At 43.2% G+C, this 117,415-nt stretch overlaps 6 protein-coding genes and 1 non-coding gene across 8 annotated transcripts; all 7 read left to right on the forward strand.

Moving 5' to 3' along the window:
• The first annotated feature begins 2,053 nt into the window (after window positions 1-2,053).
• Window positions 2,054-7,609, forward strand: LOC139385621 (calpain small subunit 1-like). Of its 2 annotated transcripts, none has more exons than XM_071130838.1 (11): window positions 2,054-2,158; window positions 2,465-2,550; window positions 2,791-2,827; window positions 3,009-3,101; window positions 4,226-4,283; window positions 4,585-4,649; window positions 4,791-4,859; window positions 5,130-5,208; window positions 6,729-6,845; window positions 6,953-7,011; window positions 7,155-7,609. In XM_071130838.1, exons 2-11 carry the CDS (start codon window positions 2,504-2,506, stop codon window positions 7,179-7,181), a joined length of 651 nt encoding a protein of 216 aa, XP_070986939.1. In that variant the 5' UTR covers window positions 2,054-2,158; window positions 2,465-2,503; the 3' UTR covers window positions 7,182-7,609. The 2 variants fall into 2 exon arrangements, with proteins under 2 accessions (XP_070986939.1, XP_070986940.1); XM_071130839.1 differs by lacking the exon at window positions 2,054-2,158 and adding an exon at window positions 2,284-2,329.
• Window positions 7,610-8,033: 424 nt separating this feature from the next.
• On the forward strand, window positions 8,034-18,764 carry LOC139386361 (synaptosomal-associated protein 25-like). The gene is made up of 8 exons (XM_071131899.1): window positions 8,034-8,162; window positions 13,005-13,188; window positions 13,669-13,710; window positions 13,953-14,001; window positions 14,882-14,993; window positions 15,278-15,415; window positions 17,938-18,082; window positions 18,178-18,764. The coding sequence occupies exons 2-8, from the start codon at window positions 13,105-13,107 to the stop codon at window positions 18,241-18,243; spliced, it is 636 nt and encodes a 211-aa protein (XP_070988000.1). The 5' UTR covers window positions 8,034-8,162; window positions 13,005-13,104; the 3' UTR covers window positions 18,244-18,764.
• A 9,926-nt stretch (window positions 18,765-28,690) lies between these two features.
• On the forward strand, window positions 28,691-28,763 carry trnar-ucg (transfer RNA arginine (anticodon UCG)). The gene has a single exon. It is a non-coding gene; the product is annotated as a tRNA-Arg (tRNA).
• Window positions 28,764-28,964: 201 nt separating this feature from the next.
• LOC139385711 (uncharacterized) lies at window positions 28,965-32,891 on the forward strand. The gene is made up of 5 exons (XM_071130990.1): window positions 28,965-29,250; window positions 30,227-30,452; window positions 30,667-31,131; window positions 31,277-31,330; window positions 31,449-32,891. Exons 2-5 carry the CDS (start codon window positions 30,314-30,316, stop codon window positions 31,925-31,927), a joined length of 1,137 nt encoding a protein of 378 aa, XP_070987091.1. The 5' UTR covers window positions 28,965-29,250; window positions 30,227-30,313; the 3' UTR covers window positions 31,928-32,891.
• Window positions 32,892-33,077: 186 nt separating this feature from the next.
• Window positions 33,078-36,742, forward strand: LOC139385712 (ras-related protein Rab-1A-like). Its single transcript, XM_071130991.1, has 6 exons — window positions 33,078-33,173; window positions 33,465-33,537; window positions 33,751-33,846; window positions 33,951-34,046; window positions 35,799-35,930; window positions 36,097-36,742. Exons 1-6 carry the CDS (start codon window positions 33,160-33,162, stop codon window positions 36,319-36,321), a joined length of 636 nt encoding a protein of 211 aa, XP_070987092.1. The 5' UTR covers window positions 33,078-33,159; the 3' UTR covers window positions 36,322-36,742.
• A 758-nt stretch (window positions 36,743-37,500) lies between these two features.
• On the forward strand, window positions 37,501-66,771 carry LOC139386365 (mitochondrial import inner membrane translocase subunit TIM50-like). The gene is made up of 11 exons (XM_071131908.1): window positions 37,501-37,740; window positions 38,915-39,074; window positions 39,787-39,818; window positions 50,145-50,166; window positions 55,663-55,721; window positions 56,618-56,737; window positions 57,763-57,867; window positions 59,024-59,122; window positions 65,033-65,189; window positions 65,272-65,378; window positions 65,624-66,771. Exons 1-11 carry the CDS (start codon window positions 37,501-37,503, stop codon window positions 65,720-65,722), a joined length of 1,200 nt encoding a protein of 399 aa, XP_070988009.1. The 3' UTR covers window positions 65,723-66,771.
• Window positions 66,772-73,866: 7,095 nt separating this feature from the next.
• On the forward strand, window positions 73,867-82,137 carry LOC139386364 (delta-like protein C). Its single transcript, XM_071131907.1, has 9 exons — window positions 73,867-74,171; window positions 74,268-74,507; window positions 75,077-75,137; window positions 75,374-75,631; window positions 76,136-76,497; window positions 76,604-76,823; window positions 80,607-81,315; window positions 81,610-81,727; window positions 81,845-82,137. Exons 1-9 carry the CDS (start codon window positions 74,121-74,123, stop codon window positions 81,848-81,850), a joined length of 2,025 nt encoding a protein of 674 aa, XP_070988008.1. The 5' UTR covers window positions 73,867-74,120; the 3' UTR covers window positions 81,851-82,137.
• The last annotated feature ends 35,278 nt before the right edge of the window (window positions 82,138-117,415 follow it).

Below are 117,415 nucleotides of genomic sequence, written 5' to 3' on the forward strand. Positions count from 1 at the left end.
CACAAGCGGTGACAAAATGTCAAAGGTATTAGTACTAGTAGTATTACTACGCCAGATTTGGATAACATTTTGGTAGATTCAAATATTCTGGTTAAAAAACCTGTTTCAAATGATCTGAACAAAATAGCTAAATAGCTAGTAAGGAACGTAGCTAGATGCGAGGGTGAGGGCGGGTAGTCTATGAATGAATGGATCAGATGAATTGTATTGAGTAGTCTTGAGTAGTCTTGAAACACAACTCCATGATAGGATATAAGAATAAAGCAGGCCTAATGAAGACAGAAATGATACAGTCTTACATTGTTTATAATGTAGTGGAATCTGTTACAATGTTACATTGCTGTAGTTACATTGTAGCAGGACTTACAATGCAATCTTCCCAGAAAGTAAAACTAAAGCAAGGCAAGTGTTGTCTCAATGCCTCCTTCTGTAGATTGCGACAGTATATCAACTGTTGAAATAGATTAATCTGGCTAAATAGAGAATGTTCTAAGCCAGCTCTAAGTGTCTCCCGATTATGTTTTGGTAGGACATGATGCTGCGCACAAGAAGACAAGGCAATTACACTGTTGACATTTAAATCAAATCAAATCAAATTGTATTGGTCACATACACGTGTTTAGCAGATGTTATTGCGGTTGTAGTGAAATGCTTGTGTTTCTAGCTCTGACAGTACAGTAATATCTAACAAGTAATATCTAACATTTTCACAACATATGCCCAATACACACAAATCTATGTAAAGGAATGGAATTAAGAATATACAATATATGGACGAGCAATGTCAGAGCGGCATATACTAAGATACAGTAGAATAGTATAGAATACAGTATATACTGTACTTAGGAGATGAGTAATGCAATACATGTAAACATTATTAAAGTGACTAGTGTCCCATTTGTTAGAGTGGCCAGTGATTTCAAGTCTATGTATATAAGCAGCAGACTCTATATGCTAGTGATGGCTATTTAACAGACTGATGGCCTTGAGAAAGAAGCTGTTTTTCAGTCTCTCGGTCCCAGCTTAAAATCCATTTACCCAGCCCGGACACTTTACACGGGCGTATAAAGTGAATAAAAATGTATACAAATAACACTTCTGTCAAGTTCCCCGTCAATAACCTGTTTCCATGGCGCTCGCCACTTGTACTAAGCGCTCCTGCTTGGTCGTCACTAGTTACCACAGACACAAAGTCAAAATTAACTATATTGTAAAAATGTATGAAAAAATTGTAAGATTAATGTTGGCAGTGTGGTTAAGGCTAAGGTTAGGTTTCAAATCAGATTAAGATCAATTGTAGTAATAGGCAGAGTTGAGCCATAATTATGACTTTGTGGATGTGGTAACTAGTGACCACCCTCCTGGTTACGTCACCATGTAGGCGGTCTACCGTGGACACCAAACGGGAGATAATATTTTAACCAGCGAACGACAATGAACGTTCTTATTGGACAAATTCACGCAGTGTGGCTTCTTCTTTTTCGAACGTTTTCATTAGTTTTAGACATCAACATCCCATGCACTTTGTAGGCTAGGCAAATAAGTCTGTATTCCAAATGAAAAAATGCCATTCTAACTAATATTTATTAGGGCATGAAATTACTTTTTTTTTTTGTTAAACAGGATCAGTAAATCACTGAACATTAGGCCTGTCGTGTAGATTACTTTATGAAGACACGGACTACTTCTGTGCATTTATACTGTTTAACATTAAGTTACAAAAGGCTTTTATTGAACACACAGCTTGCTAAAACATCCCTATAGGCTTCCGCCTTCATTCACTGCTCAACATCAACGTTACACCACAAGGCCGATGTACTCTCCTTACCTCATTATGTTAAATCAATGTGAATCATGCATAATAAAAGTGTAGTAAATGTGTAATTAAAAGGTTTTTAAAAAGTCTCATCATCCATAATATAATTATTAAGGAAATACCAGTCCTTCTGATCATAGCACCACAGATTATAGGACCCAGAATCATTGACAACCTGCCTTTCTCTAGGTGCTCCCTAGGCAGGGGTGTGAAGCGCTGAACACCGAGGTAGAATACGAACAACTCTGATGCGTTGAAATATAACTTGTAAAGCTGGTTTTTGTACCTAGTAGGAGTGCCAGAACATCAGTCTTGGTCGACTTTAGCAACGCATTGGTCGCTGTAAGTATTTCCTTAACAAGTTAATCTGACTGTTTCACGTTTGTTTTGCCTTCTTCGTCACTTTTAAAATCTTTTAAAATCTGCTGCAGAGGTTACTATTTGTGCTGCTTACCAATACAGGCGAGGTTGCAGTTTTCTGAGGGAGTCCCACCAATAACACATTTATTACAGGTGGACAAAATGTATATATCTTGCTTTCTCTCTTTTGTCGCCTTTTTGTTTAAGGTGGACAAATGGATTTTCATCAGATGTTGAATGATCAAAATCTTATTATTTTCTTACATTTTTTTAATTTTTTATCTCTAGGCTCCTTTTGTAGATTTTCACCTGTAGTTCCTCTTCAAGATGTTTCTGGCCAAAAAACTCATTGGTGGCATCCTGGATGTTGTGAGGTAGGCCTGGCTCCTTTTAACACACACACACACACACACACACACACACACACACACACACACACACACACACACACACACACACACACACACACACACACACACACACACACACACACACACACAAACAAGCACACACACACACCCTGTCAGGTTACTGACTTAATTTATCCATGATGTTGCACACTCAGTAGTTATTATATAATAATAGACAATGGTCCTTCTGGTTTTCTCCAACAGCAATGTTGACCCCAGTCAATTCGTGCCATCAGAGCCTGTGAGTTAACCCTTTAACAACCTTGATAACATCTCAGAACACTGTCCTAGTCTTATGAACACTGTGGATTGGAAAGTTTTAGAAGTAAACTCTACTCTTTTGAGCAAATGAGCCACAACTGTTGCTGTCCTGCATGCCAGACCGCAGTGTTAACAGAACCTGGTCTGTGTTTGTGTCCTAGCCCCCACCACGCAGACCTCTGGCCTACGCTAAGCCGAACGAGAATGAAGAAGAGACACAGTTTCGCAAGGTGTTCCAGCAACTCGCTGGGGATGTATGTACCTATTGTTTTTCAACTTATGCACTCCTACTACTATCATATCTTATCCTATTCACCTCCGTTATCCAACCGTTAGTGGTTTATTGTAATAGAGAGCAGACCAACGACCAGTGTTAATTAAGTCACAGATTTGTTTGTGGTATCTTTTGAAGTTGGTGCAGCCAACTATCCATGGCATGAATGTTATTTCATTTTCGGGCTGATTGTACACTGGTACAATAAGTGAAGCCCTGTTGTCGCCTCTTGTATCCAAGTTAAGCCTAGTTTGCATTCCAAACCCCTCCCTCCACTTATTCACCCTGCTTCATCTGGAGCCAGACCTCAGAATGTGGTTCATCCAGCCACCCAAAAGATGTTGGAAATTACGCTTCTAATGTGCTGTCTGTCATTCGCTGCTGCCAACCAATAGAAGCCTTTTAGTAGAGTACAGTAAAGACTTTCTGTTGGTTTAAATCATTGATTCTGCCCCCTTTGGTTCTGGCCATGTGTAGTAGCCCAGGGCTCCACAGATGTTCCCCTTCTCAACAGCAACCGTATGCTCATATGACTGCTATTGGATCAGGCAGTGGTGGAGTAAGAAGCTGAGGGTGTGGTTGTTGACAACCCAAAACCCTGGTTTATTCCATAGACAGCAAGAAGAGAGACTGGTTCCTCCTCTCTCTCTATACCTACCATTGTCTGACTCCTGCCTGGTTAGTTTTGTGTGGGTGGGGGTGGAGGCTGTGTGAGTCATATACTGTTGGATACATGTATTACATGTTCTTCTGGGCACTCGTCAGGCAGTGGTTGACTTTAAACTGATGACTAGACGGCCTCATTAAGGCCTTACTCATAAGTGGAGGGAACACAACATGCATATGGAATGAAACCTAAAGACATACCTGTTGCAAATGTACCCGCTGAAAGTTTTGAAGTTGTTCCCATAATTGTGATTCTAATATGTCACGCACAAATACAGAGAGAGCTATGTATTTGGTCCTTGATTGTACTCCTGACACATCTGTTCATTAAAGTAATCTCAGTGTCCTTATCCTTTTGTGAGCTGAGTTGTGACCCAAGTACATGTAGGCATTTACAGCATATGAGGATATACTTGTGTATCTCTCTGTGTATTATAGGACATGGAGGTGAGCCCCACTGAACTGATGAACATCCTCAACAGGATCATTGGCAAACGTGAGTCCTATTCTTACACAAACACCATGCTTGTGTCTATATTTGTCTTTGTCATTGCATTCTTATAGTATTTATATTTCTGTGTGCATGTACCTTATGTTCAAAAGCATGTCTATGCATGCCTTTTTGTATCTACAGTATGTACTCTCTGTACATACACACACACACACACACACACACACACACACACACACACACACACACACATCTACTCATATCTAGACACGGATAATGGAGTTTGTCGAAGCACAAGACTAGTTCCATGGAATGGTTTATTGTGGTCTGTCTGTGTTCATTTCAGGTAGTGACCTGAAGACTGATGGCTTTAGCATCGAGTCATGCAGGAGCATGGTGGCTGTCATGGATGTATCCTTCCACATCAGTGTCTGTATTAGGATGGAGGACTATACTATTCTATACTATTCTATTCTATACTTTACTGTACTGTACTATACTATACTATCAGAGTAGTTGATATTAAGTTTTACCTTAACCCTGAGCACACAGAGCGACAGCTCAGGAAAGCTAGGTTTCCATGAGTTCAAGTTTTTATGGAACAACATCAAGAAATGGCAGGTGAGTTCAGTCCACTTGTTACATTTTTGACAATCGGCACTGTAACAATTGTGTGAAATTATGGACATTTCTGTGAAACGTTTGCCGTGAGCTAGAAATGATTTGCATTTATTTGCAAGGCGTTCATATAAAACCACCTACAACTTCAAATAGTCCTCTTACTCCATTAATGTAAGAATGTTGTTTTATAAATGTCATGTTAATACACTCTTAATAAAAGGTGCTGTGAACTTTGACCTCTTGTGTAACCTTATTTCTGTTCTGATTCAGTGCATCTACATATCAAATGACACGGACCGCTCAGGGCTCATCTCCTCACAAGAGCTTCCTGCTACCTTCAAAGCTGCAGGTGAGCTCAGAGATCATGAGAACCGAAACATGGAAATGCATATTTCTTTGTCATCGTAAGGCCTTTATAACAGTGTCACAACAGTGACAACAAACAGCCATGATAACTGATGAAAGCTAGCTAGTTCCTGCATATACACTACCGTTCAAAAGTTTGGGGTCACTTAGAAATGTCCTTGTTTTTGAAAGAAAAGCGATTTTTTTGTCCAATAAAAAAACATCAAATTGATTAGAAATACAGTGCAGACATTGTTCATGTTGTAAATGACTATTGTAACTGGAAACAGCTGATTTCTAATGAATTATCTTCATAGGCGTACAGAGGCCCATCATCAGTAATCATCACTCCTGTGTTCCAATGCCACGTTGTGTTAGCTAATCCAAGTTTGTCATTTTAAAAGGCTAATTGATCATTGGAAAACCCTTTTGCAATTATGTTAGCAAAGCTGAAACTGTTGTCCTGATTAAAGAAGCAATAAAACTGTCTTTTAGACTAGTTGAGTATCTGGAGCATCAGCATTTGTGGGTTGGATTACAGGTTCAAAATGGCCAGAAATAAATACTTTCTTCTGAACCTCAACAGTCTGTTCTTGTTCTGAGAAATTAAGGCTAATCGATGCGAGAAATTGCCAAGAAACTGAAGATCTCGTACAAAGCTGTGTACTACTCCCTTCATAGAACAGCGCAAACTGGCTCTAACCAGAATAGAAAGAGGAGTGGGAGGCCCCGGTGCACAACAGGGCAAGAGGACAAGCACATTAGAGTGTCTAGTTTGAGAAACAGATGCCTCATAAGTTCTCAACTGGCAGCTTTATTAAATAGTACCCGCAAAACACCAGTCTCAACGTCAACAGTGAAGATGCAACTCCGGGATGCTGGCCTTCTAGGCAGAGTTGCAAAGAAAAATCCATATCTCAGACTGACCAATAAAAATAAAAGATTAAGATGGGCAAAAGAACACAGACACTGGACAGAGGAACTCTGCCTGGAAGGCAAGCATCCCTGAGTCGCCTCTTCACTGTTGACATTGAGACTGGTGTTTTGCTGGTACTATTTAATGAAGCTGCCAGTTGAGAACTTTTGAGGTGTCTGTTTCTCAAACTAGACACTCAAAGGTACTTGTCCTCTTGCTCAGTTGTGCACTGGGGCCTCCCACTCCTCTTTATATTCTGGTTAGAGCCCGTTTGCGCTGTTCTGTGAAGGGAGTTGTACACAGCGTTGTATACAGCGTTGTATGAGATCTTTAGTTTCTTGGCAATTTCTCGCATGGAATAGCCTTCATTTATCAGAACAAGAATAGACTGACGAGTTTCAGAAGAAAGTGCTTTGTTTCTGGCCATTTTGAGCCTGTAATCCAACCAACAAATGCTGACGCTCCAAATACTCAACTAGTCTACAGAAGGCCAGTTTTATTGCTTCTTTAATCAGAACAACAGTTTTCAACAGTGACCCCACACTCTTGAAAGGTAGTGTATGTGTTTGGTCTCATTGGTGTCTCTCTCCTGTTATGTCCATGTGCAGGCTTCCCTCTCAACGACCAGCTCTTCCAGTTGATGGTACGCAGGTACAGTGATGAACAGGGCAACATGGACTTTGACAACTACATTGGGTGCCTGGTCAGACTGGACGCTATGTGTCGTAAGTGACTGATCCTCAATGCTCCCCTGTTCAGTCCGATTATGTTCTTGAATTCAGACTATTTCCTTTTCATTACCCTTCAGTAATAGTGTTTTGTGCATTTTCAGGAGCTTTCAAGACTCTGGACAAAGATGATGATGGAATCATCAAAGTCAACATCCAGGAGGTAAATTAGGTTTCACTATTTTCTCTTTGCATTTGAACGGTGTGTTTAGGGTTAGGGACCATTTTTAAGATGAATGACTGGATATAGGAACTGAAATTAGACCTAAATAACCACACATCTATTGTGTTCTGCTTTATCCACAGTGGCTTCAGTTGACCATGTACTCATAAAACATCAGGGAAAGCCTACAAAAATCCTACATTCATCTCTTCATTTATCTCTCTCTCTTTCTCTTATTTAAGATTTTTATTTCATATGACCATTGTTATTATTGTTTACAGACGTTCATACGTCATTTAGTCATGAATATTCATTCAATTCATCACTAGATGGCAGCATTGCAGCAACACCAGGAAAGCACAAATCCACTTTCTGTCCAATAGGCCAAACTCAAATACCTTTCTATATTCCCAAATATTTTAAAGTTTTGTGTTTTCCTTTTTTCCAGCAAAACACTTGGTCAAACATTCCATACTGCTATGTAATGTAATATATACATTCTAGTGCTCAATAAAGGGGGAAATATTACCTAATACTTGCAGCTATCTCATTTATTACAATTTCTAAATGTTCTGCTTTTGTTCATTAAAGAAATGTTCTCTCATATGTTTGTAAATAACTTTAATATTTTTGTTTTATTGTAGCTTTTTGACTGACTTTTACAAACCAAGTCAATAATAATGTTGATTGTTATTCAGTTATTCATCACTCTTAACTTCCACCTCTGCCGACTAATAGCCGAATCTTTGCTGCCTATTACTTTTATTTACACACTGCATGGGCAAAAGGAGAAGCACAACAGAACAGCGGCTGGTGACGTGCACAGGTCCCCGGACCGTTTCCAGAGCAACGAGAGAGCGGCTGTTCAAGGGGGCGTGATCGCGGAGGAACGACTAGAGACAATAAAATGAGAGACCACTCGCCGGGATGTAACGTCGAAGATAGAGCCACCAATTGGGTGAGTGGGTGGTAATCGGGGCGTGTCATCGGACTTACCTGGGGGCAGAGCGGACCTGGAAGGCAGGAACAAAAACCTTCGAGATGATGCAGAGGGACCGGGTAGATCAATGAACAAACAGGTGACGGATGTTCCAGTGGATTGTTGGGCAAAGTCGAGGCAAACACGACCACCCATATACATTAAGTTAAAGGTAAGTTTAGAGGCGATTTAACAGTGTTTATCACTTTATAGACGTAGGTGGTTTTTATATAATAATATAGGCTATGTGGAGGCTAAGCTTGACCCAACGCATCAACACTGTTTATCTATTTATTTAAGGCCTAAAAGAGTTACAACAAAGACTGGCTAAATCCACTGTTTGATACGTTTGTGAAAGTTAAATACAAAATCAAAAATATAAGTATCTATTCTTGATGTAAACAAACATGCATGTTACTTGGTACTATGTGAACATTTCAATAATAGGTCTCATGAAACACAATTAGCTGAATCCTCCCATTCCTTGTAGCTGCCCAGTCCTTGATGAGGTGATCAATGCTCTTCTTGAAAACATGTTTCTATAACATCATATTGTCTTATTAGTGTTTTAGTGTAGGGGGGTAGATTATTATTCTAGTAGGGGTGTAGAATTAACGGTATTTACTAATCAGTGGTAATTACTATGGTGGCAGTCCTCTTCAGTGGGTAGCCATGATCCGTGATGTCAGAAGCCATGTTCTGCAGTGGACACTCATCTCTGTCCTTTTCAGGGGCCATGCAGGTTGACATTTACAGCAGGTTAACGTTAGACAAATATATAGCTCTGAGCGGGTTGGCAAACACACATGTTGTCAAATAAACACACACATTGTGTTCAGAATCAGACACTGTATGATACTTTCACAAGTTTGTCATCTGTTGAATTTGAGGGGAATCCAATATTCAGATATGTTCCTTCTGATAGGTTAGGCATTGGCTATGTAATGTACATAGGCTATTCATCCATAGTGGTCACTCAGTTTATAGCGCATGACCAGGGGTATCCTTTAGTGTGGGTTACGGGGGGGTTGGTGGGTGGCATGACAACTTGCACTTCATCAAGCAACTGTGCACTCATGGAAGATAATATTACACCCTACACCACCACTTAAGCAGCCTTTTAAAATGCATCAAAAACATGCCAAAAAGGTGCGAATTTCCCCCTAAAATTTTAGGGGATTTTCCTATGCTATGAATCAGCATTCTTGTCTCATTTCAGCCCTTCTGTTTTATTCGTTCCTCAAACGTGCTATGAGAACACCCTAACTTACTTCCTCTGCTTGTCCTATAACTATGTGGATTGGGACTGTGACTTTCTTTCATATTCGTTCTGTTCTTCTATTTAAGCATACGAAATCAGGCACGTGTTGCACATAATACTTCACAGCTTTTTTTAATAGAGTAAGTTCTGTGTCTAAAAGATAGGCAACCCTGTTATATGTCTCCCTCGTGAGTTGTCAAAATGGCTGTCATGACCATCAACGATGTGATGCGTAGGTGGGTGAGTGGGAGTGCAACAGGAAGCCTTTGGTTGAGATGTATTGTCTGTCTCACTCATCTGTCTATCTGGTACAGCAGATACAGTGGTCATTGAATCAAGGGCAGGAGACAGGAAATCTGCACGGAGATAAAACAGCTCTGGTTCAAAGTTCTCAAAGTCTCATTCCAGGTGTGACTCCACAGAAAACCAGCTTTTCATATGGGCATCCTTTTATTTATTTTTTTAGTTCAAATCAAAATCAAATCAAATGTATTTATATAGCCCTTCTTACATCAGCTGATGTCACAAAGTGCTGTACAGAAACCCAGCCTAAAACCCCAAACAGCAAGCAATGCAGGTGTAGAAGCACGGTGGCTAGGAAAAACTCCCTAGAAAGGCCAAAACCTAGGAAGAAACCTAGAGAGGAACCTAGGAAGAAACCTAAAGAGGAACCAGGCTATGAGGGTTCGCCAGTCCTCTTCTGGCTGTGCCGGGTGGAGATTATAACAGAACATGGCCAAGATGTTCAAATGTTCATAAATGACCAGCATGGTCAAATAATAATAATCACAGTAGTTGTCAAGGGTGCAACAGGTCAGCACCTCAGGAGTAAATGTTAGTTGGCTTTTCATAGCCGATCATTCAGAGTAGCTCTACCGCTCCTGCTGTCTCTAGAGAGTTTAAAACAGCAGGTCTGGGACAGGTAGCACGTCCGGTGAACAGGTCAGGGTTCCATAGCCGCAGGCAGAACAGTTGAAACTGGAGCAGCAGCACGGCCAGGTGGACTGGGGACAGCAAGGAGTCATCATGCCAGGTAGTCCTGAGGCATGGTCCTAGGGCTCAGGTCCTCCGAGAGAGAGAAAGAAAGAGAGAAAGAGAGAATTAGAGAGAGCATACTTAAATTCACACAGGACACCGGATAAGACAGGAGAAATACTCGAGATATAACAGACTGACCCTAGCCCCCCGACACATAAACTACTGCAGCATAAATACTGGAGGCTGAGACAGGAGGGGTCAGGAGACACTGTGGTCCCATCTGACGATACCCCCGGACAGGGCCAAACAGGCAGGATATAACCCCACCCACTTTGCCAAAGCACAGCCCCCACACCACTAGAGGGATATCTTTAACCACCAACTTACCATCCTGAGACAAGGCTGAGTATAGCCCACAAAGATCTCCGCCACGGCACAACCCAAGGGGGTGCGCCAACCCAGACAGGAAGATCACGTCAGTGATTTCACCTTTAGTTAACCTGGTAGTTCAGTTGAGAACAAGTTTTCATTTACAACTATAACCTGGCCAAGATAAAGCAAAGCAGTGCGACACAAAAAACACAGTTACACATGGGATAAACAAATGTACAGTCAATAACACAATAGAAACATCTATAAACAGTGTGTGCAAATGTAGTAAGATTAGGGAGGTAAGGCAACAAATGGACCATAGTAGCGAAATAATTACAATTTTACAATTAAACACTGGAGTGATAGATGTGCAGAAGATGAAGGTGCAAGTAGGGATGAGGTAGTTGGATCGGCTATTTACAGTTGGGCTGTGTACAGGTGCAATGATCGGTAAACTGCTCTTACAGCTGATGCTTAAAGTTAGTGAGGGAGATATAAGACACTAGCTTCAGTGATTTGTGCAATTCGTTCCAGTCATTGGCAGCAGAGAACTGGAAGGAAAGGCGGCCAAAGGAGGAGTTGGCTTTGGGGATAACCAGTGAAATATACCGGCTGGAGCGTGTGCTATGGCTGGGTGCTGCTATGGTGACCAGTGAGCTGAGATAAGGCGGGGCTTTACCCAGCAAAGACATATAGATGACCTGGAGCCAGTGGGTTTGGCGACGAATATGAAGCGAGGGCCAGCCAACGAGAGCATACAGGTTGCAGTGTTGGGTAGTATATGGGGCTTTGGTGACAAAACGGATGGCACTGTGATAGACTACATCCAATTTGCTGAGTAGAGTGTTGGAGGCTATTTTGTAAATGACATCGCCAAAGTCAAGGATTGGTAGGGAAGTCAGTTTTACGAGGGTATGTTTGGCAGCATGAGTGAAGGATGCTTTGTTGCGAAATAGGAAGCCGATTCTATATCTAATTTTGGATTGGAGATGCTTAATGTGAGTCTGGAAGGAGAGTTTACAGTCTAACCAGACACCTAGGTATTTGTAGGTGTCCACATATTCTAAGTCAGAGCCGTCCAGAGTAGTGATGCTAGACGGGCGGGCGGGTGCAGGCAGCGATCGGTTGAAGAGCATGCATTTAGTTTTACTTGCATTTAAGAGCAGTTGGAGGCCACGGAAGGAGTGTTGTACGACATTGAATCTTGTCTGGAGGTTTGTTAACACAGTGTCCAAAGAGGGGCCAGAAGTATACATAATGGTGTTGTCTGCGTAAAGGTGGATCAGAGAATCACCAGCAGCAAAAGCGACATCATTGATGTATACAGAGAAAAGAGTCGGCCCGAGAATTGAACCCTGTGGCACCCCCATAGAGACTGCCAGAGGTCTGGACAACAGGCCCTCTGATTTGACACACTGAACTCTATCTGAGAAGTAGTTGGTGAACCAGGCGAGGCAGTCATTTGAGAAACCAAGGCTGTTGAGTCTGCCGATGTCAATCACCGCATTCTCAGAGTCAAAAGCCTTGGCCAGGTCGATGAAGACGGCTGCACAGTATTGTCTTTTATCGATGGCGGTTATGATATCGTTTAGAACCTTGAGCGTGGCTGAGGTGCACCCATCCTTATACAACAACTTCTAACCGTCATCATATATACAGTACTTGTCACAATCTTTGCAGCCCTTCATTCCCAGACAAAACATACTGTTGTTAGTTCTGGTTGTCTCTTTTCTTTCCTTCTGTCTTCCTCCCTCCCCCACCTCTCTCCCTCTTTTTCTCTCTCCATTTCTTTCTCTCCCTCTCCTCTTGTCTCTCAGCATGTTGCCTGGGTGAGGCAGGTGGTGATTAATGGTAATTATAAGGAGGCTGCTGCATGGTGCACTGTCATCTCGACTCCCTCACAACAGAATGGAAGGAGTGTATGTGAGATGCATGTACTGTAGGTGAAAGAGTCTGAGGAACAAGAGAGGTTTTGTGAAATAGGCACCAATTATGTTAAGCAATGAATGGAATATGATCTGAAAGTATAGGCAGTAGAGGCACAGAGTCGAGTGGGGATGGAGAGGGGTGAGGAGAAAACAAGCAGGGTAGAAAATTCAGTGATCAAACTGATATGCCAGGTGCAAATATTCAGGTTTTCAGAACTATGGGGCTCCAATGGCGGCTGAGAGAAAGGCTGTGCAGCCACAGAGTTGAACCAACAGATCATGTTGAAATCATGACTGATCCAATGTGTCCTTAATAGTATTGTTCCATGTCCTCAAGCTCACTCAAAGAGCAATGGGTAATTAGAGAGGACATTTTCTGGGTGATACTGCCTAGATTTTCTAATTACTGTACTCTGCACAAAAACTGCCCATAAAGAGCTCTGCACTGTTGCACTGTTTTCATTGTCTTTACCAGGACTGGTGTCAAAGCCACCTGATGCACTAGCCTTGCTTCTTGGGAAAGAGGCTCCTGAGCAAACCAGACAGACTGTGCTGTCCTTCCGCGGCTTCTGCAGATGTCAGGCAAGATGGCTGCCGACTCGCCCGTGAGGACAGAGCAGGAGGAGCTGCAGAGGAGGGCCAACCAGGTAACAGATGAGGTAATGTCACATATCATCTCAAGAGCACTAACTTCTTTAACTTTGAAATATCAACAACAGAAGGTTCAGTTGCACTTTTTTAAGATCAATACACAATTTCCCCATAGCCGTTGGCTGTTGACCATTGGCCCCCACGATAAAGGGTAAATCATGCCTGGAGCTATAGAAAAGGTTACCTGCCATACCCGGGCATTGTTTTCAGAGTTGCAATATCAAGGGATTACACAGTGACATCACCCTAAGCCACTCTCCCAGAGGGTTTTTTCCCTTGAGTAAAGGTCACTTACAGCACATCACATCTAATTCCCAGTCCAATTACTTCAGCATCAGCAAATTCCCTGGAGAAAGGCCCCAGCATTCTGTACAAACACATTCTTGGCACACAGACCACTGAAATGAGTCTGTTTATGTTTTTAGTCCTGTATCTAAGGTAACTCAATCCTCTAATGGTGTCCTGTCTCTCTGACCCTTCTCATCCAGTCCCTGGAGAGTACCCGTCGTATGATGCAGCTAGTAGAGGAGGTATGGGAGACTCAGCACCTGCCACTCACTCTGCCTCTGTTGACCAAATCCCTAATAATGACACGTCGTCGTCATTATAATCACAGCATCTCTGGTTGATTTCTTTTGGCAGCCTACCGATAATGTACTCCATTCATTCAGTCCTTTAACCGAAGAGTCTTAATTTGATTCAATGCAAAAATCATGAACATTATAGCCACATTATGGTGAATCTAATCTAATGCCATTTCTGATCTCAACAGAGCAAAGATTCAGGAATACGGGCCCTGGTCATGCTGGACGAACAAGGAGGTAATGAAATGGACGTTATATAATCATTTTCTCCCATTGGAAGATGTGGACACATCGATGTCAATCTTACAAAAGAAACCTTAGAGGGTCCTTGTTCTTGTGTGTATATCCATACGTGGGTGCTCATGTTTTTGTCAGTATACTAGATGAGTGTAGGCTATGTGTGTGTCTGCTTTTGTGTGTATGTACTGTATGTGTGTGTTCCCTCCTGTGTCTCTCCTATCCACCCTACTCATGTTCTCCACCTGCCCCATATGGGCAGAGCAACTGGACCGCATCGATGGGGGGATGGATCAAATCAACAAGGATATGAAAGAGGCTGAGAAAAACCTCACTGACATGGCCAAGTGTTGTGGCCTGTGCATCTGGCCCCGCATCAAGTAGGTCTGCCCTGCTCTGTGGACACCTGTCATTTGTGTGTCACCTGAGTGCCCGTCAGGCCAACCGGCAACCAGACAGTCTGTCTGTCCATCCATCCCGCCTCTGCTCCAGTCCATGATTCATTTTGTGTCTGTTTTTGTTTTGCTCCATTATGAGATTGGGTGACTAGAAGTCTGTAGCAAAGTTAACTACAAGAAAATGATGGTCATGTCCCAAAACATTTATATTTTACAAACAATACAGCTTCTACTAACACAATACCAGACATTTTATGGACCTGTGTGTACCATTATTAAATCATTTGTGTCCTGTTCTCAGTTTTGGGGTTTGCACATACCATATTTGTGCAATTGCATTATGCTTGACCGCTGGCTTTCCTTTGTCAGTTGGGGGCTTTGGTGATAGAACAGTTTTGTGTTATATTACGTTCTCCCTCATTCTCCCCACTTTCCTCCACCTCTCCCATTCCTACCCTTCCCTCACGTTTTGCGTTGTCCAGAGCAACTGGAGCGGATTGAGGAGGGCCTGGACCAGATCAACTCGGATATGAAGGAGGCTGAAAAGAACCTCACAGACCTGGGCAAATGCTGCGGTCTGTGTTCCTGTGATAAGTAGGTGTTGGCAGGTGGGAGGGGTCATGAGTGTCAGGAGCAGATGGGGATAACATGGTTCCTTCCTCAAGTATTAATGTGCATGTCTGTGTGCCGGTCTTTACAGTTTGTTTGCCAGTTGTTGCGCATAAGACTCCTTCTTGCTTGGCTTAAGATCATAAGTTGTGTTTATTTCATGCAGGTGACCCTTTGTTGTACTCTTGAGTTAACACAATGTACTGTGGTATGAAGATTTGTGTGTATGGCTGTCTGATGTGCTCTGTCCTGTCTGTGCCTCTGCATAGGCTGAAGGACTTTGAGGAGAGTGGTGCCTATAAGAAGGTGTGGGGGAACAACCAGGATGGGGTGGTGTCCGGGCAACCGTCCTCACGCGTGGTGGATGAGAGAGAGCAGATGATCATGAGCGGAGGCTACATAAGCAAGTAATAATGGTCAATGGCATGACAACCCCAATAGCAAGGCAACAAATCCCAATACTCAAAGACGTGCACATGCCCTCACTATTCCTAAGAGAACGACAGCTTATTTTTGTTGTACACACATACAGTAGGCCTATATCACACCATTATGGATATGGGCTAATAATTCAAAAAATTTCTCCATAGAAAAGTCTTGGGCCGCTAATTCCAAACAGCGTAAAAAAAAAACATTAAAAAAAACTGAAAAAACGTATTTAATTTTAATAGACAAAAATGATGAATTCAGGAATTTAGATTTCATTGTAATGTTTGAGCATAAGAACACAAATGAGCTTAAAACTGCTAAATGTTCACTCAGCTTCATAGCAGAATGTATAGAGTTGCAGGAAATTATCTTTGAAACTGCAACATTTCTCTCAGGTCGATGGAAAAATTTGTAAAATTGCTAGAAATTGGCTTTAAAACACAAAGATCCTTTCCGACACAACAGCCACCGAAGCCTTTTTTTGATCCAGAAAAAAATCTTGAACTCTGATGCAGCCTGCACATATTTTTTGGTTTACAAGTATTTTCTGATGAATTTGGCCATTGAAAATACTTGCTCATTTATAGCACCAAGGACTGTGTACCTAACAGAGGCTGTGTGTGGCAGCCGGGGGATATTTACTCTTGTCTATAACACATTGACATATAGGACCAGTCACCTGTCATGTGCGGTAGGAGCACCTGGCCAAACAGAGGACATTTATACAAACCTATGCCCCTCCCTGGATGCAAGGAAAACACGCCTTCCGAAAACAATGATGTACTGAAACTTACAGTGCCTTGCGAAAGTATTCGGCCCCCTTGAACTTTGCGACCTTTTGCCACATTTCAGGCTTCAAACATAAAGATATAAAACTGTATTTTTTTTGTGAAGAATCAACAACAAGTGGGACACAATCATGAAGTGGAACGACATTTATTGGATATTTCAAACTTTTTTAACAAATCAAAAACGGAAAAATTGGGCGTGCAAAATTATTCAGCCCCTTTACTTTCAGTGCAGCAAACTCTCTCCAGAAGTTCAGTGAGCATCTCTGAATGATCCAATGTTGACCTAAATGACTAATAATGATAAATACAATCCACCTGTGTGTAATCAAGTCTCCGTATAAATGCACCTGCACTGTGATAGTCTCAGAGGTCCGTTAAAAGCGCAGAGAGCATCATGAAGAACAAGGAACACACCAGGCAGGTCCGAGATACTGTTGTGAAGAAGTTTAAAGCCGGATTTGGATACAAAAAGATTTCCCAAGCTTTAAACATCCCAATGAGCACTGTGCAAGCGATAATATTGAAATGGAAGGAGTATCAGACCACTGCAAATCTACCAAGACCTGGCCGTCCCTCTAAACCTTCAGCTCATACAAGGAGAAGACTGATCAGAGATGCAGCCAAGAGGCCCATAATCACTCTGGATGAACTGCAGAGATCTACAGCTGAGGTGGGAGACTCTGTCCATAGGACAACAATCAGTCGTATATTGCACAAATCTGGCCTTTATGGAAGAGTGGCAAGAAGAAAGCCATTTCTTAAAGATTTTCCATAAAAAGTGTTGTTTAAAGTTTGCCACAAGCCACCTGGGAGACACATGTGGAAGAAGGTGCTCTGGTCAGATGAAACCAAAATTGAACTTTTTGGCAACAATGCAAAACGTTATGTTTGGCGTAAAAGCAACACAGCTGAACACACCATCCCCGCTGTCAAACATGGTGGTGGCAGCATCATGGTTTAGGCCTGCTTTTCTTCAGCAGGGACAGGGAAGATGGTTAAAATTGATGGGAAGATGGATGGAGCCAAATACAGGACCATTCTGGAAGAAAACCTGATGGAGTCTGCAAAAGACCTGAGACTGGGACAGAGATTTGTCTTCCAACAAGACAATGATCCAAAACATAAAGCAAAATCTACAATGGAATGGTTCAAAAATAAACATATCCAGGTGTTAGAATGGCCAAGTCAAAGTCCAGACCTGAATCCAATCGAGAATCTGTGGAAAGAACTGAAAACTGCTGTTCACAAATGCTCTCCATCCAACCTCACTGAGCTCGAGCTGTTTTGCAAGGAGGAATGGGAAAAAATGTCAGTCTCTTAATGTGCAAAACTGATAGAGACATACCCCAAGCAACTTACAGCTGTAATCGCAGCAAAAGGTGGCGCTACAAAGTATTAACTTAAGGGGGCTGAATAATTGTGCACGCCCAATTTTTCAGTTTTTGATTTGTTAAAAAAGTTTGAAATATCCAATAAATGTCGTTCCACTTCATGATTGTGTCCCACTTGTTGTTGATTCTTCACAAAAAAATACAGTTTTATATCTTTATGTTTGAAGCCTGAAATGTGGCAAAAGGTCGCAAAGTTCAAGGGGGCCGAATACTTTCGCAAGGCACTGTATGTTAAATGTACAAACTGACATCTGCAAATTCTACATTCTGCCGGTGTGTTTTCTCTTTATCTGTATTTCTGTCTTATCTTTCTGTCAGGGTGACAAATGATGCACGCGAAGATGAGATGGAGGAGAATCTGGGACATGTAGGCAGCATTATAGGCAACCTGAAGAGCATGGCACTGGACATGGGCAATGAGATCGACACGCAGAATGTCCAGATTGACCGCATTCAGGGCAAGGTCAGTCCTATAGTACCTGCCATACAGCTATTTATTCAATAGCAATAGATGACCAATTCTGTGTTGAACATGAACCTAATGTGTTGTTTTTACAGGCCATTCTCAATGTATCCCGCATCGACGCTGCCAATCAGAAAGCTAACAATCTAATGAAGAGATAAAGAGGAGGATTGTCCGTCTCTGCTGTGTGATCTTATCTACTCCCTGTCGTTCTGTGCCAATATGCGTTCAGTGACCCACATAGAAAATCTGCCAAATGATCGTGTATGCCTTATCCTAAAGTCTGAGCAGCAGGGTACACATCATTATTCATACCTGGCTCTACATTAACCCTAGTCTGTTTGCCAGTCTCTGTTCAGTTATTACATTCCACTCTTGGTACTCCATGTCACATGTCACATGACAAAAAAAAAAGAGTACAAGAAGTGGAACGCTAGAGAGACTGGTACCCAGATACCCAGCCTGTACCACACTGCTGCCATCTGTTGGCTAGATTATTTTCTAGAAACGAGATACACATCCCCTTCGCTCTTTCACCATCCTCCCTCTGGTCCTCTTTCGATGCCCGTCCTCTATGGAGCCAGATACCTGCCATAAGATTGAACGTACAGTACCCGTGAAAAGTTTGGACACACCTACTCATTCAAGGGCTTTTCTTTCTTTTTTTTAAACAATTTTCTACATTGTAGAATAATAGTGAAGACATCAAAACTATGAAACAACACATATGGAATCATGTAGTAACCAGAGATTCTTCAAAGTAGCCACCCTTTGCCGTGATGACCGCTTTGCACACTCTTGGCATTCTCCTAACCAGTTTCATGAGGAAAATGCTTTTCCAACAGTCGTGAAGGAGTTCCCACTTGTTGGCTGCTTTTCCTTCACTCGGTCCAACTCATTCCAAACCATCTCAATTGGATTGAGGTCAGGTGATTGTGGAGGCCAGGTCATCTGATGTAGCACTACATCACTCTCCTTCTTGGTGAAATAGCCCTTACACAGCCTGGAGGTGTGTTGGGTCATTGTCCTGTTGAAAAACAAATGATAGTCCCACTAAGCGCAATCCAGATGGGATGGCGTATAACTGCAGAATACTGTGGTAGCTGTGCTGGTTAACTGTGCCTAGAATTCTAAATAAATCACACACCATCACACCTCCTCCATGCTTCACGGTGGGAACCACATGTAGAGATCATCCTCTCACCTACGCCGCACCTCACAAAGACAAGGTGGTTGGAACCAAAAATCTCAAATTTGGACTCATCAGACCAAAGGACAGATTTCCACCAGTCTAATGTCCATTGCTCGTGTTTCTTGGCCCAAACAAGTCTCTTATTCTTAGTAGTGGTTTCTTTGCAGCAATTCGACCATGAAGGCCTGATTCACTCAGTCTCCTCTGAACAGTTGATGTTGACATGTGTCTGTTACTTGAACTCTGTGAAGCAAGTTATTTGGGCTGCAATTTCTGAGGCTGGTGACTCAAATGAACTTATTCTCTGCAGCAGAGATAACTCTGGGTCTTACTTTTCTGTGGCTGTCCTCATGAGAGCCAGTTTCGTCATAGCGCTTGATGGTTTTTACAACCGCACTTGAAGAAACTTTCAAAGTTCTTGAAATGTTCTGTATTGACTGACCATGTCTTAAAGTAATGATTGACTGTTGTTTCTCTTTGATTATTTGAGCTGTCCTTGCCATAATATGGACTTGGTCTTTTGCCAAATAGGGCTATCTTCTGTTTACCACCCCTACCTTGTCACAACACAACTGATTGGCTCAAACGCATTAAGAAGGAAAGAAATTCCACAAATTGACTTTTGTCAAGGCACACATATTCATTGAAATGCATTCCAGGTGACTACCTCATGAACTTGGTTGACAGAATGCCAAGAGTGTGCAATGCTGTCATCAAGGCAAAGGATGGCTACTTTGAAGAATCAAATATATATTTTGATTTGTTTAACACTTTTTTGGTTACTACATGATTCCGTGTGTTATTTCATAGTTTTGATTTCTTCACTATTATTCTACAATGTAGAAAATAGTAAAAAAAATTAAGAAAAAACCTTGAATGAGTAGGTGTGTCCAAACTTTTGACTGGTACTGCACGTATCGTTACAATCGTAAGAAAATCCATACGTAAATTGTTAGGATCGTAAGAAAAGCCATGCGTGAAACAAAATGTAATCTGCGCACATACAAAGCACCATGTTACGATTACGGATTAACATTTTAAGCTTGAACAAATCTTGTGTTGCAATTCTGACATACAATAATACCTTTCACAGTTTTGGCAGTTTCATCTCACCAACAAAAAAACGTACAGCAAACGTCCTGTGAGGAGTGTTACCCGAACAAGCACAACACAGTATATACAAAATAGAAGTCAGGGAAACCGGAAAGGGGTATGCTGCACATTTTCAATTTAAGTCTCCATTTTCTATTACTCCTCAGTTGAATTTACTTCACATTTAGATAGCTAATGTAATGGTTTGTTTGCCAGTGCAAGTCTAGATAGCACTAGCTGAAATATGCCTACAACAGTGAAGTTTCAGTCCGCTAGGTGCATCTCTACTGCATGGATAAATCTCTGGGTGACGTGGACATCCCCATGCATGCACCTTATCAAAATATGACTAATTCAATATTGCACCATTCCACTCACTGGGCCCTGTCTGCAATCATAATCAGTAATATATACCAGTGGTGTAAAGTACTTAAGTAAAAATACTTTAAGGTACTACTTAAGTAGTTTTGTGTGGTATCTGTACTTCACTTTATTATTTATATTTTTGAGAACCTTTACTTCACTACATTCCTAAAGAAAATTATGTACTTTTTACTCCATACATTTTACCTGACACTCAAAAGTACTCGTTACACTTATCAAGAGAACATCCCTGGTCACCTCTACTGCCTCTGATCTGGCCGGACTCACTAAACACAAATGCTCTGTTTTTGAATGATGCCTGAGTGTTGGAGTGTGCCCTTGGCTATCTGTAAATTAAAAAAAACACGAACAATTGTGCCATATGGTTTGCTTAATATAAGGAATTTGAAATTATGTATTATTTTACTTTTGATACATACAGTGGGGCAAAAAAATATTTAGTCAGCCACCAATTGTGCAAGTTCTCCCACTTAAAAAGATGAGAGAGGCCTGTAATTTTCATCATAGGTACACTTCAACTATGACCGACAAAATGAGAAGGAAAAGAAATCCTGAAAATCACATTATAGGATTTTTAATTAATTTATTTGCAAATTATGGTGGAAAATAAGTATTTGGTCAATAACAAAAGTTTATCTCAATACTTTGTTATATACCCTTTGTTGGCAATGACAGAGGTCAAACGTTTTCTGTAAGTCTTCACAAGGTTTTCACACACTGTTGCTGGTATTTTGGCCCATTCCTCCATGCAGATCTCCTCTAGAGCAGTGATGTCAACTCCCTCCAAAGATTTTCTATGGGGTTGAGATCTGGAGACTGGCAAGGCCACTCCAGGACCTTGAAATGCTTCTTACGAAGCCACTCCTTCGTTGCCCGGGCGGTGTGTTTGGGATCATTGCCATGTTGAAAGACCCAGCCACGTTTCATCTTCAATGCCCTTGCTGATGGAAGGAGATTTTCACTCAAAATCTCACGATACATGGTCCCATTCAATATTTCCTTTACACGGATCAGTCGTCCTGGTCCCTTTGCAGAAAAACAGCCCAAAGCATGATGTTTCCACCCCCAGTCTTCACAGTAGGTATGGTGTTCTTTGGATGCAACTCAGCATTCTTTGTCCTCTCAAACACGACGAGTTGAGTTTTTACCAAAAAGTTATATTTTGGTTTCATCTGACCATATGACATTCTCCCAATCTTCTTCTGGATCATGCAAATGCTCTATAGCAAACATCAGACAGGCCTGGACATGTACTGGCTTAAGCAGGGGGACACGTCTGGCACTGCAGGATTTGAGTCCCTGGCGGCGTAGTGTGTTATTGATGGTAGGCTTTGTTACTTTGGTCCCAGCTCTCTGCAGGTCATTCACTAGGTCCCCCTGTGTGGTTCTGGGATTTTTGCTCACCGTTCTTGTGATCATTTTGACCCCACGGGGTGAGTTCTTGCATGGAGCCCCTGATTAAGGGAGATTATCAGTGGTCTTGTATGTCTTCCATTTCCTAATAATTTCTCCCACAGTTGATTTCTTCAAACCAAGCTGCTTACTTATTGCAGATTCAGTCTTCCAGCCTGGTGCAGGTCTACAATTTGTTTCTGGTGTCCTTTGACAGCTCTTTGGTCTTGGCCATAGTGGAGTTTGGAGTGTGACTGTTTGAGGTTGTGGACAGGTGTCTTTTATACTGATAACAAGTTCAAACAGGTGCCATTAATACAGGTAACGAGTGGAGGACAGAGGAGCCTCTTAAAGAAGAAGTTACAGGTCTGTGAGAGCCAGAAATCTTGCTTGTTTGTAGGTGACCAAATACTTATTTTCCACCATAATTTGCAAATAAATTCATTAAAAATCCTACAATTTGATTTTCTGGATTTTTTTTCTTCTAATTTTGTCTGTCATAGTTGAAGTGAACCTATGATGAAAATTACAGGCCTCTCATATATTTAAGTGGGAGAACTTGCACAATTGGTGGCTGACTAAATACTTTTTTGCCCCACTGTAAGTACATTTTTGCAATTACATTTACTTTCGACACTTAAGTGTATTTCAAACCAAATACTTTTAGACTTTTACTCAAGTAGTATTTTACTGGGTGACTTTTACTTGAATCATTTTCTATTCAGGTATCTTTACTTTTACTCAAGGATGACAATTGGGTACTTTTTCCACCACTGGTATCTATCAGGAATAATGAAACAGATTAACATTAGATGTTTGGTGAATCTATGAGTTATGTATGACCACTGGAGTGTTTTCCACTCAAAAAATGTTTTTATAGAATATTTCATCACAACATCTTGCCAAAGCATATTCTGTGGAATAACATGATTTATTTGAATCGGATCATGAACATATGGACTTTGAAATTAACAAGGGAGAGGTTAAACATAGGCTAAGTCTGGCATAAGCTTATTCCCAAACTTTACAATAACTCTGTTGCAGTGGTTTTAGGTAGTCTCAGTATAAGCTATTCCTTCCATCGCAACACTGCTGCCCAGTTGAAGAGCTTGTGATCTCCATGCAGCACCACAGCACCATGCGCCTTCAGAAAAGCAGCCCTCAGCTTCAGAAGATGCCCTTCTGGAAGCATGCAGCCATAGTCATTATACCCTTAATGTAGGCCTTTTTGCCTACTAGCCAAATAGTGCAGAGCATGCATGATAGGTGCAACTCGTCACTCCAACATATTTGAACATTTAATTCATCCTTCTTTCTGTTCAGTCAGTCAGTATGTCATCCCTTCAGTCATTTGTCTGAGCTGCAATAGGAACTAAATCAAAGAGAATAGAACAGTCATCCAGTTGTTTATTGAAATCCATGTGTATTCAAAATTATCCAAAGTTCTTTAGCCTGTCACTATAATAATTCTATGTTTATTTTAGGCCAATCCAAATTAAAAAAATAGGCCTTCAACATGTAGGCATTGCAATTTAGGCTATACTTTTGGGTGCTGGTGTCTTGCAGAATCATTTTAAAGGGGAGATCAAGCTGATCCTAACTGTTATAGGCCAATTTCTATTTGGCCCTGTTGATCAAGTGTTGGAAAAACTTCAACTGACTGGCTTTCTTGATGTTTATAGTATTCTCTCTGGTATGCAATCTACTTTCCGCTCAGGCTATGGATGTGTCACTGCAGCCTTAAAGGTCCTAAATGATGCCACCATTACCCTTGATTCTAAACAATGGTGTGCTGCTTTTTTTTATTGACTTGGCAAAAAGCTTTTGATACGGTAGACCATTACATTCTTGTGGGTCGGCTAAGGAGTATTGGTGTCTCTGAGAGGTCTTTGGCTTGGTTTTCTAACTACCTCTCTCAAAGAGTGCAGTGTATAAAATCAGAACATCTGTTGTCTCAGCCACTGCCTGTCACCAAGGGAGTACCCCAAGGCTGGATCCTAGGCCCCACACTCTTCTCAATTTACATCAACAACATTGCTTAGGTAGTAGGAAGCTCTCTCATCCATTTATATGCAGAGGATACAGTCTTATACTTTGCTGCCCCCCGGATTTTGGGTTAAATGCTCTACAACAAAGCTTTCTCAGTGTCCAACAAGATTTCTCTACCATTAACCTTGTTCTGAACAAAGGTCATGTGATTCAGTAAGAAGAACGCCCCTCTCGCCACAAGTGTGATTACTGCCTCTGAGGGTTTAGAGCTTGAGGTAGTCACCTCATACAAGTACTTGGGAGTATGGCTAGACTGTACAGTGTCATTCTCTCAGCACATATCAAAGCTGCAGGCTAAGGTTAAATCTAGACTTGGTTACAAACTAACTCTGATTCAGATGACCATCCCACCCATGCTAGATTATGGAGACGTAATTAATAGATAGGGTGCTCTCTAGCAGCTAGATGTTCTTTATCATTAGGCCATTAGATTTGCCACCAATGCTCCTTATAGGACACATCACTGTGTCATCTCTGTTTGCCCGTCGCAAGACCCACTGGTTGATGCTTATTTATAAAACCCTCTCAGGCCTCACTCCCCCCTATCTGAAATACCTACTGCAGCCCTCATCCTCCACATACAACACACACATCCCTGGGTCGCTCCTCTTTTCAGTTTGCGGCAGCTGGTGACCGGAATGAGCTGCAAAAGACATTCAATATAGACAGTTTTATCTCAATCTCTTCATTCAAAGACTCAATCATGGACACTCTTAGTGACAGTTGTGGAGGCTTCGCGTGATGTATTGTTGTCTACCTTCTTGCCCTTTGTGCTGTTGTCTTAGTCCAATAATGTTCGTACCATGTTTTGTGTTGCTACCATGTTGTTGTCATGTTGTATTGTTACTATGCTGTGTTGTCATGTGTTGCTGCCATGCTATGTTGTTGTCTTACTGTAGGTCTCTCTTTATGTAATGATGCTGTGTCTCTCTTGTCATGATGTGTGTTTTGTCCAAAATGTTTATTTAATAAAAAATGGTTTATCTCAGCCCCACCTCTGCAGGAGGCCTTTTGGTAGGCTGTCATTGTAAATAAGAATTTGTTCTTAACTGACTTGCCTAGTTAAATAAAGATTAAATACAATTAAAATAAATAAAAACTTGCATTTTATAGCTGTTTTTAGTATAGGGCTCCCCTTAATAAAAATAAACCCTAGCTCGCAGGCCTCTAAATACATTTTAAAATAGTTGAAGAAGCACGTGCAGGGGCTGATAGGGAAAACAGATCCGGCAATAAGAATAGGCTTTAGATAGTCTTGACCATTTGGGACCCCGTGGCTATTTCAATCAGGACAGGTTATAGCCAAGACTTAATCAATATTTCGTTTTCGTCTCATTTATTGATATGGATATAGACTCTGCGTGATGGGGTTGTGCAATGCAAATGGCTATAACAAGCCTAAATACAGAGTGGAATTCACTAATACAACAGTCAGAATGCCTAATATAAGACCTAGTCAGTGCTCCCAAATACTGGAAAAAGTTTGATTCATTAGGTTACATGACCACCACAATAGCCCGAATCAGTTATAAAAATAAATTATGCAATTATTTGGCCATTAAATAACACACAACAGCATGGCATATTTAGATAGCGGAATAGGCCTAAATCACATTTACTTTCTATTTTATTCTAGACAAGGCTCTTCTGTGTCTTTATCATTCCCACACAAGTAATTTCCTGAAAACCCAAGCCTATTCTACATCATCTACTGGTATTGAATTGAATTGACTTTGGGTAACAGACATATACAACAAAATGTACGATGTGGACCCAGAGGATATCACTTGAAAGTATGAATTAAAACGCTTGTTTCCAAAGTGGTCCTCAATGGTAAAAACAATAGCACATATAATGATTAAAAGGCAAGCCAAAATTACAAACAACCATAAATACATTCATTTATTTTGACATCCTAAAAAGTGGCCCTATTCACTGCACTTTTCCTCCTTACCTTAAAAATCAACCATATTAATTTTGCATTAAAACAATCTATCCATTGCACATCATACCGATCCTTCAAATCAATACACCCGACAAGCAGTAGGGGTCACAAGGGGCAGTGGAGTGGTTTCTCTTACTTAAGACAACCTTATACAAATTAAAACCGTTGCCTGCTTTTTAAAGCAATTTCTACTTTTTCTTTGCTTGATCTCCAGGGGGAAGCCATTCCATAGACAAATGCCTGTATAGAAAAACGTGCTCCTCGCAGTACTGTTTACTCTTACGCAGTACTGATTTTACAAGACATAACACTAGCTCTGGTATTGTAACTGTGTTGGTTATAGACCATATCAACGTGGTTTTTCATATAACCTGGGGCACGATCATTAAGATGTCAAACATATGATTGAGTTTAAGTTGGTCCACTCTGGACTCCAAAGGCAACAAGCCCACCTCCCGGAACTCCAGTACCCCTATGTGGTCCTGGGCGGGACATTCAGCATATACCTGATAAAAATTTTTGATAGCCCACTATACCAAGCAGAGCAGACATAATCAAAATGACATGGAATCAAGGTTGAGACAAGCATTTTCTTCACGTTGATGTTAAAATATCTAACGTAAACTCACCCCATTCCGTACAAATGTGCACAACCGCAACATTCAAACGAGGCTACAAAGAAAACTAATGGGACTGTAGTTGACTTCAAAATCTGGGGTGTGAACAACGTTTCTATTCAAGCGTTGATCGACATGGTAATGGCTCTGTAGTATTGGAGAAAAGTTGGAAAAACGGACATTGTGATGTGTCATGCTGTAACGTACAGCACGCATAAAGTAACCATATCTGTCTTACAATCTCTCTCCACCAGGTGTAGCACTTCTCTCATCCTTTAAAAACAAGAAATGGACAAATGACGGGGGGATACCTAGTCATTTTTTGCATCATCACTGCATGCGATCATCATTCTCAAAGCCGCTGTTTACTTCTAAGATCACTTTAGCACCGCCCTAAAAACCTGATTCCAATTCCACACAAACCTTCAAATAGGTATGTAATGACACATTATATAAACTCTGTATAGTGTTTTATTTTCATTTTAGAGGCAATATGGTGATAAGTTGGACAGATCGAGTGAAAAAAAGCAAATTTCCCACACACCATTTTTAAAAAGACCCGACGGGGCTCATTGCCTTCTTGAATCATGGAGAAATGGGCAGCGTGGGGGTCATGTAATTGATTCTGTTGGAAAGGGGAGATATTGTGCTTTACAATGGTATTGACATTACAGTTGATCTGGAAGTATTACGTTTTTGGGGCGCTAAAATAAGGTAAATTGTACGGACCAAGGCGATGTTCAAAAGTGAGTGAGTTTACGTTATTGTTACGATATCAAAAATGTCCATTTGTTTGCCATTTTAGAAAGAATTTTGGCAGCAATCTGGGATTGAAAAGGGATTGATCTAGGGACACACCAAGATAAGTTACACTTGTTTTAGATTCAATCTCCTTGCCTGCACAGTTTACCTTTATCTTGTTAGCCCTAAGCAATCTACAGAACAAGAATAGACTGACGCGTTTCAGAAGAAAGTCTTTGTGTCTGGCCATTTTGAGCCTGCCACAAATACTGATGCTCCAGATAATCAACTAGTCTAAAGAAGGCCAGTTTTATTGCTTCTTTAATCAGAACAACAGTTTTCAGCTGTGCTAACATAATTGCAAAAGGGTTTTCTAATGATCAATTAGCCTTTTAAGATGATAAACTTGGATTAGCTAACACAACGTGCCATTGGAACACAGGAGCGATGGTTGCTGATAATGGGCCTCTGTACGCCTATGTAGATATTCCATTTTAAAAATCAGCCGTTTTCAGCTACAATAGTCATTTACAACATTAACAATATCTACACTGTATTTCTGATCAATTGGCTCCATAGTCCCCTTTCGATGCAGAAGGCATCAGTGGAATTGGGTTGCTATGCTTGTTCAAATCAAATGTTTTGTCACATGCGCTGAATACAACGCTTACTTATTTGTGGTCACCAGGCAGACAAAAGAAATTGGGAAGGGATCAACATTCTGTGTTTGCTTTGCTTTGAACACTTTAATGAGTTTTATCTGTCAATGAGGACAATAGTTTTTTTAAATGCACTTTATAGCTCCGTTTTAATTTTTATTTATTTAACTCAACAGTTGCTTAATGGCAGACTGCATTCTCCCATGTAGTTTGTGTTGATATTGTGAACTGGACTTACAGCTAAATGTATCTAGCAATTGACATGTTTGAGTTTTCGTTAAGACTATATTAGCACTTCAATATAGCTGATGTCAAACTTGGTTTCCATTACACAGTTTCCTAATTGTCATAACATCAAGTAGGCTAGACCCACATCCTCCCAATATTACATCCCTCTGATGTTGTGTTAATTTGCAAACTTCAAACTGAATTCATTCACTCATATACAGGATACATATGGACTGGTATTGTAATTCTCTATATAAATTATTAAATTAAGCTAGCCTTAAATTGCAAGTTATTGTGATCTTCTACATAGACCGCGTGGCCTAATGGATAAGGCGTCTGACTTCGAATCAGAAGATTGAGGGTTCGAGTCCCTTCGTGGTCGTTTAACTTCTCTAGCGTAACTTATTTAGATATGTTGCCAATGTCACTACATAAGTATTGTCATGTCTCTTGAAGCCAAAAAAAATATTGACATTGAGCCTATTTTGTTTTAGATTGATTAGCGACCGATTTCCGCTCGTGTATGCTATATTCTTACAATTCGGTAACCTAGTATTTAAGGCCGTTATATGTTTTAGTAGCAACATGATTTGGTTGAGGAATTCAATCAATGACTGACTGACTGTACGTTATTATGTAACAATAGTAGCAGTGATTGATGCACGTTGAACTGTAGTGTGGCCATTCTTGGCATCATACCAAATTCGTATTCTGGTAAGATTTCGTAATGTTGCGCTCGTGGCCGCCTGTAGGTCATGGAAAATGCGCGATCAGAGTCTGCGCAACTCAGCGTTCTTCTCGTCGTCTGTGCGAAGTTTATGAAGCTGCACTGCAAGAGGAGAAAAAAAAAAACATTCGTCACTCTATTGGTAATTCCTGCTCTATCCAATTAATCACAACTTCACATTTGTTGTTGCTAACTCTTTTGTCAAGGTGATTAATTACTAAGCTAGTTAACGTTTCTATATCAACAAACAATCTGCAAAAAACGCGGACGACCTACGTTAGCTAGCTAGCGTTAGCTCGCTAGCGACCGACATTAGCTAACGTTCTTTCAAAATGGTAGCTAGCTAGGCAGAATGCGTAGGAAAATCTCGCTATTGGTTTATCAATTAATCCACAACATATTTGTAATGATCTCTGTTCGTTTTCAAATTGGTATTTTGTCCCCTTCGTTGCATGGCAGGATGCACGTTTACCGTGGTTGAAAACACTGGCCTTCGAAGTACCGCAAAATAATGTAGTTGGCTACATTCAGCGTAGAGTACACAAGGGGGGCTCAACAAAGAACCAGGAAGCATAATGCTCATTGGCCTAGCAAGAGAGTGTAAGATTGAAGCTGCTAATTATACGAATGGTTAATTTAAAGACGTACCCACATTTAATTCACATGCAGAATTTTATTTTTTTACAACGAATTATTATGTCAATTGTCAGGTATTATTGGTAATAGTAATGGTGTCCTGACTACTGGAATGTATGCCTAGCCTACAATTTTTTAATAAAGAGGTTGATGCATTACAGAAGATCCCTGGTCTACCCATTGATACTCATATTATTTTCCCACAGAACAAAAATCTTACCCAAACATTTTATAAATTCAATGCACTCTTTACTTTATTCTATAATATATGCATAATAATAAATAATATATGCCATTTAGCAGATGCTTTTATCCATAGCAACTTAAACGTGTGCATACATTTTTACATAGGCATGGTCCCGGGAATCAAACCCACTACCCTGGCATTGCAAGCACCATGCTCTACGAACTGAGCTACATAGGAATCCCTGTGTTATAAGAGACTATCAGTTGTGTGTTTTACATTTTGTTCTCTCCTGCAGGCTGACAGTGCCAGGGGTGGTGCCCTCTCAGGTATAGGTCTCTTGGGCGTGTAAACAGGACAGGCCAAGGGCTGTTAGGAGTGCAACATGAATTTTAAATTCACCTATAGCGAAATAGAGGAACTTGGGGGCAACTTGCCCATGAAGAAAAGGAAGTCACGCTTCACCTTCGATGAAGTCCATCTGCTGCTGACTGAAGTCAAAAGAAATAGGCACATCCTCGTAAGTAAGTACCTCCCCTCAGTGTGTACTGTGGGCACAAATTACATGATTTGATACATTTACGAAGTTTATGCATAATAATGTGTGAAGCCTTTGGTCATGATCAGCATGAAGCACTCAAAATAGACACATGTTCGCTTTGCATTTGTTTGTCTCTTGTTCCCTGCTTGCCTTTTATTCCTTGGTGTGCTATTATCTGCCTTTGTCACCCACCACAGGCAAGTTCAACCAAGGCGCCTCGTCAGACCTGAGGAAGCGAACATGGGCGGACATCGCGATTCACATCAACAAAATTAGCGAGTGCCAACGGGAGGTCATGGAGATCGTCAAGAAGTGGGCGGACCTAAAGTGCGATGCCAAGCGTAGGATGGTAGCCATGCGAGGGCCTAACGGTGTCCGTATCTCCCAGAACCTGTCGCCGGTGGAGAAAATGGTGCACGAGATACTATCCATGTCCCCTCCGAACAAGGCCACCATGGGCAGTATGAATGATGAAACTGAGGAGAATGACTTTGGTGACATGTCAGGGATGTCGACTCGCTCCTCTGGCACCTCTAATGGTATGGCTGGCCTTCATCACATGGCTATGCCTATCACCAGCCCCCACGCGATGGGCTCGTCTATGTCTCCTTTCTCAACTCCGGATAAAGATATTGGCATGTTCTCTCCGATGCCATTTGGCCGTGAGTCTTTCCTGTATTCAGAAAAATGTTTCTCTTTTTCTCATGAGCTCTTTCTCCCCAACACTCATGCATTCAACACACTCTATTCACATGTTGTATTGATTATTATTATCTTCTTTGTCATAGTTTTTTATTGTCCTTTTAGGGGATCCTTCTCAGTCATTTCATGATTTTTCATTCATGAAACCAGTCGATGAAGGTAAAACTCTTTCTCTCGCACTTTGTTGTTGGTAAAAGTGTTTGCACCTAGGTTTCCGTGTAATTATGCATCTATGAACTGTGTGTGTATTCACATCGTGTTTATGTATTGCCCATAGACGACAGTCTGGGATTTGAGGACCTAGAAGAGGAGCCGCGGCACATGGGCTCCTTCCGCCCCCCTGCTGAGCCTCGTCGCACCTACTCCAGATTCGCTGCCTCTTCCACCGCTGTGTCTTCCTCCATGGCTACCTCCTCGTCCTCCCACCCAGCTCACTCCTCTTCCTTTCTCCCTGCTCCTCTCTCCTCTTCCACCTCTACAGGGTCAGTCATGGGGCAGGGGGCAATCCGGAAGCAGCTAGCCCACAGTGCCTCCCTCAGTCTCAAGGAGCAGCAGGCCACTACTGCCCTGCTAGGGGCCGTGTCGGGGTCTTTGGGGGCCCTGGCCCAGTCCGTGCAGCAGCTGGTGGAGTCGCAGCAGGAGTTTGTACGCGACTCCCTGCAGATGCAGCGAGAGACTGTGAGCGTCCTGCGAGACTTCTCCACCAATGCCCTGGCTCTCCTGCGGGACAAGGTCAACGGCCACCCACCGCCTTAACTCCCAGTTCACCAACAGAACACAACACACACACGGACCCTACCTGTGAAGTGCTTGCCCGTGGACCGAGATCATGTCATTAATACTATTTGCTGATTCACCTTGAGAATGAGTATGCTGCCACTAGTATAGAGAGTACTGAATAGCAGGAAGCCCAAATAAAATTATGAATATCTTTATATACTGGAGATGAGCTTTCTAACCAGTGACTGGTTTATTGTTACTTTTGATTAAAAAGAGCAATGCATCCATGTGTCATGGTTCCAGAATTATGGTAAATCATATTTTTTGTATTTTTTTTTTTACTGAATGAAACAAGACTGGACATTGCAAGTATGTTTGTCAGAGAACTTGTGCAATACTCTAAAAACGCTTTTCGAGTGTAAGCGAACTGTTGATCTGCTCCTATTTTGTTTTACATAGCCTCGTTTGCAGGCTTCCTCTAACAAGTATGCAATGACCGGTCATCCACACACATTCCAAGCATAACCAGCCACATTTATAGATGAATTTGGATCATATTAATTAAATGACTAAGAAAAAGAGCAGCACGTACATGTGGAAAGTATGAATGAGATTTGATCTGCCAACCTCTGTCATTACTATCCAGAAGTTAGGTGGTTTGGTTTTCAAACGGGCAATAAATCCCACTACAACTACAAGACGACTAAATAGAAACTGGCCATATTTGTAGCATTTGCACTTCAATTTAATGTATTTTCATTTTGTATTGAGTTTAAATTATGAGTGTCTAACTTTTTAGAAAAGTTTTGAGTTATATTTTGTCAATGCTGAAGAAATGTGTTTTTATGAAAAAGTAACCTTTTTCACTGAACTTCAATTAACTTTTTGTTTTTCCAGACTGAATGATTTTTAAAACATACTCTAGACTACTGTACTGTAACATGTAATGTGTGACTCCTTCAACCAAATCTTGAGAATAAAACAACCTGTTTTTAACCTATTTGTTCCTGGAGGCAGCGCATGAATGTATGGGATCTGTGATCAGTCATTTCTGAAGCTAAACCAGGCTACAGCTTTAAGACTCAGGTACTGACCACATTGAAACATGATCTTCGGCTTTAATAAATGATAGGACTCCCGGCTCATCATACAAGGTGCTGTTTGCCCTCTGAAGGACGGAAACACAATGCATCTGTGAAAAGCCAAAGAACACAGACGTTGTATTCCTTTTCTTTTACGTTCTGCCCTCTGGATCTGGATATCTTGCCATGAATCCTGAATAGTAAGTAGTTATGAGTTGTGAGTGACAATGGCATTTATAGCATTATTTGTGTGGTTGTCGAAGTAGGATGTGGTGTCATGTTTAGGTAGGCTATTGTCTTGGATAACATTGTAGCTACTGTTAAAGGCCCCTTTAGGTTTATGTTAGAATAAAATGCTCTCTGAACTTGGAACACTTTTTTTGTTGCTTTGTATGCAATAACCATATGTTAGGTCTATCAATGGTGTGTTTATTTATTTTTCATCCTACTTGATATAATCAACCTAAATAATAATGTAATGTATTCCTCAGCGACTACCTGTTCAAGCTGCTTCTTATAGGAGACTCTGGTGTCGGCAAGTCTTGCCTGCTCTTGCGGTTTGCGGTAGGCATTGTGTTAAAATAGAATGCACACAATCTTTGGTGTTGTTCCATATAGCAATGAGTCTAGTGCAAACAGAAAGCGAAGGCCATTTCCTTTGTGGAAAGGACACTGCAAAATGTCATCAAACCCAGTAATTAACCACTGTTTGATGGTTTGTTCAGCCCATTCTCCCATTGTAAATAATAGAACTGCTCAGTGGTCTCTACTCCTCAGGATGACACCTACACAGAGAGCTACATCAGCACAATCGGGGTGGACTTTAAGATCAGAACCATTGAAATGGAACAGAAGACTGTCAAACTACAAATTGTAAATACATATTTACAAGACAAACTACATAGCTCCAGTTGTACATTTTGGGGATGTGGTAAAGATTGTTTGTAAATTCAAACTGTTTGATCTATCTCTCCTAGTGGGACACAGCCGGACAAGAGAGGTTCCGGACCATCACATCCAGCTACTACAGAGGAGCACATGGGATCATCATTGTGTATGATGTCACTGATCAGGTAATACAGTGTTTTTGAACTCCTCCTCTCTATGGGCTGGATTGACCGTCTATTGCATCGCAATGTACCTGAGCTAGAGATAAAACTATACAGTGCCTTACGAAAGTATTCGGCCCCCTTGAACTTTGCGACCTTTTGCCACATTACAGGCTTCAAACATAAAGATATAAAACTGTATTTTTTTGTGAAGAATCAACACCAAGTGGGACACAATCATGAAGTGGAATGACATTTATTGGATATTTCAAACTTTTTTAACAAATCAAAAACTGAAAAATTGGGCGTGCAAAATTATTCAGCCCCCTTAAGTTAAAACTTTGTAGCGCCACCTTTTGCTGCGATTACAGCTGTAAGTCGCTTGGGGTATGTCTCTATCAGTTTTGCACATCGAGAGACTGAAGTTTTTTCCCATTCCTCCTTGCAAAAAACAGCTCGAGCTCAGTGAGGTTGGATGGAGAGCATTTGTGAACAGCAGTTTTCAGTTCTTTCCACAGATTCTCGATTGGATTCAGGTCTGGACTTTGACTTGGCCATTCTAACACCTGGATATGTTTATTTTTGAACCATTCCATTGTAGATTTTGCTTTATGTTTTGGATCATTGTCTTGTTGGAAGACAAATCTCCGTCCCAGTCTCAGGTCTTTTGCAGACTCCATCAGGTTTTCTTCCAGAATGGTCCTGTATTTGGCTCCATCCATCTTCCCATCAATTTTAACCATCTTCCCTGTCCCTGCTGAAGAAAAGCAGGCCCAAACCATGATGCTGCCACCACCATGTTTGACAGTGGGGATGGTGTGTTCAGGGTGATGAGCTGTGTTGCTTTTACGCCAAACATAACAATTTGCATTGATGCCAAAAAGTTCAGTTTTGGTTTCATCTGACCAGAGCACCTTCTTCCACATGTTTGGTGTGTCTCTCAGGTGGCTTGTGGCAAACTTTAAACGACACTTTTTATGGATATCTTTAAGAAATGGCTTTCTTCTTGCCATTCTTCCATAAAGGCCAGATTTGTGCAATATACGACTGATTGTTGTCCTATGGACAGAGTCTCCCACCTCAGCTGTAGATCTCTGCAGTTCATCCAGAGTGATCATGGGCCTCTTGGCTGCATCTCTGATCAGTCTTCTCCTTGTATGAGCTGAAAGTTTAGAGGGACGGCCAGGTCTTGGTAGATTTGCAGTGGTCTGATACTCCTTCCATTTCAATATTATCGCTTGCACAGTGCTCCTTGGGATGTTTAAAGCTTGGGAAATCTTTTTGTATCCAAATCCGGCTTTAAACTTCTTCACAACAGTATCTCGGACCTGCCTGGTGTGTTCCTTGTTCTTCATGATGCTCTCTGCGCTTTTAACGGACCTCTGAGACTATCACAGTGCAGGTGCATTTATACGGAGACTTGATTACACACAGGTGGATTGTATTTATCATCATTAGTCATTTAGGTCAACATTGGATCATTCAGAGATCCTCACTGAACCTCTGGAGAGAGTTTGCTGCACTGAAAGTAAAGGGGCTGAATAATTTTGCACGCCCAATTTTTCAGTTTTTGGATTTGTTAAAAAAGTTAGAAATATCCAATAAATGTCGTTCCACTACATGATTGTGTCCCACTTGTTGTTGATTCTTCACAAAAAAATAGAGTTTTATATCTTTATGTTTGAAGCCTGAAATGTGGCAAAAGGTCGCAAAGTTCAAGGGGGCCGAATACTTTCGCAAGGCACTGTACATACAAGATTTCAACTATTTTGCCAGGAGTCCTTTAACAACGTGAAGCAGTGGTTGGAGGAGATTGACCGCTATGCGTGTGAAAATGTCTCCAAGTTGCTTGTGGGAAACAAGTGTGACTTGGTCTCTAAAAAGGTGGTGGACTTTGCCACTGGTCAAGTAAGTGTCTGTTCTCATTCATAAAATGCTTGTGTCACCAATGCACAATAGATTCCTCATTAACTACAAATTACTGTCAATCATAGGTATTGTGCTTTTGTTCCATTGTGTTGTGATAAATGACATAAAATTCTGCGCTCTCTTTTTCTTGGTATGATTGCTTCAGGAATTTGCTTCATCCCTAAAGATTACATTCCTGGAGACCAGTGCGAAGAATGCTGATAATGTAGAGAAATCATTTTTAACCATGGCCTCTGAAATACAGAAGCGTGTTGGAAGTGATGGTGTTCAGAGTGAGGCTGCTAAAGTGGGCAACAAGATAAACAGTGCACCCCTTTGGCCTGGGGGGAAAGAGGAGGCTTCCGCAGAGGAGGGGAATTCTTGTTGCTAATGCCATACACAAACTACAGAATAAGAGAATCAATGAGTTTGGACACTATCTTAATTTCCTTTTGTTTTGTTCAGAGATGGTAATTGATCCTTGTGAGAACAGCTATGCAATAGTTATGCAGTAGCCTGTTCCAACAGTGCATAGAATGTGGCCCGCTGAAAGGCACCCTTTGAATTAGTCGGTACCATTCTAATGTAATAGCTGAACACAGACAGCAACCGTGCTACCTTTGAATGGCCTGGGTATCGAACATGTGACCAAAAAACAACAGTTGATTTACCCATGTGGGGTAGGTGAATGTTTGCTTGATGCTTTGAACATGTAAGGTGAATTTTGGGTGTAATTTTATCTGTAACATTTGTGAAAAACTGATTGTTTTGGTTACCACTGGTGGTCAACAAGTAATTTTTTCTTGTGTTAAACACTTTTTGATTAACGTTTGTTGTTTAATGAAGACAATAAATTATATATTTGCGGCTTAATTTGTTTTCTTCATTGCTTTTATGCATAATGCACTGTTAGTTGAAACTTGTCAACTGATCCCTTAAAATAATGTCCACAAATAGAGTGGTGCACAGGTACAACAGTTGCAAATCATCCCTGGTACGTCGGTGCAATCATAGAAATAGAATAGTTCTATAGCTGTGGGTGCAACACACATAACCTGAAGCAGATGCAAGCAACTGTGTTGTTATGGCTGCCCTCTAGTGGTCATGAATATTAGATATAGAGAAGCAACATTAAAAAGAAAGTATGGCAATGATCGTTGCTATGCTCTACGAAAACACAATTTATAACAGGGTCTAAAAGTTTAACATTTGAAAGACAAATCAGTGCAAACTAAGCCATGTCATATAACCTACACTGGTCGAAGGGAATAAGAGTGGTACAGGAATATAAAATACACTTTGTTGTATTACAGTATATAAACTGCCGTTCTGTAAAAGCCTACAGCGCAGAGATGTAATTTTTAACAGACTTTGGGCACTGCCATCAGTAATGATGGACATTTTGGGTTGTATTCGAAGGTCAACGAAATCTTTGTTTCGATTGGAGAAAATGCTGTAAATACCGCCCTATTTTGTTCCACATGACCTTTAACGATTTTTATTGCATTTTATGGCTGTCGCTCAGAGTAACATAAGCCAATCAGGCGCGTTTGTCTTTTTCACTCGCGCTATGTTCACCGGCTCTGTCCCTTTCAAGATGTCGGCAACGTCGATGTTCCCCATGTGTGTCCGGGCGAGCAGGGGCCTCCTCAGGCTCAGGAACGGAGGGAGAGGGGGTTCAAACTCCACGGGGGTGGACTTGATTCGGGCACTTTCCACGGAGAAGCCGCCAACAGGAGATGGCAGTGCTACAGGTGGACTCGCTCAAGCAATTCTGCAAGAGAGGCTTCAGCAGCAACAGAAGAGTCAGGTGAGTCAAGCTAGCTAGCTGACATTCCTCCATGCTTGGTTAGGTCACGTTAGCTAGATATACATAATTTTAACAAGCAATGCTACAGAAAAGCCAAAGAGACACTTAATCAATTAGCTGGTTTGGTTTTCATGAGTTGTCATTTCCAGTTTGTTGAACCTCCGAGTCTCTCACGAGGCTATTCTTTTCCATTTATACACCCCATTTTTTGCTGAACCAATACATTCGCCGATTTAACATGTTGAACTAGGCTATCCTGCCATCCATGTCATTCCAATTCGGGATCCTTGACCATAAAACCTAACCTTAAACCATACCCTAACACTTAGCTAAACCATTTACATTTCACCTTCAATGAGGCAGTGACGTCCCAAGGATCCCAGATAACACGGACCCTGTCATTCAACTGGCTGTATCCAGTCCGCTAGCTAGCTAGCCTACCAACATTGCCTTTGCTACTAGCTGTAATAATTAGCTAGTTAGCTAGCTACATATCTTTGTTTTCAATTGCCAGTGAGTTAGTGTTACCTAGCTAGTTAGTTAACGTTAGCTAATCACCAGCTTACTTTCACATGTCACACATCCAGGCATATTCCAGGAGATAAACGAGCCTTATATCATGACACTAGTCAGCTAGCTACCAAGTGGATTCATCACCTAGCCAAGTAACGTTAGCTAACTAGCTTTACCTAGATATACAGCTAGCTATGCGCTTATACTCCCACATTCAGTCACCATCTATTTATTTTTCACACATCAAGGTACAAGTCTAACATTACATTAGATATATGGTATCTGTCAAGGTTTTTTAAATGTTTTAAATATTTTTTTTATAACTTTTGAAGGTCGGGTATACCCTCCACGCCCCCAATGCATTTCCTGCACGCACACAGATTAATCTTGTCACAGTTTAATAACAGTGCAGGATATTTTACTTTAAATTTAATCTCTAAATCTTTCGAATCTATGACCAATGTCTTAAATCACTGAGTTAGTTTGATTTGGAACTAGCGTCTGGCATATGCTAGATGCATAATCTAATTTCCCTTTAAATGATACAAATTCCATATTTTCCAAGCTATTCTGTATTGTAGCTATGTATTCCTAATATAATGTCTAGCTGGCTTGTGTTAGGAAATATAAAGGAATTTGACCTGGCTGTTTGCACTGACAGGGACAGCCCCCTCCAGAGGGGGATGGGGACTCGGAGCAGAAGCAGGACCAGGGAGAGGACAAGAAACAGAAGGAGAACACAGCCTATGCTAAGAAGATGGTGATGCGTTTAGCAGGCCTGATGGGGATAGGGGGTGCCGTCGGCATGGTGTACGTATTCGGTGAGTCCGCCTTTTCCCTCTTTGGTCCCCTCCACTCTGTCAGAGCAGCAGCATGTCAAGGGCTGACACTTAACCAGCAGCACTAGTGAAAGTCATACTGAAGATAGTGGAGTGATTTGGGACACCCTCTCCTTGCTCTGTGGAATATTTCCTTTTAGGAAGGCATTCTTGATCATTTGTTTTGAGCTTTAGGTGAATGGGCATTTTGAATATTACTTGAATTTCAACTCATCTCAATGGTGTAGAATTTTGATCAGCTGTTTCTTTGCACTCGTCTTATGTCTTTCTCAATTGTGTTTAAAAATAATAATAATTTAAAAGCATGTCTGACTCTTCTGATCAAGTTACTGTTCAATAGCTGTTGTTTATGAATCAAAGATACAAATTCCTTAGCATATTCCAGTGTTATTTTGCTTACTGTCAGCCTAACAGGACTGACAGTAATGGATGGTGGAATTGGAGAAGACATGACCATACTTGTCAAAAGGAATGGCTGAATGTTTCACGATGTCTGTCTCGCTTCTGAAACACATGACACATTGTGCGATGCCATATGCTTTTCAGAAGTCGTTTGATTTGTGGACACATGGCATCTGATACATGTAATGCAATAAATACTCATGTTTCAAACAGATGTATAATATCATAGCTCTATAATATCATAGATGTATAATACTATCATGAGTAATGTGTTTTTCCTCCCTATCTACAGGTAGCAATTCAGTGGATGAACAAGGAAACGTGGTATGTTTTTCATTAACATGTTTAGATGTAGAACATATGGTCTATTGCCTTATATGACCAATTATTAAAACGTAGAGGTAAAAGATTTCCAGACGAAGTACTGTCGAACTTCAAGCAAACAGTGGCTTGTGCCAGTGGGTTTTAAAGTGTGCATAATGGGAGGTGGTGATGTAAAATGACACACTTATCACACTTCTCAGGGAGATCCCATGTAGCTCGTCAATTGGTTCAAGCTAGCGCTTGCGGTGTGTATGGTTTCCCACAAGGCACATCAGGGACTAGAGGTGTGAGTCTGGGAAGGTGGCTACTTCAAAGAGCACACTTCTTTCACCTTTCAGGTGTGGTCCTGTTGTCCACTTCAAAGGGCACTGTTGTCAGCCTACTGTAAATAGTCTGTTAACTGCCAGGGGTCAAAGGTGTGGGGTTAGGAAGGTGTGCATTTTGAAAAGCACACTTGTCAGGCTGCTGTGAGTGGAGTGTGCCAGGCCTCTTAGTGCTGGATCCCACACTTGTCCCTGCAGACTGGAGGAGCTGTGTTTAATTTGAGGTCTTTGGGTGTCACTGTGAGAGAAGTCCAAGGATCCTGTTCTCATCCTCTATTGCTTCCTCTCTGGAACCAGAGGAGCCTGAAGTCTGCAACACCTTTCCAAGGCTCAGCTTTTATGATGTGAATCCTCGATCCCTGAGTGAATTGATGTCCATTTACTCAACACTTTTTGAATGAAAACCTCATCATAGTACATGAGGTGACCAGCTACTTACCTAATATTAAGGTTCATTGTGCTTACAGCAATGTATCACCATTTTACTATACATGACACACTTAATCAGAGGGTAAAATATAATCCAAAAGCCACTTGCCTCAAGATGAACATACTGTAGTTGGCGGAGATTACTCTTGAAATCACTAATGTTTTCAGAGGCATTAGCTTGGGCAGGATGCGTGGAATGAGAACAGGATGGTGGGCAACGTCCTCCACAGGGCACATGTCTCAGGTAACTGTGATATGTGGCATGTGCCAGGGGTTAGAGCTGTGGGTTTGGGAACTTTGACATTTCTTAGGGCTCACTTCATCACCAAAGACCCTCATTTGGTGTTTTATAGTTAACCTGTGGCCACTTCAAAGGGCACATTTCTTAGGCTGCTGTGATTGAGTGTTGTGGGCCCTATATGATAATGTGGCCTTCTGCCATGGGTTAGAGGTGTGGGTTTGGGAAGGTGGGCACTTGAAAGAGCACACTTCTCTTACTTCAAAGGGCACACTTTTCAGGCTGTGAGTGGAGTGTGCCAGACCTATTGGTGCTGGATCCAACACTTTCCCCCTTAGACTGGAGGAGCTGTGTCAATTGGAACCCTTTGGGTATCAGTGCGAGAATGAGCTGGATCCTGTTGACATCTCTATGGATTCCTCTCCAGAACCAGAAGAGCCTAATGTGAACGCCTGGCCCACATGTCCAATGGAAGAGTCCTAAGGTAGATTAATGCAGTTACATCCAAGGGCCATCTTGTACAGCAGCATAATTGGGCTTTGCATTCATCAGTAGCCAGAGGTTTTAAGGCTACTGAAAACATGCTACTGAAAACATGACTAGTCATTTACACTTTCTGTGAGTTTCTGTGGGCAGGAAATTAGGTGTTCATTCTTGTACTGAGGGACATCAGTAGCTCTACAACCAAGTCTTAGGTTAAGTGATCTATTTGGTCCTGTTTGGCACATGTTTGGTCAGATGATATCCTGGTCTGCGGTTCTACACCTCTGGCACACTTTCTCATGAAGTGTTGCCCATCATGTCCTGCCTTAAGTGAGATCAAGCCACCAAAGGGTACAGTTCTCAGGAGATTGGCCTGTGTCAGTGTTTAAAGGTTTGGGTTTGGGGCACACTTATTTCACTTCTCATGCCCTGTTGTTCACTTTACAGTTTAAGCTTGTTCCCACTTCAAAAGGCACACTTGTTAGGTTGCTGTGAGTTGTGGCCCACTTCCAGGGGTTCGAGCTCTGGGTTTGAAACTTTGTGTAGGTGGGCACTTAAAAGAGTATGCTTTTCTCACTTCTCACCCATCACCCACGTCAAAGGGCTCTTGTGGGCACACTTGTCAGGCTGCTCTGAGTGGAGTGTGCCAGGCTTCTGGGTGCTGGATCCCACCCATGTCCCCCTCAGACTGGAGGAGCTGTGTTCATTTGAGGTGTTTGGGTGTCACTGTGAGAAAAGGAGCTGGATCCTGTTCTCATCTCTATGGTGTTCTCTCAGGAACCAGAGAAGCCTAATGTCTGGAACACCTGTCTGATGGAAGAGTGCAAGGGTAGATTAATGCAGTAACATTTCAAGGCCAATCTTGTACAGCAGCATATCTTTGGCTTTGCATTAATGCAGTTGCCTCAAGGTTCTAAGGCTGAACATGCTAGTGAAAGCATGACTAGTCATCTACACTGAGTCTCTGGGGGGATAAAATAAGGAGCCACTCAATTTTGTACTGAATGACATCAGTAAATCTACAGCTTTATCGTATGTCAAGTAGCCTTTGGATTTGTTTCTGTTTGGCTCCCATTTTCCCCTGTTTTGCAATCGATTAAAAGTATTATCTTGCAATATGAAAAACAATTTTGTCACTGGGGCAGTGGTCACCAACCGGTTGATTGCGATTGACTGGTCGATCATCAAGGCATTCCTAGTCGATCGCCAAACATTTCTGTAGAAAAGCTCACGAGAAAGGCTTGTGCTCATTTTTAAAAATGTATTATTCCTATTGCGCTGTTGGCGGTAGGTGCACTTGATTCAGAAGCCCTGTAGGCAGTGTTCCCATTTTCAACCAGCAAATCGAGTCGCTCAAATCGCCGTTCCTACAGCTTCCTCGGCCACAGCATACTTGGCTAAGTGAGATTTCATAACTTTTAAAACCATGACCAGAGAGAGACTTAAGTATTTATTCAGCACTGTCAACACGGTTTTTGTTCAACAATATTACAAAGCTTAAAAGCGCTTCTCCCTACTTCCATTTGCTTCTGCAGATACAATGACTGAGTAGCCAAGTGTATCTGCGTTTTTATTATTAGGAGCTTGTCGTGTCTATTTCAATATCGAGGAATATTTCACTTTCTCATGTCATGGGAACAACTTTTATTTGTGCGTGAGGAAGATGCAGTGCGACTTGAGTTTGGCCTTCAGGTTTGGCCTTCTGGTCAGTCTCTCAAAGATGGAGGAAGAGAGCAGGGACTGTGACTGAAGGTCACTGTCATGATTTGACCTCGTTTTTTGTCTTTCTCCAGAGTTCCCAGTTGTCTTGAAATCACCTTAATCATCAGATGCAGGTACCATCAGTCCTGTGCTTTTTTATTTTACATCTTCAATTTATTACAGCACTTGCAGCTGTGCCTCGCAAGTGCTACACCAACTGATCTATTTTGTTATCAAAGCTTGAGTTTTGAAATATAATGTGGTCTGAGAAGAACAATATTGGTAGGCCAGGCATGTAGCCAATATGCTGTGAATAATATATTAGGCCTTCTGCACAACCCTCCATTCCTACAGAACTCTTTTTAGTAGGTTAATGTTCTTTTTAAGTAAAAAAAAAATTCTGAGCGATAGATCTCTGCTTGCTTTTTGACTGCAAAAGTGATCTTGACTCAAAAGGTTGGTGACCACTGCTCTCGGGGTTGGACTAGTTTCTGCTGGATTTCCAAAAAGGATGAATTTTTTTCTGGCATTGATCAATTTTCAGGTCCGCTGAGCGCAAACTTGAATGTTGTGAAAATTCTGTGCACAGTGACGGCCTACCGGGGAACAGTGGGTTAACTGCCTTGTTCAGGGGCCGAATGTCAGATTTTTACCTTGTCAGCTCGGGGATTCGATCCAGCAACCTTTCGGTTACTGCCCCAACGCTCTAACCGCTAGGCTACCTGCCGCCCCTATTTGATCATACCGGAGTGGCCTACCATTAAAAAAGAAAACTATGGGGAAAATGCATTCAATAACATCTTGACATGGAAATAGCTGTTCTATCATTCAGCATACAGTAGCTGCAAATGAGTGGTGTTCAATGTAAGCCTACATTCCATGAGAATTTTGGAAGAAAAGAAACATGCAGGGCTTGACATTAACCTGTTTTATCCACTTGTCCTTCAGACAAGGGGGTGACTAAAAATGTTGTTTGATTCAAGAAACCACGACAAAATGAAATGCATTATTATTCCTATACCATTTATTACAGAGAATCACAGGCTTGAATAAGAAGTTAGCATAAATTCTATCTCTTTACCTGACTCCCTTTTCAAAGATCTCTAGAAATGCACAGGTCTTGCGCTCTTGTAGGAAGCTATCACTTCCCCATTGCTGACTACCTATTATCTATAACTTGGCTATTAACTCACTAACTAGTGAAGGATATGAACAAATGTGCGTACTTGGCAACATGCAGCTTTCGCTTTGATCTCAAAACAAGCGCATCTACTCACGACCGCTCATGCTGTAAACAAAGAATGACCCAGATCCATATATGACAATGAGTGAAGTTCAATCTCGTGCTTCTCTGCGCAGGCAGTCCTGGGGAGCTGTAAGCAGCTTAGAGGGAACATTGGTGACAACCAATTCTCATTCCTTTCACTAGCACCATCTCTTATAATGCTCCTTACCAGTTTGTTGCTGTGAGGGCCTATGGTCTCATATTGTACACTCTAGTCATTTTTTTTTAACTGCATTGTTGCTTAAGGGTGTGTAAGTAAGCATTTCACGGTAAGGTCTTCACCTGCTGTATTTGGCGCATGTGACCAATAGCATTTGATTTGAACTATTTTCATCTCAGAGCTTTGAGTGGCCACTTCCTGATGTTTTGTGAGTTCCCATGACCATCCTGTTGCTGTTTCGGGAACATGGCCTGCTCCCAGTCTCCTGGGCCTCTGCCTCAGTGTTGTAACGAGGTGTGAATTGCCCCTAAATGAGCACTCGCACATCTCGTACAATGTCAACCTCCTCTGAAAGTCCAATTTGGCAAACCCAAGTCTTTTCTGAGTTAATTCACTGCTTTGTGTTAGAAGTGGTTCTTAAGCGATGCTTTAATGGGCCAGACATGCTCTAGTCAGAGCAGAGGCAAGGAATATTTATGTTCTAGCAACATTCTAGCCAAATTCAAATAAATTACTATAAAAATCTAACTTTCATGAAATCACACACTTTTGGCGAAAGCAAACAATGCTATTATCTGAGGATAGCACCCCAGTAAACAAAGCGAGAAGCATATTTCAACCCTGCAGGTGCGACACAAAACGCAGAAATAAAAATATAATTCATGCCTTACCTTGTTGGCACTCCAATATGTCCCATAAACATCACAAATGGTCCTTTTGTTCGATTAATTCTGTCGATTTATATATTCAAAATGTCAATTTATTTGGCGAGTTTGGTCCAGAAAAACACTGGTTCCAACTTGCGCAACGTGACTACAAAATATCTCAAAAGTTACCTGTGAACTTTGCCAAAACATTTCAAACTACTTATGTAATACAACTTTAGGTATTTTTTTACGTCAAAAAAATTTACGGCGGGATGATCTGTGTTCAATACAGGAGGAAAACAAACTGTAGCTAGCTTTCTTGTCACGTGCCTCTATCTAACAGTAAACTTCAAGTTACACTCATTCTGAACAGTGCTACTTTTTCATGACACAAAGGAATAACCTCTACCAATTTCTAAAGACTGACATCCAGTGGAAGCGGTAGGAACTGCAAGAAGGTCCCTTAGAAATCTGGATTCCCAATGAAAACTCAATGAAAAGAGTGACGTCAAAAATAAAATCTGAATGGTTTGTCCTCTGGGTTTCGCCTGCTAAATAAGTTATGTTATACTCACAGACATGATTCAAACAGTTTTTAGAAACTTCAGTGTGTTTTCTATCCAAATCTACATATTTTATCTTCTGGGGATGAGTAGCAGGCAGTTGAATTTGGGCATGCATTTAATCCGGACTTGAAAATACTGCCCCCTGTCCCAAAGAAGTTAACAGCTCGGAAAATTCCAGAAAATGTCAAGGCTTTGAAGCTTCTGTTAGGCTAATTGACATCATTTGAGTCATTTGGAAGTGTATCTGTGGATGTATTTCAAGGCCTACCTTCAAACTCCGTGCCTCTTTGCTTGACATCATGGGGAGATCAGCCAAGACCTCAGAAAGAAAAATGGTAGAACTCCACAAGTCTGGTTCATCCTTGGGAGCAATTTCCAAACAGTTTTCAACTGCACATGGGGACAAAGATCATACTTTTTGGAGAAATGTCCTCTGGTCTAGTGAAACAAAAATAGAACTGTTTGGCCATAATGTCCATCTTTATGTTTGGAGGGATAAGCGGGAGGCTTGCAAGCTGAAGAACACATCCCAACTGAAGCATGGGGGTAGCAGCATCATGTTGTGGAGGTGCTTTGCTGCAGGAGGGACTGGTACATGTCACAAAATAGATGGCATTATGAGGCAGGAAAATGATGTGGATATATTGAAGCAACATCTCAAGACATCAGTCAGGAAGTTAAAGCTTGGTCGCAAATGGGTCTTCCAAATGGACAATGACCCCAAGCATACTTCCAAAGTTGTGGTAAAATGGCTTAAGGACAACAAAGTCAAGGTATTGGAGTGGCCATCACAAAGCCCTGACCTCAATCATATAGAATATTTGTGGGCAGAACTGAAAAAGCGTGTGCAAGTAAGGAGGCCTACAAATCGGATTCAGTTACACCAGCTCTGTCAGGAGGAATAGGCCAAAATTCACCCAACTTATTGTGGGAAGCTTGTGGAAGGCTACCAGAAACATTTGACCCAAGGTAAACAATTTAAAGGCAATGCTACCAAATACTAATTGAGTGTATGTAAACTCCTGACCCACTGGGAATGTGAGGAAATAAATAAAAGCTGAAAGAAATAATTATTTATATTATTCTGACATTTCACATTCTTAAAATAAAGTGTTGATCCTATCTGACCTAAGACAGGGAATTTTTATGAAAATTGAATGTCAGGAATTGTGAAAAACAGAGTTTAAATGTATTTGGCTAAGGTGTATGTAAACTTTGGACTCCAACTGGTAGCTCTTTTTGAGAGTGCATGATATTCATGGCTAGTTCCATTAATTATAAAATTGGGGACAGGGCATGGCAATAATGTCAGGTCATTGATAATGATTTGTTTATGAATTTCAACTAATATACTGAACTGACTCCAACCACGACTAGCTTTAGCATACGTTACACTATTGGTTTTGGAAAGGAAGGTGGAGAAGCTGGACACAATGTACTAGACATTACTGACATAGGAGTTGATACTAGAGGTCGACCGATTAATCGGAATGGCCGATTTCAAGATTTCATAACAATCGGAAATCGGTATTTTTGGGGTGCCGATTTTCCTATTTTTGTTATTTATTTTTTTTACACCTTTTATTTACCTAGGCAAGTCAGTTAAGAGCACATTCTTATTTTCAAAGACGGCCAAGGAACGGTGGGTTTACTGTCTCGTTCAGGGGCAGAAAGACAGATTTTCACCTTGTCAGCTCGAGGGATCCAATCTTGCAACCTTAAAGTTAACTAGTCCAACGCAATAACGACCTGCCTTTCTCGTTGCACTCCACAAGGAGACTGCCTTTTACGCAAATACAGTAAGCCAAGGTAAGTTGCTAACTTATCTTATAAAAAAACAATCATAATCACTAGTTAACTACACATGGTTGATGATATTACTAGATATTATCTAGCGTGTCCTGTGTTGCATATAATCTGACTGAGCATACAAGTATCTAAGTATCTGACTGAGCGGTGGTAGGCAGAAGCAGTCGTGTAAACATTCATTCAAACAGCACTTTCGTGCGTTTTGCCAGCAGCTCTTCCTTGTGCGTCAAGCATTGCGCTGTTTATGACTTCAAACCTATCAACTCCTGAGATGAGGCTGGTGTGACCGAAGTGAAATGGCTGGCTAGTTAGCGCACGCTAATAGCGTTTCAAACTTCACTCGCTCTGAGCCTTGGGGTGGTTGTTTCCCTTGCTCTGCATGGGTAACACTGCTTCGATCTGGTGGCTGTGGTCGTTGACTTGCTGGTTCGAGCCCAGGGAGGAGCGAGGAGAGGGACGGAAGCTATACTGTTACACTGGCAATACTAAAGTGCCTATAAGAACATCCAATAGTCAAAGGTTAATGAAATACAAATGGTATAAAGGGAAATAGTCCTATAATAACTACAACCTAAAACTTCTTACCTGGGAATATTGAAGACTCATGTTAAAAGGAACCACCAGCTTTCATATGTTCTGAGCAAGGAACTAAAATGTTAGCTTTTTTACATGGCACATATTGCACTTTTACGTTCTTCTCCAACACTGTTTTTGCAGTATTTAAACCAAATTGAACATGTTTCATTATCTACTTGAGGCTAAATTTATTTTATTGATGTATTATATTAAAATAAGTGTTCATTCAGTATTGTTGTAATTGTCATTATTAAAAATACATTTAAAATGTTTTAATTTTTTTTAAATCAGCAGATTTAATCGGTATCAGCTTTTTTGGTCCTCCAATAATCGGTATCGGTACCGGCGTTGAAAAATCATAATCGGTCGACCTCTAGTTGATTTGACTCAGTCATTTGCCTGCCTTTCCTAAGCTTATCTCTGACTGAGATGTCTAGTCTGAGTGCTTTAAATTCCAAGGTTGGCTGCCAGCAAAGAATCTCTTGGACTCTACACAGTCTACGCAAACGGAGCCAACAGAGGTTCGTTTGCATGGCCCGCTACGTAGTTCTACGTACATTTGTGCAGCTGAATTTTTGCCACGCAATGCAAACAAACCTCCGTCGACGCCGTTTGCATAGACTGTTGACCTCTATAGGACAAGTGAAAAGGATGTTTTCCCAGTCTCATTCTCCTTACACAGCCACAAGAGGGCACACTAGGCTGAGTCATCGTGGCTGTGTACCTTTCTCCCCATTGGCCCATCACCTTACCTTTGCCCTAATATACAGGTTTACCTGGCACATTATAAAATGAATCGAATGTAATATAATTGGGAAATAAGTTGCTATAACTGCTTATCTAAATCATGAACAGTGTTAGTGATCAAATGATGTACATTATATAAGGAAAACTCCTTATAACCATGCACAGGCAGCAGGTGGCGTAGTTGTGTAGTCTGTCTCCAACTACTGCAACCCCCTCAGGGCAGCCTTGTTAGGGAGGAAGGGGTGTTGAGAAGGGGGATAAAACAGCTCCAGCCCACAACCTCTGTTCCCATGTGGTGGCCCCAGCGTGCAGCATGTGGTGGCCCCCCGGCTGGTTCTCTCTCGCCGGGCAGGCAGGCAGACCCCCAGGTGGCAGATGCAGCTGAATATTCATCAGCTGGGAGATTTAATTTGTCTGGTAATTGGTGGGCTTGTGTTGAGCACTGCTGAAAGTGTCACCACGAGAGAGGGGCCAGGGGGAGGGCTACACATTGGCATGACTGCACATAACGCACAGAGACATGCAGCAGCGCCCCGGTTCAATATACTGGATATTATTACACACTATACACCGATGCTGGGCTGTCCAGGTGGAGAGTAGAACATGAGTGGTTTGGACAGTCTTGGTGTCTGTGCTCTCAAGGAGAAAATGGCTCTTTTTCTTCTTTTTTAAAAACTTTGGTACATTAGTCCCTGCCTAAGAACTGTTAAGACTTTGAAGCATTGGTACAGATTTTCTGTTCAGTTTCGATCAGTCTGCCCCTGGGCCAAAACCGGTCCACAAGTGATTTTGGGGCCTGTCAAATCAGCAGGAATTCAACTAAAAACTAGTTTATTTGAGGAAAACTGTTCCCAAGTATCCCCACAAAAAAAGATGTGATCTTGTCTCAATGTGATCAAGGTATGAAATTGTTATTTACAGATACAAAATCTCATTTTGGGCTTGCAGTGTACGAATGTATTATTTTCTGACCCCCTGGCCATTTTTTTGCTGACAAAAATCGACCCATGTCTGAATCTATAGCCTACCCCTGGTTTAGATCCATAGGAGAGATTAAATGCTAACTAGCCTGGATGGTTATCAACTTCAATAAAGGAATATTCGGTAATATTTGAGAGGTGTTGTGGCTGTTTGGACCTCACCGAATTGTCTGACACTGACGTTTGAACGTCAACACAACCACAAAATGTCATGTTATGTACCTTATGCATTTGCCATATATTGTAAATCATGTCAAGAGTTTTTCTGTCAACAGTACCATCTGATTGACACATACCTGGCAATCACGCAAGTGTGTGTGTGTGTGTGTGTGTGTGTGAATTGGACCGTTTCTCACTTTCCTCCTTCGGTCTTCTCTTTCAGATTCCAGATCAGTTTGACAATGGTGAGTTGTTTCCCCAATGACTGACGTCACCTGTGGTATTCAGTCTAATCCATAAGGTGTTTTTGGAGAGGTTTTCTTTTCTCAAAGTTTAGTTAGCTTCGAGATCAGTGTTTTTATTTTGGTGTCTGAGGCTTTTGGCACACCTGTGTTCCAACATCTGCTCCTGGGCTATAAAAGGATCTCACATTACATCAGTTGTGTTTTATAGCTGAAGTAAAGGTAAAGGCTACATAAACATGGAATAACAAAGCTCAGACAGCTGTTGGTGGTTAACTTGCGAAGTCTTAGCCCTGTTTACAGTTCCCTTAGATTTGTCTATAAAAAAATGAGCGAGCTTGTGGGCTGTTTGCTTGACCTCTAACAATCTTAATACCCAACATATCCATACAACGTTCACAACACCCTCCACCTATTCATTGACAGTGGTTCAGATGAGGCCCACCCTCCCCTCTAACTTGCCTTTTCTGCTGTCAGCCTAGGATTGCAGGCAGGAAAGGGGTTGTATGAGCGATCAAACCCACTGAGAAATGCCACCTTGCAGGGGTCCCACACCCAATGCACAAGCAATGCCAACCACCCCCCTTTGTGTGTGACTACCACCCTGTACCCCTCCATATTCCCCTCAGTCATCCCTATAAACTGCCAGGCTGACAACCTGGTGGAAAGGGTCTCATGACAAGACCGACACAAAGGAAAATGGAAATGACATTGTGTTTCTCTCCATTTTTGTAAATGTTTAAGTTGTTACAACTCTTTGGTTGCCCAAATAGATTAGTAGTCCTCGATGTCTGTCTGTTGGTATTTTCATTCTCTGAGTGCACGTTTGGCCAGTGTGGAGCTGAGAGGGAATGTGTAGCATTTTGATAGGACTGGCTATGCTATTGAAATTACAGGAGGGTAAAGCAGGGGTCATGAGTCGCGAGGTGCCTCCCTCCCTGCTTCAAAGCTATGCTAATGCCTGGGACAGCTGCGGCCCTTTCTAAAAATCCGATAGGACATGGGGAAGTCTCCTCTTTAAACGCGTAGCAATGTTATACAAATAATTACTTAATTCCTCACGATGTCACGCTCCCCAAAGTCCACTACGTCTGTCTATCTGGGAACGTTGCTGCGTCTCTATTACCTTAGTGCCCAGAGTGCTGTTACAGCTGCTGTTATTGGCCAGCCCAAATGCACCGACAGCGTTCAATACCCCTAATGAAGGCCTGAGGAGGAGCCCCCAGAGGAGTGTAGAGGGAGCATTCCAGCCCACTGCCCACGTGTCCCTCCAACCCAATTTGTAGAAGGGGGGGGGGGGCAGCCTGGATGCCTCCACTGGATGGGTCCTCAGGGACCTGGGGCATTGAAGTCTGGCCTGCAAACAGACGTGCTTATGAGACCCGTGTCGCCATGCCAAGTGATGGTATTCAGAGCACCGGCATTTTGCTGAGGAGGAGCGTTGGACGCTGTGACTGTGATGAGCTCCCCAAAAATCACCCTGTTGAGGCCACACTGTGGTGTGTGACATGCAGGACTGCTTTCAAAATACTCACCGAGGTTGGAAGGTGTTGCTTTCTCCTAATGTGTACTGTGGATCTAAGAAACGGTCTTGATGCAGTATGCAATCAATCGGTACACACCAGATGTTTAGGGGGAGGGGAAAAAATGTATTGCTTTAATCTTCAAGCACTATTATTAGGCTTAAATCCCTGACTTGTACTTTTCAGAGTCATTTCATGACTTGGAAGACGTCATCTCTTCCTGTCCATTTTATCAGATCGATTCACCCTCTGTGTCCCAGTTAGTATCCCACAGCTAGAATCCTCAGAGCGTGTTTGGTTGTGAGTTGAGGGGCGGTTCTGTACGACCTCCATGTTTGCTCGCTCTGACAGAGACGTAAAGCCCCAAGGAGGATAAAGACCACCAGGGCTCCAAACAAACTAACCAACCCAGCCTGCCTCCTGTACCTACTGACCCAACCAACAGCCTGTGTCCCTAAGCTGGGTATTCTAACAGAGTGGCCTCCTGCCCCCACACCCCTTACCCCCACTGCAAAGAGCGAGGCCGGACAACCGTTTGTCACGGCCCAAGAAGGAAGCGATTGACAGCGCGAGCCAAAAGCAAGAGCCCCCCCCCCCCGCCCCAAAAAATAAACTGGGGAGAAGAAAGGCAATTGAGTAATAATGGCCTTAAGCAAACTAGCGGAGCATATGCCACCCCAGTCGAGGATTAAAGGAGGCCTTTGTTGTGTCCGGAGGCCCGGCCATTGATTTCTCGCTCTTCCTCCTTTCCTCCCTTGTTCCCTCCCTACTTCTCCCCTGTTTAAATTGTCATCTCTCCCGAGAGCAACAGCCTATTACACTGGCAAACAAGGTTCGGACAAGGCTGCCTGACCAGAGTGTTGCTGCTTGTTAAAGCCTACTTTTCTGGCCTTCCTTTCAGTCAATATCGGTCCAAACTGTGGAAACTGACTGCTTTGTTTTTGCTATAATGGGGGTTTTGCTTTTGATGAGACTGAATTTGATCAGTCATAATGACAGCCAACAGTTACCAATGGAGAAAATGGAGGTAGCTTCCCCACCTCACTCATCATTGGAGGACCCACTGTGGCCTGGCTGACAAATATTAATCTCCTCGTCATCCTTTTCCTGTCATCCTCCTTTCAATCTCATCCCTCCACTACTATCCCCCTTAGCCATATTCCACATTTGCGCACACATACTCGTATGCATACACATGCCTCTGCAACCCCGTCCCTCTGCGAGGGGGTGTAACGATACCCAGCCTGGCTTGGCGCTCCCATGGGAGAGGTTTGTCAACGTGGTCGGTCACAGTCCCACGCTCTCTGGAAGAGTATGTACCTCCCAGGCCAGATAAAAAAAGGCAGATGGGGGGGGGGGGGGGGGGGGGGGGTGTGTGTTTAACCAGGTCACCCACTCCCAGGCCTGCTGTTACAGAGGGGCCTGCCTGGTTAAACACGCTGTGGCTGCAGGTAGGCCGGACACTATAGGCTCATAGAGACCTACTCCAGGTTTCTCACTCCCTCTCTGTCCCAAATGACTTCACACACCAGAGTCACCTGGCGGCTGCATGCTTTAGCTGAGTGGTAGCATTTGCCATGAATTTACTGAGATGTTATTTGTTGGGACCAATGCTGCAGTCCCCGATGCTGCAGTCTTAAAGCGGAAATCAGCCATAGAAACAAAGCTTTTTAACAAACCAGGGAGTCTGCTAAGAGATGGGGCTGGAGAAATGTAACCACTCAAATTCAGCTATGGATGCAAGGACTAACCATTCATGCTATTCAAATTAGCCTCAACATGGTTAATACTATGTCGTGTTTGACATTTTCTGATATGCCACACTAGTCAGGTAAATGGATTAGCTTGGCATTTCTCCTGTTGACAGGGATGTAAACAAATTTGGGCACAACGTTTGAGAGAAATAAGGTTTTTGTGCTTATGGAACATTTCTGGGATCTTTTATATTCAGCTCTTGAAACATGGAACCAACACTTTACATGTTGCGTTTTTATTTTTGTTCTTTGTATGTAGCAACTGCTGATTGCCCCTTTTTATTTTAAATTGTCATTTGTTAGGACTGCAGCTGTGTACATTCTACCACCACCAGAGTTGGCTTGAGTCAGTCAAGAGTTCGGACACACCTACTCATTCCAGGGTTGTTTTTTTGTTTTGTTTTTTACTATTTTCTACATTGTAGAATATTAGTGAAGACATCCAAACTATGAAATGACACACACAGAATCATGTAGTAACCCAAAAAGTGTTAAACAAATGAAAATATATTTGAGATTCTTCAAAGTAGCCCCTCTTTGCCTTGATAGCTTTGCACACTCTTGGCATTCTCTCAACCAGCTTCATGAGGTAGTCAAATTGAATGCATTTCAATTAACAGGTGTGCCTTCTTAAAGGTTAATTTGTGGACTCTCCTTAATGTGTTTGAGCCAATCAGTTGTGTTGTGACATGGTAGGGTGGTATACATAAGATGGCCCTGTTTGGTAAAAAACCAAGTCCATGTTATGGCACGAGCAGCTCAAATAAGCAAGATAAATGAGTCCATTACTTTAAGACATGAAGGTCAGTCAATAAGGAACATTTCAAGAACTTTGAAAGTTTCTTCAAGTGCAGTTGCAACAACCATCAAGCGCAAAGATCAAACATGAGAACTGCCACAGGATAGGAAGACCCAGAGTTACCTCTGCTGCAGAGGATCAGTTCATTAGTCACAAGCCTCCAGAAATTGCATCCCAAATAAATGCTTTACATTGTTCAAGTAACAGAAACATCTCAACATCAATTGTTCAGAGGAGACTGTGAATCAGGCCTTTGTGGTTGATTTGCCAAAAAGAAACCACTACTAAAGGACCCCAATAAGAAGAGACCTGCTTGGGCCAAGAAACGCATGGCAATGGACATTAGAGCGGTGGGAATCTGTCCTTTGGTCTGATGAGTCCAAATTTGAGATTTTTGGCTCGAACCGCTGTATATTTGTGCGATGCAGAGTAGGTGAACGGATGTTCTCCGCATGTGTGGTTCCCACCCTGAAGCATGGAGGAGTTGTGGGGTACTTTGCTTGTGACGCTGTCAGTGATTTATTTAGAATTCAAGGCACACTTAACCAGTATGGCTGCCACAGCATTCACAGACATATTTATTCAGAATGTATTTTTTCCCTGCCAAGAAGTTTCCTTTCATTTGTTAAATCCTTTTATTGTAGTAATGAATTCTTTAGTCATTTTTTTCCATATTTTAAAAAACTTCAGTGTCATTGTATTATCGCCATCATATAAGCCAGATAGGCCTATCACATAAATCAAATTTATTTATATAGCCCTTCGTACATCAGCTGATATTGCAAAGTGCTGTACAGAAACCCAGCCTAAAACACCAAACCGCAAGCAATGCAGGTGTAGAAGCACAGTGGCTAGGAAAAACTCCCTAGAAAGGCAAAAACCTAGGAAGAAACCTACCTAGAGAGGAACCAGGCTATGTGGGGTGGCCAGTCCTCTTCTGGCTGTGCCGGGTGGAGATTATAACAGAACATGGCCAAGATGTTCAAATGTTCATAAATGACCAGCATGGTCAAATAATAATAATCACAGACCTCAACCCAATTGAGATGGCTTGGGAAGAGTTGGACCGCAGAGTGAAGGAAAAGCAGCCAACAAGTGCTCAGCATATGTGGGAACATCTTCAAGAAAAAGCATACCTTGTGAAGCTGGTTGAGAAATGCCAAGCTGTCGTCAAGGCAAAGGTTGGCTACTTTGAAGAATCTCAAATATAAAATATATTTTGATGAAACTTTTTTTGTGTACTATATGTTATTTCATAGTTTGGATGTCTTCATTATTATTCTACAATGTAGAAAATTGTCAAAATAATAGCCCAAGGGGAGTTTTGGTCCACGTACACTAAGTGTTCCGTCTTGAGTATGGTGTGTTGAGAAATTATGTTCACTCCACAATGTTTACAGCTGACATTTTATCTCTCTTACAGACACCCCGGTTATCCAACAGTTGAGAAGGACGTTCAAGTATTTCCAAGATTACAGACAGGTGGGTGATGATAAATAAACACAAAACAGAAGAAACGGTTTCTGACACTCCCACTGTTCAATGTAGCCTGATCAATGGATTGTTCCACTCAAGTCAGCCTTTTCCTCCGAGGCCTGGGGGTGTTTGTTTCAGGGAGGTAGAATACAAGGTCCTTGTCCATTAAACTCCTGGGTTAACCGCTGGTTTGGGATATTTATACTTGGTGAGACTGAGAGCCATGTTAGGTATCTTATCTGTCTGTCTTTACTGAAGCAGAGGCAGGTGCAGCCACACCGCTTCGAGCAGGAAGGCGCCTCTGCATTAGCCTGCAGCTGCTGTTCCGTTAGACCCCTGTCCACACATACACACAAATCCATCTCCCTCGTAGGTCTTTGATCTCTTCAATGGAGCATGAACAGCCCCCGGTCTCCGTGTGTGTGTGGATACACATGCGCGCACACCCTTTCCTCCCTGTATCTCGACAACACACCTCCCCCCCTCGTCCTCCCTGCCCTTGGGTCTCCTGAACATGTCAGTTCTCTCTTCCACGCGTCCCATTTCCCTCTTGCAGCTGGTTCTTACAGGATTATGGCTTTATGGGGTTTGCGGTGATGAGGCCAGCAAACAAACTAAGGAAGCTCTAATGCTCCTGCATTCCCACATAAGCAGCCAAATACAGTCTCCTCCAATTTTACTACGGTGAGCCGGGAGAGGAAAAACATCAAATGAATGAGCTGAAGTGTTAAAGGGATAGGCCTCGTTCACCACAAAATACAAATGGCATACTTGAGAAAAAAAAAATGTAATAGAGCTTGGCTGTTGTCAATTGACCCACATAGTTCTGATGTGCCTCTTGCTCTTCTCACCGCAGCATTGTTATTGTATAGTTGTGTGATGTCATGTCTGTGTGTCCCCAGATGATCATTGAGCCCACGAGCCCCAAGCTGCTTCCTGACCCCCTAAGGGAGCCCTACTACCAGCCTCCCTACACCCTGGTCCTGGAGCTCACAGACGTCCTGCTGCACCCTGAGTGGTCGGTACGTACCACCCCTTTCCTCCCCAACACCACCTCACCCACAACCTTACATCCTGGCACCAGGCCCTGGCTGGGTGACCTGGATGCCTTCTCTCAGTACAGCCTTGAACACAAGCTGAAACATTTAATTGTTTCATTCCTGGGGTTGGATGGTACATTTATCATTCATAAGTAGACTTGTTTTTATTTGTTTACTTAGGCTTTTACCTCAAGCCCCCCCCCCCGTTCCTCTGTGTGGCGGGGTGGCCATCTGGCCTGTGGGTCACTGGGGGCCCACCACCTGTCTACCTCCGCTATCTCCTCACACATTACCTGTGGCTTCCACCTGGCCCCCTCAGAGCCTGTCCCAACCCTTACTCTAACATCACCCTCCACCTGGCCCCCTCAGAGCCTGTCCCGACTCTTACTCTAACATCACCCTCCACCTGGCCCCCTCAGAGCCTGTCCCGACCCTTACTCTAACACCACCTTCCACCTGGCCCTCTACCTGAGACCCTCCCTACTCCCCCTTACCTGAGTGGTCTCCATGCCCGCTCCCCCTACGAGTGCCAGACAGGTGGGGCGCGGCCGTAACCCGACACCTGCCCTCAGCAGACAGCCGCCTGGCGGCCCTGCACGCAGAGCCTTTGATTTCTGAAGAAAAGACCAGTGGCTTTTTGTGTTAACACAGGCCTGCACCCAGGAGGTCGTCCAAAGGCTTCATCTGCCATAAACTGCTCCGTTTAGGCTGTCGAAAAAGCTAAATGTATGCCTGTAAATGTACCACTTTATAACCTGACAGACTAATGAATCATTCACTGGTTGTGTGCATTTATGTGGATTGAATAGTGTCTGTCGAAAAAATCAAAATGTTACCCTAAATATAATAAACTGATGATTTGAAATGGATTCTTCACTGACTATTTTTGTGGATAGCTTTCAGTGAGTGTTCTATCTATAAGGAATGTATCCCATTGCTGTTGGGAGTTGTTAGTATGTCTTTAAGCAGGTGAGGCAAACTGGTTTGTTCTCCCGTCCTCCCCACAGCTGGCTACAGGCTGGCGCTTCAAGAAGAGGCCAGGCATCGACTACCTGTTCCAGCAGCTAGCCCCTCTCTACGAGATAGTCATCTTCACTGCTGAAACAGGCATGGTGAGTGACATGACTGAACGCTTTTCTGGCGTGGGCCAATGATGACTTGCAAGAGCTTGTCACGCCATTATTGTACCGTGATGGTTTCAAGTACAACTTTGCAGTCCTACGTTTTACGAATGCTCTTCTTTGAGATGGAATTTTCCATAAATCCCCACCCATCTTTCTGTACCTCTTGTGGCAATCAACATTGCAAATCTATAGGTGTTGCAACATAACACATTAACTGCTGAAATAAGTCACATGCCACATGAAGCATTTTGGATTGGTTAAGGCACAGACCTGCCTGCCTCACTTACCTAACAGTCACCTGCCGCAGCCTCCCTCTGCCACAGCCAATCAGGGCTGCTTTTACAGCCTGGTGTAGCTTAGCTCGTTTGTGAACGCACACTGCACCTGTCACCTCCCCTTCAGGTCTCCCCTGTAGACCTTTTGTTCTAATGGACAATGACCCACCCCCGAAACAAAAATGTGTTTTGTCACTCCAAACTAGCACTGTTGACGATTCTTGATATCAAACAACATCCCTAGTGTTGTTGAGTTTGACTATTTTTGTTGTTTTGGCACCAATATGTCTCGCCCCTGTTTGTCCTAATTACATACGTCTTGGCCAACAGGCGGGCTCAGAACGGTATGCCTTTTGGGCTGCAAATACCCCTTTTATTTATGCCAACATTTTCTATGCAAATGAGCCATGCTCCGCTCAGGGTCTAATTGGTTCCTTGTTTAGGGACTGTTTTGTTTTCTCTTGGTGAAGGTCAGCCTTAGTGTTGTGACCTGCAGCAGTGACTGTGCCAAGTCAAACTGAAGCCTGGTCTGTACCTCCGCTAGCTGCAGATTGCCCTACGGAGTATGGATTATTAACCCATCAAGGTTTCCTAGGCTTCACATTGGCACATGTATTCTCCCCCTGCCCACTGCGGTAGTGCTGACTAAGCCATGTAGTTCTAAGAGAAGCTGTCTCTTTTAGATTTTGAAGTGCAATTTTTTTTTTTATGAGCAGCAGCCAGGGAACTAGAACCTGACGACACCATCCTAGGTCTGTCACTATCCTCAGCCCAACTCTAGCCATGTAGCCGATGGCCGTCATGCATATGCAGAAGCATCTCGCGTGTCAACGCTGTGTGACATTGTGATGTGGGTTCTCTCTCACCAGACGGCGTACCCTCTGATTGACAGCATCGACCCCCAGGGCTTTGTCATGTACCGCCTCTTCAGAGACGCCACGCGTTACATGGAGGGACATCACGTCAAGGTAAACAAGTTGTCAGGCTGACCTTCCGCCACTGTGCTTGTGTGTGTGTGTGTGTGTGTGTGTGTGTGTGTACTGTTGTTTTTATGTACACTGCGGAAGCCTCCAATAACACAGAATTCCGTGAATTGAATGTCCTCCATGTTTCTGAATTTAAAACAAAGACATGTCATGTTGTGTAAAAGCCATAAAATTTAGACAAATGCCCTGTTTGTCATTTATTTTGGATATACCTGTGTGTATGCTCTCTCTATCTCGGTCTCTGTTGTTTTCTAAGACATGAGTTGAGTTTAAGACTGAAGTTAGTGTGCTCATTTTCAACCACACTCCTCCTGGGCCAAGCCCCCAAGCATAGAACCCCTGGTGCGCCCCTCTCCACTGTGACCCAATGGTGCCGTAACCCCCCCAACCCTTTTGAACCTCAATAACCTTATGCCCCGCCCCCCCCCTCTCCAACAGCCAAAGTCCGTCTACATGCATGACTGAAGTACAATAGTGTCAACTCTGCTAAACTAACTTGTCATTCGAGAGAACCTCTAAGGCAAAACTGTATAAGCTGGATACTGTTGCTTTAATCATGTCGTCTGGCATCTTAAATGGCTGTATATTACGAGCTGTATCAGAGCTGACTGTAACTAACATGCCTAGCCTACATCACCATGTTTCAATGGAGTGCTTTTGTAATGCATGGGAAAGTAATTTGGCCTGGTAGTAAATGTGTGGTTATGGTCCCGGCGTAGCGGGGTATAGGTAGGTATACCTTCTCGGTGAAGATGCATGGCTGTGTATTATTCATGGAGGTCAGTTCTTTCCATGTTAATCACTCACTACTAAAACTCATATTCATCGGGAAACATGAATAGTTGATGAGGGTAACCTGCTACCCCCTGCTATACAGAGCTTGAATGTGTTTATTTGGCGATTAGTTATCCTGAGTCTAACGTTACATACAGGATCTTCCTCTCCTTCTGTGCACTCGCCTGAATTCACGTGTCTCCTGTCCTCCTCCCCTACCGTTGGTGACTTTCTGCCCATCTCTGTCTCTTCACCCCCCCTCCCCTCCTGTCTCCCCTCCCTCGCCTTCCATCTGGCCCGCTGAAAAGCAACCGGGAGGCAGAAAGGGAGTGAGGGAGCGAGAGAATGGGAGGTCTGAATAGAGCCGAGTCCCCCGAGACCTCAGGCGTCTGTCCAATGGTGAATTTCGATGGTGTTTCTCCCCCCAACTATTTTTAAACAATGTGGAGCCACAGATGCGAGGTGTCAATAAAATGAGCGGGCCGATCTGACGATGACACGTTATCGTCTGTCTAATTAACTGTGATTAGAACCAGGCTGTGGTAGAATCAGCCATTGATGTTGACGACAAGTCCAAATTTGAGGGGTGAGATGTGGCCTAGCTTTGACCCCCCCCCCCCCGAAGACATAGGGCAGTTAGTGGAGGGCACGACCGTCTGCCACAGGTGGACCGACTGGGTGGAGTTGAACAAGACCGAGTGCTCCACCAAATTTTGCGTGTCAGAGATCAGTGTTACTTTTGTTTCTTTTCAGTTGAAGTTGTTTCATTCTCCATGGGAGTGTCAGATTTGAAGTAGTCATACTAGTGCACTGTTTGTTTACCTGCTCACCAAACTTGTGTGTGTGGGTTGGACACATTCCTACTCCGGCTCGCAGCCTGTTGCTTTGTTAGGAGCACACTGCTGCCTTGTGAAACCGGAGCCCTACCGTGCCTTTAGAAAGTGTTCATACCCCTTGACTTATTCCAAATGTTTTACAGCCTGAGTTCAAAATGATTTCTACACACAATACTCCATAATGACAAAGTGAAAACAAGTTTTTAGATATTTATTGAAAATGGAATACAGATATCTAATTTACATAAGTATTCATTGGCACTTCACCTGGCGCCGTTACGTGTGGTGACGCGATCCATGTATTTTCACCTGTTGTGACATATTTATTCAAAATGTATTTTTTCCCTGCCAAGAAGTTTCCTTTCATTTGTTAAATCCTTTTATTGTAGTAATGAATTCTTTAGTCATTTTTTTCCATATTTTAAAAAACTTATTCAGTGTCATTGTATTATCGCCATCATATAAGCCAGATAGGCCTATCACATAAATCAAATTTATTTATATAGCCCTTCGTACATCAGCTGATATTGCAAAGTGCTGTACAGAAACCCAGCCTAAAACGCCAAACAGCAAGCAATGCAGGTGTAGAAGCACAGTGGCTAGGAAAAACTCCCTAGAAAGGCAAAAACCTAGGAAGAAACCTAGAGAGAAACCAGGCTATGAGGAGTGGCCAGTCCTCTTCTGGCTGTGCCGGGTGGAGATTAAAACAGAACATGGCCAAGATGTCAGTCAAAAAGATGGTGTCTTGTCCTGCTAATGAAATCTGCTCCGGCATTCTTCCCAGTCATCAGCAACAGAGCATTAGAGTAGGTGCATGTATGACATCAGTTAATTAATGGCTGATTATACACCTACATAAGTTTCCAGCTATAAAATAATGCAATATGTCACAGGTCTAAATATGTGTCATGACCGTGTTAGGTCAGCTATTATGACCTATTATAAACTGGGGGGTTTGAGCCCAGAATGCTGATAGCCGTGGTATATCAGACCGTATACCACTGGTTTCAAACAACATTTCATCTTTACTGCTCTAATTACGTTGATAACCAGTTTATAATAGCAATAAGGCACCTTGGGGGTTGGTGGAATGTGGCCAATATACCACGGCTAAGGCTGTATCCAGGCACTCTGCGTTGCGCATAAGAACAGCTCTTAGCTGTGGTATATTGACCATATACCACACCCCCTCTAGCCTTATTGCTTAATTATGACATGGCTAGGTTTTAAGTGTTAACAAATATTCACAGCCCTTAGTCAATAATTTGAAGAAGCACTTAATGACAGTGATCACAGCTTTCAGTCTTGTGCAAAGGTGATAGACATACCCATCTTGATTTGGGGATTTTCTCAAGCTCTGTTAAGGTAGATGGGGAATGGCTGTGAACATCAATCTTAGTCTTTCCACAGAATTTCAATGGGATTCAAGTCTGGGCCACTCGAGGACTTTCACATTCTTGTTCTAAAGCCATTCCAGCATTACATTGGCTGTGTGCCTAGAGTCATTGTCCTGTTGGAACAAATCTTTGCCCCTGTCTGTTTGCATTCTGAAGCAGGTCCTCATCAAGAATTTGCCTGCATTTGTCTCCATTCATTGTTCCCGCTATCCTTACCAGTCTCCCAGTACCTGCTGCAGAAAATTATTTTTTCCCCCCAATGATGGAGACCACTGTGCTCTTTCGACACTAGAACTTGTTCCCCAGATTTATGCCTCATCACAAATCTCTCTCGATCTACAGACAGTTCCTTGGACTTCATGGTGTAGTTTCTGCTCTGACATGCACTTTCAACTGTGTGACCTTATATAGACCGGTGTTTCATTCTAAATCATGTACAAACAATAGCATTTGCTCAATTTGGAGTATCGTAGCAAAGGGGTGTGAATAGTTCTGTAAATTAGATTTCTCTATTTCATTTTCAAGGCATTTGCAAAAAATGTCTAAACATGTTTTTACTTTGTCCTTATGGAGTATTTTGTTTTTAGATGGGTGAGAATCTCTTTCATGCTTTCAGAATGTAGGGCGCAAGACAAAATGTGGTGTAAGTCAAGGGGTATGAATACTTTCTGAAGCACTGTAGGCATCCCACGGCCAACTCAACTACATGTGTGCCAAACACATACTGTATTTAATCTAACTGAAATAATAAGCAATCATATAGGCTGACCAACTCTGTAAGGACAGACATCAATACATCACTCCCAAACTCATTACTGCACCTAGGTTAATGTAGAAATGCACATCCGTCAATGTACACACACACACGTATTCTCTTGGCGATTGGGCCCCGTCTCAGAAATGGTCTTGGAGGGCTGCTACATTAAAACTGCTACATTATCTATATGTTAATTTCCTGCAATTCGAAACGTTAAGTAAAAAGGGGGGGGGGGGTCCAGATGACAGTGGTAAGGAGAACTCTGCGTCCCTCTCCATCTGCTCCCCAGGACCACCACTAAGACTCAATGCACAGGGCAGGCCAGGGGAAGTGTGTGTTCTCCCCTCTACACGTGTGTGTGTATGTATATACATATATATATATACATACATACATGCATGCATGCATGCATGCATGCATACATACACTGCTCAAAAATATCAAGGGAACACTAAAATAACATCCTAGATCTGAATGAATGAAATATTCGTATTAAATACTTTTTTCTTTACATAATTTTTGTGCGATTTTGTTGTCAGCACATTCAACTATCAATGGAAATCAAATTTATCAACCCATGGAGGTCTTGATTTGGAGTCACACTCAAAATTAAAGTGGAAAGCCACACTACAGGCTGATCCAAGATTGATGTAATGTCCTTAAAATAAGTCAAAATGAGGCTCAGTAGTGTGTGTGGCCTCCACGTGCCTGTATAACCTCCCTACAACGCCTGGGCATGCTCCTGATGAGGTGGCGGATGGTTTCCTGAGGGATCTCTTCCCAGACCTGGACTAAAGCATCCGCCAACTCCTGGACAGTCTGTGGTGCAACGTGGCGTTGGTGGATGGAGCAAGACATGATGTGCTCAATTGGATTCAAGTCTGGGGAACAGGCGGGCCAGTCCATAGCATCAATGCCTTCCTCTTGCAGGAACTGCTGACACACTCCAGTCACATGAGGTCTAGCATTGTCTTGCATTAGGAGGAACCCAGGGCCAACCGCACCAGCATATGGTCTCACAAGGGGTTTGAGAATCTCATCTCGGTACCTAATGGCAGTCAGGCTACCGCGGCCCCCCCAAAGAAATGCCACCCCACACCATGACTGACCCACCGCCAAACCGGTCATGCTGGAGGATGTTGCAGGCAGCAGAACGTTCTCCACGGCTTCTCCAGACTCTGTCACGTCTGTCACATGTGCTCAGTGTGAACCTGCTTTCATCTGTGAAGAGCACAGGGCGCCAGTGGCGAATTTGCCAATCTTGGTGTTCTCTGGCAAATTCCAAACGTCCTGCACGGTGTTGGGCTGTAAGCACAACCCCCACCTGTGGACGTCGGGCCCTCATACCATCCTCATGGAGTCTGTTTCTGACCGTTTGAGCAGACACATGCACATTTGTGGCCTGCTGGTGGGTTGTTGCCCTCCTACGGCCTCCTCCACGTCTCCTGATGTAGTGGCCTGTCTCCTGGTAGCGCCTCCATGCTCTGGACACTACGCTGACAGACACAGCAAACCTTCTTGCCAAAGCTCGCATTGATGTGCCATCCTGGATGAGCTGCACTACTTGAGCCGCTTGTGTGAGTTGTAGACTCCGTCTCATGCTACCACTAGAGTGAAAGCACCGCCAGCATTCAAAAGTGACCAAAACATCAGCCAGGAAGCATAGGAACTGAGAAGTGGTCTGTGGTCACCACCTGCAAGAACCACTCCTTTATTGGGGGTGTCTTGCTAATTGCCTATAATTTCCACCTGTTGTCTATTCCATTTGCACAACAGCATGTGAAATTTATTGTCAATCAGTGTTGCTTCCTAAGTGGACAGTTTGATTTCACAGAAGTGTGATTGACTTGGAGTTACAATGTGTTGTTTAAGTGTTCCCTTAATTTTTTTGAGCAGTGTGTGTGTGTGTGTGTGTGTGTGTGTGTGTGTATATGTATGTGTGCATCAATAAATGTAATGGTTTGCATAAACTAAGATGATTGCAAGGCATTTTGTGTGTTTCTCCGATCGTCACAATTACCTTTTTAAACAATGAAAGGGATAGATTTCATTTTTAACTCCATTCTTTAGATGAATTCCTCTTCAGAGAGAGTCTTGTAACTCAACTCTTTTCCACCCTCCCCTGTAGGACGTGTCGTGTCTGAACCGGGATACCTCCAAGGTGATAGTGGTGGACTGTAAGAGGGAAGCCTTCAGCCTGCAGCCTTTCAACGGTATGGCGCTGACAAAGTGGGACGGCAACTCAGAAGACCGAACACTCTACGACCTCGCTCATTTCCTCAAGAGTAAGTGTGTGTGCAATGGAGTGAGTGTCGACCAACCTGTTCCTTCCCAGACACGCTATTCACTCGTGTTTTTCTCCGGCAGCCATTGCGCTCAGTGGAGTGGATGACGTGCGTTCTGTGCTGGAGAACTATGCACTGGAAGATGACCCTGTAGAGGCCTTCAAACGCAGACAAGCGCAGCTAGCACAGGTACAGTCCAAACAAACCCAAAGTCCAGGAGCAATGGATGACGGCTAACGAATACACTACCATTACCAACCAAGAGAAGTGTCCTCATTCTCAAGAAACATTACATTTTCTGTAGGAAAAACATTGTCACTGTTGATGGCTTGATGCCCTTTTATCCATCTGTTTTGTGAGCACTTTAGAGCTATAGTCTGTTAGATACTGATGTAACTGTAGATACTGGTGTGTGTGTGTGTGTGTGTGGACAGGAGGAGGAGCAGAGGTTGGCTGAGCTGGCCCAGCCGAAGAAGCAGGGCATCTCCTTGGGCTCCATCGCTGGACGGTTCTGGCGCTCCAAACAACAGTGAGTGGCCCTCTCTCTCGCACCCACCAATCGCAGCCCACCCCTCCACAGTGTCCGGCCAAAAGGATGGCTGGCTGCAGTCACTCGGCGGGGTGGGTGGCGGGCGTCTTTCGACGCGTGGGGGAGGAGACAAGGAGAGACCATCCAATCAGCTGAACTTTTGACTGTCACAAGCATGTCTTGGGGGAGGGGGGGAGCTGGAGAGGAGCAAGAGTCCAAAATAACATTCTGGTACCTCTGTCATCAGCAAAGTCACTTCCTGGATCTCAGATGCTCAGGTGAAGGCGGCGCATGCCCCCCCCCATCTGCTTTCGTTGGTCCTCTGTTGGCACTGACGTACACAAAATGGTGCTGAGTGGTTACAGACACAATTGATTAAACCGTTTCAGTCCACATTAGTTTGTCCACTTCTACTGCCCACCGGCCGGTCATACGGGGAACTGACCAGAGAACAGTGCTCTTATCTGCAACTCCATGCACTTGGATCTGGTGCTCCGGAATGATGGAGTTTGATCAGCTTTGTGAAACAGTTTCCTTGTTTTTTTTTTAATGTATATCTAAGACAAAGCTTGTCAGGGTTTAGGATATGAATGTTATTAAACCTGTTGCACTCTGAGACTCTAAGCTTATCTCCACCAACAAGAAGTCCTTGCTTGGACAGGCGCTGTTGACGCCAACGGGACTTTGTGCAACAGAGGCTGGAGCTTGCGCTGTAGGAATGAGTGGGAGAGACATTTTCAGCAAGCCATGTGAAATTGGGCTGGTGGCACGCATACTAAGTGAAAAGGGGATCCTGATGTCTTAATATGTGCTTGTTGAATGTTCTGTGAGATTCAGTTTGTGAACCATTCACATAGTCCCAAATAAATAATCTTAAATCTAGCATCTTGTGATTTGGCACAACCGAACATGTAATGTGAACCAGCATCAATCCGGTGTTTTCATGGCAACATGTTGAATCTTCTCTAAATACCCTGACATCTATACTGAACAAAAATATAAATGCAATGTGTCAAGTCTTGGTTTCATGAAATAAAAGATTGGTGAAATGTTGTCAGCCATCCATGAGGTAACTTTTTGTATGGCTCTATCGGTTTACATGTTATCAAGGACGGAAGTCACGTGTGTTTCGAACCAGAGGATCACTGGTTCGAGTCCTGTTTGGGGCAGTTGGACAGTGGAGGAAGCTCAACTGTTAGCAGCACGCTGACGCCTGTTACATTGGCAGATATAATCGAAATCAAATCTGAGATTTAATACATTAACAACTGGAAGACCTTTCCAAGCTGACTTTTTTTGTGGAAGAGGTCGTCATGGAAATGTTTGCAGCACATTTCAATACAGCTATATGGCTCTGGTAAATTGGTAGGATACTCCTCCAGGACATCGACTGTGTTTCAGCCATAGGCCTGACTGAGTGTGCCTCCACCAACTCCTATTTACAGTTCTGGTATAGGCAATGGGCTGGAGGTAGTCAATGGCCATGTGCCAGAGCATCTCAAGTAGGACTTTAGTAAATGACAAAAAACATTAATTAAGTATTGTGACGATTAACACCTGACAAACACTGAGCCTCTTCAGTATTTGGCACTAGGGAATTTGTAGTTTAAGGCAGCTGATCTCCAGCACAAATATTAGCAATACCTGATTAGGGTCGATCAATGGCGTCATCCTCTTAGGGATATTTGTTAGGTTTTAAGGTGTTTAAAATATTATTTGTTTTAGGGATTGGACATAATTTGTGAAGTCACTAACCCTGAAATCCCTGTTTTGATTTTGCACAAGCTAGGAGAAAATAGGTTCATTTAACCAAGTGTATTGTATTATCAATGCATCTTTGCAGCCTATTGTAAAATAGCATTGCGCATGGAGTGGGCCATTAATTGAAAATTCATCGAGAGAGGAAATCGCCCAGCAGTCGCAATGATTCGTTTGCATAGACTTTCTTTACAGAAACGCGTGACTTTGTAACGCCAATTGGAATACAACTAGATAATGCAACCGTTTGAGAGTAAGGTGTGAAGGGAGCATGTGATGGCTCAATTCACAAATACATGCAAGTTGTGGGGTGTCGAGGCTTTTTGGTTTACCACCATGCACTACCTAGACAGATGCACACGTGCCAAAATACAAATGGCCACAGGCTTTCTTGGGAAAATGAGTGTGGGAGTTAATCTTTCTTTTAATACCATGGTTATTTAGTTAAATAATTCGTTAAAATATATCATCTGCATATCTTAATAATTAGTGCAATTATCAGCAGTAGGCCTAATGGGTTGGAAGAAAACTAAATTCGATTGTCATATTTTAAATTTAATTTCCTATTGGTTATAGTTAAAGTAGTACTACCGCTCAAGTGACTATAGTGACATACGTTTCTGTTTACAAAGCATGTGACAAATACACCTTTTATTTGAAGTGACGACAATGCACTGGTCCAGGTAATTTACATAGATCTGGACAAAAGTTACTTTTTTTCTGTCTGCTTTAATGAGGTAATTTCCATTACCAGCATAGTTTGAGTAGGTTAGGACAAGTTGGGTCAGAAATGAGAAGGCCTACCCATGTGGCCTGCAAAGGGCAATGTGCCATTTCATTTGAACCAAGCAAAATCTGCTCGTGGATAGGTGCGACCTAACTCAACCGACAGTGTCACCTTAAACTGCTATAAGTGAACATGCACGCGACAGAAAGCCTGGGAATCGGACTGTCTCAGGCTCATGGTGTTGCACTTGACACCTCTACAGAATGTGCAAATTCACATTTATAGGCGCCCTATGCCTTCTGCCACCGATTAACACCACTCCAAATGTTCTCGCAGTGCGTCTTTCCGCTCCTGGTTGTTCCCCTCTTTTTCTCCTCCCAGTTTAAACACAACTGGTGAGACACACGCCACACCACGGCAAAAGTGACGATTCCTACACCATTTGGACATTTGGGCACGTGTGGAGATTTGAGTGGCAAGTGCTAGAACATTTGCCCAAAGCTGTTCCATAAGGGTTGAAGAAATGGCACAACCTTTTTAGATGCAAATCGACCAAATACTTTTCACTTTTTTTTTTAAATATCAAAATTCTGACGAGCTATTTCCATGGACATTACGCATGCTAAATACTTGTTAAACGCCTGCTGTGTCATGTCCTGTCGAATATCTGCCTCTGCAAACACAGGCATATTACAATTATGCACGTATTCGATCGTGTCATCCATTCATCATCCATCGTGTCATTCATCGACTTGTTTTAGCATTCTATTCCCTTAGGCCTAACAATTGTCTCTGATATTTGCACACTACTAGTGATATGATATTGCATTTGCACACTACTAGTGCTTGACTTGGGATGGAAGAAGTGCAAGATCTATCATTTTCTAAGTCGGTCCATTTGTTCACCGAAATTCACAAATGACGTTATGCTATAGGGACCTCCTGATTATTCTTTGTTGACGATTTATACACATTTTCCGGGACTTCTCCGTGACCTTTAGCCAAATTTCCATGACACTGGAAAGCACCACAGACATGTACTGAATAAAGTTTTATTTGACTTTGAAGTGTCATTTCGATAATGGCTGATTATGTAGGTTTTTAATTGATTGATCATATTTTTAAATATGACCAATCAATTATGAATTACATTAACAATTATGAAACTTATTTCCATGACTTTTCATGACCTTGCAAACCCTCATTTGAGGGCAGGTAGCCTGTCGTTCTGCCCCTGAACAAGGCACTGTTCCTATGCCGTCATTGTAAAAACTGACTTGCCTAGTTAAATAAAGAAAAAATTAAAGATAAAATTTGACAACTTGGAACAGCGCATCATGCCGTTCAGACTGGCACATTTTCAATTTGCACTATCTCGAACAGCCTATAGTTAGTTAAATAAATAAACTTCAACAAAGCTGAATCAGGAAATTAATGTCCACCCTGCATTGCTATTCAATGAAAATCCCGCCTTCATTCCGCTTTGATCAACCTTTTTTGTCTCTGTGTGTGACTCTAGGTCAGCGATAGGCTACTTTGCTTTTATAGAAGAGCCAGTACTCAACCCCTAAAATTGGAAATGCCGGACAGCTCCGGCCCAAGTCAAGCACTGCATAAGACCATGCTTCCGCGCCGCATGCTCTGCAACAAAATCAATGAGAAGTATTTTTCGTAATTTTTCCGACTTTAGTGTTACGTATTTTTCGTTTACGCATTTGGCTATAGGTCCCATGAGAGCGTAAATACGCAAAACAAAATGTTCTTATGATGTTACATTTTGTCATTGTTTCAGGCAATTATCTGCTTTCACTGACTTCAATGTGGTATTGGATAGAAGGCTTAGTGCCATGGACCTAATAAAAAGGTCATTGTTGCCATTCATATCCTATCAAAAGCGTCATACCACAACATGCTGTCGTATTAAAACCTCACAACTTGCATTGTTGTTTTGGTTAAATCAATCTCGTACAAGGATGCGTTCCGTCCGGTTGTGGATACGCATGATGGTAACTTTTATTGGTTACAGAGAGCACTTCATATTTATTTATCCTGTCTTTTGTCCCGAGTTGGAACTCAATCCGCGAAAGCACCCGGTCCGGATAACTATCCAACAAAATAATGATAGAGGTTCATCTGTACCCTGTTTTCTTCAGCGGAAGCGTGCCAGGGGTAGTCAGGACCAGCGGAGGCACGCGCTGCCCTCATTAGAATTACAATAGATGAGCGCAAAGGATGAGCAACAGTTTGCAAATGTGCCCATTGCCCCTGTAGTCTACTGACACACGCGCCCCATTAAAACATTAGATTGTAGGCTACAGATAATGTCGCTGTTGTATGGAATTTATCGGTTCTTGTTCTTCCTTTTACGTTTTTAAATACGCATTTAAATTCTCATTGTAATACTGCATGAATAAGGAAATGTTCTACGCTAATGTTATTAAACTACACTCCCCTCGTCTGATTTATTTAGTTAGTTATTCCATTGCAATAGCCTGCATTCAGAGGTTTGGATAGAACGACCGAGTGGGGAACTGTTCATGTTATCACAGAGAGCATATGGCGGACACACTCCACTTAACTGGAAGCCACTCGAGGGCCACCCGCATCATTACGGATATGCGTAAACGGATAGGGGCGGCAGGAAGCCTAGTGGTTAGAGCGTTGGACTCGTAACTGAAAGGTTGCAGGATCGAATCCCCGAGGTGGCAAGGTACAAATCTGTCGTTCTGCCCCTGAACAAGGCAGTTAACCCACTAGGCCGTCATTGAAAATAAGAATTTGTTCTTTAACTGACTTTCATAGGTAAATAAAGGTTTGAAAAATATGTCTAGCAAAAACGGTATAACACAGATTCTATAGGCCTACCTGCTATGTGGAGTTGAAATCAAATCACATTTTATTGGTTGCATACACATACAGTGCAGTAGGAAAGTACAGACCCTTTTACGTTTTCCACATTTGAAGTTACAGCCTTATTCTAAAATTGATTGAGTACATTTTATCCTTCATCAATCTACACATAATAACAAAGCAAAAACAGGTTTTTAGAAAATGTGGCACAAATTAACAGATCTTATTTTCAGACCCTTTGCTATGAGAATTGAAATTGAGCTTGGGTGCATCCTGTTTCCATTGATCATCCTTGAGATGTTTCTACAACTCGATTGGAGTCCACCTGTGGTACATTCAATTGATTGGAAATGATTTGGAAAGGCACACACCTGTCTATATGAGGTCCCACAGTTGACAATGCATGTCAGAACAAAAACCAAGCCAAGAGGTTGAAGGCATTCCCCATAGAGCTCTGAGACAGGATTGTGTCGAGTCACAGATCTGGGGAAGGGTACCAAAACATTTCTGCAGCATTGAAGGTCGCCGAGAAAACAGTGGCCTTCATCATTCTTTAAATGGAAGAAGTTTAGAACCACCAAGACTCTTAATAGAGCTGGCCCCCTAGCCAAAACGGATCAATCAGGGGAGAAGAGCCTTGGTCAGGGAGGTGACCAAGAATTTGATGGTCACTCTAACAGAGCTCCAGAGTTCCTCTGTGGAGATGGGAGAACCTTCCAGAAGGACAACAATCTCTGCAACACTCCACCAATTAGGCCTTTTATGGTAGAGTGGCCAGAAGGAAGCCACTCCTCAGTAAAAAGGCACATGACAGCCCACTTGGAGTTTGCCAAAAGGCACCTAAAGACTCTCTCAGAGCATGAGAAACAAGATTCTCTGGTTTGATGAAACCAAGACTGGACTATTTGGCCTGAATGCCAAGCATCACATCTGGAGGAAATCTGGCACCATCCCTTTTTCAGCGGCAGGGATTGGGAGACTAGCCAGATTCGAGGCAAAGAAGAACAGAGCAAAGTACAGAGATCCTTGATGAAAACCTGCTCCAGAGTACTCAGGACCTCAGACTGGGGCGAAGGTTCACCTTCCAACAGGACAACTACCCTAAGCACACAGTCAAGACAATGCAGGGGTGACTTTGGGACAAGCCTCTGAATGTCCTTGAGTGGCCCAGCCAGAGTCCGGACTTGTACCTTATCAAACATCTCTGGAGAAACCTGAAAATGGCTGTGTAGCGACGCTCCCCATCCAACCTGACAGAACTTGAGAGGATCTGCAGATAAGAATGGGAGTAACGTCTACTATAGGCTATTGTGTGTAGATTTGAGGGAGCAATTTAAAAATCTATTTTAGAATATGGCTGTAACGTAACAAAATGTGGAAAAGTCAAGGGGTCTGAATACTTCCCGACTGCACTGTATGTGTGGGGTGGCTGTATAGACCATAGGGACAGTATATGGGTAGAATATGTAGTATATCTGAAGGAATAGCATAAGCACAGCAATAATTCAATATGATAGGCCTTGACTAGAATATAGTATATACATATGAACTGTTTTACAGTGTGTAAACATTATTTAAAGGGACCAGTGTTCCATGACTATGTACATAGGGCAGCAGCCTCTAAGGTGCAAGGTCGAGTAACCGGGGATAGCCATCTAGTGACAATGACTACATTTCAGGACTGGGCAGGGGCCAGATAGTGTTGACTATTTAACCGTCTGATGGCCTTGAGATAGAAGCTGTTTTTCAGTCCTTCAGTCCCAGCTTTGATGCACCTGTACTGGCCTAATGAGGGACAGGGTTCATTCATATTGGCTGATAGCATGCGCATCTCCTGCCTGCATGCACGCGCGTAGGCCTAATTGTATCTGTCTTTATAGGCCAACCTTTTAATTCAACAAAAGTGGAATGGATTGGTTCATCTGTCATGATTGTAGGCTGCTTACTCTGCCTGGAACCGAGCAGCATGATATATGGCTGATTTGCATGGGTCCTTTCATTAGCTGTGCTGTTGTGTAGGATAGGCTACCTCATATGTCCAGTCAAAAACATTGCTATTAGACAGTGAAAGTGCCTACCTATGGAAATTATTAACTTTGCCCTTCTGACATTGGGTGCTTATTACCTGATTATTACGCAGCGAAGACTAAGTGTAGCCAGCCTATGGAAGGAGAAGGTGGGTTGCATAGCCAGGTGCCGTTGATTATAATACAGCTGTAGTCATGACCACCACCCCCCACCCCACCCCACCCTCCTCCAGTACTACACCTCCGAATCTTTAGATGGCACAATAAAATATCTCCCTCAAGTTTGCTGGCATGAGGACACGCGTCAAAACAATTACAATTCTGGGGCCAATCAAATTTTGACCCTATCATGCTTACACAGCAAACCTACATTTCCCCATCGGTAAAGTGTATTCAACATTGCATGTATCCAGTACTTTCAACTTACTACATATTGAAATCAATGTCTGATCAAACTATGTCTGAAAAAAAAAACAATCACACGAGTTTAGGTTCACTCTCTTCGCAATCAATGTGCGCAGTTCTTTCAACGTGTATAGGCCTATAGCCTATTTCTTCACATTTTCATTCATCTTTGTGGCTGAAGCAACCATAGAGTCTTAAATTTAAATGGGTTTGTATTTCGTTATTACCCTATCCAATTTGGTGACAAAGCACATCGTAAACAGTCCCCAAATTGCAGCCAAGTCTGCACAGCCTTTGACACACTCCCCCTCCAGTGCGCCCGCACCCTCCCCACTCTGATACTGGAAGGCGGTATAAAATCCCTGGCGCACGCTCCACTACACGTTATTAAAGGTAGAAAGAAGTCAAGAGTGCAACTGCTCCGCGGAGCAAAAGGATTTTATTTTCGTTGTGAGCTCAATTTCTATTAAGTATTGTCTGAAGACCCCCCAAAAAATCTCGCAAGAAGTGCGCTCTATTTCGCACGTGATTTTTTTTTTTCTTCTCTTGTTTTGGGATACAGGACAGTTTTCCTCTATTGGATATCTGGCGCTGTCCGCTATACTTTCATAGCAGAAGAAGAAACAATTCCCGCAATGGCTCATTTGTTATTCGCGTGTTTTTTGGCGTTGCTATCAACGAAACTGGTGAGTACACATGCAATATTCATAGTTATGTTACGTGTTGGTAACCTGTGCAATTGCGCTTTTTACCCACTAATATGTACTTAATCATACTTGTAGGTCGAGTCGTCTGGTGTGTTTGAGTTGAAAGTACACTCCTTCAGTAGTACCCGAAGTGTCTGCAAACGGTCTAGGGACTGCCAGATATTCTTCCGAGTCTGTCTTAAACATTCTCAAGATGTCATCTCATCTGAGCCCCCCTGCACATATGGCATGGGACTGACCGAAATCTTCAGTGCTGACCAGAGCTCCATCTCCAGTAGCGAACCCATCAGAGTGCCTTTCCATTTTAAGTGGCCGGTGAGTAGCCTACTGTCAACGTACTCAATATACCATAGAGCTGATGGGAAATTCAAGGTCCAATGCAGCCGGTTTTCTCACTATCAAATCATTTCCTGGTAACAATGAAGTACCTTACTGTGATTGTTTTCAAATAAATTATCAAAAAGAAATGAAACTAGCTTCTTAGTATAAAGAGCAATTTCGCAAGTGAGAATTGTGCTAGGACTGACTGGGAGTAGGGAACACTCTTATTTGTCTATTAACTAATTTACCACCTGGTGATGTCACCAGGCAGGCCAAAACTCCATCTCACCAAAACAGGCTGATATTTCAGGCAGTCTTTACCTCTTACATTAAAAGGGCATTATCATAATTTTCAGAGTTTCACTGTAATATTCCAACATGGTATGGAAATATATTTAAAACACAGGAAATCACTGCACTGGGCCTTTAATGGTTAATGCCAGGTGGTACATTTCATAGATTGGGTAATGTCATGAAGCTTTTCATGAAGAGTTTTCACTTTATATAATCTCGCCTCTTACAGCTTTTTGACAAAGTATATATTTTTCCTGTGTGGATTGAAGGGTACATTCTCGCTTATTGTTGAAGCCTGGAACGCAGAGTCCGCCGACGGACAGTCCACAGGTAGGTAGCCTTCAGTGCCCACTCCCTCTAAGCCGTGGAAAGTGACTTTAATATTCCTCTAATAGTGATTCCCAGCACAAGCGTTTTGAGTTATAAAACACGTTTTACACATTTATAAAAATGTGGTAACATTTAATTAGACATATAGATATTTTAAAGCTATTACCTCAAGATTGGATTTTAGGAATGCATTTTATTTTTAATCTGCTTAGTGTCGCTCTCTCTCTCTTTAATAGAAAACCAGAACAACTTGATCAGCCGCTTGGCCACCCGTAGAAGACTAGACATTGGCGAGGATTGGTCACAGGATGTTCATTTTGAAGAGCAAAGTGAACTTCGTTATTCTTACCACGTTGTCTGCGATGAACACTACCACGGTGAGAGCTGCTCAGACTACTGCCGTCCCCGTGACGACCCTTTCGGACACTACACTTGTGATGACGCGGGCGCCAGAATGTGCCTGTCGGGTTGGAAAGGAGAATATTGCTCAGAATGTAAGTGTACAGAACGTTTTTTAAATGAGGCCAATTCTTATTCTATTTTTTTTACCGGCTGTTATTCAGATTTATATATACGGAGAGAGATCCGTAAAAGGCTTTTTTTTAAATCTCAGAAATGACTGTTTTGCGCCACTGATTTGTGCTGGATGTGCACAGCGCGTGTAATTTCGATTCTTGAAATAGTTAATTCTGACATTTCAACGACATCTTCTGGTGAAAATAAAGCTTCTGTCGATTCAAATATAGAGTTTGTCTGCATCTTTTGTTCGGGCCAACAATGGAGCTGAGTTTATGGTTTATAACAGGGACACGCGTCGGAACTTAATGTGCGCTCCCTTGCATGAAAAAAATATGGCATGTGTTCCTTTTGTGTGTCTGTCTACCAGCTGCGTAGTTTAGTACTTAACAAATACTTGATGTGTCTGAGCCCAGTGAAAGGGAATTGTTTTGTGATCCGAAAGGGGCACACTCATTCTAATTTTCTCTCCATCTCCAAAGCCATCTGCTCGTCTGGCTGCAATGAGAAGCATGGTTATTGTGAGGCCCCAGGCGAGTGCAAGTGCCGCCTCGGGTGGCAGGGACCCCTCTGTGACCAGTGTGTCCGCTATCCTGGCTGCTTGCATGGCACCTGTGGCCAGCCGTGGCAGTGCAACTGTAAAGAGGGCTGGGGAGGACTGTTCTGCAACCAGGACCTCAACTACTGCACCAACCACAAGCCCTGCACGAACAATGCTCCCTGCACCAACACAGGCCAGGGCAGCTACACCTGTACATGCAGGCCGGGCTTCAGTGGGAACAATTGTGAGATCGAAACCAACGAGTGTGACAGCAACCCCTGCAAGAACGGAGGCAGCTGCGATGTAAGTTCTGCCATAACTGCAGCATTCTATTTATCTCTCACGTTTAAAAGCTACTACTCAAAGTCTTTAATTGTCCTCTATGAAACGCTAACATATATATTTCCAGGATCTGGAGAATGACTACACCTGCACATGCCCCCAAGGCTTCTACGGGAAGAACTGTGAGATCAGTGCGATGACCTGTGCCGACGGGCCCTGCTTCAATGGTGGCACCTGCATGCAGCAGGTGACCACCGGTGGTTACTCCTGCCGCTGTCCTGCCGGCTACATGGGCTCCAACTGCGAGAAGAAGATTGACCGCTGCAGCAATGGCCCCTGTGCTAACGGTAAGAATTCCTCCAACAGCACAACCACTGACTGGGTGAGGGAAACCTACCAGGACTTCTGATTGTTATGATGGAGCACTGGCGACCCGTCATTCAGGGCAGGTGGTGCTCTTTTGAGCCCCACATTTTTAGCAAAAAAAAAATAGCTTTCCTGTTTTGCATGTTATTTTGGCATTAATACGTGTCACATACCAGTTTGCAAACAATGTAAGAAATATATATATATATATCATAGCATTAATAAAGCCGCATTTCAAACATGGTCTCTTTTTTTTGTTTTCCTGAGTAAGACCGCTACAAAATGCAGATGTTTCAGCCTGGCGCATTGCTTTCTGTGGTGGGGCAAGCCAGCCGAAAATACGGAGCGTTGCCCCTTGATTGGCTCAGTTTTCTGTCACACATTGGGACACTACGTCACTGTCAACTCTTAGGGTTGAGCTAGAAAATTCAAGCCCCTTGGGTGCTGCTATAGAGTTATATTAGAAGTGCCCATCCAAGAAGGCTCAAGGTAATTTGCCAAATATAAAGTGACCTCAAATCACATATCTACAGTAGCTTTGATTGGACTGATCATGTCAACATCATACTTTCAAAATCTTAGCTAGCAGTCAGCATCATGAATCAAGTCGATAATCTACTGGCAAATCCTTTTTAATCCTTGTCATATGAAGATAAATCATTAAGAGAATTGACCATTGGACATAAATATTACACAAATTGGAAATCGCACATTCAACCATGAGTGTTTTGGAAGGAATCAGTGGCTAACTGCAAGCATTTCAAAGCAATCACTAGCCTGCTATTTAGTGGAGTGGCTGTGTGGTCCCAAGTCTAAGATTAAGGGTCTCTTTTCTTTTTTTATAAACATTCAACATTGGCGATGCTGTCAATGAAGCATGATTTCTGCCGCGCTCAAAACAACTTAACTCGGAACGTCAAAATCTGACTTTAGTGAGTTCAAGACAACTGGAAACTCGGGGGGAAGAGACAAGCTACGACTGGGGAAAATAGGTTTTGAACTTTCATCCAACTCGGAATTGTACATTTGGACCTCTGGCCTCTTTCTAGAGCTACGACCTGAAGATCACTGACCTCATCATGATTAAACTTTTTTATCCACGAGAACCCAGTTGTCTTGAAAGCACCATAAATTCAGAGAATGCCAGACTTTGACAAAGTTTGATGACTAAATTTGCCCACGATGGACTGCCGCGCCACCTTCCTGTTCAAGAGAGCACAGCACAACAAGGTGAGTCAAATGTCTTGTATGCTGCTGCATTAATGAGGTAATATGCCAGCGATCTATACTGTTGCTAATAAGGTAATATTTAGTCTATGTTGTGTAGTAAAATGTTAGTATCCCATGTGCCTCACCCATATCATTTGGTCTATATTCAGCTTAATTTCACCTACTGTTCTGACTTGGTGGTGCACATGTAGCCTGTAACCTGTTTTTGAGAAATGTAATCATCAAACATTGTAAGAGCTTTCATTCTCTGTTTATTTTGCCCCCTTTATTTATCCTACGATTCTGACTTGGTGTACAGGGAAAGAACACTGTAAGAAATGCCCATGTTCTGAATTCTGTCGTGGTACATTTCAAAAGTACTGAACAAATAGTCATATTGACTATGTCCATCCTTGCTGGCTCAATGTCTTAAATTAATCGATAAGATTGCCTCTAAATATCTCTTGGACCCCTTATGCCATAGTTTGTGGATCTCAGTTGTCAGTAGAAACCCCCATTTTGTTTAAGCAAGTCAGACATGTCAGCTACGTTTTTTTTAAAGACAGTAAATTAGGCTGAATTAATTGTTTTGCTGCCAGACAAGGCTCCACTGATAGCCAGATGTAGCAGAGGTAAGGTGTTGGGACAGATTTATGTAGGCCCTAACAGTTTGTGGAAACTGTTTGTCACTGTTCTAATGCAATTAATGTATTGTTTAGTGTTGTTGGCTTTGCTGGCATGCGTCCCACAATGTAAAAATGATTTTTTTCTTTTGCCCCACCAAGATTTACATGCTAAAATCGCCACTGTGATGGAGCCGCTCAAACTCTTATCTGTCCGTCTGACAACAAAACTCAACCGACCGTGTTGCAGACACATTCTTTGGCAGTTAACCTTTACAAAAACCAATGATGTTTTCCTCTTTGCCCATAAACTCAGTTTTGTTTCGACATGCATCCAGTCCGCGCCGAAAATATAAAAAATGCCAGACAGGCACGATACAAAAGACGATTGGTTCAGATGGATATAAGGGTTGAGATAAAGCTGTCATTATGAGGTGGTAAAAAAACTATTCTTAGAATGTTGTGGGCTATTTTGTCCCCCCTGGGTCCTCATTAGCTACACTGGAGCTGTACTTAATGTGCGAATGAGCACAAGCTTATCTGTAATCGGCTAAATTCCTGTTGGTATTGGAAACAAATATTCACAGTTCTATTCCAAGGCGGCAGGGTAGCCTAGTGGTTAGAGCGTTGGACTAGTAACCAGAAGGTTTCAAGTTCAAACCCCCGAGCTGACCCCCCTTCTGCCCCTGAACAGGCAGTTAACCCACTGTTCCTAGACCGTCATTGAAAATAAGAATTTGTTCTTAACTGACTTGCCTAGTTAAATAAAGGTTAAAAAAAATCTTGAATAATAGTGAAGACATCAAAACTATGAAATGACACATGGAATTAGTCACCAAAAAAAAGTGTTAAGCAAATCAAAATATATTTGAGATTCTTCAAGTTACCCTTTGCCTCGATGACAGCTTTGCCTCGATGACAGCTCGATGACAGCTTTGCGCACTCTTGGCATTCTCTCAACCAGCTTCACCTGGAATGCTTTTCCAACAGTCTTGAAGGAGTTCCCACATATGCTGAGCACTTGTTGGCTGCTTTTCCTTCACTCTGCGCTCCAACTCATACCAAACCATCTCAATTGGGTTGAGGTCAGGGATTGTGGAGGCTAGGTAATCTGTTGCAGCACGCCATCACTCTCCTTCTTGGTCAAATAGCCCTTACACAGCCTGGAGGAGTGTTGGATCATTGTCCTGTTGAAAACAAATGATAGTCCCACTAAGCGCAAACCAGATGGGATGGCGTATCACTGCAGAATGCTGTGGTAGCCATGCTGGTTAAGTGTGCCTTGAATTCTAAATAAATCAGTGTCACCAGCGAAGCACCATCACACCTCCTCCTCCATGATGGCTGAAATGTTCCAGATTGACTGACCTTAATGTCTAAAAGTAATGATGGACTGTTTTGTGTTTTCTTATTTGAGCTGTTCTTGCCATAATATGGACTTGTATGGACTCTTTAACCAAATAGGGATATCTTCTGTATACCACCCATACCTTGTCTCAACACAAGTGATTGGCTCAAATGCATTAAGAAGGAAATCAATTCCACAAAAGAAGGCACACCTGTTAATTGAAATGCGTTCCTGGTGACTACCTCATGAAGCTGGTAGAGAGAATGCCAAGAGTGTGCAAAGCTGTCATCAAGGCAAAGGGTGGCTACTTTCAAGAATCTAAAATATATTTTGATTTGTTTAACACTTTTTTGGTTACTACTTGATTCCGTGTGTTATTTCATAGTTTTGATGTCTTCACTATTATTCTACAATGTAGAAAATAGTAATTATAAAGAATAAGTAAGTGCGTCCACACTTTTGACTGTTACTGTATGTTTGCCTTCCACAAGAAGCTTTGACACTCATACCTGCACTTCAAGTTTTGATAAACATGTTGTGTGCAGTGATTTGAACCCCCCCTTGTCTGTCCATCTTTCTAACAGGTGGCCAGTGCCTGGATCTGGGCCACAGTCTGATGTGCCGTTGTCGTCCTGGCTTCACTGGGCCGCGCTGCAAGATCAACAACGATGACTGCGCCCATAACCCCTGCCGCAACGCCGGTACCTGCGTGGATGGCATCAATGACTTTACCTGCACCTGCACCCTGGGCTTCACCAGCAAGGACTGCAGCATCCGTGCCGATGCATGCTCCGTCTTCCCCTGCCAGAATGGAGGCACCTGCTACACCCACTTCTCCGGACCCGTGTGCCAGTGCCCGGCCGGCTTCATGGGATCCCGTTGCGAGTTCAGCCTCAAACCCACTGCCAAGCCCAAGGCAGACGGTTTGCCTGCAGCCTTGGTTGTCTCCTTCGCCCTGGGCCTGGTCACCCTCACCCTGGTGGTGTGTGCTGCCATCGTGGTCCTAAGCCAGATGAGGCATGGGAGGAAGGCCACGGCGTCTTCTGTTCGTAACGACCTGGAGACTTTCAACAACCAGCCCATAGGTGGTTCCAACCCCCCGTCCAGCCTCCGAGAGAAGGAAACCTTCCTCATCCCCGGCGGTCATTACAAGGTGTCTAATAAGGATAAAGCGCTGACCTCGGCCCCCGCAGACAAACATGGAGACAAGGCGGCTTACAAGCAGAAGATGGTTGACTACAACATGGCCAAGGGGAAGGAGGAAGAATGTCATGCGAAGAACAAATGTGACCGGTAGGTATGCCTCGCCAAACTCAAACGGTACTGTGCCAATGAAGCAGTGTGTGATCACCAGTGCCCTCGAGTTGGATGGAATGCTTGTATTTCCTAGTGCACCCTAGCAGGGCTTTCTACTAGCAGACATGTTACAACTTGATCTCTCACTATGTAGTGCTCAGGCTTTATCAGGTTTTCTTTAACCCACAACTTTCTATTGGAGATCACAGTTTCTGTTGTTGTTGTATGATTCCATTGCGCCTGTGGAACCAAACATGACCTATTTTCCCTCCCTATATCTCTTTTCAACAGGAAAAAATCAGAAGGCAGCATAATAGTTCCACCAATGAGCTTCCCTAAAGGCTTGTACCACCCAGTCTTCATCATCCAGACAGAACAGCAAACTGAACAGTGTGTCTTTGCTACTGAGGTAAGCAGCTCCACCCATTCAAACGGGTTATTGTTAAGAGTTTATGAAGGAAGTTATTGTCAAATAACTTTCAAGATTTGATTGGTAACTTTCTCCCTCATCATTTTCCCACCTTAGGTTTAACAACAGTATTCTGACACCAGGAGTACCTTGACCAACAAGGGCTTTGCCTGAACATGTTTACAGTCTTTCAAAGACCATTCAAAATAATTGAAGAGGATATATTAAATCAACATGTATTATTTAATATTTATTCATGCTGCTCATTAAAAATGAACTTTTTTCACAACATTGACAATGTTTGGATACAATACGTGAAAAGTGGGGGAGTAGAATGTATGTTCCGGCATCATTTGCACTATATTTTTTAAATATAATTTGCTTTCCATTAAAAATGAACAAAAATAAAACTTTCCTCGGAAGAGGGCCAAGGATTCACCAATTACAGAGAAGCAGGACTTTTTACTCTCTTGATGCCTTATCGAAAAGAAAACGACATCTCAAATCATCTAGAGGGACCTTTTTACAACCCATGAATAAGATGCCACTACAATCCACTTGAGAATCGGATGTAACAGCAAGGACATTTTCGTGGCCTCTTTTCAATTTTTTTTTTTTTTTTTTTACTGTCAAAGCGGGAAACAATGTTCTAGCTGTCAAAGAACTGAAGATGAAGGTTTACTGAAAGCTTAGATGGACAGTTGGCTATAGATATTGGAGTCTGGAGTGGCCGGATGTCATATCTTGGCCTTCTGGCCCCTAAACTGGACTCCCTTTACGTTTGGAAATGAATCACCAATGTGCCCCATCTTTCAGAGCATTACATATATACTTAGGGAAGTCAATCTTATCAAGTGCCTGATCTTTGAATTATGCTCTGACTTAAGGGATTTGGTACTGATCTTACACACTGACATTTCTTTTTGTGTTTGTTTGATACTCTCTTTTTTTTTTTTTTACAAGCACACTAGAAAGTCTGATATGAACCGGTTGACAGTTGTAGTGCATTGTACAGCTTTTACAAAAAAAAATTCTCAATGCCTTTCAATATACAACTTCCATCTTGTCAAACACCCAGTGCTTTATGACATTCCCTTGACTTGAATGAAGTGTGTTGTGCATAAAGACTGCTTCCCCCGATGACGAAATATCATATCGTTTTAACCGACAGTGCTGGATCTTGAGAACTTTTTTTTTTTTTTTGCAGAATGAAGGACTCCAAAGAGGGGTTGTTCTTTTTCGTTTGAAACCAAATAGATATGTATTTTTAATATTTGTATTATTGTCCTCTTTAATTTAACAATGCAATGTGTACATAACCATGAAATATTCTTTCTATTTAATTTGTTTGTACATCATTTGTATTTATGAAGAGAATTGTATATACGTCTATGTTATGTGCTTATTGTCACAAAGTCAAAAAAATATATATTTTTCATAATAAATCAGAAAAAAACATTCATGTTGTCTTCCCACTGGGGTTTGGGGGCTTTGGGCTGCTAGCATGATGTTTATGGTAAGTAGATGGGACATGGGGCTCAAGTCGATGGGGCCCATTTACTTTTGTTGCTGGGCCTGCTGAACCCACCTAGATAGCAGGGATGTTGGCCTCCCATAGAAAGGCAATCACGTGGATGGCACTAGCTAGCAGATTGTTGCCTAGGAGGCGGCTGCGGCGCTGTTTGGAGATGCATCATCCAGGGATTAATGTGCCATCTAGAAAAGGGAGAGATCTTACGGAGCGGTTTCTCTAAAGCCTTTGGCATAGTTCCCACAGCATACATTATCTGGCTCTAAAGACCAGCTCTAATCCATCTCCCTGATGCCTGTGTATATATATGCTAATTCTCTACCCCCCCCCCCCCCCCCCCCCCCCCTTTGGATGAGACCCTGTATTGTGCAAAATAGATTAAAGGAGAAGCGTATGTTAACAAATCAGCATCCTCTGCACCACTGCTCCTAGTGTCGTGTGCTGACCGCTCATGGGATCAGATTTCTAACATCAGTTCTGAAATCTGTTTTATTTTCTGTATTTTACTCAAGCAATAAGCACCATGAGAGGCTGATATTGAGTGTTCCAGTGTTGTAGGAAGATCCGTTGAGAATAACCTGCCTCTCAAAGACCGACTCCCCCTCTTTCAGAAAAAAAAATTGGGAGGGAGAAGAAACTGTATAAATGGGGAGAGCAGATATGCTGAGAGCTGGGAGGGACTAAATCAAATGAGACTTTATTTCAAGTGCATTTAAAGTTTGATTAGATTAGCTAAAGACCCTTGAATTAAACACCTCCCTCTGCAACTGTATCCTGGATTTCCTGACGGGCCACCCCCATGAGTTGAGAGTAGGCAACAGCACATTTGCCACACTGACCCTCAACACGGGGGTGCTCAGGGGTGTGTGCTTAGTCCCCTCCTGTACTCCCTGTTCACCCAAGACTGCTTGGCCGTGCACAACTCCAACACCACCATTAAATTTGCAGACGACACGATGGTGGTAGGCCTGATCACCGCCGATGAGAGGTCAGAGACCTAGCAGTGTTGTTCCAGGACAACCGCTCCCTCAAAGTCAACAAGACAAAGGAGCAGATCATGGGCTACAGGAAAACCAAGGGCCGAGCACGCTTCATTCCCATCAACGGTGCTGTAGTGGAGCAGGTCAAGAGCTTCAAGATCCTTCGGTGTCCCCATCACTAAGGAATTATCACGGTCCACACACCCCAACACAGTTGCGAAGAGGACACGACAACGCCTCTTCCAACTCAGATTCGGCGTGGGCCCTTAGATCCTCAAAAGGATCTAAAGCTGCACCATTGAGAGCATCTTGACGGGCTGCATCACCGCTTGGAATGGCACCTGCTTTGCATCCGACCGCAAGGGGCTACAGCGGGTAGTGCGTACTTCCCATTACATCACTGGGGCCTGCCATCCAGAACCTTTTATACCAGGCGGTGTCAGAGGAAGGCCCTAAAAATTGCAGAGATTCCAGCCACCCAAGTCATAGTCTGTTCTCTCTGCTAATGCATGGCAAGCGGTACCGATGTACCAAATCTGGAAACAACAGAACCATGAACAGCTTCTACCTCCAAGTCAAAAGACTGCTAAATAGTTCATCCAGCTAGCTATTGGTTAACTATTTCACTATCTGCATTGACCCCTTTTTTCACTAACTATTTTGATTCATCATAGCCTTCGGAAAGTATTCAGACCCCTTGACTTTTTCCAAACATTTTTACGTTACAGCCTTATTCTAAAATGGATTAAATATGTTTTTCTCCTGTCTACAGTTGAAGTCGGAAGTTTACATACACCTTAGCCAAATGCATTTAAACTCAGTTTTTCACAGTTCCTGACATTCAATCCTAGTAAAAATGCCCTGTCTTATGTCAGTTAGGATCACCACTTTATTTTAAGAATGTGAAATGTCAGAATAATAGTAGAGAATTATTTATTTCAGCTTTTATTTATTTCATCACATTCCCAATGGGTCAGAAGTTTACATACACTCAATTAGTATTTGGTAGCATTGCCTTTAAATTGTTTAACTTGGGTCAAATGTTTCAGGTAGCCTTCCACAAGCTTCCCACAGTAAGTTGGGTGAATTTTGGGCCCATTCCTCCTGACAGAGCTGGTGTAACTGATTCAGCTGTCCAGACTGAGTAAAATCTTAACAAATCCTCTTGTCCATTTGTGCTAAAAGTGGGGGTTAAGATTAGTAAACTGTACATGGTGATGTCGGCCACAATATGAACTGTGTGTCGTGAGAGAAGGGGCATTGCAGAGGGCCGTGTGGCTTCTTTCATCGCACTCTGCACGTGGAACCAAAACAGAAAGCAAGCTGACTGTGTTTCAAAAAGATAGGGAGTCTGTCATGCCACTAAACTGCTTGTGTGGAGATGAAACCACTGCCAAGATGTCAAAGTACTGTATATAACTTTTGTTTATAGTGGAAGGGGGCATGCACAGAGCAGTTAGCTTCGTGCACACTCACAGCCTAACTGTCAAGTGGCTTTGAGTTACCCTCTTGTTCCCTGTCCAACTGAGTGTTTGTGTTCCCGCATATCAAACAAGGGCAACCAAACCATCGTTATAGTTAATCAGTTCCAAGTGCCACGTGTTCAGACCTTGTTAGAAGACCGCAGGGGAGTGGAGAGACTTCAGACCTCAGGCCGACCTGCTGTTCACCTGGCTTTGTCTCAAACTTCCCACCACTATGCACCACACTATGTACCACACTATGTACACAATTGCACAAAAGATGGAACTTTGGACATTTCTCATGTCACCTGGTGTCATCTGTGGAGTGAGGAGGACCAACCTACTCTTTCCCTTTTATTGTCTTTTTTATTTTATTTAACCTTTATTTAACTAGGCAAGTGAGTCAAGAACACATTCCTATTTCCAATGACGGCCTACCAAAAGGCAATGGCCTCCTGTGGGGATGGGGGCTGGGATTAGAAATAAAATAAATAAAATGAAAAATATAGGACAAAACACACATGACAAGAGAGACAACACAACACTACATGAAGACAGGCCTAAGACAACAACATAGCATGGCAGCAACACATGACAACACAGCATGGTAGCAACACAACATGACAACATGGTAGCAATACAACATGGCTGCAGCACAACATGGTAGCAGCACAGAACATGGTACAAACATTTTTGGGCAAAGACAACAGCACAAAGGGCAAGAAGGGAGATACAACAATACATCACGCGTAGCAGCTACAACTGTTAGTAAGAGTGTCCATGATTGCGTCTTTGAATGAATAGATTGAGATAAAACTGTCCAGTTTGAATGTTTGTTGCCTGCCCCTGGAATGGAAGATCGAGGGTTTGAATGAGTGGTGGCTGTCGAAAAGATGGCTGCTCTGAATTGGCCAGAGTTCTGGGTCAAAACAGGATGTGATTATATACACAGGTCTGGGAGTGGCTGAGACTCTTAGCTAGAGTCACAGAGTAACTCTGCGTCCTGTTTACCCCGCCAAGCAGAGGCAGCAGAGAGGGGGCCTGCCTTCGCCCCTCAAAAGTGGCCTTCCCTAGTTTCCTGTGGCTGATTGTGGTGCTACTTGTCAAAAGCCATCTCCTCAGAAAACAGTGCCCTCTGCATGTGATTCCCTACTGTTCATCTTGGGGCGAATGCTGTCAATGGGCTACTCATGCTCATTTCTATCAATAAAATGGAGAAGTTGTCCATGCAGGTACTAAGTTAATCAGTGATTCTTATCAACATACTAAAAGCTCTTTCACTTTCACTCTGTGGTCTTTAGCCATCTCTTTATTTAGTGTGTATCTTTGTTCAATTTTATTTCAAAGAGTTAGTCACTCGCAACAGAATAGCTTGGTTTCGAAAGAAAGACCGCTCGCTAGTCATTTCCTCAGAATGTGGTTGAAATCTAGTTGGGGAAATGGTATTCAGGGAGGTCTCAGTTCAATACAAATGATAAATAAAACTCATGAATGAGTGTTTATTTTTGACTTCCCCTTCCCTCTTGGTCAATAGCGGGGGGTGGGGGTGGGGGGAGGGAGTCAGCTAAACACTGGTGAAAACTCCAGCCATCTCTCTGTGCTCCTGTCTTTGAGTGACACCAGGCACCAGGGAAGGAACTCTATTGTTGCCACTGTTGTCTTTTCCCTGTATCCTCTTCCACGTCGGAGGAGGAGGAAGAGGGAGCTACACCCCATTCTCATTGGTTTCTGTTGTATTACTGCCGTGGTGTGGAGGGGCCTTTAGCTCAGCAGGCTAAGGCGTGGAGTGGTCAGGGCTGTAATATAAAATGAATGTCCAGTCAGCGGAATACCTTTCTAGGTATGTTGTTTAATGTCTCACAAGAATACCCGAAGATAACTCCCATACTGCTTTACAGCATGCCGTGACACTGTCGTGCATACGATGACCTTTAACTCCTCCTTTAACTTGAACGCATTTCCTTCGAACACTTTCTACAACTGAGTGTGACCATAACGAAAGCGACCGTACTTCACAATAGCGATCAACAGAAACAATGCCAATGTTTTTGAAGAAGAAAAAAAAAGACCAATGACGCAATGCAAGTTTTCACATGTACAGTTCATTTTTACCACTGTTCCTCCCGGCAGGAGCGACTGTAAAGGTTTCGCCTTGTAATGTTAGTTGTAGTAGAAGGCTTGTTTCCTCTTTTCTGACGCATCCTTCGGCTTGATGTGTTTTTTTTGTTTGGGCCTCTTAGGTTGCAGGTTTCTCTCCGAGGTTGCGAGTGTCTTTCTGTTGTTGTGCGTGGGATTGACCTGTAAACACAGGAGAGCAACCAGCCGGTCTTTTGAATCCTCTTCGCGGTCTGCACTGCCCTTTCTGCAAGGCCGTTACCCTGAGGGTTGTGCGGGCTGGAAGTAATGTGCTTAAAATCAAGCTGCTTGGCCATTTCTTGGAACTCGAGGAATTTGGGCCAATTGTCCGTAATGACTCATCTGCACTGTCATACCTTGTGAAGGTTCCTTTCAGCTTCATGGTGGCTTGTGTGGTTGTAGGTATGTGTTGTGTCTCAATTAACCTTGAGTAGTAGTCTGACATGATCAGATAGTTTTGTTTGTCATACTCACATAGATCCAGAGCAATTCCTTTCCATGGCCTGTCGGGGAGTGGCATAGAGATTAGTGGCTCCATTTGCTGTACCTTTCTAAGCTCACAACAAGACTGATATGACAGGACTTTATTTATTTTTTCTACCACAGATGAGATCCCCGGCCACCATACAGAGGCTTTGGCCTACTCTCTGCATTTAGTCAGGTGTAAAGTACTTAAGTAGCTCTTTAAAGTATTTGAATTAAGTCGTTTTTGGGGGGTATCTGTACTTTACTACTTATATGCTTGACAACTTTTACTTTCACTTCACTACATTCCTAAAGAAAATAATGTACTTTTTACTCCATGCATTTTCCCGGACACCCAAAAGTACTCGTTATATTTTGAATGCTTAGCAGAACAGAAAAATGGCCCAATTTACGCACTTATCAAGAGAACATCCCAGGTCATCCCCATTGCCTCTGATCTGGCGAACTCGCTAAATGCTTCATTTGTAAATGATGTCTAGTTTGCTTAATATAAGAAAGTAGAAATTATTAATACTTTTGATACTTAAGTACATTTTAGCAATTACATTTACTTTTGATACTTAAGTATATTGAAAAATACATTATTTTAGACTTTTACTCAAGTAGTATTTTACTGGGTGACTTTGACTTTTACTTGAGTCATTTTCTATGAAGGTATCGTTACTTTTACTCAAGTGTGACTGTTGGGTACTTTTTCCACCACTGGTCAAACCTTTATGTTCATTGTGTATTGTATCAAAACTGTTTGGCCTCTGTGTCTGTGGTACTACTAGTTCCCACAGGAGGTTGGTGACACCTTCGTTAAGCAGAATGGGGTGGTGGTAACGGCTGGAGCGGAATATGTGAAATGGTATGAAATACCACAAACACACGGTTTCCATTTTGTTGGATGCCATTCCATTTGCTCCGCTCCGACAATTACTATGAGCAGCCTCCTGTGGCGGTTCCCCTTTGTGACTTTAACATTGTACTCTGACACTTCCCTTTTCACTGGAAAGAAAACCTCTGACTGTGACTGGGGTTTTACCCACGTATTCAGGAATACCTGACCTGATGTAATTGATCATTTGCTGCGGGGGCAACTCTGATGCTCTCCATTTCTGTCTGTGTAGCAGGTATGTTGTTGATTACGGCGTTGATGTGTGTGTGTGTGTGTCTCTCTGTGTGTCTGTCTCCTTTTCTGCGCATGTCAATGGACTCCTTGACAGTAGTGTCCCCCACGACCAAGGTTTTTCCTGGTGCGTACTCCACTGTGGGTTTGAACCTCATAAGCCGCGTGAGTAGTCTCTGGCACCATTATCCAAGACTTCGCTGTTCATTAGTGGGGCCAAGGGCTTGTGGTCTGTCACTAACTTGTCCTCCAGGCCGTACAGGTATTTCTCGAACTTCTCACAGGCCCAAAAAACTCACCAGACACTATTGTTTTAACGTGCGAACATCTCACAAGGATACCCGAAGATAACTCCCGTACTGCCTTACATACTGCTTTACAACATGCCGTAACACTGTTGTGCATACTATGACAAGGGCCAGGAGTTCAGCACTCTGGATCGTCATCGCCCACTCATATCCAGACGGTTACATTGTAATAGAGCATACACTGTAATAAACAGTACTTGTTATAGAGTATACTAATTTTACCACAAAGAGAGAGTATCCTATCTCGCCCAGCTTGAAAATGTTTTTCAAAATACAATGTTTTGTGCAATGTCTTGTTTGAGTGGATGGTATCAGAACATTTGACATTTTGGTTGGTAGGGAGCAGAGGCAGAACAGGAGGGGGAGAGAGAGAGAGAAGGAAACGAGAAACATGGAACCATGCATTGAGAGGGGAGGAGGAACAAGGAGAGAGGGAGAGTGAAGAACACACACAGATGAAAGACACCTGCCATCACGACATCATTACTTGCCTGACTCCTCTTCCTGTCGGCGCCTATTTTGGCTACACCGCGTCTGGCTACAGTCCTGTGTGACAGAGAAAGGGAATCTTAACAGGAAGGCTAAAATACATGAATCAAGACCTCCATGTTGTATACACACTTACCTTCTCAGCTCCAAATGAGATTTCCATCATGCATTGACATGGTGTGCTCCGTTCCAGACAGACACCATTATATGGGATGGTTCTGAGGTGCTCAGGGACTGTCATGTTTTCAGCATAGGAGTAATAAGGACAAACAGTTATCAGGTATCTCTCCCTAAACGTTTTAGGGACAGTTTCCTGGACACAGACTAAGCCAAATCATGGACTAAAAATCATGATCACGTTTTAAGTTTCGAGTTTCAATGTCACATGCACAAGTACAGTGAAATGCCTTTCCTACAAGCTCTGACCCCAACAATGCAGTAATCATTAACAATGTAATGCAAAAAAATATCAAGGTAGAACAAAAACACACGAGAGTGTAAAGGGTTTAAACACTGTTTATGGCATGAGGACTGCAGATGTGGCCAGGGCCATAAAGTGCAACGTCCGTACTGTGAGACACCTAAGACAGCACTACAGGGAGACAGGACGGATAGCTGATCGTCCTCACAGTGGCAGACCACGTGTAACAACACCTGCACAGGATCAGTACACCTGAACATCTGAACAACAACTGCCCGAGTTACACCAGGAACGCACAATCCCTCCATCAGTGCTCAGACTGTCCGCAATAGGCTGAGAGAGGCTGGCCCGAGGGCTTGTAGGTCTGTTGTAAGGCAGGTCCTCACCAGACATCACCAGCAACAACGTCGCCCATGGGCACAAACCCACGGTCGCTGGACCAGACAGTACTGGCAAAAAGTGCTCTTCACTGACGAGTCGCGGTTTTGTCTCACCAGGGGTGGGTGATGGTCGGATTCGCGTTTATCGTTGAAGGAATGAGCGTTACACCGAGGCCTGTACTCTGGAGAGGGATCGATTTGGAGGTGGAGGGTCCGTCATGGTCTGGGGCAGTGTGCCGCAGCATCATCGGACTGAGCTTGTTGTCATTGCAGGCAATTTCAATGCTGTGCGTTACAGGGAAGACATTCTCCTCCCTCATGTGGTACCCTTCCTGCAGGCTCATCCTGACATGACCCTCCAGCATGACAATGCCACCAGCCATACTGCTTGTTCTGTGCATGATTTCCTGCAAGACAGGAATGTCAGTGTTCTGCCATCGCCAGCGAAGAGCCAGGATCTCAATCCCATTGAGCACGTCTGGGACCTGTTGGATTTGAGGGTGAGGGCTAGGGACATTCCCCCCAGAAATGTCCGGGAACTTGCAGGTGCCTTGGTGGAAGAGTGGGGTAACATCTCACAGCAAGAACAGGCAAATCTGGTGCAGTCCATGAGGAGGAGATGCACTGCAGTACTTAATGTAGCTGGTGACCACACCAGATACTGCCTGTTACTTTTGATTTTGACCCCCCTTTTGTTCAGGGACACATTATTCAATTTCTGTTCATCACATGTCTGTGGAACTTGTTCAGTTTATGTCTCAGTTGTTGAATCTTGTTATGTTCATACAAATATTTACACCTGTTAAGTTTGCTGAAATTAAACGCAGTTGACAGTGAGAGGACGTTTCTTTTGTTGCTGAGTTTATTATAAAGGGTCAGTTTCAGTACAATATTTACAATGTGCTGGGATACTGGAGTGATAGAGTGATATGTATAGGGGTAAGGTGACAGGGATACTGGAGAGATGGAGGTAAATATGTATAGGGGTAAGGTGACAGGGATACTGGAGGGATGGAGGTAAATATGTATAGGGGTAAGGTGACAGGGATACTGGAGGGATGGAGGTAGATATGTATAGGGGTAAGGTGACAGGGATACTGGAGGGATGGAGGTAGATATGTATAGGGGTAAGGGACAGGGATACTGGAAGGATGGAGGTATATATGTATAGGGGTAAGGTGACAGGGATACTGGAGGGATGGAGGTAGATATGTATAGGGGTAAGGTGACAGGGATACTGGAGGGATGGAGGTAGATATGTATAGGGGTAAGGGACAGGGATACTGGAGGGATGGAGGTAGATATGTATAGGGGTAAGGTGACAGGGATACTGGAGGGATGGAGGTAGATATGTATAGGGGTAAGGTGACAGGGATACTGGAGGGATGGAGGTAGATATGTATAGGGGTAAGGGACAGGGATACTGGAGGGATGGAGGTAGATATGTATAGGGGTAAGGTGACAGGGATACTGGAGGGATGGAGGTAGATATGTATAGGGGTAAGGTGACAGGGATACTGGAGGGATGGAGGTAGATATGTATAGGGGTAAGGTGACAGGGATACTGGAGGGATGGAGGTAGATATGTATAGGGGTAAGGTGACGGATACTGGAGGGATGGAGGTAGATATGTAGGGGTAAGATAGATAGGGGTAAGGTGACTAGGCATCAGGATATATGATAAATAGAGTAGCAGCAGCGTATATAATGTTCGTATGTGGGTTTGTGTAGAGTCACTATAAATGTACTGTATGTGCATATTATGTGTTTGTGTGTCTGTTGGGGTATTACTGTGCATAGAGTCAATAAGAATAAATACAAAGGTCAACTCAGATACTCCATATAGCCATTTTGTTAACTATTTAGTTATTTATTTAGCAGTCTTATGGCATGGGGATAGAAGCTGTTCCGAAGCCTGTTGAGGTCAGACTTTATTAACCTGTATCGCTTGCCGTGCAGAAGAAGAGAGAACAGTCCATGGCTTGAGTGGTTGGAGTCTTTAGCGATTTCCTTGGCCTTCCTTTCACTGGAGAATTCTCATTTTACTCCTGGATTAACCTTAGTCTGTGTTTGGGGAACTGGCCAATGGTGTTTCAGCAGATAGGGGCTCGGCTTCGATGTTCCTTATTAAGTTAAGCCATGACACAGCCCACATCTTCTAAATGTGTGACACATGACCAGGGCTCTGAAGTGCGACCAATTGGGCGGCATATGCAAAATATTTTGCTATGCGACGTGGAGTTTTATTTTGGGAGCACCAGTGCGACTAAAACAAAATCCCCAAAACATAAATTCAAATGTGATTTTTAGTAGTGATATTTATTAGCATCCCCAATTGGCTGCTGCAGAGGCAGCGACTAGTCTTCCTGGGATCCAAACAGAAATCAAAAACAAAACCAATAAAATACATAGAATTCACAACGTGACCAAAAGTATGTGGGCATCTGCTCGTCAAACATCTCATTCCAAAATCATGGAAATTAATATGGAGTTGGTCCCCTCCCCCTTGCTGCTATAACAGCCTCCACTCTTCTGGGAAGGCTTTCCACTAGATGTTGGAATATTGCCGCGGGGACTTGCTTCCATTCAGCCACGAGCATTATTGAGGTCGTGCACTGATGTTGGGCGATAAGGCCTGGCTCGCAGTCGGCTTTCCAATTCATCCCAAAGGTGTTCAATGGGATTGAGGTCAGGACTCTGTGCAGGCCAGTCAAGTTCTTCCACACCAATCTCAACAAACCATTTCAGTATGGACCTCGCTTTGTGCATGGGGGCACAAAGGGCCTTCCCCAAACTGTTGCCACAAAGTCCGAAGCACAGAATCGTCAGAAGCACAGAATCGTCTAGAATGTCATTGTATGCTGTAGCTTTAAGATTTCCCTTCACTGGATCTAAGGGACCAAGCCCAAACTATGAAAAACATCCCTAGACCATTCTTCTTCCTCCACCAAACTTTACAGTTGGCACTATGCATTGGGTCAGGTAGCGTTCTCCTGACAACCGCCAAACCCAGATTTGTCCATCGGACTGCCAGATTTTGAAGCGTGATTCATCACTCCAGAGAACACGTTTTCACTGCTCCAGAATCCATTGGCTGTGAGCTTTACACCCCTCCAGCCTACGCTTGGCATTGCGCATGGTGATCGTACAGTCTCACTACACCGCTCGCGTTGCAAAATAAATGTAGAAATCTATATTATTCAATTATTGCACCCACACTGCTCGCGCGCGCCAACGAGCTTCTGCGTTGTGCTGCAAGTCCTGCAAGTCCTGCCTCTCCCATCTCCTCATTGGTTTATAGAAGCAGGTACCCAGGTGCCATCTCCTCATTGGTTATACCAATGTGGGTGACTGAAAGACGAACGAGGTCGTTGGCGGTAATGCACCTAATTTATGAAAGTTGCTAATTGCAATTGAAAATCAAGAGAAGAAAAAGCCTGAAAGGAGGTGAGATTACTTAGAAACGATTCAGTTGACCGTTTATGTGTGAACTAATTGGCGGAGTAGAGGACCTTGTGCATTTCAGGTAAAATAGCAACTCAATGTTTATATCCCAGGACAAATTAGCTAGCAACAGCAAGCTACCTAAATAAGACGGGGCGGCAGGGTAGCCTAGTGGTTAGAGCGTTGGACTAGTAACCGAAAGGTTGCAAGTTTAAATCCCCGAGCTGACAAGGTACAAATCTGTCGTTCTGCCCCTGAACAGGCAGTTAACCCACTGTTCCTAGGCCGTCATTGAAAATAAGAATTTGTTCTTAACTGACTTGCCTAGTAAAATAAAGGTAAAATAAATAAAATAAAATAAAGACAAATTAGCTATAAAGTGCAAACTAGCTAGCTAAATTGCCATGAATGTTTCATGCTTTTCGACCTGTTTGTTTTAATATTTTAACCTGCGTGTCGTGGTTGCGTTTGATGTGGGGGGACAAAATACATTCATGCACGATGCCGGTTTGGGTTCCATGTTAGGCTTGTCTGCTGCTGCTCAGCCATGGAAACCCATTTCATGAAACTCCCAACAAACAGTTATTGTGCTACTGTTTCTTCCAGAGGCAGTTTGGAACTCGGTAGTGAGTGTTGCAACACTCGGCAGTCCTGTTCTGTGAGCTTGTGTGGCCTACCACTTTGCGGCTGAGCCGTTGTTGCTTTTAGACATTTTCCCTTCACGATAACAGCACTTACAGTTTATCGTGGCAGCTCTAGCCCTTCAGTTTGTTGTCATGCCAAATAACAACCATATAATTATAATAATCATTCTATTTCTATGATTAAAAAGTTCACCCAAGTGTTTTGATCTATATCTCAAGTCAAGTCGCAATATTTGGTTTAAAAATAGCAATAAATGTTTTTTTTCTCCCATAACTTGGGAGAAAAATTAGCAACCTGGTAACTTGACCAGTACATGCAAACACTTTGGTGGCACAGAGATGTGCTTAAAAAGTAAGTAGGCTATATCTCAATCATTTAAAAATATAAATTTTTCTGGTGCTCCTAATTTTTTGGTGCTACAAATGACTATTTATTTATTTATTTAGAGCCCTGCAAAAGAACACTGGGGAAGTAGCTCAATCTTTTGACACACTCTCACAAAATGACTCTAAGTTCCTCTGTCGCCATGCTTGTGCACTGCGAGCCCTCTGTTGGGGCATTGGCTTTACTTTGGACTAAAAGACAAGTGGGAAGAGACATGGTAGGAATGAGAGTCTACCTGCTCCTCTGGTCCTGTGCCTGATGTGTATCTGACACGCACAGCTCTCCTATGCAGATATCAGACCAGTTCACTTTCATGTTAGATACTATCTTACAATGAGAGCCTTGCTATCTTATAATGACAAAACATTTTTTGCCACTGAAATGGCAAAAAAATGTTTTAGCCTGTTTCAGTTTGTTGGTGGTTGGCTCGTCGGGTTAGGAGCCTGCATGCGTATGTTATTGTTTAATAGGGGTTTAGGGTGCCTGTGTATTTGTGTGATGTGAATGTTAGGTCTTAGTGTTGAGGTAAAGGTATCTAGGATTTAAGTTTGCCCACTATTTCATCCCTGTTAGCTTCCTGTTTTCCATGTATTTATAGGCCCTGACATGGGAAGGGAAGTGAACCCTATTCTGGCGCACGCATCACTCCTCAGCCTCTTCTTTATTTTTAAGTCAAAAGGAAATGGACCATCTTCCTGGCACACACAGACACACACACACACACACACACACACACACACAGAAACACATACACTGAAGGTTTTGCTTGACAAAAAGACACGTATGTGTATGTGTGCATCTGTTTGTGTATGTGTGTTTGTGTGTAGCCATGCAGGAAGATGTTTCATTTCCTTTTGAATTTAAATAAAAAAATAGAGGCTAAGGGCTTACCACTGGTATGTAATATACAGTTCATACTGTATATGCTGAAATTCCTTTATACAGCATCATCACTGTGATAAAACGAAATGTCATAAAAGACAGCATGTTTCCAAGGGTGTTTATTGAATTTAGATTCTGTTCTGTTCCTGTTGTCTGGGTGGTAGGGTGGTGGGGCAATGCATAGAGCCGGGGCCCTACCAACCCACACTCCCACACTCCCACCCTCTCTCCTTCCAAGCTATTTGAGAGGTCAACATCCTCTGCCCCTCAGCTGCTGAGGCCCGGTAGGTCATAGGTCAAGACAAATAGGAAGTGACCAACACAGATATAGGTCTAACAGACAGGGCTGATTGTCAATGTGCATGTAGCTGGGGGGAGTTTTTCACGCGAAGGCTTTGAAGGAGACAAGGCAGTTGCAACAACAACACAGTAAAAAAAAAAAAATCAATTAGAGGGAAAACAAGCTAATCGGAGCACCTTCTCCCCCCCCCCCCCCCCCCTCCTCTCTGAATGCATTCTTTTGTACGGAGCTGAGATCCCTGGGCTTTCCAGACTGTTTGTCTCACGTGAAATCTACAGAAACAATTCAAACGAAACAGCCTGTAGACTGGTATTGTTTCCACGGCTGAGCGTTTGTCTCTGTGCGTGCGTGCGTGTGTACGTGGGTGTGGTATGTAGCCTCTACATTTACATGCTTTTGCTTTTGATGAGAGTGTGTGCATTTACATGTGATTTTGTTTATTTTGTGTGTGGTTATGGATCCCAAGACTAGAGCACTTGCGCATTGTTACGTTTGTAGGATATGTATCAAAGCCTGGTGGTTTATGCCACATGGCAAACCACACATAAAGGGAATAGACCTAAGAACATTCATTCAGGGGTTGAAGAAGAATGCCATTCTACCTAGTGGCATTTGCCAAGTGGTTTGCATATGTGAAGAAGAAAAAAAAAACAGTGGCGGCTGCATCGTTAGTTTGTAACCTGTTTGTTCACCCCGTTGAGTCGCTACTAAGTGCCAAGTAGGATGCATTGATGAATCGCCTAACCATAGAGGCATGTTCATAGGCCTCAGCCTATTGTTGGGGCAGTAGGGAAAATAATCTCTCAGCATTTCCACCAATCAAAGAGGACATGAGAGGTTTGTGTTTGGACTAATGGGGATTTCTCATGTCACGTAGCTGGAAAAGAAACACATCTCCTCCTTCCCCTGTGGAACAGATGGGACATTCTTCTCTCCTGGGCTCTCCTCTTTCGCCCTCCCTAGAAAAACAGTAGCAGCATGAACTCCTTATACACATAAAACAAAACAACAGCAGCAGGACAACACCGAAGCAACCTCCCGTCAACCCAGCCCTAACCTTAGAGACTCACTTTCACTGCGAAAGAAAGGGGCGTACATTGTTATGTGCCACTCAACAGTTACTGCTGAACTGAGGCCAAAGCAGCGCAACAACAACAGCAGCAAGATCTGCTCTCTAAAGGATTTTGAGATACGATCTGTCTGTTTCAATCCCACCAAACACACCCACAACACAATATGTATAATATTCTCACTGGTTTCTGAGACGGGGGAGCAAATATTAGTGAAATACATTTGGAGACATGAAACATTCGTCAGCGATGATCTAAGTCAGGGTTCCTAAACTGGCGACCCGTGGTTTTATTTGGGCCCCTAAGTTTTCTGTGCAAAGCAAAAACATATATAAAACAATTTTGTGGAAATCTTATTGTTGGATGTAAACGACAGTAAAAGCAACCGGAAATCCGCTTCAAGTGATTAACATTTTGGAAATCTGTTTACAAGTATTCCCACACATCATAAAGAGACCCGTGATGGTATACAAACATCAGCAAGGTTTGAAATTATTATGTTTTAGTCAAATATTATACCCGTTTAGGCTTCTTGCGGTCAATTTGGAGTCTACAAATGATTTTGTTACTATGTTCCGGCTCCCTGACCATCCGCTCCAGAGAAAATTGGCCCGCGGCTCAATCTAGTTGATGATCCCTGGTCTGTGTGGACTGACATGACATATTACATGGTGGTTCATGTGGTGGGGGCTCAGAAAGTTCACTATACGGAGGTGAGTATGACTGTTGAGGCCAGTGTCTGGTGTTTTGGGGCTTTAGACTGGGAACTCCACATCCGGCTAAGCACTCCCCTTTGACCCTAGGCAGCGTGGGAAAGGGTGCGGGAAGAGAACCGGTGTGACCATTGGCCATTAGTGCAGATGACTCTAGCAGACCTGCCCCACACCTGTCCCCCACACCCTGCTCTAACAGGACTCTTCTCACTGAGGCTTCCCAAGGAGGGGGAGAGCGGGCAGGGCAGAGGATGGGCTGCTGTTGGGGTAAAGACCCACACAGTCCCCGTTACCTCCTGTCTCCCACCCATCTCTCTTACAGAAGCTGCACTGGTGAAACCCGACACCCCTGACAGGAGCAGGAGATGACAAGGCGGATTTGTGTTGGGTAATCAATCATATGCCCTGGGAAATGGTGAGTGCCTGTTTTAACTGGTCACAGTGGTGCAGATATGTGCAGACAAGGCTCAGGACAAGCCTGGACAAGCAAGAACTCACACAGGAGTATTGGGTAATATCGCATCAGTTTAGGATCTTTTATAGAGAGCATGCATCCGCAGCTGATTAGACTAGCAGACATTGTCACTGTACTTGACATGGCATCCGATATCGTATATTGTTATGAGACTTATTCGCTTGGAAAATGACTACCAACAGACAGAATTGATTCTCAAGCAATTCCTCCATTTTGAGCCATTATGAATTTCAACATCTAATTCCATCACGGTGTTTATAATGTTATGTAAAAGTGCTAGGGGAATGCTGCTTGTGGTGTGTCCAACTGCTTCATGTATACCCTGTGACACTCAACAACAGAGGACGCCACACACAACAGACTTACTGTTCCAATATTTAATTGCCAGTTTTGGTACCAGCTTTTTGAAACCAGCTCTGGAGTTTGTCAATTAAATCATTGTATTGCACTCCCATGTGACAACCACATGCGCCAGCCAGGCTGCCCCAGTCAGAGATGACGTTTGTGAGTCTGACCCTCTCCACATCGACCACTGCTGACCGTATCCTGCTGGTAGAGCAGACTAGCGGACTGACCACCTGGCCTTTGATAACTGCTGTCGACTCGGTGGGTTCGAGGATGGACTGCTCCGTTTCGCAGCACAATAGGAGTCAAAGTGTGGGAAAGGAGGAAGAGGAAGTAAGCTGGTTTCATTCGTGCTGGGAGAGGGTGGTGATAAAATCTGCAGAAAGGACTGGGAGGCTTTTCCCAGGGGGGAAACACACGGTGGGACAGGGAGGACTGACCTCCCTCACATCATACCAGACCAGGACTCTGGAACCAGGAACCAACCCAGGCATTCTTAACTGGGTGCCTCATAGCCAACCCCCCCATGAGCCTACTCTACTTCAGCTAAGGTGCTAACGACCTTGTCGTTTCCTGGGAAAAAAAGTTGTTTTTATTTGTTCAGTTTGATTGGACTTTTACAATGTTTTTTGATCCTATTAAGTCTACATCTGAACAAAGTATATTGACAAGCCATTAACAAATGTGTAACATCATGTTGAGTAGTCAATATTCAGTAGATCTGATCTGGTGGTTATTGTTCCAGAATCATCTTCTTTTGTATTTATTTTGATTTCAGTTTGAGACTTTGGCCTCTCCTCTCTTTGTTTTGGGTCACATGGGATGCAGTGAATCGGTGGTGACACCTGTTGAAACAGCCTCATTTGATAATCCCAGGTTAGATTGTGGCAGAGTTGGTTGTTCCACATGGGCAGGCAATAGGAGATTGCTATGTGGTTATAGCAGGCTGACTTATCTCTATTGAGTTTTACCGCCACAAAGTAATTTTGCAAAGAGGCATTAGTTTGAATGATGTAATTTCTTATGCAATTGGACCAATAAGGAAAAAGGCACAGAGTATCATGACACTGATTGGACAGTGGATCTGTAAACATCAGGGGCCATACTGTAGATTTAGGCTGTAAAGAGAGCACTGAACCCCACTTCCTCTGCTATGGCAGGGGTTCCTCTGCTATGGCAGTATTTTACTGTATGTAGATGGTGACAGCAGCCCACCACTCGTAGACATTTTGTCCAGAAGGCTAGTTACAGTCATACGGGAGTGTGTTCCCGTGGCTGTATAGGAAGGAGCCTGATGGGGAATGGTGGAGAAGTTCCCACAGTAGCAGCCCCTTGTTCTCCATCTGTATGTCCCCAGTCCCACACCTCACAGAGGAGGTAGGCTACCTCTTGGCCCTGGGCCTGAGGAGAGAGGGGTTTGAGCAACGTGTGCCGCCACCGCTCCTCCTCTCCTCCTCTCTGAGACTTCAAAGGGCCCCGCCACAGCTTCGGGGGCCTCCTGCATTCCACAGCCAGCCAATCAACAGTGCTGTGTGAAAGTGTGCCAGTCTGTGTCTCTGCCCCTCCTTCTGAAGGCCAGCCAGACAGCGCCACCCAAACAGGACAGCCTCTCGTGAGAGTACAAATGTCACCTTAATTTACTTACAGTGGGGCAAAAAAGTATTTAGTCAGCCACCAATTGTGCAAGTTCTCCCACTTAAAAAGATGAGAGAGGCCTTTAATTTTCATCATAGGTACACTTCAACTATGACAGACAAAATGAGAAAAAAAATCCAGAAAATCACATTGTAGGATTTTTAATGAATTTATTTGCAAATTATGGTGGAAAATAAGTATTTGGTTACCTACAAACAAGCAAGATTTCTGGCTCTCACAGACCTGTAACTTCTTCTTTAAGAGGCTCCTCTGTCCTCCACTCGTTACCTATATTAATGGCACCTGTTTGAACTTGTTATCAGTATAAAAGACACCTGTCCAAAACCTCAAACAGTCACACTCCAAACTCCACTATGGCCAAGACCAAAGAGCTGTCAAAGGACACCAGAAACAAAATTGTAGACCTGCACCAGTCTGGGAAGACTGAATCTGCAATAGGTAAGCAGCTTGATTTGAAGAAATCAACTGTGGGAGCAATTATTAGGAAATGGAAGACATACAAGACCACTGATAATCTCCCTTGGTCTGGGGCTCCACGCAAGATCTCACCCCATGGGGTCAAAATGATCCCAAGAACGGTGAGCAAAAATCCCAGAACCACACGGGGGGACCTAGTGAATGACCTGCAGAAAGCTGGGACCAAATTAACAAAGCCTACCATCAGTAACACACTACACCGCCAGGGACTCAAATCCTGCAGTGCCAGACGTGTCCCCCTGCTTAAGCCAGTACATGTCCAGGCCCGTCTGAAGTTTGCTAGAGAGCATTTGGATGATCCAGAAGAAGATTGGGAGAATGTCATATGGTCAGATGAAACCAAAATATAACTTTTTGGTAAAAACTCAACTCGTCGTGTTTGGAGGACAAAGAATGCTGAGTTGCATCCAAAGAACACCATACCTACTGTGAAGCATGGGGGTGTAAACATCATGCTTTGGGGCTGTTTTTCTGCAAAGGGACCAGGACGACTCATCCGTGTAAAGGAAAGAATGAATGGGGCCATGTATCGTGAGATTTTGAGTGAAAACCTCCTTCCATCAGCAAGGGCATTGAAGATGAAACGTGGCTGGGTCTTTCAGCATGACAATGATCCCAAACACACCGCCCGGGCAACGAAGGAGTGGCTTCGTAAGAAGCATTTCAAGGTCCTGGAGTGGCCTAGCCAGTCTCCAGATCGCAACCTCATAGAAAATCTTTGGAGGGAGTTGAAAGTCTGTGTTGTCCAGCAACAGCCCCAAACATCACTGCTCTAGAGGAGATCTGCATGGAGGAATTGGCAAAATACCAGCAACAGTGTGTGAAAACCTTGTGAAGACTTACAGAAAACGTTTGACCTCTGTCATTGCCAACAAAGGGTATATAACAAAGTATTGAGATAAACTTTTGTTATTGACCAAATACTTATTTTCCACCATAATTTGCAAATAAATTCATTACAAATCCTACAATGTGATTTTCTGGATTTTTTTTCTTCTCATATTGTCTGTCATAGTTGAAGTGTACCTATGATGAAAATTACAGGCCTCTCTCATCTTTTTAAGGGGGAGAACTTGCACACATGGTGGCTGACTAAATACTTTTTTGCCCCACTGTATTTGAGTGTTGTGAGTTTGACCCATAAATCAGCTGACTTTTCAACAAAGAATATCCTGCCAGTTGTGGTTAACAGGAAACAAACTGGTTATTTATTTACCAGAATGAACACTTTGCTGGTAAGAGTACACTACACATTTTCAGTGACATGCTTCCTTCTATTTTGGGACGATACAATCATTTGTGGTTTTATTCGCAAACGACAAAGTGGTTACCGGAAGGCCAAAATGAGGCTGTAAACTAATTTCCCATTTTCGGTACAGGAAATGTGATTTGAACTGAGTTTCTGAGTAGAAACTACATTTCCCCAAACAAAGTGACCAAGAGTATTTACAGTCTATTTAGCCGAGAATGACAAATTAACAAAAGTTTGCAGCATCCATTCTGTGAAATCACATCACTCTGAAGATTTCCAAAGAATAAATTTGAGAAACTGCAGCATACGCTCTGGGTAATAGTGTGTGTGTAACGATCTTCTTCATCTGAGGAACAGGAAAGATCTGACCAAAACGCAGTGTGGGAAGTGTCCATGTTAATTTAATATCACTGAACACGAAATACAAAATAACAAAGTGAAACAACAAAAATCGAAAACAGTCCTGAAAGGTAACACAACACAAAACAGGAAACAACTACCCACAAACACCAGGTGGGAAAAGGCTACCTAAGAATGGTTCTCAATCAGAGACAACGATAGACAGCAGCCTCTGATTGGAAACCATACCCGGCTAAACACATAGAAAAGAAAACATAGAAAAACAACAGAATGCCCACCCCAACTCACGCCCGACCAAACCAAAATAGAGACATAAAAAAGGAACTAAGGTCAGGGCGTGACAATACCCCCCCCCCCCCCCCCCCCCCCCCCCCCCCCTCCCCCCCAAAGGTGCGGACTCCGGCCGCAAAACCATATGCACTCAAAACAGACACATGCCCTGTAAAATATCCAGACAGTATAGAATGTGTCCAGCAAAACAGAATGAATCTCAGGGAAGGAGCAAAAACGAGGAAGTGTGAGGAAGTGTGCCTGCTGTCAACACACTCCTGCCAGCTCTCTCATGCTGAGCTCTCCTGAGACGGGCCCCAAAAGCCTCGGTCCTAAGGTGAGGACTGAGGAGCTCCTTTTATGTAACAGGGGCATGGAGTAAGGGGAGATGGGGGTAAAATGGAGTAGGAGGGGGGTTAGGGATTCTCAGAGATGATGGGGAAAGGGGGAGATAATCACCTCTTGTCCACATCAAAGAGCTCCATCTCGTACTCTGTTTTCACCGCAACAGAGCCTGTGTTAAGAAATACTAAAGGCTTTTCAAATGAGGAGTAATGGCGAAGTTTAGCTAAGATATTTTAAGAGGGTCTTTTAAAAGTCATGGTAATGATGTTAATGCAGCTTTCCCTTTCTTGCCTACCTGATTGTGTTCTTAAGGTTGGTTGGGCTTTAAATGTAGAGCATTGAAACACTTTTTCTGCAAGGACTTGATTGTGTACCATCAACGAAGGAGAAAGAAGAGAAGGAGGGATTATTGAGGTTGTCAGTTCTACATTTCCAACACATATTAGACCATAAGAGAGATAAAGAAACAAAAAAGAGAGAAAAATATTGATTTTTTTGGTTGCTATGACTCCTCAAACCTTTTAACAAGCTGTTGCCAGGGAAAGTTCAGGGCCCACAGAGGATATCCTGCTATGGTCATTGATCATGGGAGGAAAGCACAGCCAAGCACTTCAGCTATGAACCCCTGAGACACTGCCCTGCAGTGCGGTGTCGTCTGGCATCTGTAACATACAATATTATTGGAGGGCAAGTCCACAATGTTAAAGAATCCCAATTCTCGCGGCTTCGATTGTGTTCCTCTCAACGTACCTGAAAAAGATGTCTGATCTCTGGTGCCACTAATCCTGACAGTTCAGTGCGATGGGCCAGTAACCGAAAGGTCGCTGTTTCAAATTCCCGAGCCGACTACGTGAAAAATCTGTCGATGTGCCCTTGAGCAAGACACTTAACCCTAATTTCTCCTGTAAGTCACTCAGGATAAGAGCATCTGCTAAAATGTAAATTAAATTAAACTTTTTTATGTAAAACCATGCTTCAGAATTCTTATTCTCATCCCCGCCCCACAGTTTATGAACCACTGATTTAGAAAATGCTCTTATCCAGAGCGACTTACAGGAGCAATTAGGGTTAAGTGCCTTGCTCAAGGGCACATCGGCAGATTTTTCACCTAGTCGGCTCAGGGATTCAAACCAGCCACCAGCTCTTAACTGCTCGGCTACCTGCCACCTAGACCACAGAAATCTAATCCTGTGGGTTCAATAAAACGAAAGTTATCGTTTGTATTTAGGGCTTGTAGGAAACGGAAAGGCTCCTATTTCCCCAGTCTCTGTCCAAGCCATTAGAGGGTGCAGACACTGACCAGGTGCAGTGGAGCCTCCTCCCATGATCCACTCCTCTGAACCCTTCCTGTACCTCACAGGAGGCAGTGAAGACATCATCTCCTCCAGCAACAGTATGAGGAGACGTTTAGTAGACTGTCTGGTTTAAATCCAAAGGATTTCTCTTGCTGCTTGTAATTAAATTTTTAATTGAATTTTTTCCCTTTTTCTCCCCAATTTCGTGGTATCCAATTGTTGTAGTAGCTACTATCTTGTCTCATTGCTACAACTCCCGTACGGGCTCGGGAGAGACGAAGGCTGAATGTCATGCGTCCTCCGATACACAACCCAACCAGCCGTACTGCTTCTTAACACAGCGCGCATCCAACCCGGAAGCCAGCCGCACCAATGTGTCGGAGGCTACACCGTGCACCCGGTGGTTAGCGCGCACTGCGCCCGGCCCGCCACAGGAGTCGCTGGTGCGCGATGAGACAAGGACATCCCTACCGACCAATCCCTCCCTAATCCGGACGACGCTAGGCCAATTGTGCGTCGCCCCACGGACCTCCCGGTCGCGGCCGGTTACGACAGAGCCTGGGCACGAACCCAGGGACTCTGATGGCACAGCTGGCGCTGCAGTACAGCGCCCTTAACCACTGCGCCACCCGGGAGGCCCCTACACAAGAAGATGTTAAAGTAATTCAATATGAAGTACAATTTTCACTCCATTTTCAACATTACAGTGAGAGGGGATGAGATGTCAGTCATAACACTTAATTTTCTTTATGGTCTTGTCTTTCGGAACAGCGCTTGGCCAGATCATTGTTTACAGTCTATGATACTCAGGACATGGCTACGTTATGATAAGTCAGGCTGGTCGGCTGGCTCATTGTGTTAGTGCAGCAACAGAGTTTAGATAGGCGATGGCATCTCTCTCTCTCCAGTGGAGAACCAGGCAGTCTCTTCTCTGTGAGATTAATAACCGGAAAAGCAGGGGTCAGTTCCACCACTGCTGGGGCCCGAAACAGCCCGGGAGTCCTGACGGGAGTCCTGACAGCTGCTTCTCACTCCTTGCGCTGTGACTGGCCTGTCCAGGGCCATACAGAGAGCCCTGTGACCTTTGACCTCTCTCCAGGGTGCTAAGCTGCCAACTGTCATCAGGAGTCAGAGGAAGCAATTTATCCTCCCGGGGTTGAGGATCCTGCACACACAGCAACTAGAAAGAGAAAGGAGAGTAAAGGGACTCCATCTTCAGTGTCCAGACTACACATAGAATAAAGGGGGATTTCAACATAATAAGCTTGTTTTTGGGGTGTTACGACACCCATTACGTAAAGCCAGTATTCTTTATACTCAAAATGAAACTAATATGATGAAACAATGAACTTATTTCAAAAGGAAGTCAACAGGAAATGGTCATACAAGCACATTATAAGCATCAATGTCAAAATAAAGTGAGTTTGTGATCAACAGGTTTGAAGTGAATGGGTGTAGGTGTAACTGGTTTGGCTGCTGGCAATCCCCCTCCTCTTCGGCAGGTGCGTGGTCATCAGAACACAGGAAACCATTGTTCGTCACGTCTGATATGACTGTCGCACATTCTCTTTGGGATAGCATATAAAATTCCACCGGCTTGCAGAGATGGCAACTCTGATTAAAATCCTCCCCGAGTGAGTTTCTCAGCTTGTCCAGAGGATGCACAGAAACATACAATACGTGCGTGCACACACACACACACACACACACACACACACACACACACACACACACACACACACCGCCACTACTGTCCCAGTGTCTTAGTGGTCTTAGACAAAACATCCTGTTTATCTCAAGAGCCTCTCCATTGTGGCAACACGTATTTCTCTTTGAAAATGCATTTTTAAGTGGAGATCTACCAGCAATCAGAGTTTCACGGCTTGACAAATACGTTTTTAGGGAAGCAGACAATGAGTTCTCCAAGTTTTGGATAAAAAAATACAGTGTGTCCATGTCAAACAGTTTCGTTATATTTCAGACTTCTGTGATGTATATAAAATATTATATAGGGATGCACATTCCAAATTGGATACATTTATACTATATATCTGACATGGTACAGGTGTCTTCTTTTTTTAAGCCCGTAACCATATGTGTGAGGTGTATACTTTTATTTCAAAGTAGATTTGCTTAAAACTACTAAGAAACACTCTGTGTGACCCTGATTTTTCCCACTGCAGTGAAAGGTTAAGTAGCCTTCCTCTTCCAAAACCTATAAGGTAGGGGGCACTGCATAGTATTATTGATAGCCTTGTCACTCCCCGATCTGTTTCACCCTGTCTTGGTCTCCACCCGCTTTCGCCGTTAGTCCGTGGGTATTTATTCCGGTGTTCCCTGTTTGTCTGTTGCCAATTCGTCTTGTCAAGTCAACAAGCGGGATTTTCTGTGCGCCTACTTTTTCTTATCTCTCTTTTGCTAGTCCTCCCGGTTTTGACCCTTGCCTGCCTTGACTCTGGACCCGCCTGCCTGACCATACTGCCTGCCCTGACCTCGGGCCTGCCTGCCACTCTATACCTCCTGGACTCTGACCTTGTTTATGATATTTTGCCTGTCCTTGACCATTCTCTTACCTGCCCCTTGGATTATAATAAATATCAGAGACTCAAACCATCTGCCTCCCGTGTCTGCATCTTGACCTTCAGTAATTTCAGCACAAATAAGGCAGGAATTCAGAGAATGTGTTCCTGGAGCAAAGGCCCCGGTGGCTGCTGTGTTGGCCACTGGCCATCTCCCCAGATGCAACTGAAGACCACAAGCAACAGAGGATAAAATAACTTTCAGTGAGCCAAGATCCCCAATCCTACAGCTCCATGCACGAATGTGTATAGCATTGGTGCACACAGGCAAAACAGGATGCATATTGAAAAATAACAAGAGGCAGTGGAGACTGGTGGACAGAATAGGTGGGAAGTGGTCCGTACTAACGGAGAGGAGTTAATGATGCTGCTGTTGAGTGGGTTTCCATAGAAATAGAATCACTAGAACCATGGTCATTTGACTACATGGTCATGGGTACACTCAATACGGCCGCCAGCCCACTCATCATGGAACGTTGACTTGAAAGTGGATTTCCATTAGAGTAATACTGTTTATATGATTTCAGCTCCTTGGTTGGGATGCACTGAGATGGTATGACATGGGAAGGAGGTATCCCACAATACGTTTGATGCAATTCCATCACTGAGCAAGGATATCGAATCCTTTTGACTTCCTTTGCTTTCATCACTCCAAATATTCTCCCAGATGAATCTCTCACACTGATTGTTATGTGGGATGAGTTACTACATTTCCAATAGCCATTTTCATGCTGTATTTTGGAAAGTAAAATACAATAGTGTATACCACTTTAATGCCACATTCAAGGGTGGAGACAGGGGACCAAGTAGGCGTTTGTTCTCTGATCCACTGAGATACTTTGCTGCTTGTTCCAGACATAAGGTGCGTACATATCAGAGATTTATAAGCATATCCACTCAGTTTTGAGAAGTCTCAACTATGACGTTTTTTATGCTATTGTGGCCATAATTAAATATGGCTATGCAGATCAATGCAATAACTTGCTTTACTTTATCTCCATGGCACAACATAGAGGAATGCGACACTCTTTGTTTTCACTCCCGTGCCAAGAGGAAGTGCTATTTTCCTTGTCCCCCCATCTCCTCTCGCCATGTTCTCCTCCACCAAACACAATTTTAAGATATGGCTTGCAAAGCAAAACAAAGGAAACTCGCAAATGACTTTAGGTTCACTTTTTTGTTTCCCTTCTCTGCTGAAACAACCCGCTAACAGTCAGAAAAATAAAGCAGGAGACTCTCTTGCTCTCTGTCCCGCTATGTCTCTCTCGCTCTCACGCTCTGTCTCTCGCTCGCTCTCTGTCTAACTCTCGCTCTCTCTAGGAGGGGGAACTACTGGAAAGAGGGTCAACAGAGTTTGTTCCTGTCTCTATCCTGTCACTGCGGATGGGGCCTAAAATAGGACGGGAAGACAAACTGAAGCGACGTCTTCCTGTTGACTCGTTTCCCTTCAGCGTTAGAGCACATCCTATTGTCTTTGAGGGCAACTCTGTACCCTACACCAACCTACCTATCTGCCTGCTCTGGCCCTATAGACCCACAGACATGACAAATGATCCTGGACCATCCTGTGACCTAGTACAACATCCTATGACATCAGTGTTGGGTCTATGACATCACACTACATCCCTATATCCCCTATGTCCTCTTTTGTATGGTCATCTTATGACATGAACGGTATGTCCTGTTACATCATGTGTCACCCAGCTGTGTTGGAAATCGAAGGACATCAATGATCAGTCTGTGTCAAGTTATTTAAGTGGAATTATTATGCATTGCCATAATACAGATACCTATGCCGAAAATCCTAGCATTGTATATTTCCGTTGTACTTTGCCACCATGTCCTTGGTAACAGTCCTAATGAGTAAAGTGTCGAAGTGAAAGTGGTTCTTCTGAATAAGGTTGTGTACTACCAAAATATATATATATTTTTAACGTAATGTGTTGTTGCTCCCGGCTTCCCATCTGTTAACAATAAATTGACCGTACAGTTCATTTAATATACTTGTCCTTGAGAACAAAGTAAATCACAAGCAGGTATACTAATCGCTATGTACAGTAAATCATTCCCTCGCAGCTTGGCACCAATGTAACATCTCCATATTTCTAAACCTGGGAACCAGTGAACAGGATGAGTGACAGTGGACGGAGGGCGAACTCCCACTCTCGCCCCAGGGTCCCTAATCTGATTGTGCTAATTGAACAGAAGGGATTTGTGACAGTGGCCATTTGTCCAGGGCTTTAGTAGGATTCCTCTTATCAACCCAGCCAAGGATAACCTCCGTTCTCACAGGGGTCAGAGTCTGTAGAGACCCTTACTGATGTTGGTCTTGCAGTGGGTACAGTATGTACACAATGATATCCAACACTAGGTGATCATCACTAGGTATCACTCATTGATGCAACTCCTGTCGGGACCTGGCTTTCAGGGCCGAGCCATTGGAACAGGGACAGATTATTCTGCGATGTGTACAAAACATTAAGAACAGCTGCTCTTTCCATGACATGGTGAATCCAGGTGAAAGCTATGATCTCTTATTGATGTCACTTGTTAAATCCACTTCAATCACGGTAGAAGGAGAGGAGACATGGTAAAGATTGTGTATGTGTACCATTGAGAAGGTGAGTGGGCAGGACAAAATATGTAAGTGCCTTTGGACAGGGTATGGTAGTAGGTGCCAGGCGGGAATTATAATTATTATATTCAGCCCAAGGGCACAACAACCACTGGCCGCAAAAAGCATGTTTTTTTAGGGGGAATTATGGCCTCACAAAGGGGATGCAGCTGGTAAATTCGAGGCATTATCAAGTGCTTGTCAAATTGTGAACGAGAGACTGATGAAGTGTGTACAGCCTGAGCAAAAAAAACAAAGCAGAGCTCATGCCTTTCATGCAACTTTTTTTAAATCACTATTAGTCGCATCATGCAGCCTTAAAATGTATAACAAATCGAAACATATATAGCCCAACATTTGTATCACAACTAAAGTTACATAAAGAACTCTAAATTAAGCATATTGGAGGACCTATTTCTTTGTTAATTGCTCACCACAAAGTAGCCACATGTGCGCACTCCCTCAAATCGTTTGGAGAAAATATTCTATTTTATTCAGCTATGTTCAATTGTATTCTTCAAACCATAAAACAATATAAAACAATGCCACAGAATTCTAAGAAAATCTTGTCTGCTAAATGAACTAGTGTAGCCCAGAGCCATATGGCATAACCAGATCAGAGCCTAACATAAGGACAACTCAGAGTAGGCTATTCTGTTCTTCTTATATAGACTACATTTTCTTCATATCATGTTTCTTTAGACCTGTCTAAAATAAATAATGGATTTTTGAAGTGTATGCTATATTACATGGATTTATTAGACATTTAAAATTGTAGATGTTCCAAAGGTCTGCATCAGTGGCCTGTGTGGAAGTGTAACGAATCTCCTCTTTGTCTGAGGAAGAGTAAGAAGGATCGGACCAATATGCAGTGTGGTAAGTGTCCGTCATAATTCATTGGCTGAACGCACAAAAACAAAATAACAAAGTGAAATGGAAGAAACAAAATAGTTATGTAAGGTGACATACACTAAACAGAAAATAACCACCCACAAACAAGAGTGGGAAAACAGGCTACCTACAGTGGGGGGCAAAAAAGTATTTAGTCAGCCACCAATTGTGCAAGTTCTCCCACTTCAAAAGATGATAGAGGCCTATAATTTTCATCATAGGTACACTTCAACTATGACAGACAAAATGAGAAAAAAAATCCAGAAAATCACATTGTGGGATTTTAATGAATTTATTTGCAAATTATGGTGGAAAATAAGTATTTGGTCACCTACAAACAAGCAAGATTTCTGGCTCTCACAGACCTGTAACTTCTTCTTTAAGAGGCTCCTCTGTCCTTCACTCGTTACCTGTATTAATGGCACCTGTTTGAACTTGTTATCAGTATAAAAGACACCTGTCCACAACCTCAAACAGTCACACTCCAAACTCCACTATGGCCAAGACCAAAGAGCTGTCAAAGGACACCAGAAACAAAATTGTAGACCTGCACCAGTCTGGGAAGACTGAATCTGCAATAGGTAAGCAGCTTGGTTTGAAGAAATCAACTGTGGGAGCATTTATTAGGAAATGGAAGACATACAAGACCACTGATAATCTCCCTCGATCTGGGGCTCCACGCAAGATCTCACTCCGTGGGGTCAAAATTATCACAAGAACGGTGAGCAAAAATCCCAGAACCACACGGGGGGACCTAGTGAATGACCTGCAGAGAGCTGGGACCAAAGTAACAAAGCCTACCATCAGTAACACACTACGCCGCCAGGGACTCAAATCCTGCAGTGCCAGACGTGTCCCCCTGCTTAAGCCAGTACATGTCCAGGCCCGTCTGAAGTTTGCTAGAGAGCATTTGGATGATCCAGAAGAAGATTGGGAGAATGTCATATGGTCAGATGAAACCAAAATATACATTTTTGGTAAAAACTCAACTCGTCGTGTTTGGAGGACAAAGAATGCTGAGTTGCATCCAAAGAACACCATACCTACTGTGAAGCTTGGGGGTGGAAACATCATGCTTTGGGGCTGTTTTTCTGCAAAGGGAACAGGACGACTGATCCGTGTAAAGGAAAGAATGATTGGGGCCATGTATCGTGAGATTTTGAGTGAAAACCTCCTTCCATCAGCAAGGGCATTGAAGATGAAACGTGGCTGGGTCTTTCAGCATGACAATGATCCCAAACACACCGCCCGGGCAACGAAGGAGTGGCTTCGTAAGAAGCATTTCAAGGTCCTGGAGTGGCCTAGCCAGTCTCCAGATCTCAACCCCATAGAAAATCTTTGGAGGGAGTTGAAAGTCCGTGTTGCCCAGCAACAGCCCCAAAATATCACTGCTCTAGAGGAGATCTGCTTGGAAGAATGGGCCAAAATACCAGCAACAGTGTGTGAAAACCTTGTGAAGACTTACAGAAAACGTTTGACCTCTGTCATTGCCAACAAAGGGTATATAACAAAGTATTGAGATAAACTTTTGTTATTGACCAAATATTTATTTTCCACCATAATTTGCAAATAAATTCATAAAAAATCCTGCAATGTGATTTTCTGGATTTTTTTTCTTCTAATTTTGTCTGTCATAGTTGAAGTGTTCCTATGATGAAAATTACAGGCCTCTCTCATCTTTTTAAGGGGGAGAACTTGCACAATTGGTGGCTGACCAAATACTTTTTTGCCCCACTGTAAGTATGGTTCTCAATCAGAGACAACGATTGACAGCTGCCTCTGATTGTGAACCATACCGGGCCAAACACATAGAAATACCCAATATAGGACAAAAACATCAAATGCCCACCCCAACTCACGCCCTGACCAACCTAAAATAGATACATACAAAAGGAACTAAGGTCAGGACGTGACAGTAACCCCCCCCCCCCCCCCCAAAGGTGCGGACTCCGGCCGCAAAACCTAACCCCATAGGGGAGGGTCTATGTGGGCATCTGTCTGCGGTGGCGGCTCTGGCGCGGGACGTGTACCCCACTCCACCATAGTCTTGGTCCACTTAAGTGGCGCCTTTGGAGCAGCGACCCTCGCCGCCGACCTCGGACTGGGGTACCTTACAGCGGGCGCCGAATAGACGGGAGATTCCGGCAGCGCCGGACAGGCGGAAGACTCCGGCAGCGCCGGCGTGAAGGGCGACTCCGGCAGCGCCAGAGTGAAGGGCGACTCCGGCAGCGCCGGCGTGAAGGGCGATTCCAGCAGCGCCGGAGTGAAGGGCGCCTCTGGCAGCTCCTGACTGGCGGGTGGCTCTGTCAGCTCCTGACTGACGGGCGGCTCTGGCAGTTCCTGACTGACGGGCGGCTCTGGCAGCTCCTGACTGACGGGCGGCTCTGGCAGCTCCTGACTGACGGGCGGCTTTGGCAGCTCCTGACTGACGGGCGGCTCTGGCAGCTCCTGACTGACTGGCGGCTCTGGCAGCTCCTGACTGACGGGCGGCTCTGGCAGCGCTGGACAGGAGGGAGACTCTGGCAGCGCTGGACAGGAGGGAGACTCTGGCAGCGCTGGACAGGCGGGAGCACCTGGAGGGAGGAGATGGAGAGACAGCCTGGTGCGTGGGGCTGCCACAGGAGGCCTGGTGCGTGGAAGAGGCACCGGATGGGCCGGACCATGGAGGCGCACTGGAGGTCTCGAGCACCGAGCCTGCACAACCTGTTCTGGCTAGATACTCCCCGTAGCCCGGCAAGTGCGGCGAGGTGGAACAGACCGCACTGGGCTGTGCTGGCGAACCGGGAACACCGTGCGTAGGGCTGGTGCCATATACCTCGGGCCGAGGAGACGCATTGGAGACCAGATGTGCTGAGCCGGCCTCATTTCCTAATTTCTCTCCTGCCTCCAGTTCTTCCCAGGGGCGGCGATATTCCCCAGCCTGTGCCCAGGGTCCCCTACCGTCCAAAATCTCCTCCCATGTCCAGGAGTCCAGAACCCTCTGCTCCTGGTTACCACGCTGCTTGGTCCGGTTGTGGTGGGTGGTTCTGTAACGAATCTCCTCTTCGTCTGAGGAAGAGTAAGAAGGATCGGACCAATTTGCAGTGTGGTAAGTGTCCGTCATAATTTATTGACCGGACGCACAAAAACAAAATAACAAAGTGAAATGGAAGAAACGAAATAGTTATGTAAGGTGACATACACTAAACAGAAAATAACCACCCACAAACAAGAGTGGGAAAACAGGCTACCTAAGTATGGTTCTCAATCAGAGACAACGATTGACAGCTGCCTCTGATTGGGAACCAAACCAGGCCAAACACATAGAAATACCCAACATAGAACAAAAACATTGAATGACCACCCCAACTCACGCCCTGACCAACCTAAAATAGAAACATACAAAAGGAACTAAGGTCAGGACGTGACAGGAAGCCAGGAGATGCTAATGTCATGTTAATGTTAATGTTAATTAAAGGTCAATTACCGTGAGACCAGCAGTTATTTGCTTGACAATCACTGGCTGACAAAATGTCATGACCGCCACAGCCCAACTCATGGTCACATTGTATTTGGATAGTCCGAATAGTCCATCTGTAGATGGACGACCCGGATGGTACATCCTTCATTTAAAGGGGGAGATCCAGCAGATCCTAGCTGTTACAGGACAATTTCTATCTTGCCCTGTTTATCAAAAGTGCTGGAAGAACATATCAATAATCAATTTAATGGCTTTCTTGATGTTTATAGTAATCTCTGGTATGCAATCTGGTTTCTGCTCAGGTGATGGATGTGTCACTGCAACCTTAAAGGTCCTAAATGACGTCACCATTGCCCTTGATTGTAAGCAATGTTGTGCTGCTATTTTTATAGACTTTACCAGAGCATTCCATTCTTGTTTGTCAGGTAAAGAGTATTGCTGTCTCTGAGAGGTCTTTGGCATGGTTTGCTAACTAACTCTCCCAAAGAGTGCAGTGTGTAAAGTCAGAACATCTGCTGTCTCAGCCACTGCATGTCACCAAGGGAGTACCCTAAGGCTCGATCCTAGGCCCCACGCTCTTCTCAATTTACATCAACAACAAGCTCTCTCATCCATTTATATGCAGATGATACAGTCTTATACTCAGCTGGCCTCTCCCCAGAAGTTGTGTTAAACGGTCTACATAAAAGCTTTCTTATAGTCTCCAACAAGCTTTCTCTGCCCTTATCTTTGTTCTGAACACCTCCAAAACAAAGGTCATGTGGTTCAGTAAGAAGAATGCTGATGCGTGATATTTTGGCGATGTCGGACATGCGTTGGAACTGCCAAGGCGTATTTATCCCTTCTGTTGAAGGAGATCTTCATACCGCACGTGCCAGAGGTGAGTGACATTAGACAAGGAAGATAGAACATGTCAAAAAATCACTGTAAACATATGGCTTGACAAATAGTAGGGAAATACATTTCAAACATTTTCAATTTTCTAGATCTTGGGACTGGGTTTTCCCATGTCCTTGGTCTCAAAAGTTCTTTATGGCATAACAATGGCCGTCTACTTGGGCATATAACCTACTCTGCCAATTAGGCCTACACTATGCAAGCAGTGAAGAAACAACTGTTGACTTAATAAAAACAGTATAAATTAGATATTGAAGATTGATCTAACATAAACCAGATTATTCATAAAAGTAGCCTAATGAATGAAATGTTCTTGAGCTTTTGCATATAGGGCATTACAAGCATTTAAAAACGAACTAAAAACCTCATCTCCATGCGGATCAGGAATCTCAGGACAACATTTCTAAATGTAATTGAACCAGTATGACTCTGACTCTGTAGGGAAACATCTAAATTCCACAGTTTTTTTTTTGCAATTGGTGATTCTTATCAAAACAACGACAACATATATTCAGATAAGATTAAATAGGCTACGGTCCAATGTGACACGATACGCTGTTTGGTTCACCCTTTGGTCCTTGAGAACAGTGAAGCACTACGAGTTGATATCAAGCAGCATTAAGTTCCCTGTAATTACCCTGGTTTTTCTACACCTCTCCGCTTCTTTCAAAATCCAGAAATTTCAGATTGGCTTGGCATAAACAAACACTTTGGTGATTTCCTCCCACTAAACCCTTGCATGAAAGAGAAGGCCACTGAGGGTAATCAACTATTTAGGTGTTTGGAGTACGTTTCAAAACTGAAGGCCATATCAAACCAAACCACATACCGTAATGGCCTCTTGCATGTTCGGAAATGTAACCCGGTATGATTATTCAATCTAAGTCCTAATATCCTTTCCATTCCAATGGCTATTCAAAACAACATTCTTCATCTCCTCACCTGTTCTCAGAGTTGTAGAAGCACACCTCTGCAATATGCAACCAGTCAGAGATGGAGAGATGGAGGTTATAGTGCATCCATCATTGAGATTGTTCCCTGGGAAGACATCGCCCATAGGTGAAGTGTTGTCACCGAGCTCCTTGAGATCTCAGTTTTCTCTCTGGCTGTACTACTAACTTTCCCCTATTCTGTCTTTACCATGCAGGTCACAGTGAAGAAATCCCACCAGAGTTCTCCTGCACTTTTCTTTGCAGGTAGATACTAAGATATGAATAACGGCATGCACACGCAGGCATTTGTGCAAGCCCACATTTATGTTTTGTGTTGGGAAAGGTTGATTATATCTAGTGTCAATAAACTGCATAAAGGTAGAGAAAACAGGTTTTTAACGTGTATTAATGCTTAAACGTCATTCATAGATGTGTAATAGGTGATTATTACATACTGTAATATTCCTCAAATGTCTGGTTCACCACATAGCTTTAATAGTGTTGCAATGACAGTAAAGGCTTGCAGGGCATTTACGTTGACTTTGTGGCTGGAAAATCCAATACTTGTAAAGGTCTTCCCAGAAAAGGGAAGGGAAGGGGGGGGGGGGGATCTTATCATAGTACAAATGTGTAACTTATCGTAGTAAAGAGGAAGTAGTGTGTTGCTGACTCATAACTTGGCGAGCAGCCAACGTTAGCTTACGTGAGACAAAGACACTGCTGCCTTGTGCTTGTCCATTAAACATGACATGACATAAACATAGCAGTTGAGAGAGTGACAAGGCTAAATAACATGCCACACCGAAAACGTTCAGCATCATAGTGAAACTGAGATGCGGGGGATTATAGTTTAGGATAAAGTCTGTCCTACATATAACTGTTTTGGTAGGACTAAATGTCAGATGAAATCCCTGTGACATGCTTGAATAGTTTCACAGTGGCAAAGGTAATGATTGTGTGGAATAACTAAACAGGCGTGGAACAACATTACTTAAGAATGTGGCCAAATGTATTCACTCGGTCTGGGCTAAGTATGTTGCCTTCAGCAGCTTGTTATGAGAATATCTTAAGAATCTCAGTTCTCCGTGGAGGAGGA

Source organism: Oncorhynchus clarkii, chromosome 27, assembly GCF_045791955.1.
Source record: "Oncorhynchus clarkii lewisi isolate Uvic-CL-2024 chromosome 27, UVic_Ocla_1.0, whole genome shotgun sequence".
NCBI classification, from domain to species: domain Eukaryota; kingdom Metazoa; phylum Chordata; class Actinopteri; order Salmoniformes; family Salmonidae; genus Oncorhynchus; species Oncorhynchus clarkii.

Excerpts from the sequence above, each read along its gene's own strand:
- LOC139385621 (XM_071130838.1), top strand. The coding sequence starts at position 2,504 with ATGTTTCTGGCCAAAAAACTCATTGGTGGCATCCTGGATGTTGTGAG. Across the intron at positions 4,284-4,584 it reads CAACAGGATCATTGGCAAAC|GTAGTGACCTGAAGACTGAT; the intron begins GTGAGTCCTATT and ends TGTTCATTTCAG. Across the intron at positions 6,846-6,952 it reads CAGACTGGACGCTATGTGTC|GAGCTTTCAAGACTCTGGAC; the intron begins GTAAGTGACTGA and ends GTGCATTTTCAG.
- LOC139386361 (XM_071131899.1), top strand. The coding sequence starts at position 13,105 with ATGTCAGGCAAGATGGCTGCCGACTCGCCCGTGAGGACAGAGCAGGAG. Across the intron at positions 14,002-14,881 it reads CATGCTGGACGAACAAGGAG|AGCAACTGGAGCGGATTGAG; the intron begins GTAATGAAATGG and ends TGCGTTGTCCAG. Across the intron at positions 15,416-17,937 it reads AGCGGAGGCTACATAAGCAA|GGTGACAAATGATGCACGCG; the intron begins GTAATAATGGTC and ends TCTTTCTGTCAG.
- LOC139385711 (XM_071130990.1), top strand. The coding sequence starts at position 30,314 with ATGAATTTTAAATTCACCTATAGCGAAATAGAGGAACTTGGGGGCAAC. Across the intron at positions 30,453-30,666 it reads AAATAGGCACATCCTCGTAA|GCAAGTTCAACCAAGGCGCC; the intron begins GTAAGTACCTCC and ends CACCCACCACAG. Across the intron at positions 31,132-31,276 it reads CTCTCCGATGCCATTTGGCC|GGGATCCTTCTCAGTCATTT; the intron begins GTGAGTCTTTCC and ends TTGTCCTTTTAG.
- LOC139385712 (XM_071130991.1), top strand. Across the intron at positions 33,538-33,750 it reads GCCTGCTCTTGCGGTTTGCG|GATGACACCTACACAGAGAG; the intron begins GTAGGCATTGTG and ends TCTACTCCTCAG. Across the intron at positions 34,047-35,798 it reads TGTATGATGTCACTGATCAG|GAGTCCTTTAACAACGTGAA; the intron begins GTAATACAGTGT and ends CTATTTTGCCAG.
- LOC139386365 (XM_071131908.1), top strand. The coding sequence starts at position 37,501 with ATGTTCACCGGCTCTGTCCCTTTCAAGATGTCGGCAACGTCGATGTTC. Across the intron at positions 37,741-38,914 it reads AGCAGCAACAGAAGAGTCAG|GGACAGCCCCCTCCAGAGGG; the intron begins GTGAGTCAAGCT and ends TTGCACTGACAG. Across the intron at positions 65,190-65,271 it reads CCTCGCTCATTTCCTCAAGA|CCATTGCGCTCAGTGGAGTG; the intron begins GTAAGTGTGTGT and ends TTTCTCCGGCAG.
- LOC139386364 (XM_071131907.1), top strand. The coding sequence starts at position 74,121 with ATGGCTCATTTGTTATTCGCGTGTTTTTTGGCGTTGCTATCAACGAAA. Across the intron at positions 74,508-75,076 it reads CTTTCCATTTTAAGTGGCCG|GGTACATTCTCGCTTATTGT; the intron begins GTGAGTAGCCTA and ends TGTGGATTGAAG. Across the intron at positions 81,316-81,609 it reads GCGAAGAACAAATGTGACCG|GAAAAAATCAGAAGGCAGCA; the intron begins GTAGGTATGCCT and ends TCTTTTCAACAG.